Source organism: Mustela erminea, chromosome 13 (genome assembly GCF_009829155.1).
Source record: "Mustela erminea isolate mMusErm1 chromosome 13, mMusErm1.Pri, whole genome shotgun sequence".
NCBI classification, from domain to species: domain Eukaryota; kingdom Metazoa; phylum Chordata; class Mammalia; order Carnivora; family Mustelidae; genus Mustela; species Mustela erminea.
This window is the reverse complement of record NC_045626.1, coordinates 27,377,647-27,521,825: the sequence shown is the minus strand read 5'-3', so window position 1 is coordinate 27,521,825 and position 144,179 is coordinate 27,377,647. Positions and strand designations below refer to the sequence as shown.

General features: G+C 44.7%; 2 protein-coding genes across 3 annotated transcripts; one reads left to right on the top strand and one right to left on the bottom strand.

Annotated features, from left to right (window-relative positions):
• Positions 1 to 17,191: 17,191 nt before the first annotated feature.
• On the top strand, positions 17,192 to 28,472 carry SIGLEC15 (sialic acid binding Ig like lectin 15). The gene is made up of 6 exons (XM_032311188.1): positions 17,192 to 17,259; positions 24,074 to 24,133; positions 24,315 to 24,698; positions 25,799 to 26,179; positions 26,601 to 26,631; positions 28,296 to 28,472. Exons 1-6 carry the CDS (start codon positions 17,208 to 17,210, stop codon positions 28,375 to 28,377), a joined length of 990 nt encoding a protein of 329 aa, XP_032167079.1. The 5' UTR covers positions 17,192 to 17,207; the 3' UTR covers positions 28,378 to 28,472.
• A 5,414-nt stretch (positions 28,473 to 33,886) lies between these two features.
• Positions 33,887 to 139,737, bottom strand: EPG5 (ectopic P-granules autophagy protein 5 homolog). 2 transcript variants are annotated; one of them, XM_032309070.1, is made up of 42 exons: positions 139,596 to 139,737; positions 127,064 to 128,008; positions 125,575 to 125,812; positions 123,253 to 123,389; positions 122,245 to 122,352; positions 121,068 to 121,141; positions 119,055 to 119,160; positions 116,126 to 116,240; positions 115,341 to 115,491; positions 111,986 to 112,141; positions 108,345 to 108,502; positions 107,095 to 107,249; positions 104,908 to 105,048; positions 100,004 to 100,168; positions 97,787 to 97,906; positions 96,881 to 97,140; positions 93,102 to 93,242; positions 91,484 to 91,628; positions 91,060 to 91,257; positions 90,570 to 90,680; positions 89,177 to 89,299; positions 88,129 to 88,295; positions 87,098 to 87,319; positions 85,194 to 85,317; positions 82,329 to 82,473; positions 80,556 to 80,727; positions 79,049 to 79,211; positions 70,950 to 71,092; positions 68,606 to 68,762; positions 65,841 to 66,035; positions 64,388 to 64,601; positions 62,214 to 62,362; positions 61,459 to 61,660; positions 60,596 to 60,668; positions 59,100 to 59,203; positions 54,594 to 54,769; positions 52,242 to 52,427; positions 51,556 to 51,765; positions 50,697 to 50,841; positions 44,155 to 44,397; positions 42,680 to 42,896; positions 42,295 to 42,514 (listed from the first exon to the last, which is right to left on the bottom strand). In XM_032309070.1, exons 1-42 carry the CDS (start codon positions 139,656 to 139,658, stop codon positions 42,295 to 42,297), a joined length of 7,437 nt encoding a protein of 2,478 aa, XP_032164961.1. In that variant the 5' UTR covers positions 139,659 to 139,737. The 2 variants fall into 2 exon arrangements, with proteins under 2 accessions (XP_032164962.1, XP_032164961.1); XM_032309071.1 differs by lacking the exons at positions 123,253 to 123,389; positions 125,575 to 125,812; positions 127,064 to 128,008; positions 139,596 to 139,737 and adding exons at positions 33,887 to 38,323; positions 40,432 to 40,546 and having other exon boundaries at positions 42,299 to 42,514; positions 119,055 to 121,141; positions 122,245 to 122,279.
• Between the last annotated feature and the right edge of the window lie 4,442 nt (positions 139,738 to 144,179).

Genomic DNA, 144,179 nt, shown 5'->3' with positions numbered 1-144,179 from the left:
AAACTTAAAAAAAAAAAAAAACCGGAAAGGGTTTTCTCAAAAAACTAAAAGTAGAACTATCATATGATCCAGCAATTCCACTTCTGAGTATATATCCGAAGGAAAGAAAGTCTCTATCTCAAAGAGATAACTACCCCATGACAGCATTATTCCCAATAGCCCGGAGCTCCTGGGTGGCTCAGCCTGTCAAGCATTCGGCTCTTGATTTTGGCTCAGGTCATGATCTCAAGGTTGTGAGAATGAGCCCTGTGTTAGGTTCTATGCTCAGCACAGAGTCTGTTTGCCCACTCCCACCCTCAGCTCTGGGGTGGACCTGGAGGAAAGGTAAATCGGGTGGGTGAGGATGCCTTTGGCCTCTGGCATGTCACCCTCTAGTGTCTACTCTGTTCTGCACCAACCACTCCTGTCTTGGCTCCCATTCCCATAATCTCCCCCTTTCTTCCTCTCCCATGCCCAATCTCTCTCTCAAATTAATTAATTAATTAATTAAATCTATTCCCAATAGCCTAACACAAGGCAACAACCTAAGTGTCCATCAATGGAAGAATGGATAAAGAAAATATGGTTTATATATAATGGGAAATGTAATATATAGATACAGCTATAATGGAATATTACTCAGCCATAAAAAAGGAAATCCTGCCCTTTCCGACAACATGGATGAAACCCAAGGGCATTATGCTAAGTGAAATGAATCAGACAAAGAATGACAAACATCATGAAATCTCACTTATATGTGGAAATTGAAAAAAAACAAATTCAGAGACATTAATACAATCAGTGGTTGCCTGTGTTAGGGGTGCCAATGGGGTGAAGGTGGTCAAATGGCCCAAGCTTGCAGTTAGAAGATGAGTAAATTCTAAGGATATAATATACAGCATAGTTACTACAGTTAACAAAATACTATACTGTGTAGTTCAAAGTTGCTAGGAGAATAGATTTGAAAATTTCTCAGCACCAAGAAAGAAAGAAAGAAAGAAAGAAAGAAAGAAAGAGAAAGAAAGAAAGAAAATAAGTTACTATGTACAGTGATGGAGGTGTCAACTAACCTTACTGTAGGATTCCTGGGTGGCTCAGCAGGTTAGGTGTCTGCCTTCAGCTCAGGTCATCATCTCCCGGTCCTGAGATCAAGACCCACGTCCGGCTTCCTGCTCCACAGGGAGTCTGCTTCTCCCTCTCGGTTCCTCTGTGCCTCCCTACTGCTTGTTCTCTTGCTCTCTCTCAAATAAATAAACAAAATCTTAAAAAAAAAAAAAAGATAAAAAACCAACCTATTGTGATCATCGTTTTGCAAAAAATACATCTATCAAATCACCACCTTGTACACCTTAAACTTAGACGATATGTCAATATATCAATTAGATCTCAAATAAAAACGAACTATAAGATCTGTCCTTCCAGGGACACAGCCCCGAGCAGACAGCCCTCAGGCACCGGTCAGCCTCCATCTCAGCGGCAAATACCCAGGCGGTAAGGCCAAAACCACAGCCAAAACCAAACTCAGAACAACACCCCCCCACACACACTCACCCTTGACTCCCGAGCCCTTCAGAAGGATCACGTGCTCTGCCCCCACTCCTTGATCCCCTCTGGTGGCAGCTCCAGCAGGCTATCAGGGGCCAGACAATCCGGGTCTACCCCTCTCTCTGTCTCTCACTCGTGTGCCCCTGGAAGGATTCCTTCTCTTCTCTGCGCCATAAAACGGGAATGTCACTAGCTCTCAGGGTTGCTGTGAGGATTAGACTACATATACAGAACACTCAGAAGAAAGTTGGCCTTCACCAAGGAATTGTTGATATTTGGGGGACAGGCTCAGGGGACTGGCCATCATGGGGATCAGGGTGCATACCTTTCCTTGTGATCAAAACAACGCAAAGATTTTTCTAGCTTGCAAGTGTCCTTTCCGAATAACCCAGATGCCCATCCAAGGCTGGTAGGAACATGAACGGATACGGGCTTTGACAAAGTCAGGAGAGGGAACAGAGTAACCGACTTAAGGATGGGCCTGAAGCTCATGATGGGGCCGAAGGACTGGAGGCTGGGAAGAACGCAGCCTGCCTAGGATTAAGGGAAACCAGTCCTTCCGGTCGTCCCACTCCTGGAATCTGTCCTGAAGGCTTGTACAACAACATGTTCTTTTCAGATTCATTTATAATAACCTAAAAGTGGAAACACCTTGCATGTCCGAAAAAATAGGCCCACTGTTAAGTAAAATAGGCATATGCTTTTGACAGGAAGTCATGCAGACATTTAAAATGATGCTTACAGAAGTTTCATGACATAGGACAACCCTACTGGTATAGGGGTAAGTTCTAAAAGGAATGGAGAATGGAGGATATACTCTTTGATTTCATATATAAAGAACGGATACAAAAGGAGGGGGACTGGAAGGAAAAATGCCAATGTCACCAGTGGGCAGTACACCTGTGGGTGATTTCCTACAATCCTTTCATCATTTTCTGTATTATTCAAAATGTCTACAAGGGGCACACAGCACCATGATGGCTGGGGAGGAATAGCTAGAAAGTAAAAGTAAAAACAAAAGCTGGTGAGATCGTTCGCGGAGCAACAGATGCATGGTGGTCATTGGAGGTCCCATCACTTGACAAACGTGCAAGCAGGTCCCCCTCTGATCTTGGAGCTTCCCCTTCCTCTGCTGCACTTTCCGCGGGCGGGCGGCCAGGAGGAAGACGAGTCCCTTCTTCCCTGTGGCTCAGGAACTGGGACCTCTGACATCCCAGAGCAGGGAGATACGGGGCTGAGGACAGGTGGGTTGCAAGCTGAAACTAAACACCTTCAGAGTCACACCTGAGCTCCCTGCTCTGACCAGGGAAAGTCTCTGGGAAGGGCCAATGCTGACAGTTCTTGGGAAAATCAGAAAAATTTGTAGAGAGCCTAAATAGATTCCAAAGCATCATCACCCTCTTATTTTTTTTAAGTTTGATGGAGGGTGTTGGTGAGCACAAACTTGATAGTTAATGAACTAGAGATCCAAGCAGAGGACCCTTCCAAGTGGGGTAGGAGGGACAGGGACAAGGGTCACTGAGGTGAGTAGGATCAGCAACACAGAACTGGTGACATTGGTCCTCCACGCCCTCCACCATCCCCTTCCATTTTTCCCCTCCTTCAATCCCTCCCCCTCCCCTTCCCCCACTGTTTTAAGCCACCTAGAGTCCCACCCCCAGGAGGGACAAGCCAGTGAGAAGAGCTGCATGTTACCTTCCTCAGCCCAGTGAGAGGTAGTTTTTGATGTCCGACCCCAGAGGAGGATATGGCCCCCGTTGCCCTTCTGAGCTCTCCTGGGAGGGGAGGGCAGTGCCCACTGCAGAGAGAGCTGCGTTTTCTCACCACACCGTGGGGTTCTCTGGGTGCTGCCCAATCCCACCCTCAGCTCTGGGGTGGACCTGGAGGAAAGGTAAATCAGGTGGGTGAGGATGACTTTGGGCTCTGGCATGTCACCCTCCAGTGTCCACTCTCTTCTGCCCCAACCACTCCTGTCTTGGCTCCCATTCCCATAATCTCCCCTCTGGTGAGGGCTGATAAGCTAGAGAGGCCCCTCCTTGGAGATTCATGACAACCAAACAGTCCTTTATTTTATTTATTTTTTTAAGATTTTAATTTATTTATTTGACACAGAGAGAGAGTTCACAAGTAGGAAGAGAGGCAGGCAGAGGGAGAGGGGGAAGCAGGCTCCCTGCTGAGCAGAGAGCCCCATGTGGGGCTTGATCCCAGGATCCTGAGATAATGACCTGAGCTGAAGGCAGAGGCTTAACCCACTGAGCCACCCAGGCGCCCCCCAAACAGTCCTTTAAGCACATCTAATCTGCGGCCATCATTTTTTAGAGGAGAAAAGAGAAATTACTTTATGGATCCCTCCAACAGCCCCAAAGCTCCTAAGCCACAGAAGACCAAAGCTACGACAAATGCTGGTACCAATCTGTGAGACTCAAGTCCTTCCCAACTATCCCCAAACACCAAACCCCCTCCCCTCGGTGCTCACAGAAAGGAGGAAGGGGTGACTAAACAGGGCCCACTTGCGCCTACAGCGTCTGACTTGTCCCCATGGCCCCAGCACCTCCCTCACCTTCCACCCCCCCGCTCTGCGTGACCAAATGACTTCATACAAACTGCATTTGTTTGCTAATTTCTAATCACATCCTAAGATCTCTTGCCTTCTTGACAGTAAATAAAAAGGAACAGAAGATGCCTCCTAATGACCTGGAAAATCAAGTTCATACCTTTCCCAAATCAGAATCCATTTGTTCTAAATCTAGTCAAGTCAGAGGCAACTATTAGCAGAAGACCCACCCACTTGGCCATTTCCCCCTGCGTCTGAAGTCACAGTGAGTCACCTTCAAAGCCTGGCTCACCCCAAGATGAGTCAGTATCTCCTGATTGCCTACATGGTCATTACTTTCTCTTCAGAGGGAGAAAAAAAAGGACAAGCACTGACAAAAGTTATCCTTCAAAAAAGATCACCAGTCTTACACAGTGTCTAAATTCCCACTGTTTCAGACACTTCTCAGGGCAAAGACCCTTTCTAGAATATCTGATGAAGCTAGATCGGCATTGTATTGTATATCTCAGTGGTGAAGAGTCCAGTTTCTGGACTGAGTTCCACCTCTGGTATGGATGAGGAAGCTTGTCATCTACCAACCTTCCTGAAGGTTAACAACTATCAGCTCCAGACCAAAAAAACCCAAAAACACCGCCCTGAAAGCCTTCATACTGTCCATAGTCATGGACAGTGTGCAGGAGCTACAAAGTCTAGAAGAAAGCTGATACTTGGAAGAATGAGACAGTGTGAGGTGAGTACCCTGTTTTTATGACTCTCAGCCTGGGGGCCAGCTGCAGTCAGTGTCCTGAGGGGTAACTAAGACTGATAGAGAGACACCCCATATCTTTTTTGGTCTGAAGAACCAGAACTAGGGGTGACCAGAATTGGGAGGGGGTAACCACAGCTTCTGGAAAGTAAAGTGGAATCTGGGGAAGGAGAAGGACAGAGAGAAAAAGTCTCAACTTTCACATGTAGACTCTGCTCAAATTTCTGCCTGACCCCTAGTGACTTGTATGTAGGCCAGACTATATGCAGCCCAGCTAAGGATAAGACAGCTGAACTAAGATTTGAAGTGTCATCCTAAAAACACAGTTTGCCATGTGAGCCCAATTAATTACTTGCTAAAGCATAAAGTCAAAACTTTTTGAAAGAATACAGCAGATTTAGTCTCTACAATGTAACAATCACGCAATCTTGGATTTGGAATCCAAGATTCCAATTTGGAATACAACCCCAGAATCTCTTGACATATGAAGAAAATGTGACCCATGCCAAAGATGAAAGACATAAAACAAAAACCAAGCTCAAGACAATGCAGATGTTGAAATGGGCAGAAAATGATTTTAGAGCAGCAACTTTGACTGTGCTAAATGATGGAAAGGAACACGATGAGATAATGATGAAAGGATAGGGCTAGCAGATAAATAAAAGCTACCAGAAAAAAGAATGAAATGGAAATTCTATAATTGAAAAATGCACTATCTAAAATTTTAAAAAATTAATGGGATGGGCTTAACACAATGGAGAAAACAGCAGAAAGAGTCAGTGGATCTAAAGAGAATTTGAAGTAAAACATACAACCTGAAGAATACAGAGAAAAACAATAGAGCCCACATGATAACATCAGAAGATCTAACATACGCACAATCGGAGTCCTAGAAGGAAAAGAGAGATGAATAGGATAGAAAAAAAATATTTGAAGACATAATGACCAAAAACTTCCCAAACTTGGGGAAAGAAATGTATTTACACACTTGAGAGGCTCGGCCAGCCTCAAGCAGGTTAAATAAAAGAAAACCATGCCCGGGCACCTTAGAGTCAAACTTCTGAAAACCAATAGTAGAGAGATTATCCTGAAAGGGTGCAGGGAAAGGCAACGTGTTACAGAGAAGGCAACAGTAATTCAGATAACTGGTTTCAGAGATAATGGAGACCAGAAGACAACGCGTCAACATCTTGGAGGGCCAAAAGAAAGAGAAAAAATCTAGTCCAGAATTCTATATCCATGAAAAAAAAAAGTATCAAGTATGAAGGCAAAATACAGATTTTTCAGGTAAAGGACGACTAAAAGAATTTGTTATCAGCAGACCTGCACTACAGAAATGCTAAAGGAAATTCTTCAGGCTGAAGAGAAATGAGACCAAATGAAGATAAGAATCTTTAGGAAGGAATGAAGAGCGTCTATTTATACGGTAAATATAAAAGACTGGTTTTTCCATCTTAATTTCTTTCAAACATATAAGACTATTCCAAACAAAAATTATAACACTTTCTTGTATTTATAGCATAGGTACACGTCAGATGTCAGATAAAGGAAATAGTCTATGTCAGGTCTATATTTCACCGTTGGGGGGAGTGATCATGGACCAATATGGTTGCAAGGGTTCTAAATTTATGTGAAGGATGATATTGAATTAGACTGGGAAAGTTAAGACACTGTGTTGTGATTTTTAGAGAGCCCCAGGGTGAGGGAATACAATGATATATAGCAAAACTACCAACATGGCAATTAAAATGGAATTCTAAAAAACGTTCAAATAATTTTTTTTAAAGATTTTTATTTATTTATTTGACAGACAGAGATCACAAGTAGGCAGAGACGCAGGCAAAGAGAGGAGGAAGCAGGCTCCCTGTGGAGCAGAGAGCCTGATGTGGGGCTCGATCCCAGGACTCTGGGATCATGACCTGAGCTGAAGGCAGAGGCTTTAACCCACCAAGCCACCCAGGCGCCCCTCAAATAATAAATTTTAAGCAACACCTGGTTTCCCCCAGAGTGCATGCTCTAAAAGAGAGTGAGAAGAAGGCCACAGTGACTTTAAAAACTCAGTTTCAGAAGTCATGGTATCACCTTTGCCACATTCTTCTCATAAGATACAAGTCACTAAGCCCAGCCACAGAGGAACTAGGCTTTGCCCTTTGACAGGAGGACTATACTTCTGGACATATATTAAAATCATCTCAACTCCCCAGATGCAGTTGCCTTTAATTTTCGACGGAGTCTTCCCAGAAATTATCTAAACCTGTGAACGCTGACAGCCCTTTCTGCTTAACATAGCTAAGACCTCACTCTAAGACCTCACTATCTATATTTATTATTCTACACCTTGCTCTTTCCTTCTGATACTGTATCTTGAGAACCCTCCTAAATCAGCACATGGAGATCTAGCTCATCGGTTAAATAGATTCAAAGCATCCCGATGATGGGATGTCTACAGTGTCCACAGTACTTAATCAGCCCCTGCTGATGGTCCTATCGGCTGTTTACTGTAACAAAATAATGCTGCAAGGAAGACTGTAGTATGTATATTTTTGCCAGCTTAAGCAAAAAATAAAGTTCTAGAAAATAAAGTTCTTGGCGTAGACTTGCCGGAAGAGATGATACACACATTTGCAATCCTGATTATGTCAATTTGACTTCCAGAATCATGACTGGTTGATACATTCGTCTGTGCTGCTGAGAGCCCATCTCCCTATGCTCAATAATGTGAGGTTTTAATGTAGCTTTTAAATGTTGCCTACCTGAGGGGTGCCTGTATGGCTCAGTGGGCTAAGCCTCTGCCTTCAGCTCAGGTCATGATCCCAGGACCCTGGGGTCCCAGCCCTGCATCCGGCTGTCTACTCAGCAGGGAGTCTGCTTCCTGCCCCCTCTTTCTGCCTACTTGTGATCTCTCTGTCAAATAAATAAATAAAATCTTTATAAAAATTAAAATAAATAAATAAACGTTTCTACCTGAGAGGTCCAACAAGGTATTTCAGTGTGGAGTTGATTTGCTGTTTTAAAATCAGCATTAAGTTTATCAGTCATTTTTATTTCTTTTCTATGAACTATCCTATACCTTATTAATGGGTGAAACCAAGGAAATGCATCTTCATCTAGCATACAGGCTGTGAATGTTTTCACTCACTTTGTCATTTGCCTTGTGCTTTTTTTCCCACCATACAAATTGTTTAAGTTTTGAACTAGTTAAGATTAAAGTGAATTTCTTATAAGGTCAAATGTATCAACATTTCATTTTATGATTTCTGGCAGTTTTTTTCTCCCCAAAGTTAGAAAGATCTCCATTTCATGGTTCGTTTTAAAATTCATTCATGCCCTTCAGGCACTCAGTCAGTTAAGAGTCTGCTTTTGGCTCAGGTCCTGATTCCAGGGTCCTGGGATCGAGCCCTGCATTGGTCTCCCTGCTCCATGGAGGGCCTGCTGCTTCCTCTCCCTCTTCTGCTCCTTCTCCCTCTGCTTGCTTCTGCCTCTGCCTCTGCCTGCCACTCTCCCTGCTTGTGCCCTCTCTCTCTCAAATAAAATAAAAATCTTTAGGGCGCCTGGGTGGCTCAGTGGGTTGAGCCGCTGCCTTCGGCTCAGGTCATGATCTCAGGGTCCTGGGATCGAGTCCCGCATCCGGCTCTCTGCTCAGTGGGGAGCCTGCTTCCCTCTCTCTCTCTCTCTCTCTCTCTGCCTGCCTCTCCATCTGCTTGTGATATCTCTCTGTCAAATAAATAAATAAAATCTTTAAAAAAAAATCTTTAGAAGTCATTCATGTCCTCTACTAGCACTTTTATGGTTTTAACATTTACTTTCAAGTAATTGTACCATCTGGAATACAGATTAAAAACCAAGGACAATATCTAATATTTTTTATCCAAATGACAGTTATTCCCAGCATCAGTTATTAAAGAATCCATTTCTCTCCACTGATTTGAAATGTCCTCTTCTCGGATGTGCTATGCTCCCTCTGTTTTGCAGAATGTTTATGAACTCTGCTTTGTTTCCTCTCTGAGGAAGGGCAGCTTTGGAGCATCGAGAGAGGAAAGGTCTGGATCTTCAGAGCTCATAGCCAGGGAAGAAGCACAGCTGGGGGTGGGGGAGTGGGGGCAAGAGATGCTGTCTGACCGGCTTGGGAGGGAGAGTGGGAGAAGGGTGAGGATTTGGGGAGATCAGTAAAGTGATCAATGTCAAAATCACATAAATTACATAATGGTGTTTTTAAAAGCAATTGCCTTGCTTCCCAAAGCAACTAAAATCATGAGCACTTGTCCAGGTCCTCAGAAAACCTGCCTTCATGGACAAGAGATGAGTTTGCTAACTCGCTGGCCAAACAGCTCTTGAGTTCTTAAAATCACTGTCACCTCTGATAGGTGTCTATTTTCTGCAACTCTCTCCCATCTGACTCTTGAATTCTTACTGGTTTTTATCAGAATCTGAATCTGTGCATATTCCAAACAAGGGGACCCCCAAAATAAAAAGATGATCCTGCCCTTTTCTGAAGATTAGCAGCGTTCTTAGTAGGCGCAGGCACCAGCTGTGGTCTCTGGTAAAGCTCGCCCCAGCGTTCTTTCTGCAGCAGCACGAGGAGGCCACCATTACCCATGCTGTACGGAGCAAATAATTCTTGCCCAAAGGCACATGTAGTGAGTGGCAAGGCTGGACGTCAGCGTAGCGCCATCTGACGCAGAAGGTTGCCCTTGCCAGGGGGCACGACACGGCCTTTCCCATGCGATGTATAGTGTAGAGAGGCAAGTGACAGAGAGAGATTTTAAAGCTGGGGTTCCCAGAGAGAGGAAATGGGAAGAAGACGAGGAAAGGAACAAGCAGCCCTGTCTTCTTTCAGAGCTAGCAAGAGGGCGTGGCCTTTTTACCCCAGTAGAGAATAACTTAGGAAACCCTGAGCTGTCTGTCCTTTCCCCAGCCAAAGTGGTGTGAACTGCTGTCCCACTGGCCTGCCCTCAGCCTCAGACTCCTCGTGCGTGTCTCGGGGGGAATGCCTTTCTCTCCAGAAGCCTCTTAGTGGAGATCTGATTTGACCTTCTGGGCTTCCTGGCTACCCGAGCCTTGCAGCCAGCCCCGTCTGTGAACTGTGGGCATTATTTTTCCAGGGCATGGAATCAGCAGGTGCAAAGAGAAAACCCTATCAGCCTGTAACCCTGTGGCCTCCAACTGGAAATTCCTGCAAGTTCCTCCTGCCATTGCTTCTTGCAGCTACATTTATAACCACTGCCACTCCTGAGGTTTATACCCTAGTTCCACTGACCTAGGCCAGCTGGTGTAGGGGGCTCACTTTCACCAGATTAAACCTGAGTAAGAGTGTCAGGTGACAGAGAAGGACCCAAAGTACCTCAGAAACAATCCTGGTTTCATGTTCCAACATATTGATACAGGGTGACCACATACAGTTGTGCAGGTTGTATATTGCACAACATTCCTGGGCATATAATCACATGGCCCCTGATTTGTACTCTCCATGTTTCCTCAGTTACACAGACACTGGAGTGAATGTACAGCTCACCCTCAGAGGCTTGTACACATACATCCCAACTTCTCAGATGGTGACGCCCAGGAAAACTGAGGCAAAGGAACTCAAAAGGAAAGAGCAATGCTCTGCCTTTGATAACTGGGAAGATGAATGCCTTCTCCCGCCCTCCCCTCTCCCCCTGCCCCAGTATTCATATGTAGATCCATAAAGCCTTGGAGAGAGTCTGCCAAGAAATTCATAGTGCTGGCTATTTCTAGAAGAGTGACCACATGTCGGATTGTCCCAGGACAGTCACAGTTTAAGACCCTTGTACTGATGGTCCCAACAGTTCAGCACTTGTCCCAGACAAATGTGTCCCAGTTTGGATAGTAAATTATAATCAGCCTAGTAAAAAGCTACAAATGGGCCAGCTCAGAGAGACTGGGGAAAGGTGTCATCAGCTTATTGACCAATAATACAAATAGAAAGAATCATTTAATCGAGCAGCCACTATGTATATATACACATATGTCAATATGCCTGTGTTATTGTGTATATTGTGTATATATTGTGTATGTGTGTATGTTTTTATATGTGAATGCATATGTGTAACATGTGTGTATCCCTACATATATGTAGCCACTATTTACTGAATGTACACATATGTAGCCACTATCTACTGAATGTTAGACACTCTGCAACCTGCCAGCCCCTGCACTAAGAGCTCTATGGGCTCTGCATCTATCTGTATATACACTTACTTATCAGAGAGAGAGCACGCACGAATGAGGGAGGGGCAGAGAGAGAAGCAGACTCCGCTGAGCAAGGAGCCTGATGCAGGGCTCTATCCTGGAACTCCGGGATCATGACCTGAGCTGAAGGCAGACACTTAACTGACTGAGCTTCCCAGGTGCCTGTATATGTACTTTAAAACCAAGATTTTATTCTGACACCCCCAATTCCAATCTAGTGTAACAAGGGTCCTTCTAGCCTTTCCCCTTTCTTTAACTGTAGCTTTTTTTTTTCCAGCAGAGAGACATCTGACTCATTGTCTACATCTTATCTGCTTATCTGCTCCTGTACACATGTATAGTTTCAGAATCTCTAGCTCTATCCTTGTGAGAAATAAATTTGCTAACTACAGTGCAGTGATCGTGCACAGTGTTTTGTCTTAACCTGGGCATTCTGTCAAAACACTGTTTTCCAGAGAAACTTAAGGCTAGTCCTGTATTCTTTCCTGTGGGCTAAGTTATTCATTTTTTTTTTTTAAGATTTTCATTTATTTGACAGAGAGAGAGATCAAAAGTAGGCAGAGAGAGAGGGGGAAGCAGGATCCCCACTGTGCAGAGAGCCCAATGCGGGGCTCGATCCCAGGACCCTCAGATCATGACCTGAGCCAAAGGCAGAGGTCTTAACCCACTGAGTGACCCAGGCACCCCAAGGGTAAGTTATTCTTTTGTAATATGCTCAGGTGTTTTGTTATCTTTTGTATTCCGTTTGGGGTTCTCCCCATATCCTGGTTAATTTCTTTAAATTACATGTGTAAACTCGTCCTTTGTAGTATATAATTCTTTGCGTTTGCATTTGCAATTTGACAAATAGAAGCACGTGTTCACTGCCCCAGGCATGATATGGGACAGTTACATCCCCCCCCACAAATTCCCTCCTCCTGCTCCATTGTAGTCAATCCCTACGTCATCCTCTACCCGGGTAATTAACACTGATCTCTTTTCCGTCCCTGTGGTTTTTGCCTGTTATATGAACGGAATCATACCAGATGCACCCTTTTGGGCCTGTCTTCTTTCACCAAGCAAAATGCATTTAGTTCATCCATGCTATTGTGTAAAGCAGTGGTTTCTTCCTGGCTGTCCGGGCCTAACACTCTGCTGTGTGCCTGTAGGACAGCTTGTCACTCACCACGAGGGGCATCTGGCTGTTTCCAGTTTAGGGTGAGTATGAAGAGACGTGCTATAAACATTCTCATACGGACTTTTGGAAAACATAAATTATTATTTCACTGGGTTAGGACCTAGGTGGATTGCAGGGCTGCATGGTAAAAACTTCTTAACTTTTCTAACTTGCCAAAGTTCACGGTACCAGTTTGCATTCCCACCAGCAATGCATGCCAGGTCAGAGGTCCTGTGACTCTTCAGCACCCATATTATCAGTATCCTTTATTTTCGCCATTCTATGAAATGGCGAAAATAAATGGTGTGGAGCAGTATCTCATTGTAAATTTAATTTGCGTTTCCTTAATGATTAAGGGTGTTGAGTATGTTTTCATCAGCTTATTGGCCATCCATCATATATCTTTGTTGGTGAAGTGTCTGTTTGAATCTGAATTTTTTTTTTATTACTCTTTTCTTATTGTTGGTTTTTGAGAGTTCTTTGTATATTCTGGATACAGATCCTCGGTGAGAGATGAGATTTGCACGTATTTGCTCCCAGTCTGGGGCCTGTCTTTCCACTCTGTTAACAGTGTCTTTTGGAGAGTCAATGTTTTTAATTTTTTTTTTTTTTAGATTTTATTTATTTATTTGACAGAGAGATTACAAGGAGGCAGAGAGGCAGGCAGAGAGAGAGAGGAGGAAGCAGGCTCCCTGCGGAGCAGAGAGCCCTATGTGGGGCTGGATCCCAGGACCCTGGGCTCATGACCTGAGCCGAAGGCGGAGGCTTTAACTCACTGAGCCACCCAGGTGCCCCAATGTTTTTAATTTTAACAAAATCCAGTTTATCATCTTTTAAATTAGTACTCTTTGCTTAACCTAAGCTTACAAAGATTTTTTTCCTTGTTTTGCCCTAGAAATTTGATAGTTTTACATTTTACATTTTGGTCTATACTATATTTTTGGTTAATTTTTGTATAAGGTGTGATTCATGAGTCAAGGTCCTTTTTTTTATATTTATTTATCTATTGGGTATAGGGACATCTAACTGTTCTAAAACCATTTGTTGAAAAGATTGTGCTCTCTCCATCAAATTGCCTTTGGACTTCTTTTTTTTTTTTAAGATTTTATTTATTTGACAGAAACAGTGAGAGAGGGAACACAAACGGGGAGTGGGAGAGGGAGAAGCAGGCTTCCCGCTGAGCAGAGAGCCCAATATCAGGCTCAACCCCAGGACGCTGGGATCATGAACCGAACCGAAGGCAGATGCCCAACGACTGAGCCATCCAGGCACCCCTGCCTTTGGACTTCTATCAAAAATCAGCTGCCTGCGTTGGTATTTCTGGACTCTCAGTTCTGGCTCACTGGTTTTTGTGGCCATCATCCCACTAATACCACATTATCTTGTTTTCGGAAACTTTATCATCGTTCTCAAAATCACAGAGCCACAGTCCTCCCAAAGCATTCTTCTTTTCCAAAAACCAATCCTGGCTCTTCCAGTTCCGTTGACTTTCCATATAAATTTAAGAATCTGCTTGTAAAAAAAAAAGGCCTATTGATATTTTGATTGAGATTGTTGAATTTAGAGATGAACTTGGGGAGAATTGAACTCTTAAACTGAGATTTGCCGAGCTCATGTATCAAGCACAGTATAACCCGCTGGTTACACAAATAATTGAATGAGAAATGAGAAACTAGGAGATTCTGAGCAGCGCAAGTATTAGTAACTAGAGGACGCCACTACCCCTCCCAGTGCTGGGGGAGTAGGGGAAGGTAAGGTTACCGAGGTCTCAGAGCTCAGAGGAAGGGGCCCCGCAGAGCTGCTGGCCAGCTCTATGAAGGGGTCCACTAATGCTCAGACAATAGTGTGGGAGGGGGGCACTGGCTGGTGCTATACCCCCGAGGGGATGCAGCAGGCTTCCACTGCCAAAAGAACCCGGAAGCTGGACCCAGAACTCTCATCAGGTGCTGGAGCCACGCTGACAGGAGCTGGAAGCCCAGCTCCCCATCTCGCTCTCGTGCCTTCCACTGGCCAGCAAGCGTGTCTGAAGAATGCGGTTTGCAGAGTGTCAGCCTAAGCATCTGCAGCTGAGTACAGAAATGGAGGCCTGGGGCTGAGAGCCGAGTCACTGGTCCCAGCACACTTGGTTACACTGGAAACCACGACTGGAAGCGGCTTTTCCATACGTCTGAGTGTGTTCAGCATTGCACCAGGGATAGGATACACGTTCAAAATTTTTTGAACCTGGATGTTTTAAAGTACTGTTCATTCAAAACAGAGGAGCATAGGGGAAGGGAAGGAAAAATAAGATGAAATCAGAGAGGGAGACAAACTGTAAGAGACTCTTAATTGTAGGAAACAAGCCGAGGGGTGCTGGAGAGGAGGGAGATGGGGAGACGGGGTAACTAGGTAACTGGTATGAAAGAGGTCATGTGATGTAATGAGCACTGAATGTTATAGAAGACTGATGAATCACTGACCTCTACCTCTGAAACTGATAATACACTATGTGTTAATTGAATTTAAATTAAAAAAATTTTAATAACCTATAAAAAATACAACAAAGTACTGTTTATTCAGGAATGAAAGATGTGATATTACTACAGACCTCACAGACATGGAAGAAAAAATAAGGGAATATTATGGACACTTCCGTGCCCATAATTTCAACAACTTGGATGAAATGGACCACGTCCTTGAAACACATGACCTACCAAAACTGACTCTCGAAGAAATAGATCATCTGAATAGGACTCTGTCAAGAAGTTAAATTCATAGTTTTAAACCTTCCAACAAAAAGAAAGCTCCAGGCACAGACGATTTGGTTCAAGTGGGGAATCCTACCAAATATTTCATGAAGACATAATACCAATTCATAATCTCTTTCGGAAAAGAGAAGAGGAGGACACACTTCCTGACTCCTTCTATGAGGTCAGAGTTACTCTAATGCCAAAACCAGGCACAGACACTGCAAGATACAAAAACCGCAGATCAATACCCCTCAGGGTTGTAAACAATCCTCAACAGAACGTTAGCAAATTGAACCCAGAAATATTTAAAAGGGATAATACATTGCTATCGAGTGTGGTTTATCTCAGGAACACAAGGCTGGTTCAGTTAGAAAGATCAACCAATGTAATTCACTAAAGAGGAAAAATCTTAGCATTATCTCAATAAAAGCAGAAAACATTTTGGAGAAAATTCAATACTAATTCATGCTAACAACTCTCCGCAAACCAGGAGTGGAAGGAAAAGCCTCTTTAACCTGAGGAGGAGTATCTGTAAAACCCTGACCTAATCACAGGCTTGCCTCTCTTCCCTCTGCTCCTTCTAGTATCGGGAGGACTGGTGACCTCTCTGAAAAGTCTCTTCTTACTGAGAATATATAACCAAAAAGCTAAAAAGGAACGATATCTCATCCATTCTAAGATGCCCAGTTTCTCACATTTCTGAATTCTGGGTACATGTTATAGTCAATGGCATCTTACAGTTATAAAAAGGTAGAAAGGTTTTCTCTCTCTCTCTCTCTCTCTCAGTGTGTTATATAAAATATGGGTGAACCCTTCAATGACACCTTTAGAGTTTATGGAATCGATTCTTTTCCAAAATTTAGTTTTCTAGAGTTCTAGCAAACATTTGTAGCAGAGATAGGTAACTAAGTACCTGGCAACATCTATTCCCTGCTTCCATGGTAATAAATTGTAACGTGGCCATAGCACCGCGTTGCTAGTGCCCTCACTTCCAGGGCTCCCTTGCAGCGGGGCCAGTGGGATAAGAGTGGATGTGACGTATACAACTTTTGGATCACAGATAACCCAAAACACAAGCCAACTGACTTAGAGTTGTCTTTCCCGGTGAATGAGCCTGATTCCCACTTTCGGCCTTAAGAGGCATTAACAATGTCACAGGAGAAGGGGGTGAGCGTGTAAGGGTAGGGAGGAAACTGGACCCCAGAATGACCAGGAGAGGCAAGCCACCTGCCAACATAAACAGCTCACTTTGGGACTGTCATATGGGAGAGAAATCACCTTCTGTTTTTTTAATCTATTGTATTTGAGAGCCCCCCGCCCATAACAGATTAGCCTTTATCCTCACTAAAACATTTCCCTCTAGCCACGGATTGGCTCACCTTTGCCAGGCCCTTACCTGGTTGTTCCTCTGTCCAGCTTTCTGGCAACCTTGCAACAGCTACAAAGTTTCTGCCCCTGGAGTAAGATATTTCTATATGGCATTTTGATGTTCTGAGCATGTTGATATGTTTGTCTGGATTGATTTGCTTAATAATTATACTATTTCCCTTTTATGCAGCTCGGTCATGTAAGCATTGTCAGTGATGACTACGTTTGGGAGATGATTATTCTTCTGTGAATAATCACGACTTCAAAATCTGTATGGCCACCTTAAGACAGCTTCATCAAAATGAAAACCCACGCTGGGAGCGCCTGGGTGGTACAGTTGGTTAAGCCTCAGACTCCTGATTTTGGCTCAGGTCACGATCTCAGGGTGGTGAGCTTGAGTCCCACCTCTGACCCCCTTCTCCGGAGCACACTGTCTCCCTCTCTCTCTTTCTCTGAAAATAAAAGAAATGAAAAAAGAAAACCTATACTGGCACATTAAAAATGCGGGAAGGTAAAGAGGGAAGGAAGGAAGGAAGGAAGGAAAGAGAGAAAAAGAAGGGAGGGGAGAAGAAGGGGAGGCCGGCACCATAAGCACAGCAGTTTTTCCAAAGGGACCAGAGACCATGGAAAGGACCCTTCATCCTCCTCGTGTACTTCTCTGTTTCCTGTCCTGGAAAATCATCCGAGTGGTTCCCCTGTTGGTTTTCCACATGACTAAACCCCACGGGCCTCATCGAATCATAACCAGGCCGCCTGACCACGTCTCCCCAGTTCCTCCCATGCCTGGAGTCCGGTAGGGGTGCAGACCTGAGCACACCGCCCATCCCTCCCCTGCCTTCTCGTACAGCCTCGCCAGAGAGGCCTCTCCCTGGAGGCTGAGCCGAGCACGGGGCTGGCTTAGGGTCTTCAGATGTTTACAACATGGACCGGTCCATCGGACTCCTGGCCTGCCTGGTGGGCATCCTCCCGATGGGTGAGTCTGCCACTATTCTCTCCGGCCCACACTCAGAACAGAATAGATGCTCACACAACTGCAGGGACGGTCTTCTCTCCTCGCACCTGGGGCAGCTGGACACTCCAGGAAGCGGGGGCGACGGAGGTCAGAAGTTCAAGCCCAGGTTTTGCCTTCAGTTTCCAGTGACCTGGGGCAATCCTCTGACTTCTCGGGGCTTCCGTGGCCCCACCTGTAGAAAGGGCCCCTGCTCGCCCCCGCCGTGAGGATCCTTGGAGATGACGGGCAAGCTCAGGAGAGGACAGTCCAGGCTCTGAGGGATTTCGGAGGTTGTGGTCCTCCAAGTGCTGTATCTCTCCATGGGCACAGCCCAGAGTGGAGGGGAGGAGGCGTGCAATAGTTTGGGGTAAGGGTGGGGGTGATTTCCCACGGGGCACGGGGCAAGTGAGAGAGGACACCCTGAGCATCCCGTGGGAACTGGGATCCCAAGGGCTGAATGGGATTCAGCAGCAGGCTTAAGTGACAACGTCATTGGTCACTCAGCTCAGTGACTTGACGTCCCCAGGAACAGTGTTTTGGTTGGGGACCAACTGCCTGAGAATTTGAGTGGCGAGAGGGCCATTCACCTAAATGCAGTTCCTTTGGCTCTTTGCCCGATCTGCAGAAGGAGAGTATCAGACAGCGGGGCTCAGGAGTCTGCATGTTCAACCGTCTTCTCAGGTCACTTTTTTTTTTTTTTTAAGATGTATTTATTTGTTTATTTTGGGGGGAGGAGGACAGAGAAACTCCAGCAGACTCTGCACGGAGCGCACTCAGTCTCAAAACCCTGAGATCAGATCTGAGCCAAAAGCAAAAGTGGGACACATAACCAACGGTGCCACCGAGGCCCTGTCTCTAGGGTCATTCTGAGGCACAAGGTAGTTGGGGGCAATCAGGATAAATGACAGAGGCCATCCTCTGAGCTCCAGCCCCTCCCATGACTGGGCCCCTGGACTCGGCATCAGTGCTCCCACCAGCGGGGCCACAGGCCATCATGCGCGGCACGGTGACTTCACTGGCATCATGGTGCTCTGGGTTAGTCCATGTTCCTCGTCTGGGGCCCTGTCTCCACGACTGGATGATAAACTTCTCCTTCCTCTGGAGCATTCAACACAGGCAGCGTCCAGGTCAGGTCTGGTCTGGATAATTGCAGCACCCGCCCACAGACGGCTCGTAGACATGCTGGGCACTTTAATTAGAACTGCGCGTAAGCCTCGGAACCGACTGAGAAAGGAACTACTCTATTCCCTTTTCCTGGATGAGACAACAGAGGCGCAGAGACACCCCATGGGAGGAGTGGGTGGATGTGCGGCTCCAGACCGGGCCCCCACGGGTCCCCACCCCGTGCTGCCGCCTGTCCCACCACATACCCAGTGGTGGGGGCGACGAGGCGGGGAGGCTCTCTTTTCCCAGAGTGACGTAACTCTGCCGCCTTTCTGGGATGATTTAGGTTTGGGCCCCACTTCGACAATGGGGGCTGGAGGAGGGGACCCCGCCCGGACCCGGGGCTGGTAAGAGAGCGGTTCAGACGTGAGTGTCAACGTCACATACACCTTTGAATCCCGGCTTTGCTACTTACTAGCTGTGTGGCCCTGGGCAGGTGGCCTCACTCCTGGGAGCATCAGAAAAGTGAGGACGCTGGCGCCCCGTCGGGTGTTGTGAAGGACGATTAGATCGTGGACAAAAGCCTGCCAGCCCAGTCCTGGGGCTGAGTGATTGTGCAATAAATGACAGGGAAATCTTGCTGAAGTCACATACCCTGGAGAGAGGCGAGGTGGGGGTGGGGGTGGCTTGGGTTGATTTCTTTCCTCCGGTTGAGGGTCAGCTGCTGTGAATCAGTTAAAGACGAAAAGACTTAGAGGAAGCCTGAGCAGTCACGTGCCCAAGAACAAAACCCAAACCACACAAGCGCTCCCGCTGTGGGTCAGATTTACCCAGGGAGGCTGAGGCTTCTGGGGGAGGAGATCACTTTTTCTCATACTGGCAGCGTCTTCACTGCTACCGCGAGAGGTCCAGGATCTGGGTGAGGGGATCCCGCTTTCTGAAACCCCCCCGGAGACATTCGCCTGAGCTGCTCCATGGGACAGCGGACCTAGACAGGAGACTGGAAGATCAGCCTGGCATTGGTTGCTATACGGGAACCCTGGGGCTTCCTGAGCCGGTGCCCGAAGTCCCAGTCTCCTCCCCAAACACATCTCTGAGCAGAGGACCAGGGCAGGCCCTTGGCAAAAGTGAAGGGGGAGGAATTCGTCCAGGAAACCCCCTTCTACCTCTTGTGCCTTTCTCCTTCATACCGATGCCACCCACCCCCCAGCACCCAGCGCCCTGGGGCAGCCCCAAATCTCCCAGGGGCTCATGCACACTCTCCCTTGTCTTTCCCCTCTGGCTCCCCACACGTCTGCTCCTGGAAAGCTGGAGACACCAGGGAACAGGCCGGTGGGAAGAACAATGGTCTGGGAGCTCTGACTGCTTGGGTGCCGCTGGTCCACAGACCTCCGAGAAGCAGGTAGAGGGGTCACAGTAGCGGTCATCCTCAAGGACTTCTGTGTCAGGCTTGACAAGCAGCTCGTTCACTCTCCACCATAGCTCTACAAGCAAGGGCCCTTGTCCCTACTTTAAGGAGGCCCATGGGAGTCAGGTGACTTTTCTGGGGTGTCCCAGCCTGGACTGAAGTGCTGGAGTCTCCCGGGGGCAAGGCCCACCTTTTCTACCCGCTGCGTGCAGTGGTGGGGAGCCCGGAGCACAGCCTGGCTCAGAGGAATTTACTAGCTTGGAACCACTGCCAGAAAACAAACCAAAAGGCAAGACAAATCACAGCAGTCACCCTAGCTCGTGGGGGGTGCAGGGGAGCACAGGGGTGGGGGTGCAGGGAAAGGCCGGGGAGGAGATGGCCTGCTGTCCTGGGTCCCGAAGGAAATGAATGGGAGAGTTTCATGAGCCAGGATGCTGCTTCTGCTCCTGATGGCTCCTATGGCCAGCCGCGTGGGCTGAGAAGTCCTAGCTGGGGCAGAGGAGGACCAGCGGGGAGCAGGACCCTAAGAAGGCTGAGGGGAGCACGAACAGAGATGCTAAGTGGGCACTCTGGGGAGAGCACCCCGTGGCCTATACTGGCCCCAGACCGCGGTCAGCTGTGACTGCCCCTCTGATCTAAGATGCCAACGTGAGCTACAAAAGGTGGGATGTCAAGGTACCACGTCTTCACCCCTGCTGCATCACCTCGAGATGTATGCCCAGAGCACCTCCCTACCACTGCTCGGCGTCCCCACCCCGCTACCTTGCAGCCATACTCCCTCTGCAGGGCTGGTGGGAGCAGGAGGCTAACGTGCATCGAGCATTTCCTGGGCGAGCTACATGTGGCTTCACTCAACCCTCAAGCCCGTGAGGAAGGCATCAGGTGCCCCATTTGGCAGCAGAGGAGCCCGACAGCTGGGATATTAAGTAACCTGCCCGAAGATCCCCCAGTAAGTAAGCGAAGGAGCCTAGAACAGGGCCAGGCTCAGACCAGGTGCTCATAAAAGGCGGGGAAAGCATGAGCACAAGTGAGATTGTCCCCCAGGTCCAGCCGTGCCAAAGCTGGAAGGCGGGACCACCATGGAGTGACGGCATACTGGATAGCGAGAAGAATCTGGGTCTCCTGTTGACCCTGGAGGTCTAATCATCCCGAGGCAGGGAGATCAGAGACTCTACAACCAGGGGCCAAGGTTTCAGTCCAAGAGCATCCCCTCCCTTGTGCTAAATATGGGCAAGAGCTGCTGGAGGGAGCAACAGATGTCACAAGGTGCTGGGAGCTTGGGTTCCTGCCAAAGCACATGCGTTTGCTCCCCAGGGCAATACCTGCTGGAACCTTCCACCCTCTTCCTGCGTCCAAAGTCTCCTTGTAAGGGGGAGTGCAGGCGCTGGCCTCTGGAAACACCATCCAGCAGGCAAACAGGAAACACAAATCCCCCCGACAGGAGCCAAGATCTTACTACAGGACCTCTGTGTGCCCGCTCAGCTCCTACAGCAGAAGCCTCCAGGGAGAGGGAGGGGTGGGGGAGGGGTGGCTACCATTTGTATCACACTTCAGGATGTTTCCAAACTGGGCTGTCATGCCGGGGCAACACAGCACAGGGGACAAAGTAGGAACAGGAACCACAGAAGGGGAAGTCTCGGCTCTGCTTCTGGTTGGTCAGATGAACTTGCACCAGTCACGTTGCCTCTCTGAGCTTCTGTCCTCCCTTCTCCAAAAGGGGCTGTTGCCAGTCGCTCATGACATGAAATGGTATGAGGAGTGTCTCCCAGTGAGTACCCAAAACACTGTGTACTCTGGCCCCATTATCTGGGCATGCCCTGTCCCCCCGATGCTGACATCCTTGCCTCTCTGGTCTTGTTCACCTGCCACCTTCGCTTAGAGCGCCTGCAGTCTACGCCAAGGTTTGGCAAATCCCACTCCTTTCTCGAGGCTCCGCCGAAAGAATGCCTCCTCTCTCCCTCCAAGCATTCCCTGCCTGATATTTGCACACCTCTTCCCCCAGCCCCCACCACCCTCCCCTGCCAGCCTGGTCACCCTCCCTTCTGCTCTATGACAGCAATTCAACAGCGATTACTATGTGGCAAGTGCCTGGTGAGACAGTAACAACACATATATGACCACAGATCTGCCCTCCAGAGCTTCTGGGTGCCTGGGCGAGACACACAGTTGACTAGCCCATGCCCACAGGGAGAAAGTACATCTGTCAGCCCTGGGGCACAGGGGAAGGATGCCAGACCCAGGCTGGGGGTTGGGGAAATGCCTCCCTCTGGAGGACGACTCAGCAGAGGCCTGGGGCTGGCTGGGAGGGAGGTGGTGAATGAAATGGGCCAGGAATCTTGTTCAGACAAAGGAGACCTTGTCGGTGTCCCTCATTAGCGGACCTGGCAAGCTGCAGTGTAATTATGTGTTCGCAGATCTGTCTCCCTTTCTGAGTGGTGAGCTCCGGCAGGCTGATAAGCCATCCGATTGATTTTTGTAACCCTGGCTTGTATCCAAGTGCCTGGCTTAGAGTGGGACCGTGTGATACGTGTTTGCTCATTGATGAGTGCACAATAGCAAAACCTACCTGGGGGGATCGGCACCTGGCTCCAGGACGCCTGCAAGATGCAGGAGGTCAGAGGAGCCTGAGGTTACAGAGGGTGGAACTGTAGGGAAACCGAGGCACAGGCTGAGCCTCAAGAAGGGGGAAACACTTTCTGCACCTGGGAGTGCTGAGTAAACCAGCAGAAGCTTCAGAAAGGGATTCTCAGATTTGAAACCAGGCCCTTTGATTATTAACAACTGAACAAACAAGCTCTTAACTGGAGATAAATATCATGTCCTCCACTTCAGGTCAAAAGCATAATTCACTTGGCCTGCAGAAACAAGAGCTGGCTTACAAGCACACTGTGTGAAAATAGAACTCAGTTTTTATCTGATGGCAAGCTTGGCCTAAGCCCAAAGTGTGGTTTTATATGAGGCAGAGCTCACACAACCCAATTCGTACCCCCACGCTGCTGGTGCAGCACACACCTGCGCACACCCCTGTAGCACACACCTGCAGCATACCCGCAGCACACACCTGCAGCACACACCTGAGGGCCCCATCTCAGGCAACTATGCTGCAGAAAGAGCACGAAGCAGGCAGTGAGGAAGAGGAAAGGCGGGGGGGCGGGGGGGGGCGGTGGCTGGAACTTCCACCAGAGAAGGAAAGGCTTAATGGGTCCATAATAGCCAAGACGGGTCCCAGAAGGGTCCTCACCATGCAGGAACGTGTGTGCTCCCAAGAACAACGTGGTTGTGTGTGTAGTGATAGATGTTGATTCTATACGGGAGGATTGTGCTCCCCTGTATATAACTCATCCATGGGCTAGGCTCCTTGGAGGATGGGTGGTCACCGGCTGCCGGCTGAGGAGATTCCTACCCAAGGCACAACGTACCCCCAATAAGTAAAGAGCACTCAGAAAAGCTGGGTTTCTCCCATCTTCTGTCTGTGTGACTCTGGGCCTCCGTTTTCTGAGCTATAACAATATCTCCCTGCCTTTCTCCCCCAGGGTGTCTTGGGGGTCATGTGACAGGATGTATATAAAAGAACCGTGTGAATTACAAAGCTCTCGGGAAATATAAGAGCAGCTATATTATTCCCTCTCAAGATTCCTTTTGGAACTGCATTCGGGGTTCTAGCTGGGCAGACCTACCAGCCTGTCCTCCCTCCTCGGGGAGATACCACCCCCACCTAGCCTGATCCTCTGAGGCCCAGCCCCAACATCCCCCCCTCACCCACCTGCTCAGCCCCTCCCCAAAGCAGCACATGCATGGGACGACAAGGACAGGGGCTCTCCAGCCATCTTGGAGCTGGAGGCAGAGCACAGCTTCCAGACCTGAGCTCAACCATACTTCAGAGGCTCACAGCACAGGCTGTGAGGAAACTAAGCCCAGAGCAAGAACACAGCAGGAAAATCTACCACTTGTGGGCTCTCCGCTCCCTGTCCGGCTTTGGGAAGCCCTTCTGAGTTGACCTGGATTCTAAAGGGACCTCATCCACCAGCTCAACACATTAAGTTCGGAACCTACCATCCCTTGCTGAGGTCTCTTTCTGTTCTGTTAACGGGGAGCGCTGGGCTCCTTGGATGAGGCCCAAGCTTCCCTGCCTTTAGTGCCCTAGACTGCTGGCTGTGGAGTCGGGCAGTCCTGTCTGAAAGCTGGCTGTGCCTCCTTCTAGCTGTATGACCTTACTTACATACTCAACTTCTTTGTGCCTCAGTTTGTTACATGTAACTCAAGGATAACTGTGCTTCCATCTAGGATCGTTTGTGAGAACCAAAAGAGATACTACAGGGAACTTGCTCAACGCAGAGGCTCATAGTAAGTGTTTTTATTTTCACCATCGTGCACGGTGGGTTTCTGGGCCTCCACAAGAGAGATGCTTCCTGAAACCCTGGGGTTTCCAGGCCCCCCCGCCCGGGTGCTCCCTGAGTCTTGCGGGTTCCAGGCTCCCCAGCGAGGGGTTCCCCCAGAGTCCGCTGACGCTCCCGGCCGCCCGCAGGTGCGCCGGCGCAGCGCTGGTCCATGCAGGTGCCGGCCGAGGTGAGCGCGGCGGCGGGCGAGGCGGCCGTGCTGCCCTGCACCTTCACGCACCCGCACCGCCACTACGACGGGCCGCTCACGGCCATCTGGCGCGCGGGCGAGGCCTACGCGGGCCCGCAGGTGTTCCGGTGCGCGGCGGCGCGGGGCAGCGAGCTCTGCCAGACGGCGCTGAGCCTGCACGGCCGCTTCCGGCTGCTGGGCAACCCGCGCCGCAACGACCTGTCGCTGCGTGTCGAGCGCCTCGCCCTGGCCGACGATGGCCGCTACTTCTGCCGCGTGGAGTTCGCCGGCGACGTCCACGACCGCTACGAGAGCCGCCACGGCATCCGGCTCCGCGTGACCGGTGAGCGCCGCGCCCTTCCCGCCCGCCTCCAGGCCGCCTACCCGCCGTGTCCCCCGGGGCCTCGGGGCGCCCGCACAGCTTACGCCAAGGGCGTGGAGAGGGGGGCGACGCACAGCACCTTTCTGCCGGGCAGGGGGCCGCACACCTGGAGATGGATGTGGGCCGCCCAGGAAGTTGTTAAAGTGCAGGATGCTGGCCCTCAGAACTGAGTGGTGCCAGGGGAATGGGCATCCAGATGAAGTTCGTAGGGAGTGAATGGCCCCAGTAGCTCTCAGTCTAGGGGGAGGGACACAAGTTGAACAGTAATGGCAAGGGCCCCCGTGGGATGTGTGCTCTGTGCACTGAAGGGCACACACAGCCCACCAGAAAGATGCCCAGGGAGACGCCAAGTGCGCAGTACTTTGCTAGACCCTAAAAAAGTGGAGACCAGGGTCCCTTGTCCCTAGAGCAGTAGTTCTCCACTCTGGCTGCGCACTGGAATGAGCTGGGGAACTTTTTAAAATCCTAGCCTTCCCTGCTGTGAGGATCCCGTTCTGGGTTCCACTCTGCCCAGAACTTTCCATGCGCCCTTGGGCTGGCTGGGTCGCCTCTCCAAGTGCATGTCAGTTTCTTCCCAGGGCCTGCGCTGCCCTGCCATAGACCCAGACATTCAACTCTAGATCTTGGTGAGGTTGTCTGGGAGTGGGAAGTGCCCTTGAAAGCCTACCAGCAGACAGTCCCCAGCCCTGAGCTACAGCCACAGTAACGACCATAGAGGGAGCATCTCCTGTGAGCCAGGCCCGAATCCAAGCACCTCACATGTAGTAACTTGCCAAATCTTCTCAACGACCCCATAAGGTAAGTGATCCCCATTTTACGCATGAAGAAACTGAGGCACGGAGCTTCCAAATAACTTGCCCAAGGCCACATCTCTATGGGGACCTTGGCACTGTGGCGCTAGAGCGCCTACTCCCTCCTCCCTGCGCCACCGGCCCCAAATCTCTTGGTGACTGAAAGGGACTGAGAGGGGTCCACCCTTTGCCCTTACCCTTCCCCGCCGCTTCTCTGACCACAGTTCTCTTTCTCCCCCGCCCCCCCTCCACCCCGTCGCCGCCCCGCAGCTGCCCCGCGGATCGTCAACCTGTCGGTGCTGCCCGGCCCGGCGCACGCCTTCCGCGCGCTCTGCACCGCCGAAGGGGAGCCACCGCCCGCCCTGGACTGGTCCGGCCCGGCCCTGGGCAATGGCTCGGCCCCCGTGCCGGGCCCGGGCCAGGGTCACGGCCACCAGGTGACCGCCGAGCTGTCCACGCTGGCGCACGACGGCCGCTACACGTGCACGGCCTCCAACAGCTTGGGCCGCGCGGAGGCCAGCGTCTACCTGTTCCGATTCCACGGCGCTTCCGCAGCCCCGGCCCTCGCCCTCCCGCTGGGCGCGCTCGGCCTCAAGGCGCTGCTGCTGCTCGGCGTTCTGGCCGCCCGCGCTGCAGCCCGCCGCCGCCTAGGTGAGTTCACCCCCGGCAGGGTCTGAGAGCCTCTCAGACCATCCAGGTCAGCAGCACCCGCCTCACACTCTCCTGGGACGAAATCCAAAATTAGTCACAGCTGCTCCGTTTGTGGCCTTTGCCGTGGCTTCGCTGTCTTGTCTTTTCTTGCCGGTTCTCCAGACCCACCAAGCGTTCTGGGCGCCGTGGTCCTCAGAAAGGCAGGTTTTTCTGCTGGGCCGTTCCTCCCTCCGGGGTTCTCATCATTAACTCCTGGTCATCTCTAAGGACACTTCGTACCCGGCTACCTTGTGTTTGTTGCGTGTCCCTTCGGACCACTTTCTGTGGTGGGGTGGAGAGGACAGCAGGGCCTGTGGCCTGAGGCTACCATGGAGATTCATGCCTCCCCCACCCTTTGTCTCTCTCTCTGTCCCTCACACAGAGCACCCAGTCACCCCGGACACCCCACCACGGTGAGTACCCTGCCCTCGCCCACCCCGGGCTAAGGCCCCACTGGCCCAGGCACGCAGGGTTCCTGGGGCTCGCGGCATAAGAAGAAGGACCAGGAAGAGGGTCAGGGCTGGGATCTGGGGCTCCATCAGGGTTCTGACCTCCCCCGCAGCCTCCCGAAGTCCTGCTCTTCAGTCTCCCAAGTCGTTTTTGGCCAGACCAGGCCACGGGGACCTGCTCTCCCCACCCACCCCTCCCCCAGCGTTTACAGTTTGGGCCTCACACTGGTGTGTGAGGTGCTGAAGGGTCATTTTCCCGTCTTACGTCCGCACCTAGATGTGATTCCTCGAGCCTGTGTTTCCTCTTGGGCTCCCCAGCGTTCTGGAACAGGCAGACTCACACAAAAGCCAGTTCGGGGTACTCATTCTCCCCCAGAGCCGAAGATTTCGCAAACAAAATGCCATTAGACGTTCAGACGGTTTAGGCTAGGACGTACTGGCCCTGCTGTCCAGGCTCCCCTTCTCTCTCCGTGTCTGTTCTGTGAAGGTCTGCGTGGAAGAAAGGCTCCAGTTCACTGACCCCAGGCAAGGTGGCTGGGGACAGGGATGTAGGGAGGCAGAACAGAGCTTATTGGACAAGCCCAGGCGTTCCCATAACTGTCCCTGTCCATGCCCTGAAGGCTTTACAAGCCACACGACCAGCCCAGGCCCTCTCTCTAGTCCCCCGAGTTCTTGAGAACCAGTGCGATTTCCCTCTGTGTTGCTAACTCACAAGCTCACTGAGACACCTAAATCAGAGAGCTGAGGGCTCAAGCATTTACGGAGAAACTGCCATGTACCAGACACTGTGTTGGGTGCTAACGCTACAGCGAAACCCCCCAACTTCAGGAAGCTCACATTTTAATGTGGAGAATTTAATAAACACATAAACAAGGTCCTTGTCGATTCTAAAGTACGAGCTGTGAAGGAAATGGACAGGGCCACGCAGCAGAGCTCTGGGGAGGGAGGCAGCCGCTGGGCGGGTCACAGGCTCAGGGGCAACCCAGGAAGGGGCCGATGGGAAGTCACTGAGTGGTGATGGGAAGCACCCGGGGGGCCCCATCTGAAGAAGAGTGGGGGCCCGGAGACTTTCCGGGAGGCTGCTGGGGAGGGTGGCCTGGGTGCTCGGAAGGAGGCGGAGGGTGGGGCAGACGGAAGGCAGGGCTGAGCGGGGGCCCGGGTGGGCAGCACGAACGAGGGAGGCAGCCAGGGAGCCCGGTTTGATGCCACTGACTGAGATGACGATGACAGGGAGGAGGGGACGCAAGCCCACACAGGTCCGTCTGAGACGGGCGCTAAGACGTCCCGGGGGAGGAGCCAGGCAGCAGCTGGAGCTCAGGAGGCCACGCCTGGCAAGAGGAGTGTGGAGGGCACCAGGCGCAAAGACGGCTGTTGATGCCACCGATGAGCTCCCCTCCAGAAGACAGTGTCTCTGGGCTCCAGGAGGCCATCCACATGGAGGCCTCCTCCCTGCTCCGCAGATGCCGCCGCTGCCCTCTCTCCAACCTTAGTCAGTCCCCACGCTCTGTTGGGTCTAGGCCGGGCCCCCATTTCAACTCTCCTTCCTGCCCATTGCCGGGGCATGGTTTGGGCAGTTGGCATATCCCCACTTGTGCACTGGAGGGTCAACCTACTTTCTCCATCCACAGGCCCCAGGCTCAGGAGTCCAACTATGAGAATTTGAGCCAGATGAGACCTCGGGACCTGCCAGCAGCCATGTGTGTACCATGAGGAGCCCCTTGGCCGCTGGCATCCACTCATACCCCTTGAGGAACAGAGGCCAAGGCCGGGCTTGGCTGAGACAAGCCTTCCTGGCTCCTAGCCATGTGGGCAGCCCACAGCTGTGTGACCTCCCATGAAGGGTGTCAAGACCCTGCTCACAGAGGCTCAGTGGTCTTCTGCAAGGATGTCTGTCCCAGAGCCCCCAGGATATTTATGACAGTGGGACCAGCGTTTGTGTGTGTGTGTGTGTGTGTGCTCCAGCATGAAACTCACAAACTCTCACCCTTTCCTACATAGAACATCCTAGTAAGACAGAGGTGTTACTAGGAGACCCTGGTCAGAGGGTCTCCCAGGCTTGGACTCGCTGTGTGGACCAGGGTACTTTTTCCACCTCTGGCGGTCTCAGTTCAGTTACTCGTGAGCATGGACTCGTGAACATGGGGTATCCTTCCCTCCTGGCTGCTCGGCCTGTCAAGATTGGAGGAAATAATGGAGGAAAGGTACTTTGGGAAGTACAAAGCCATGTACAGATGGGAGGGCGTAACAGGCTCCTCCTTGGAGGCACCCTCGGGACGTGCGGAGAGTTCTTGGACAAGTGGGGCCCCACACCAGCCTGGCTGAGAAGGAGGATTCCAGAGAGCCAGCCTGGAGCTGGGGCTTCTGAGGCCGGGGCTGCGTAAACCTGTGGTCCCAGGAACGTCCACTCAGCCATGAGGAGAAGCCTCGTACCCCTGCCTCCCGGGGTCTGCTCTGTGACTGCCCCCCACTTCTGCCCACCTCTTACCCCATCCGCTGCTCTGCACTGCCCTGAGCTGGGACCCCTGCGGAAAGGAAGTGAAACACCCATCCCCTCCCTGTGTCTGGGATCCACTGTCCTCAAGGACCAAACGCTGAGAGGCTGGAGGGGCCGGTCTGGGCTGGATGGCGCCACAGCTATGGCTGCTGCGGCGGTGACCTCTCCCTGTGAGCCGCAGGCCCCTGCATGGGCGAGGTCCAAAAGCACCAGCGATTTCCCTGCATCTGCCCGAGGCCTCCCAGACTGACTTTGCGGGGTGCTGCGTGTTTTAGCTCCCGCGGTCCTTGGGAGTCTGGGGATAGGGGAAGAGGTGTGCTTGAAACCTGGGCAAGCTGGAAAGACCAAAGGGCCATAGGGTTAGGGGACTAACGAGGCAACGGGGACAAACTCTTTCCCTCGGAGCTTCTCCCAAAGCTTGGCTGGAAACCCAGAGCAGGGAAAGTCCCCAGCCGATGCTCTCTGGGGAGGTGGCCTGAAGTTCAGGGATCTTTACAAGGTAACAAGCAGGGCAGTGGGTGATGGGGCACCCTTGCTCACCAGAGCCATGGCCAGGGCAAGCAAGTGTCACTAGCTCCGAGTTAACATGGGACCCATCTGGGAGTCTGTTTGAATTGCCAAAAATGCGCTGGATTTGCACTTCCTCCTACGAGGATACTGCGGGCATCTCCATGGAGGGTCCCGTGTCACCAGGGAAGCAGCGAGGGACATGGGGTGGTGCGTCTTAAAATATCTGCGTAGACTTCAAGGCCTGTTTTGCAGCCAGGAAAAACCATGGCAGAGTTATTTGTTAGGGATCTGTTTAGTGCTAGGAATCGGGCCAGGCGTTTGGACGGGAATGAGTAAGACGTGTGTATCAGTCCATCTGGGCTCGGTTGTGCAGCGCTCACCAACAAGCCCCCCGGTCACAGTGTCTGAGAACAGTCGGGGTTTACTGTCAGCAAAGTGAGGCCCGTCATGACCGGGCATTGGAGCAGTGCTCCTTGCACTTCCTCTGGGCCCTGGGCCCCCAGGATCCACCATCTCTCACTGTGGCTTGTTGGGTTGGAGATAAAAAGAAAGCACTATAAGATCTCCCACTTGAGAGCAGGACTCATTGGCCAGAACTAGCCACGTGCCCCACCTACCCTCAAGGGGCTGGGCAGTGAGACCCGACACTGTACCAGGAATCAGGTAACAGAAACTGGGGGAACAGCCCTGAGGGCTCCACAGTCAGACTTCCCAGGATTTCTCACGTTAGCGAGCGACAGACCAGTAGGTGGAAAATCATGTAAGGGCAACAGTATACTGAAGGCGCTATGGGTGCACGCAGAAGGATGACTGACCCAGTCCTGGGAAGGCTTCCTGGAGGAGGGGACATGGAGATGGTACTACAAGGGGGAGGATGTGAATTGGAAGGTAAGAACAAAGATGATGCCAAGCAGATGGGACAGTCTGAGCAAAGGCCAGGCGGTCAGACCCAGCATGGTGTTGATGCAGCTGAAAGTTGCTGGAACATGAGGGCAGAGGCCAGGCGGCGGGAGTTAGGGCGGCAGGAAGAGGAGCCTCCCACAGGGTGGCCGAGAAGCAGAAGGCAGCTGGGGTGCCCACGTGGCCCAGCGCGGTGCTGACTCCCTGCACGGCCCAGCGGGCTACCAGCACCCGCCCCGATGCACCACGCTCTTAGACTGGGGTTTCCACCTTGATACCCTGGGCTCCCCGAGCAGTGTTTCTGCCATGGTTTCTGGGGGTTCATGGGCACCTGCGGAGCTTGCTCACGTCCCTGTTCTAAGTGCCCCCTGGGCCTCCTAAAAGTGGGCTCTGGGGGTGGGCACTCAAATATTAAACAAATGCCCATATGATTGGCCCCAATTTTGTGTTACGATCATTTTCGAACTTGCACGCGTGAGCACACACACACAGCTAAAAAGATGATTGTCCAGATACCCACCACCTCCATCCAACAGTTCCATCATATTAATGTGCACACGTGCACATGTGTGTGTGCGTGTGTGTGTGCATGTGCACGTGTTTGGCTGAACCGTTCAAGAGTAAACCATTCGACACACCGCAGTACTTCAACCACGCCAGCGGCATCTCCAGAGAACGGGAGCGCGCTCCTCCAAATTCCAATGCCATTATCACACTGGAGAAAGTGAACCATAACTGAACACTGCCTTACAGGCCACATTCGTATTTACCCAGTTCTCAAAACGTCTTTTTTAGCTTGTTGTATCTGGTCAGGGTCCAGTGGACTCCGAGGGATTCTTAGCAAGCTAGAGTCTGAGACTCCTTCTGGCGGGGCCGGCCCAGCTGACAAGGGAGGGAGCTAACCGGCCACCGTTCCTTCCTGGGCTGTGTGCATGTGAAGGAGGCTTCCAGAAACCGCAGAAGTGGCATTCCTCTGATGGAGGGCTTTCACACACGGTGACGGGCTGTGGGGCTCCCTCTAGCACTCCCTCTACCAATCTGCTCACCGGGCACAGGCGGCCTCCCGCTTGGGCTCCAGAGAAAGCAGCTGCTCTGGGGCCAGAAGGGGAGGGTGGTGAGGGGGCTGCACTTGGCCATCACGAGAGCCCTGGGAGCCTGGAGCTGCCACTGGGAGGTCTCCCTGGAGAAAAGCCACCATCCGTCCTCCCCAACCAGACCATCTATGAGCACAGGGGCTCCGTCAGTGGCAAGCAAGGACCAGAGCCACATGCAACGGATGCAGTCAGCACATGGTCCCCAGCCCAGAAGTCAGAGAGAGGAGCCTCAGGAGACTTGGCATTTTCAAGTCCTCAGTGAGGCCCAGGACATACAGCTGGAGCCTTCCCCTCCTCCGTAGAGTGGTCTGGGAACGGGAGTCCATCTGTCCCAGGAGGGCGTCCGACAGCCTGAAGATTGCCGTCCACTGCCTCTCACCAAATGCCCCCGGAGATGGTCAGCAGGAGGAAGAGATGCCCATGGTCTGGGCGACCCAGATCCACCAACTGTCCAACACACTTTCCCCGCCCTTGAGGAGCTAACCTAACTTTTATATCGAGATGTGTCTCCGTGAGAACCCCGTGTCTGTGAGAGAATCGGCAATGGAGGGGACAGAAGTAACACACGGCGGGTCTGAGTTTTCACATACAGCCCCCTTGCTGGCCTGGACTGGAGAGCTGGGCCCACCGCTCACAGGGCCTTCAGGCCAGTGGGACCTTAAGAGACCCAGAGTCAGGGGTCCCAGGCTTTGTCCCACCTCCAGCCGTGGCCACTTAGGTCAACGACACCGGTCCCCCAACAATAGCCCCTCACATGTCCTGAGTGCCTCCTCTGCGACCTCAGGGAGTTCTCACTAAAAACCCAGGGAACAAGAAAGGCTGCAATTATCCTCATTTACAATGAAGGGGAAATCTCTAGGGATTTGGCCTGGTCCCAGCTCCTTCCATATCCATGTGCTGCCTCCTCTTTGCCAGGATTTCCTCCTCTGCTGTGCCCCTTCCTCTGTGTCCTGTTTTACAAACTTAAGGGAGAAAAACATGATTTGTCAATATAAGGATATAGAACTCCTTGGGATTGGAACTCTCTGGGTTTCCCTATTTTTGGGCCCCCAGACCTGTCTTCCACAGTCATCCCCAAGTCCTGTGTGCAAGTGACCTCAAAGGGTCCCCAGAGCTGAAGATTGCCCAGACACTCACCTTCATAGCGCCACCAGAGGAGGAGGGGCGGGGGTGGGCGAAGGGGGAAGGGAGAGGGAAGACAGGCAGAGGGGACTTAAGAAAGGTTGAGTGAGAAGGACAAGGCAGGGAGGAGGCCAGCCTGGGAAGGCTGAGAGAGGCCAGGGTAAATCTGGTCTAAGCCACATTTAGGCGATATTAACACACGGTGTCCAGGTGAGAGGCCATGTCGGTCCCTCTGACCCAGCCCAGGGAATGCAGGGCTGTTTCCTGAAAGGGTTTGGCTAACAAAGGAAGACCAAGAGGGAAGAGGGCTGGCTGTCTTCAGAAGAGGAGGAGTTTTCAGAGGAAGATCTTGGCTCCTTCATCCTTAGACAAAAACCTTCTCTTACTCTGAGCTGCCCCATGGTGCCAGGGGCCACATCTGATGGCGCTTCTGTGGGCATGTCCCAGCAAGAAAGCCCACTCACCTAGAGACAGGTAACTGGACTCCTGTGCTACAAGGAGGTGGCACAGCAGGCCTCTAATCACCTTCCAATCTCTTAATCCTGTGACTCTGTCTAGAAAAGGAAACCAAACCCAGACAAGGGTGGAAGGGGCCCTGTTCAGGGAAATCCCAAATTGATGTTAATCCCCAAAGCACAAAACTTCCCACCACGCTTTGGCCCATTCGAGACTTGTCTTACAAATGTTCATGAAAACTAACAGTAAGAAAGAGCTCAGGATCCGAGGTCCTCCCCTGGAAGCTCAGCCCAGCTCAGCCCTCTGAGGGGTTGGGGGCCCCGCACCCCCAACTCTGGCATGGAGCCTTCCAGCAGCTTCGGGTTCCTCCTCCTCCTCAGGTCACAACCACATCACAGACTCTCAAGGCTCTCCTGAATCCTCAGGGATCACCAGGGGGCCTCCTGTCTATGCCAGTCCTTAAACCCCCAACATCAGATTCTCTTTGAAACTAGAGGCCGTGTGTGCGTTGTGGCAACTTGTCACAATAGATCACTCTACCCATTACCAGCTTTCTAAGTTACGTTTTTCTTAGTGTGATTTCTGGATGAAAAGACCTGCCAACCAACTTGCAGAAAAACAAGACATGTCCACCACATGTAAATTAAATTTGAATCTGGTTTATTTGCAGAATTTTACTTAAACCAATTCTCATTTCTCCCTGTTTCTCATCATTATATAAAAACTCGTCCTTTGTACAAGCATGGAAAATGTTGAACAATGAGTAAGAAGTGAATATTGCACATTTAATGACCAAATAAGTCGTGGTTTTTAAAGGCCACACTAGACATGTGGGAAGGAAAGGGTAAATACAATTAGGAAGTACTTGTTGCCCCATAAGTGGTTTTAGGCCATTGAAAGAAAAATAAATGGTAACCTTCAGTGCTCAGACACATTGCACCTGTACATTAAAAAATAGAAGTTACAATAAACAACATTCATTCCTTAAGCGATCTCATTACCCCCAAACAGGGTCAGTAGTTTAACTTTATTTTTCAAGTTATTCTCATCAGAAATCAGGAACCTGTCCGGCCTGGAGGAAGCATCGACTATAGCTTCTACAGGACAATTGGTGGCTCTGTAAGGATCACAACGGACCAGAACAAGGTCAATTATGAGCACCTGGCTGTAAGCCAAGAACTTTATCCAGCTCAACCCAGATTCAAACGTAAGATCAGTCTGTTTCTTGTTTAAAAAAACAAGAAAAAAAGCAACATGTTTGTTTCCACATCATACTCTGCATTTTGTTTAATAAGACAAAGATAACTGGGCAGAAAAAAATTCAGCTACTACCTCAAAATGAGCCATAAACTTGGTCCAAAATGAAGAGCAGTTTTGAAGGATGGGTGCAAAGCCTTGGTAGGAGCCGATCATGCAGAGAGGTGAGACCAGTCTTTGGAAGGAAATGATGTTAAACTGCAGCTGGCGTGTGAATTCGCCATGAACTGAATGTACCAGCCATGGGGCTGTTGAGAAGCGATGCCGTCCACGACCCCTGGGTCCTCGCTGCTGACTGACCCCCAGGGCAGGGGCCGGGCGGAGGGCACAGAACGGAAGCGTACTCCCCAGACCCTGCAGGTGCACGCCACCTCTGGTTTGTACCCTTGGAGTCTCATGTGTCTTGAGTCCTGGCCCTGCTACTCACAGACACGGCCCTTCTGGAGTACCACGGGCTAACTTGGGCACTTTTCCCAAAGAGCAGCCCTGTTAGATGTTGGGGGTTAGAGGGCCAACAGAAGGCACTGAGCATTTAGCCTGAAGACCAAGAGGTGGACGGGTGGGGTCAGAGGTGTGATGAGGTCTGGAAATGTTGGAAGATTTGTCTGAAGAATAGGCAAGCAGCCCCGGCCTGGCTTGCTTCAGCCCAACCGTTACCAGTGTTATCAGGCCAGTTTTGGCACAACATCAAGCAGAACTAGAGATAGCTGGCCATTGGCCACGTGGGCTTGCCCATGAGGGGCGGGACTACTGGGCGGGGTGCGGGGGGGGGCAAGAGAGGGGGGTCAGGCGGGGAGGCTGGAGAAGCGCTGCGGATCCCTGCTGAATAAGAAGTGGGACCAGGTGAGCTTTAATGTTCCTTTGCCCTAATGTGACTTTAAAAGTCACGATTCTATAGCATTTGCTTCCTGCTCCCAGAGAAGTCATTAACCTTAGTATGAGAATCCCAGTACAAAACTGTGTATCACCTTCACTCAAAAGGAAGAAAGGGCATGAACACACTGCTTCGGACAGCGTGGACACGCTGACTTCAGGAACCGACAGGGAAGAATGGGGTTGGCACCTGGTTCAGGTGAGATTAGGCCACTCCGGGGGTTTGCCTCAGAGCTAAGCGACTCCGGCAACCCCAGGAAGCAGATGTGACTGAGCCCCAAATAGATGATGAGGTTCTCTGCGTGCCCAGGAGCTTGGGGAACATGCTGGGCAGATCCCGGCTGAGCAGACACAGCAGCACAACCTCCCGTCCTTAGCGTCTGGACATCCCAGCTTCCCGCCGAACTCACTCGTCACAGCTAGGCGCGGGAGCCAGGAGTGGGGAGACGGAGGGTGCCTCTCTGACCATCCTGTGTGTGCTGCAGAGCGTGGGGGATAGGGGGCAGCAGCAGGGCAGGTGCCTGTCATCAGCCAGGAAGCTGCCAGGTGTCCCTATCTGAAGCAGGTGGCGCCGGGGCAGGTGGGGGCAGCCTGGGTCTGGCAGGATCTCGACAGCCGTGCATAGCATGGGAACCATCTCCGAAACTGGCCCTGCGCACTCGGGAGGCCTACTACTTTGGGCAGCAAAGGCGCGTCAGCCCTGAAAGCCAAGCAGGAGGCTGGTCTATTCTGCGCCAGGAGGCCACAGCAGCATTGCCACCTTCTGACCTATCTGTCTTCAAAGCACTTTCTCAGCCCAGAGCCGCTCCGAGGAAGCTCCTCCGCAATACGAGCTTCCACTGTTGCTAAGCCTGCAAGAGTCAGGGAGGAGGCACTTTCAGGGACCATCTCTGATATCAAGTTCCAGTGTCAGATAAAACAGGACATCGGGCATAAAAGTGCATCAACTGTAACTGAAATACTTGACAAGACAGTGTGAGGTCCCTAAAATTCATATTCTTGCCAGCTACAACCAGAGATTGATTTTATTTTTTGTAATTTTTACAGACCAACCACATTATAAATATTACAAACCTTCAAAAATTAATAGGTTAATCATAATTTTCTTTAAAATGTACATACTGTCACTCAAAATTTTCACATTCTAGGGTATCAATAATTACAGCTTCCTCAGAGAAAAGAGCACAAAAAGCCCCTCCTATCATAAAATCTGTTTTGCCAAATCGACGTGGAACTATTCTCAGCCTCTAACCCTTTCTGACACAGCACGGGGAAGCTGCCTGAAGTTGAAAATGGAGACACGCAAAAGCCAGGCTAGCTCTGTAACGTGCCCCTCTGAGACAGCCAGGCTGTGACCTACACACGGGGACTGTCTCTATCTGTGGGGCAGAAGTGCTCTGTTGGACTGGAGAAGTCTGAAATGAGGAACAGCTCCTGCACACTTCCACATGTTGGGAGAAGCAGGCTAAGGACATCTGAAAAGAGATTATCACTCCGTTAACCTAGATCCCTACCCCCTGCTAAGAGCTCTCAGTTCAGGTATTTTTAGGTAAATAACCTTGGGTTATAAGTAACCCATGAACAGAAGACCTATTATGCAAGCTGAACAAACAAAATCGATTCTGAGCCAAGAGAATTAGGAAGACAAAAGTCAAACTGTTCATTCCAGGGGGGGGATGACGGGCGCAAGAAGCTGGCGACAGAACAAGGCCACGCTACAGACAGGCGTTGGTAATGAGTGAACTGTTACCAACAACAGAAGGCACAGGCTACGGGGAAAAGCAAGTTTCCACGACAAGTGCTTCAGCAGATGTGCGAACTTCATCTGAGTTTAAATGTGGATGAAGAAACACACAGGGACCAGAGTTTTAAGTTCTGACTCCGTCCCTCTCTCTAGAGAGCAAGGCCTTCCGATTTCAAGCCCGGTGTCTAACAAGAGTTGTGAAGTCTGATGTCTACAGGGACAGAGGAAGTGACGTGAAAGAGGGAATGCGCTGGGGTCGGCTCCACAGGGATCACGTCTACAGTGAGCACACTCTCTCTCCCATGAGAGTCACACAAAACACGCAGCCACTGTGACACCTCAGTTGCTGGGGTCATCTCCTTCCCCACGAGGACCATGGCTAGATGGAAACGAACTTGTCACCATCTCTACTGTCCACTACAGTTGGGATCAAGTGGCCTCATTTCAGATAATGACTCACTTTAATTCGGCGTTCTCTCCATTCTGAGGAAGTCCTACTTGTAAGCTGGTGTATATCTCCCCATGGGAAAAATGCAGAAATTTTCAAAGCTTCTTTTACCCCGAAGGAACAAAAATGGGATTCAAAAGTGAGGGTTCTACATGATTCCCAAAGCAGTGAGATCTGGCACAGCAGTCTTGAGATTTAAATAAAACAAGGAAGACAGACATGGAGACACAAGAGCCCTGTGCGGGCTCCTGGGAGGTGACTGGGGATCCAGCCACCGAGAGTGGTTCTGTGCCCAAGTGGGTCTCGGGAAGTTTCTCCTGTCGGGTGAACATCAACACTAAAAGTGCCCCAGGAGGTTTCAAGAATGAAGAACACACACACACACACACACACACACACACACACACGTGTGCATGCACAACAGAAGTATCTAGTGCCTCCCAACTTGCATCTCAGTCAACTAACTCATTGGCCAAACAGAGCTCTGCAGTGAGACTGAGCGAAGTTACTTGTGCAACAGCAAAGTTAAATGTAAACATAAACAGCAATAGGGTTTCTTGAGATACTCGATCTTACTATCGTATGTTGTCCAAGTAATGCACTTCCGGATAGAGACTGTTAACGAGGAGAGCCAGGAAGCTTTTCCCATCTTGGAGGCAATGGCCAGGATGTTTTATAAATTGCGCAGCCTGTGAGATCTGATCTTGGTAGTCAACATACTGCTTGCTTGATGGCAAGGATTCAAGTGCAGTCAGAGCCTAAAAGACACAAGAGGGTTAACCGCATAGACGCATGTTAACGTGACTCCCACAGGGGCAGCACACGTGCCATTACCTGGTACAACTGTGAGCCCCCAGAAGGCCTACAGAACTAGAGTAGAATCCCAGAGGCAGGCACCGACTAACCACCGGGGAAGGAAGCCAGCAATTCAAGCATGTCTGGCTTCAGCCACCTTCCACCACATCCAGCCCTCCTTCCTCCTGGCCTGTGCTGTTTCCCAACCGTTCGCACACAGAGCCCTTGCAGCAGGCGGGCTGGCTGGCTCCTGCCTCAGCCTCCTTCACTGGGGTGCAAGCAGAGACCTCCCCACCAGACCACCTGCTGCCTCTCCTCCCAGAGTCTGAACCAGAAATCCCAGGGGCCAATGGCCTGTGCAATGTTTGATTTGCCGTTGGGTTTGTTCTTAGGTTGTAAAATCATGTCATATTAAACGAGCTGTATGAAATTAAAAAGAAACGAGCGTCTAAGTGCTGTAGAGGATAAACAATAAGGTAGTTCTATCGGTCAACAGAGCACAGATCAAGTTCCTCTGGCTCCACCTGCCAGAAACCGTGCAGGTGCTCCCATGCCCCTCTTTACATTTCTTAATCCTATAATTTTAACATTTCTTTCCTTCATAGTGGGAGAAGAGAAAAAGACTGTATTTGGAGAAAACAAAATCGGAACAATATACAAGTTCCCCCACCCCCAGAATGCTGACTGTGGCCATAAAGATCCCCTGTGCCCCCCGCCTCAGCTATGCGGACCGCTGCGCCAGAAAACAGAGATTCAACGGTGGAATTTGCTTGGCTCAGTAAACAAGGAGGGAGAAGATTTCGAGGATGGTAAATGAACGGGCAGCTTAGAAATAAATGGCCAGGGGGTCGAACACGGAAGTCCTAGAGTAGAAAATAAACTGGAGAGATTTAGGTACCAACCGAACTGCTGTGTGAAGAGTTCAACCTAAGAACAGGGATCAACGGGGACAGGCGGCAGTCGTCGCTCTAACGGCAAGCCCGCAGACAGGCAAGGCCCTCGGGAGATCACCCGCCCACCTGTGGCGGTTCAGCCTGGCTCACAGACCGGCTTTAGGAACTCAGATAGCAGTTGGGTCAGTCCAGGTAGCGCATAGACCTGTTATTATAGACCGAGAAGCCTGTGAAGCCCCAGCTGACTGGATGGCTGGATGGCTGGACGCCTGCTCTCAGGAGTTAAGGCATCACCCAGCACCTGGCTAGCTCGGACACTGCAAGGCCGCAGACGAGGAGCTGGGGGTCCAGGTGCTTATTGTTCCCCCAGAGGCCTGCAGAGCGCAAAGGGGGTGAGACGGAGCCACCGAGTGAGCCCCAGCCCAGCACTCACAAGTTAGTGCGCCCGCCCCCCTCCGCTCCCCTTCCCTATCACACAACCAGGAAATTGTCCCTATTGCCCAGCTGGTTACAAGGTTCTAGCAAGTGAGCAAACACTTACACCAGGGCCTGCCACGCATTGAAGACTCACGAATGCAAGCCATTGTTTTATCTGAGACACCTCTGTATGCACCCCGCCAGCCTGTTTCCAGGTCAAAACAGTTACGGGAATGGGACCACTGGCTTGGGGCCTTCGGTGGTTTTAGAATAAACTATCATCATAGCTGCCATTCTGTCCCTGTTTGGTCCTTCCAACAGTAGCTAGCCGTGGTCAGCCTCCAGACTCACAAAACAGGACCTGCTTCCTTGGTTCTCAGTGAAAGCTCAGCTAACCTCAGTCTCCGCTGTGGCCCCAGCTTCTGTGCCAGTGCCCAGCCCCCACCAAGTGGCCGGTGAGCACAGCCATATTCATCAGAACCCAATCGGATCCCGGACCAGCTTGTCTGCCCACGACCTTGCTTCTGCTAGGGCGACAGAGACGGTGCTCACGGCAAGCGCCTACAAAGGTGGTTTAAAACCTGAGGCAGACACATGCAGTAACCATTTCCCAGCACGCAAAGCACACCAAAGAGCTACTCGGGGACAATCACATCCTCGTGCTGTTGTCATGTGTAAAGACCAGCACTGCCACCTCCCCGCCTCCTGGGCAGGCCGGCTGAAGGACTCCTACCCCGGAGCTGAAAGCTGTTTTTACTGACCTGCTGAGCTTTTGGGGTCAGATGTAATTCTGTGCCAGGCTTCAAACGGATCTGATCCTCCGAAGGAACCTGAACCGAAAGGAAGGCGGCCATGCCTCGAGCAACCACTCGGAACCTTAGGTGTCAGGGAGAAGTCAGAAGTAAATGACTATTAAAGGAAATATTTTACAAATAAATACATTTTCTCTTTAAAAACAAGATAAAGACATTTCAGACCTAATGTTGTTATTAGCCTTTGCAGGCAAATCTTAAAAAAGATCAAGAAGGAACATTAATTTTCCTTCCATTATCACTACCCAACAAGGTAAGCAACACTCAGACTCAAGAAGAAAAGTCCTGCAAGCATGTAGAAATAACTGGAACTCTCAGATGTTGCTGGTGTGAATATGAGAGATGGGGTAGGAAAATAGGTTTAGGCAGTTGCTCAGTAACAGAGTGACCATATGACCCAGCAATTCCACCCCTGGGCATATGCCCAAAAAACAGAAAACAGGTGTTCTAACAAACATCTGTAAACAATTTCACAATGACACTATTTACAACAGCCAAAAAGTGCAAACAACCCAAATGCCTATCAACTGATGAATGGATAAACAAAATGTGGGACATCACACAGCGGAATATTACTCAGCCGTTAAAAGGAGTGGGGTACAGTTACATGATAAAACACAGGTGAGTCTTGAAACTTCATGCTAAGTCACAGAAGCCAGACACGAGGTCACATACTATGTGATTCCATTTATATGAAATGTCCAGAGTAGATTCAATAAAGTTGGCAAGTCAACTAGTGGCTGTCAGAGATGCAGGGGACAGGGGTCTAGAGAGTAACTATTTCAAGGGTGTAAGATTTCCTGTTGGAGTGACAGAAACATTCTGGAAAGAGACAGTGGTTGACGGCTGCAACACCATGTATGTACTAAATGCTACTGAATTGCACATTTTAAAAGAGTTGCCATCATAAATTTTATGTTACCTATAGTCTACCACAATTTTTTTTTTAAGATTTTATTATTTATTTGACAGAGATCACAAGTAGGCAGAGAGAGAGGAGGAAGCAGGCTCCCTGCCAAGCAGAGAGCCCGATGTGGGGCTCGATCCCAGGACTCTGGGATCATGACCTGAGCCGAAGGCAGAAGCTTTAACCCACTGAGCCACCCAGGCGCCCCAGAAATCACAAAGTCCCGCTAAATTCTATCACAAACAAAGAGACATGTCGTCAACCGGTTTGGACTGAGTGATTCCCAAAGTTGCAACAAGAGGATGGGCTATTTCGTAAGAATGCTGACATGAGAATCCTAAGAGAATTCTTTTCAACACTGATAAGGGCTTGGAAAGAAAACCATTATGCAAATAAGTGAGATAAAAGGGAGGCGAGTGGCAAATTCTTTCATGCTCCGGAATTTCTTAGCAACAAAAACTTAAGACTTGTTTCTCATTATTTACCCTTCTTATCAGTTAACTTCAACTCATCCTGACTTCCAGTTCTAGAAGACTGAGTGCCTCGTGGGACCTGGGGGACCTGACAAAGTACGCAGTGAGGAAGCTAACTGGGGTATTTTACCTAACCTTGCACACCCTCACTGGCTCAAAATCAGGCCGAAATCACAGTGTGGTCAGGTTACAAAGTCAAAACACGACAAGAGATACGACTAAGAAAACATTTTTTAGATGTGAAAACAAAGTTGTTCTAAAATGAGAAAAAAATAAAAATGTTTTAAAAAAGTATAAAAATGTAATCAGGTGCTGATTTTCCCCTCTTAATCTATGGGGAACCCTAGCCCTTAAAAGTCAAAAAACCTACTGAATCATCACAATCCCTGAGCAGGACCAGATGCCGAGGCCCATTTCGAAGAGCGGTGGCTCTTACCTGTTAGACAGGGGCGACTTCCGGCCCAACCCGATTGCCCCCAGAATCCCAGAGCCGAGCCTCTCCTCCGCCAGCAGGCTCAGCCTGCTCTGAAGCATGAGCAGAACTCGAACAACCGATTCTGTCAAGACCGAATCACACTGCTCCGTCTGCATCAGCGAGAGCTGCAGGACTTGGTGCCACCACAGAAATAGCTTGGCCTCTTCCTGCGCGGAGCTGCGGGGCAGGAGGAGGGCCCGGAGGAAAACAAAATTAGAAGTGCAGTCTTTCTATTTAAGTCCACATTTGAATTTTAAGTATAGGGCACACTCAGTACTTTAAAAGGCTGCGCTAAAAGGTAATAATACAGTGAGTGTGATACACAGCTACAGGCCTACGAACCTCGGATACACCTGTTCCAACCACTTGCTTAAGATGAGCAGCACTTTCATTTCGTTCCTTAGCGTCTGCTCGCTGTTTAAACACTGAAGCAAGTAGACATACAGAGTCAGGTAACTGCCGAGGGACAGGCACTCCTGCAGAAATTCTTCTATGGTGAGCTCAGGAACTTGAAGGGACACTAGAATGGGGCCCCATCCTAAATTCTGATTGAGGGAACCTAAGAAAAGAACACCAAGAAAAGACAGCCAGATTAAAACAGGAATCAAATTATTTAACTGCTGTCATGAGTCTTTTCACTTTAGGCTTCATGTCAAGCCCACGGAGGTCCCCGGAGGCCACCCAAGGGAAGCGTGGCAGCCGCTTACACTGGAAAGTCCCCGTGCTGAGGGCCAGTGCCCCCACTAGCCACTGCAGAGGGCCAAAATCAGAACTCCGTGTTCTCAGAGTCACCCTTCTTGTCTTTGTATGGTCATTAAAATTGCAGGTAGACACTGCCTGTCCAGTCATCTAAGATTCTTCATCTAATACCTTTTAAGTATGTTATGAAAATTTATGCTTTTCCAAGGAAAATTATTATTCTATCCTACTTAAGTATTTCCGCTTTTCCAAAGCTTTGTTGGACTCATCCCTCAGTGGAAATAAATTGAAAAAAAATTTTTTTATTTTAGTAGCATGAATGAATTTGAAGCAAGAGTGTTATCCTAATGGTTCTCAAGTCTTTGAGGGGAATGACAGTGGGGAGATGGTGACATGCACAACACCTTCCATGGGGGGACATGGGGATAGGTCATGGGTTTGCCAAGAAAGGACAGGGGTAGGTTATGGGCACCTCAGCCTCCTTGCTCTAACACCGTTCTTTCTCTCCCACTGTGTGCACAATCATGTGTCAGGGTATGAGTTGAGCTGTGCTAATCCGAGCCATTCTTCTTAACCAGACCACACTGTTTCCAGAATCAGAGTTTAGGGGGAGGTTAGGGAATAAGAAAGATTTTTTAAAGGCAGGGGTGGGGTGGGGATTGAGCTCTTTGTAATAGTTTAAAAGATGTGACAAAAAGCAATAAAAGACTTACATGAAAACTCATTTTAACAAATGACAAAAATAGAGAAAAAGAACACAGCGGGTCTTAATATAAAGATTCTAGTTTATAGCATTTGAAAAGCGTGGCCAGGCCTATGGCTTACACAATGTGCCCACCATAAATGGGCTGGTCTGACGTCCCAAACCACCGTAAAGTGAACTAGGGGTTCCCTAAACAGAACCATGGTTGTACCGACAGACAGGGGCCACAGGTTCTCACGCTCACTGCAGATCTTTGCAAACAAAACAAAATACAGTATACGCAAATATTAGCTACTTTAACAGGGAAATCTGTGTGCCGCTATCACCCACTGGGGGGAGTGTTCAGGAAAGGTACCTCCTTCTGACAAAGCTTTGCTCTCCCCTGGAAAGGACCCACCGAAAGAGAGCTTCGTACCTTCTTTGAAGTAGGCAGTGATGCAGGCTTCCGTGGTCTCCGCCATGTGGCGGACGGAAGCCAGGCTCTGACAGGCTGCTGTCAGGAGGGGCAGGACCACCAGCCCGTGCACTTTCTGCCCAATCCAGGTCCGGACACTGCCCCGGAGGAACTCTGCCGTTGGAATAGTCGCATTGTTCATCATCATTAGGACTTCCATGAAGAGGCTGCTGAGGGCCATGTGTCGGGTCTGGCTGTCCATGTCTGCAGGGGAACACAGACACACCGTGAGAGGCCGCCGGAACGCCAGCATGACTGTGAGCAGCCTCGGCTACACGCCAGGCACCTTTTACAATTCCACTAGCTGAACCCGAGAACCAAAGCAGATACTCTGCAAGGTGCTTCGCTGTTACGGTTGGGATGCAGCACATGAGTACTTCGCACAGGCACAGCAGGAACCACCGAGAGACCCTTGGGTATAGCAAGTGGCCGAGCAAGACTTTAATAAAGAGATGTTATCCAGCCGGCATGGAAGACCAAATTATTTATCAGAACATGCTTACTCAGACATTAGCTTCCAAACTTTGCTCATCTGGAAAACCAAGCACACAGATCCCAGAAGTCACGTGATAAACCTACTAAAAAAAATACCTCCACACTCACCACTACCAAAGCTGTCGATACTCTCATGTGATTTACAAGGAAGAGAGGTTATTACTAAAAACAAAATATTAAAGTAAAGAAACACCTTTAAACCTTCTTAAAAGAGCTAACTTAATCAGCTCTCATTTCTTTGTTTTAAATGAGTCTTTCAAAAAAAAAAAAACAAAAAACAAAAACAAAAAAACAAACCAGAGATGAAAAGAACACAGCATGTAAGAAAAAGCAAGTTCACTGTACAAGACACCGTAAATGAGCGGTTAAGGAGGTGGATTCCTTCCTCACAACCCAAAACAAAAACCTTGCTCACCAGGTGTTTGTGGAGAAAACTATTCAAAGGGCTATAGTTTTTGCCCAACTATTTCTAATTCTTCTTGAGCTAGGTAAAATTTTTTAATGGAAAGAAGGAGGCCTTTGTCACCACAAGGCTTCCATATTCATGTCAGTGAGCGCAGGGGGAGTCTGGGCCTTACCACAGCTATCAAATCAAACTCACCCACATGCAAGTGTTAAATAAACCCTAAGGTAATGTTATTATAAGACCTAATAATGATCAAGCAAGGACTTCAGAAACCAAAGTTCTAGATGAAAGTTCAATAACGTTATGTGTTTAAGTGTGTATTTCGTCATGTATTGCCATGGGAACTGGCATTCTTCTCTAAGACCTTATCTCCTTATCTCTGAATTTCAGCTCTAAAGCAATTGTAATTTTAATGTGCCTTTTAAGATGACTCATAGGAACAAAAAACTTACACTGTGAGCCTCCCAATAGATTCTACCCTCTCCTCTCCCTATGCATCAACAACACAGCCAACAAACATTCTCTTAAAAACCAGATCTGCTCCCGTAACTCTTCTGAGAAAGATCTTCTAGAACGACCTCCTCTCCTGTACTTGGCCAGCCATTATCTGACCTTCACAGCCTAAACACATTTAATCAATTCTAAAACCGTTTCTCTGGTATCACCTGCTAATCTTTTTTTTTTTTTTTTTTTAACATTGACTGGGTGTTATTAGCTAGAGGGGCTGATGCTAAAAGGTCGAGTGCACTGTCTCATCCCAGGCTTACAATACCCATATGAAACAGGTAGTACGACTATTATCCCCATTTTGCAGATGAAGTTATACAACTTGTACAATCATACAGTCAGCAGGTGGAAAACCCAGGCAGTCGGGTTCCAGACTCTGCTTTTAATACCATATTTTATATACCATTCTATACTGCAGGTATGTTTAAGACATTTCAACCAATTATTTACCAGTTCCAACCAACTCAGACAATGACTCCAGCTTTCAATTGCTATGCTTCCCTCAATACTGCAGTTGCCTATTTTCAAACGGTATTTAAGTAAACACTAGAATGTTTGTGAGATCCAAACACGTGGTGGCAGATTTTCACTGCTGTATTCTATTATATAAATATACTACAACAATTCATCTACTGAACACATGGGTTGTTTCTGGTTTTCCCACTCAGATGCAAAGCTACAGAAACTGTTCACATCTCCCAGGGTACAGGTGCATTTCTTTTGGAATATTCCAAGGGGCAGAATTCTGAGTCACAGGATGCACAAACTATTAGATGATGGATGCCAAGTTTTAAAAATGGTTGTACCAGGGTGCCTGGGTGGCTCAGTGGGTTGCAGCCTCTGCCTTCGGCTCGGGTCATGATCCCAGCGTCCTGGGATCGAGCCCCGCATCGGGCTCTCTGTTCAGCAGGGAGCCTGCTTCCCTTCCTCTCTCTGCCTATCTCTCTGCCTACTTGTGATCTGTCAAATAAATAAATTTTTTTTAAAAAATCATAAATAAATAAATAAATAAATAAAAATGGTTGTACCAGGTCCTCTGTGGCCAGCAGTACATGAGTTTCACTGACCATGTACTCACCAACCTGGTATCAAAACCTTAACTGTACTCATTCGGGTGGCTGTGTCGTCACCTGTCACTAAGGGTTGAATCTGCATTTCCCTGGTGATGAACATGGTTAGCACCTTTCCGTAAATATACCGGTCATTTGGATAATCTCTTTCGTAAAATGTCAATTCAAGGGACTTGTTCATTTGTTCTACTGGGTTGTCTTCTTCTTCCTTCTTTCATCCAGTGTGATCATTTTAGTCACTCATATTTAATGTAATTCCTGATGTAACTGGGTCTAAATCTACAACCTTACAATATACTTTCCATTTATTACTCCAATTCTACATCCCTTTTTTGATCTTTAGTTATTTCTTATTCCTTTTTTCCTCCTCTGGTCTGGAAGCTGAACACATTCCAACATTCTTAGAGTGGTTGCCTGACCAACTGCACGTGCACTCTTGACTTTCCAAAGTCTGAATGTTAACCAGCTCCAAGACGGTGCCAGGGCTCTGTAACACTCTGACTCCCACCAGCTCTCTCCCTGCTGGTGTCTTAACCCTGGCAGGCATTACTGTTACTACTGCTTTAGACAGTCACGTTTCCTGTACATTCGCCTACGCGCTTATTTGCCATTTTCACTGATCTTCACACTCACTCCCTTCCTATGTATATTCTCTGGATTATTCTCTCTCTCCTTCCACAGTCTTTGGTTGTATTTTGCTGTTCTTTTTATAACTTCTTAAGCTGGATTCTTATCTTAGTAACCTTCATCTTTTCACAATTTTAATATACGCATCGAAGGCCAAGAAACTAAGTCCCACTTTAGCCACACCCCACGGTTTGGATGCATTCTGGTTTTTTATCCAGTTCTAAATCTTCTAAATTTCTATTATGATTGTTTCTTTGCTCATCAGTCTGCTTCTTAATTTCCAGGGTAGAGTTATAGTTTGTTATTGATTCCTAAATTCACTGCACTGTGGTTAGAAAGTGTGAGGTCTGTCGCTCACTGGTCCTTTGGGATTGGTGGAGACTACTTCCAAGCTGATCGAGGGTGAGGCTTCTTAGCCATTCTGAGGGGGACTCACACCGTGTGAACTCTCACCGCGTGAATTCTGCACGTATGGGGCACACAAATCCTTGTCCATGTGCACACAAGACCCAGCAAGGCCCTTCAGACTTCCTACAGCCTGATTCTCCTTCAACTTCTTTAACTACTGTGAGATGTAAGGCAAAATCTCTTACCGTTGAGTGGATGTGACTTTTCTCCTCCTAACTGTGTCAGTTTTCACTTCAGGTATTTGCAGCTGCTACCGTGTAAGTAGGTACAAATACACTTATCATTATTATATCCTCCTGGTGAATTAAACCTTTTATCAATTTTCAAAGACTCTCTTTAGCTCTTATTTATTTATTTTATCATGCAACTTCAAAGCAGGAAAACACCCTAGAGATCATCTGGCTCTGTAACGCTTTCTGCCTCACAGTCCTATCGGTCCAAAATTAATCTACTACACCAGCTTTCTGTTTTAGTAATCGCCTGATATGACTGCCTTATCTAGAGCCTACACTCTGTATGTACTTTTTAGAAACAGCTTAAAGCTAGATACTGTTCATTATTAGTCCAGGCTGACAAACTTTGTCTTTTAAGCTGAGCGTCAGTCCACTTACATTTACTGATGTATTTAAACTTTTCTATCTTATTTTGGGTATTTTTCTCACCTTCTCCAAGCTTCTTTTCTTGTCTTCTTTGGACCAAATGCATTTTGGCCATTCCTTTTTATCTCTCTCCACTAACTTGGAAATTATACATTTTATTTCTATACTTCTAGTGAATTTCTTAGCAATTTCAACATTCACATTTTATCAAGATGTAAATTTAATCAGTTTATTGACCTCTCGAACAATACTAAAACTTTAGAATGCTTTTAACTCAACCTCCTTCCTGACTTACGTATACTTGTGGTCATACAGTTTGATTTTAGCTTTTGCTTTTTAAACCACTAAATGCATGATTACTGTAGTTTTCCGTATGTGCCTAACATTTTATCACTTTCTCTGCCTACTTTACCTGTTTATAATCCAAGTCTTTTTACTTGCGATCACTCTACTTCTACCTAAAAAACAGGCTTTGGGATTTCCTTCAGTGATGTCATGAGGACAAACACTCTTTTCAATGAAAGCATCTTCAGATCACTCTCACCCTTGACAGATGGTCTCTCTTAGCTTACAGCTCCCGGTTACAGGTCATCTCCTCACAGCACACTAAAGCTGTTCCACGGTCTCGGCTTCCTTTGTTGCTACTGAGAAGTCAGTGTTCAGCGTAAATGTTGTTCCTTTGTAGGTGTCCTTCTGTCTGCCCATTTGTCTGTCCTTCCTGGATGTGAAAATTGTTTCCTTTGTTCCTGGTGCTTGTGTAGCGTCACCACAGTGTGAAGTGTGTAGAGGTGTGAATTTCTCTGTCCTGCTTAGGATTTGCTGAACCCAAGGAGTGTTGTGCTCATCAGCCCTGGAAAATTCTCAGCCCTGCTGTCTCTCCGGCTATTACTGCCCCCACCCACCCCCTTTCTGTCTGTCCTCTCCGGGAATTCTGACTAGATGACTGCATGTACGTTCCATCCCGGCCTGTCCCCTAGGCCCTCTGGCCTCCCCTGCACGTTCTTCCTCCATCCGCTCGACATTCTGGACACCATCTTCATATTTATTCTCCGGGTTTTCTAATTTTCTCTTCAGAGGAGTTGAACCTGGTGTTAAACTAACCCATTAAGTTTTTATTATAAGTGTTGTATTTTACATTTCTAGAATATTGGATTCTCTCTCAAAGCTGTTTCTGTAATTTCTTGCTCTTTATGGACATTTTCAAATCTCTCTCATTTCAACAAATAGATAAAAGTACTTTGTTGTTTACTGTGCTAATTATTCCAATATCTTAAGTCATTCTCTACTGACTTGCTTGTGGTGCTTTGTTTCCGTGTGTGTGTGTGTATTTTCCTTGTGTATTTTATGACTTCTTTTTTTTAAACTCTGAGTTCATACTCCTTGGAACTCTGAGGCCAGAGCTGAAGATGGGTTTCTCCAACACAGCTCTGAGGGTGCTCTCCACCAGGCATCTAATGGCACTGCCAACCCAAAGCACTTAAACTTAGTTCCCAGGTTGAGGGATTTTTCTCTGGACAATCTAAGTAGTAGGAATTTGTGCCTCAGACCCATATGAGGGTCAACTTATGCCTACTATTTTTTCAAAAGAGGTAGCTCTTTCCCTACCACACAGACATCTGACCCAACACCCAGGTCAAACAGATCACTGTCTTTGCTCCCCTCTCCCAGGAGCAAGTTTATTTCCAGCTCATCCTTCCACTGAGGATGCCATTGTGTGGGCGATGCTCACGAGCTCCTTTCAGGCCCCCGTCTCCAGCAGGCCCTGGGCTTTAGTGCCCCCCCAACTCCACCCCACCCCAGTTTAAGACACTTCTGTGGAAGTCTTCGGGGGGAGCCAGCTTCAGCACTCCATCTCCCTTGACAGGTTCCTCCTCCCACTTAGCTTCTGACTTCTAAGATTTTCCACCACCTCATGACAAGTTTCATTGTTGGTTTCTTAAAAATACTTTGTCCAGCATTCTTAGTTCTTTTCAGCAGAAATCAGGACACCTTGTCCACCAACTGCCAGGAGCACGAGTTCTCCACACACAGTTTCTTTACACGTCTACAGGCGACTCTGAAGGGCTCTTTCAGTGAGGAGCGAAAGCATGTTGGAAGGCCGCAAAGAGGCCGTCTCTGGCTCCCTCCTACTTACTGACTCCAGCTGTCTAGCTAGGTCCTCAGTCCCGTTAGCCTCACCAGCATCTGACAGTGTCAACCCCTCCTCAAGTTCTTTTGTGCCTCCCCCGGTGCTGAGATGACAATGTCCCTGGGAGCCGGTCCTCTTTCCCAGCACCACTTCTGTGGGAACAAGATGGAAAGTGTCCTGCCCAGCACCCCCTGATCTCAGAAGGCCTCACACAGCAGGAATTCACCGACGGAACAAAGATATGACTGCCCGTGGCCACTCACCAGGTGGGTTAAAGACGATAATATCATCCAAGAGCTTAGACATCTCCTTTTCTAGGACGGCTAAGGTGATTTTTCCATTTTGTTCCAGGGAGCTGAGGAACTGAACCATCTGATGAGTGAAGGCTCGGCACTTTGGAACTGCATCCTGACAAACAACAAAAGGAGAATTCATAGAATCCACCCCAGACGTGTTAACTGAGTATTCCCTGGGGGCATGTCACTGCTCTGAATGCTTCCGGAAGGAGAGGTGGGGACACAGCAGGAGGCCACATGAAGACAGGTATGTGTCTAAGGGCCCTATGTCTAGGGATATGCAAATCTGTGGTAACACTCCAGCACCCACATCCTCCCACATTCCAGAACACTCTTCTTTTTCACTACATCAATAGCAACTTAACTACACACTGATTACTTGCCAGAAACTTTTCCAAAAACCTCTATGTTCACTATCTGATTTAACTCTCACAACACTTTGAGACAAAATATTATTTCCAATTCAGATGAGAAAACCGACATCAGAATGGCAGTAAGCTGGGGGCCAGAGTTTGTCAGGCCTCAAATGCATGCTCGTACCTTCGCTGCCATTCTGCTGCTAACTGCATCCCTATCTCTAAACCAACAGTGGCCGTCCTCGGTCCTTTTGACTTCTTGTTAGCGTTTGGTACAGCTAGTAAGTGAAGGTTTACCAAGAGAGGTAGTTAAAACTACAAGACCTGAAAGGCCAGAAGAGGAGTACACCATGACACACATCTTCCACATCTCAGCTGAGCCATCATGGGGTTTGAGACTGTCCTCAGCAGCACCCCCACTACCACGTCCTGAAGAACACTCTGCCTTTTAAAGCACCCACTCAACCTACAAGATGTTTCTGGCTGTCAATAGGGATGGAAAGGCCTGCAGACACTCTCAGGAGCTTCATGATTAGTTCCGCAGAAGATTCCTTTGCCAGGATGATGGCTGGCTGGTAATGGCTGCTGAAATAACCAAGCACGCTCTGGTAGGACACGGTATCCACGAGATGCCACGAGAGTGAGCTTGTTTGTCCAAGGAGGTTCAGGAGAGGTGAATCCTAAAAATACAATACATACTCCTTCAGTTTTGGAGTCTTCACTTTCCCAGAAATATGTATCTCCGGTTAACAGTGATCACTAAGATGGTCTATATGATAAGCACAGTTAAGATGTCATCTATTGAAGCTAGAAATATGAAAATAACAGCCAAGGTCTTGGCAAAAATAGATTAACTTTTAAGTGTTCAGAACCCAATTTTCAAAGGAAGTCTCAGATCTAGTGGTAGAACTAGCAATTAAGGAGATGTAAAGTCAACCTAACGTGCATTCTCTAACTCAGTGTGTTTCCCTTCATAACCCAGAACGGGACTATGAATGATCCCAGAGAATCAGTCCCTTGTTGAAGGCACACCCCATATGGCAAGCAGATACTCACAGTGACAGGTGTTAGGGAAACAAATGAAAAGCTACAACCTCGCAGGAGTGCGGCCCTAGGAAGCCTTGCCAAGCCTTCACCACAGGCCCTCCACACTTACTGCTTGGTCTACCAGCTCATCTTCCTTTGCCAATAAAATCATCATGAAAAGGAGGCAGACGATCATGCTCCGGGTCTCTGGACGGGGGCTGGGGCTCCAGGCATCAGACAGCACACTGACCCAGTTGACTTCACATAGGACAGAACCCAAAAACAAGAAGCAGCTCTTAGGGCTTCCTCGTTCCACCTTAAAGGGAAATGAATCAAAACCAAGGTTTTCCTTTAAACTGTCTGTGTTACTGGAAATGTATATAAATCAATGCCTACTAAATTAAATTTTTAAAAATAATTTTTCAATTATAAAAATCATCTACGAATCCCTCCCTCCAAAGATTTAGACTTAACATTTGTAAAATTTTTTCTTTCGTGCTCAGTGAATGTGTACATTTATCAGCTTATTTAGAGTTCATTATTTATTCCATTAATTCTCAACAGGAGAGGAATGACCTTGCACAGCTTTAAGCAGGGTGGCAAATGTCACCAATGCTCAGGGGACTCCATCATGGTCCTCAGATGTGCTAGGACAGAACAAAGGTTGAGATCTACTAGTCAGTAGTTCCTAAAGCTGATTGTGCATCAGAACCACCTGGAGGACTCACTGAAACACAGATTGTGGGACCCCACTCCCAGAATTTTTCATTTCCTCCATCCAGGGTGAGAGCAGAAATTTGGGTTTCTAAGGAGCTCCCAGGTGCTGTGGACACTGCTGGTCCTAGGACCATACTTTGAGACCCACTCTAGTACTGTATATAATTTTTATACTGCCTTTTTGGCATAATGTTATGTTATAAAAATGTCTCCACATCATTAGGCTTTGTGATTTTTGATGGCTGCATAATGTTTAATTAAATCCTATTTAAAATATATTTAAAATTTATTAGGGATGGGTGAAGACCGGTAAATGTATTTTACAGTATATAACCAACGTCAGAGTTACCACTTATTAGCCTACTTCAGCGTGTTTAAAATAAAACACGGCTAGCTATAAATTTTTCTATTTAAAATGAAGATTAAAAAGCTCTACTCCATTTGTAAAATCACAGTCAGTGCAATCTGGTGATGATTCATGCCCTCCCGGAACGACCATCATCACAGCACGCTACCTGCTGCTTCTCTCCCCTTCTAGAAAATGATTCCTCATCCTCCTTTACCACCTGTTCTCTCTCCTCTCCCCAAACCCCTCAAAACACATCCCTTCCTACTCCAGCAGGACACACAGAGCTGAAAGCTTCCCGTTTCCAGCCGGGTCAGCATCTTCTCTCACTAGACAAAAATCCCCAGACAGGCCAAGGCTACAGCAGCCCTCAGGGGCCGTGCTCCCATTTCATCTGTCACAGAGCTGAGGCCGGGCGCTGACTGAAAGCTACCCTACGGCTCTTTAAACAAATGTTCGTAACAGTGATAAATGCCTACTCAGGACCTATCTCATATACTAAAGCTGGTCACAAAATCGCTAAGTTTCGCTTTCTGAGATGGCTGTGCTGGGCCTTCCCCAGAGTTCAGCTGTGGAACTGGCGCCAAAGAGCGCAGCCCTGAGCACTCTCCGCGGACAGTGCTAACAGGGCACCGCACGATACACGGACTGTCCTGTCCTGCGACACCGGGGACCTGCAGGAATGAAAGCACCTCTCGGGTCTCAGGGACATCAAGTGAAGAGGAAATGTAAAAGAACTGGTGGCTGAATAAATCAACTGAACTATGAAGAGCTAAGATGAGATGATGATGGGTTTTTAAAAAATGGAAATTTAAGAACCACAAAACAACAAAAATACCGGGCGCTATGTAAGTGACGCTGCTGGGGCTGTTTTTGTAACTACTGCTTGTACTGCTAAGACTCACACACACATTGGCAATTTTTCTGAGTCATGTTGGGTCTTCACATGACTATGACGCATCACTGCACTTCCAACTCCTACAGCATTATCCCCTTATGCACCTGTTTAAAGAAACTAATGGCTTGAGTACCAATTACGCTTTGCTTTAATAGAACATTTAACGATATGGAAGCCTGATGATACGGTCCTAGAAAAAAATGCAAACCCACAGACACCAAGACTGAGCACGACAGTCATTAAACTATGTACTTATACAACAATGTTAAAGAAGTCCAGGGGTGACAGCCATACGACAGTCAACATCTTTCCCTGGCTTTATAATCGGTCCTACAAATGTCTTCCAGTCATCTCCTCCCGCAGTGAAATGATTTCCATGAAAGGCTGCTTCCCGCAAGCACCCCGGACCACCCAGGACGCAGACACAGCCCACTGTGCGCCCACAGCAGCCGTGCCTGACAGCCACAGCGAGCAGGCTGCTCCCGGGGAGCCAGGCTGTGATGCGGGGAGCGAGAGCTCACTTTGAAGAAGGCCTCCATGAGCATCTGGTCAGGGTGCAGGTCCCTCCACGGGAGTCTCCGGTAGGCACTGTGGAAGGCGTACAGAATGAACTCCGGCATTCTGGGCGCTGTACACGCTTCGCAGTAATGCATCAGGTGTAACCGAAGGGCTCCGTCATCACCTGGCAGCAGCTTATCTATAATGCAAACGGAAAAAACAGCTGAAGACCTTTCAGGTTATCTTTAAAAACAAACACAAAACAAAAATGTGAACTAAAAATCTAAAACCCAAGGTTCTCAATAATGACCAAATTTCAAAGATTTTCATGTGTCAGAAAAAAAAAAAAAAAACACTGAAGATAATTTAATAGTAAAGACCAGTACTGCAATTACTTACTTGGGGAACGGGAATGAGAAGCTGGTAGGTGGAAGACAGCAGGGGCCATCAGCTTTTCTTTAAAACTTCTAGCTATATGGCTTTTTAACTCCAACACACTTGCACAACCCAAACCACCCCAGGCGTCCCTCCAGGCCGTTGCCCTCAGCAAATACACATTCCCCAGCATGGAGGCTTATTCATTCGGCCCCTTGGAGGATTCCAATATCGCTCAAAACAAAATGTTGCACGTGACTAAAATATGACCCATAGTGCAGTACAACCAGACGATCAACTGTCAATCAGCTAAGTTATTCTACAGTGACACTCCTCTACGACATGGATCACTCGGGATTATCGCCACAAGTATTAACTATCTCAGTGCCCCCCAGAGTGAATGCCAATGTAATCTAAAACAAAACTTTTCAGCTGTTCTGGTTCTACACATGGGAATGAATGTAGTCAAAGAAGAGAGAGCCAGCCTCCCACAACAACAGAAACCTGATGGTGGTTCTTAGTAGTGGCTTTTGAGAAATGACCAAGGATCATCAACCCATGGTACCAATTCATTTACCATTTCCAACATCCCTGTGCCCTTGATTCACAGCCCTTACTTATACTACAGCATGAAACAGTAACATGTTTTTAACCTTTTAAGACAAGGTAAGGGTAGCATTTATTTAAATATGAATAAAAGATGGTTTTGTTTAAATCCAAATATAGATATGCAGGTAGGTGTCTAAAAGGCAGATGTCTCTTAGGACAAGACTTAGCCTAGACACACATAAGTTCTATGAGATCAGATAAATTCATTTTTCTTTTTGATTCTTCATTTTCTCATGAATAAAAGGAGAGAGCTAAATCAGAAGATCTCAGTAAAAGGCTACAATACTTCTTCCTGCTTTGCATAGTTTTGTTTCCTCACCTTGAACTCAGCTACCAATTCCTGATGTTAGCCATGAACCCTCCTGTTCCCTCCTCCCACTTTCCCATGTGCTTTCTCTCTCTCTCAAAAAAATACTAGATGAGGTACATCTAGACAATGGACCATTGTTCAGCACTAAAAGGAACGAGCTATCAAACCATAAAAAGACTTGGAGGAACTTAAATGCATATTAATAAGTGAAAGAAGCCAGTATGAAAAAGCTACAATATATATGATTCCAAGTATTTGACATTCAAGAAAATCTGAAACTATGGAGACAAGAAAAAAAATTCAGTGCTCACCTAGAATTAGTGGGGAGAGAGGGGCGAGTAGGCAGAACAGAGAAGATCGTTGGGGGCATGAAACTACCCCGCAGGATACCATAATGGCAGATATGTGCATTACACAGCTGTCAAAGTCCACAGAATGTACAACACCAGGAGTGAACAGTAACGTAGACTATGAGCTTTGGGTGACATGAGGTGTCCGTGTAGGCCCACTGGGTGCAGCAAGCACACCGCTCTGGTGGTGGACACTGACAGGAAGCGGGGGGGTTAAGTGTGTTTGGCGGGGGGACAGGTAATATGGGCACTCCATGTACTTTCTGCTCAATTTTACTGTAAACCTAAATCTGTTCTATACACGCACGTTAGTTGTTTTTCAGGACCGAATGCCACGTTGTTAGGTCGGTGACTACGTGCCACGCAGACATGGGGCAGCCACAGAGGCACACTAGTCAGGAGGTGCCCAGCAGGCCAGGGGTCCTTCAGAACACACTGCAGTGCCTATGGGGAGCCCACAGCTGGGCACAGAGCTGGCCACTTCTGCCTAGCGTGGGAACGGTCGGTGCGGCATCTCTGCCTGGCACTCGCGGCTGCTGTTCGCCCCTTGGACGGAGCCCCATCTGCTGCCCTTCCTTCCCACTCGCCTCTCACAGGAGTCACACCTGGATGGGGGTCGGAGCGCGCTCCTTGCCCACTCCCACCCCTCTCCCTCTGATCTGCACAGCTACCGTCCCAAACAGGTCTCTGGAACTGTGGTTCCATCACAGTGTCAAACCCACAAGGACTCAAACCGCAGAGCTGTGCTATGAAGATTCAGAGGCAGGAGAGAAACACATGCACATAAACGCACGTGCAGAAGAACATAAAGGCCCTGAGGCTTCATGTGGTAGTGGAATCAGGAGGAACAAGGGCAGCGAGGGGAGGCCAAGGACATTTGCGAAACAGTGCTTCAAGCAGGATGGCTGGAGTGGAAGGCTTCCATGAAGAAACCATCACAGAATGCTTACACTGGGCCAGACACATCGGAATGCTGGCGTGAAACATGACACTTAAAAAAGTTTGGAAATAGGAATATATAGGATATAAACACATTTCATGACAATTAATCTAGTCAACAGCCAGGAACAGAAAGTGGAGACAGAAAAAACAGGGCAGTTGCAAGAATCTTGGAGGAGGGTGTGGACAAATGTCTTTATGAAGCTCCCAATACAAAACATGTAGGTATTCTAGATAAAATAAAACACCTCTGAGATCACACAGCTGGGTACGCTCAGTGGAAGAAAACAGGGCCAGAAGCAGGGACCAGAAGCAAAGAGAGACCAGGAAACCCGGGTACTGAACAGACATCGAAGACTCGGCTTCCCGTGGACTGTGCTTCCGTGGGGTTCTAACAGCACGAAGAGTCGCCCAGGGACACTGCCCTCCGTGAAAGAGCAGATAAATAAAAGAAAGGGACCTTCTCTGCTTTCACCCCTTAACTCAGAGTCGAGGTGGGGGACAAGCTGACTATCATCACTGAGGCCGACTACAAGTGAGTCTGGGGTCTGTTTACAACACGACCGTGAGAGACCACAAAGGAAGGGCCACAAATGCAGGTCCCCTCTGCAGGACACACCCTTAGCCTGGTCTCGACAGAATGCCCACAGAGAGATTCTCTCTAAATGTGTGCTCACAATACAAAACTTTAAATCCATGAGGAAACAAGCCTCCCAGTTTGAGTCTGAAGGAACACCTAACTGCAGCATAAGCCATCCCCAACAGGAGCTTGAGATCATTATTACTGCACACAGATCATAAAGGAAAGTATGTTTAAAGATTTCAAAGAAATACAAATTAGAATTGTAAACAAAAGTTATATAAGATGCTATGAAAAAGGAGCAGGAGGGGTGCCTGGGTGCTCAGTGGGTTAAAGCCTCTGCCTTTGGCTCAGGTCATGATGTCAGGGTCCTGGGATTGAGCCCCGCATCGGGCTCTCTGCTCAGCGGGGAGCCTGCTTCCTTCTCTCTCTCTCTGCCTGCCTCTCTGCCTACTTGTGAACTCTGTCCATCAAATAAATAAAATTAAATTTAAAAAGGTGCAGGAGAGGGGAGCCTAGGTGGCTCCATGGGTTAAGCCTCTGCCTTCAGCTCAGGTCATGATGTCAGGGTCCTGGGATCGAGCCCTGCTCGGCGGTGAGCCTGCTTCTCTCTCTCTCTCTCTCTCTCTCTCTCTCTCTCTCTGCCTACTTGTGATCTTTGTCAAGTAAATAAATAAAATCTTTAAAAAAAAAAAAAAGGAGCAGGATAGGTTTGAAAAACAAACAAACATGACTTCTAGAGATCAAAATTAAAAATTCAGTTGTTTGTTTTTGTTTTTGTATATTTTTAAAAATATTTTATTTATCCATTCGACAGAGGGAGAGAGAGAGATCTTACAAGTAGGCAGAAAGGCAGGCAGAGAGGGGGGAAACAGGTTCCCCGCTGAGCAGAGAGCCCAATGTAGAGCTCGATCCCAGGACCCTGAGATCATGACCTGAGCCAAAGACAGAGGCTTAACCCACTGAGCCACCCAGGTGCCTCTGTATTTGTTTTTAAAGCAGGTTAGACACCGCTGGAGGGATTGAATAAACTGCAGAGGAGTCCTCAAGAATTCACCCAAAATGAAGCACAGAAAGAAAAAAACGAAAAAGAAGTTAGAGTTACAGAAGGCAGAATGAGGCTCAGCATGAGGGCAGAGGGTATGCGAAGAGAACGGCTGCCCACGGTCCAAGGCTGATGCAGCCCAGAGCTACCTTACAAACAGTAAGAGGTTACAAATGTCACACTGACCTTCTCTGATCAAAGAAGACTGCTTCCCAACTAAAACAAAATTAAACAAAGTAGGAAAAGTAGAGGCAAAAGAAAAACCAAATGATTTAGGGAAAAGTGATAACTAAGCAGAGACACAATAAAACATCTTCCTACCTTTAAAACTCTCGTGCAAGGAGTTGATACAGTCAGTGAACAAGTGCACGATGCTCAAGGCCACCACAGCGTCACTCTCCAGCCAGGGGTAATGTCGTTGGCTGCTTTCAATAAAAGAAGCACAGGCTTAGAAAGGAAAGCACCATGATTAAATCACTCTGAATCCCAGGGTCTAGGAACTGCCTCAGTCCTACAGAACACTGTATATTATGGAGCCCCAAGACACACTCAGACCACTTGAACTGCTGTGAATTGTAGCTCATAATATAAACCACACAATTTTATTTAATTTCCTTCTAAACCTTTATTCCAAAGCAATTAAGTTCCAGAACGGTGTTGTCTACATAGATTAACACCCTTCTATACCCAATTTACACACTTGTGTATCTCGGTTACATTTCAAATGCCTCAGGCATGTGCCGCTAAGTTGCCTCAACAATTCTGTCTACCTAAAACATGGAAAAAAAGAAAAAAAAAAATCCATGTAACAGGAAGATGGCCACAAATGGACAGGAGATAACCAAAGAAAAAAACTCTTAATATGATCATTTTAGTTTCTGAATTGGGTCCAGAAACCTCAATAGCAAAAGAAATCCTATTAATTCTTCCTGAAAATAAACAGCACATTCTGCCTTACTGCCAGCAGTCTGGGAGCCAGTGTGGAATCCTAAAGCTTGCAGATTAAGGACAGTCCGCTAGCAAAAGCAAAGATCCAGAAACTTTTCTATTTTCCTCAACGAGCTCTTGGAGCAACATGGGTTAATACAAAGATCTTGACAGAGACGTCAGGTGCCCTGAGCTCTGTTCCCGGTTCTGGCCCTCAACCACTGGTGGAACTAAGAACAAGCCACTCATATTTTCTGAGTCTCAGCAACAGATTGATATTTGTGAGAACACCTTAAATACTGTGATATCTAGCACTGCTGTAATTTTAACAATCTCCTGACAAGTTCACCTAGCTTTCTTTGCATGCTTTTAGGGGAAAAAAGACGAAGAAGGTAACTCCCCACATGCAAATAGTTCTCTACCTCTCTTTTAAATCCTCATAACATCATGTTTTCATTTAATCACTGAGCTCATGTGAAAGAGGCTCATTCCTCCCAGTAATTCAAAAGCCAATTTAGTCCCCAAAAATAAATAACTGAGGTACTGGGTAAAATCCAGTTAGTCTCATATTTTACAGTAGTATATTATCAAAATCTAATTCAGGAGATTAACATCTGTTTTTCTGAAATTAAGCACCAAAATTTATTCAAGATCTTTTTGTAGAAAACTGGAAATGAGTATCTATTTTGCTTCCAAGGTAACAGATCTGATCAACCGGACTAATAATTCCAGAAGCAGAAAATGTCTTAAGTTTCCTCTTAAGGAAGAATTTTCTAAATTTAATATGGCCCTACATAAAAAAATGAAATCCATGAATGCATCCCTTTTGCCAAATACCATCAGAACTTTAACTCTGTAAATTTAAAAGGAATATCTGAAAAATGATTTACCTTTCATTGTCCTCTAAAACCAAGATCCACGGCTTAAAAAGCTGGATGATAACTGAATGTAGGGACTGCAGCACTAAAAAGAAAGCAAAATTTTTAGAGACATTAAACAAGCTCATCCTTTATCAATATCATTAATAATGCTAAAAAACATCTACTTATGATCTGTATACTCACAGACCTATATTGATAAACAACACATTTCATGTAACTAAGTAAGTTTGTGTTTTCATTTGCTGCAATGGAATTTCTTGAAGATTTTTTTTTTTTTTTAAGATTATTTATTTATTTATTTACTTGACAGACAGAGAGAGAGACAGCTAGAGAGGGAACAAAAGCAGGGGAAGCAGGAGAGGGAGAAGCAGGCTCCCCGCTGAGCAGGGTGCCCAATGCAGAACTCGATCTCAGGACCCCGGAATCATGACCAGAGCCGAAGGCAGATGCCTAACTGACTGAGCCACCCAGGCGCCCCTCGAAGAATTTTTATTACAACACAGTGTCATGTCATAATCTTACACCGTACATTTTTTTAAAAGATAAATGTTTAAATATTCAGAGCCCTTTTCCCAATGAGAACAACAGGAAGAAAGAGCCAGAAACTGAAACCTATCTCCGTGAAAACTGAAACCTATCTCCCTATGAAGGAGGGGCAGAGACAAGCTGCAGCAAGCACACAGTGTGCGAGTGAAAATAGGTATGACACTTAGAAGGGGTCACACCTATGCTATATATTTCCTATTTCTTCTTCATGACACTCAAATAATCTAGTTTTATTGCTAAGATTTAAATCTCTTTATGTGTCTAATCAAGTCTCTTATAATGGAAGGTCAGAGCATCTCGCTCCGTGGGGCATAAAGACATATTACCTGTTTTGCTGCTGGCATATGGGTCCTGAGCCAGGCAGGCCATTTCGCAGTCAAGAAGCCGTTTTACAAGATAGCCCAACAGCGTCTTCATATCAGCCATGTAAGGACTCCATTTTGAGAACAAACCAAAGCTTTTAAAGTCCAGGGTGGATAACCGAAGCTTATAAAAAAAATTTGAAAGCCACTGTATAGTCTCCGTTACCTGGAAGAGAATGACAGGTCAAAGAGTCCTTACTGAAGGTCTACTTTCAGCAGAGTACTAGACTGTGATGGAGGGCTCGGACTTTGTAACAGAGCTGTGAAGTTGTTTGCATAGGAAAAGTAAATCAGCAGATTTCAAACTCTTTCTAGAGCACAGGAACCATTCTTCCCAATACACTGTCAGGTGGACCATATAATGTGGATGAAACCGAGGGCTCTGTGGGACGCTGCATGAAAACCTGACCGAAGGAGCCAGGGGCATGGGGCTAAGTATCGGGTGGGTAAGCTGGGGAGGACAGGTACACCCAGAGGGTGGGTCTGGGCTGCTCTTGAACGGATGAGCAAGACAGGCTCTGAGGGGTGACAGAAAGGCAAGGGGTGCATGAGAGGAAGCAAGCGACTGACAAAAACACAGGGCTCTTAAAGGTAATGCACGGAACTGCAGCTTTTTAGATAAAAATTGCGAATGTGTTCCAACTGTTTAAAAAACAGAGATCAAAGGAAAGAGAAAAGGAATGCAGAGATATAAACTTCAGACACCAAATGCTACACACCTGCTTGTCAGACAAGAGAACATCCGGAGAGCTTTGAAGCACCGAGCTCTCTGCAGAGGCTTCCCCCTGCTGGCAGTTTGGGGCACAGCATCCCAGGGCTCTCAGAGTGGCTTTCCAACACTCGGGGCTCAGCAGCTGCTCCGCAGAGCCTTTTGGGGCAGGGACAGAAGACAGCAGGTTAGCATCCTTCACAAACTAATTTTTTCAACTTGAATCAAATAACATGTGTACTTTACAAAGGAATGAAAATTAAATAAAAATCCAAAACAAATTCACAAAGACCTAGGGTGAAGAGACTGCAGTCAAGAGAACCTATGAAAAGGACTGTCCACCTGGACACTTGACCTTCCTGGTTCCTAGTAACCGTGCTGGAGTGCACAGCCAGAGTCATCTGGGCTGGAATCCAGGGGGATGAGTGGGAATCCCACCTACCAGCCCCTGACTGCGGGCCAGTCAAGGTACCTTTCCTGGCTGAAGCTGTGAAAGAAACAGCAGTAACAGGACAAGGGAGACTTGACTGCAGAATTCAAGTGCAGAGTCTAGGCTCTCTTCCCATGCCTGCCCCTGAAACTCCACTCGCACGAGGGGCAAAACCTAAAGCAACACAGAGCCAGCGTGCTAAGCAGACACTACCGCCAGTCCTCTGCTCCTGGTCAATCACACATCCCAGAGGCCTCCACTAATACCTCCTCCAGCCCTTTCCACCCAGAGCTCGCATGATCACACAGGATAACAGAGGCTGGAAGGACGAGATCTGAGGGGAGACTGGATGAGGCAGCTGCAGTCTGCCGAGTGGGAGATGTCTAAGAACAGCGAAGAGTGTGCTGAAGGGCTACTGCGGTCCAGCTCTCACAGAGCACACAGCCCTGGAATCGAGTTATAGGTAGGGGAGTCGTGCACGCCCAGAACACGGAAGCGAAGCCGGGAAAACAAGAGGCTAGTCCATGAAGAATGAAGAGAAGAGACAAGCAAAGGGACAGAGCCCCAAGAACACCAACATGGCGGCCAGGGAGGGAAGGGAAACCAGGAGGCTAGAGGTCATGGAATCAGCCAGTGATTGTACTGTTATTCGTAAGCCTTTAACTGAATTACTTTCCTGGTAAGTATAAATTTGCTGTTAAACGCAAGTCAGTGGCTGCCTATACACACTGCTTACAACCTCTTAAAAAGGCTTCAGGGAAAAAAACCATGATATATACCTGATCAAATTCTGAAGATTTAAGAGCAAAAATTAGTTATGTCAGCATGCGTCAGAATTGTACAAATACATCTCCCGACCACACTCTCCACCCACCCTGCAACTTGCCTCCACAAAAACAATGAAAGCTTGAAGTGCTCTGAAAACGAAAGCACCCATTTCAGTATTCTTCAGGTAGTTCAACATATAAAATCATTAACTTATTCACTAAATGGTTTCTATTGAGTAACACAAAAACATGGCATAAAGCAAAACTTAGTTTTCCATTACATCTATAAACTGTACCAAGTTCACATAAAAAAAAGTAAATGCTATGGCATTCTTCAAATTTCAATAAAATTCCTGCCTAGTGAAATTCCCAAAACAAAAAAGCTAACAACCTTTCACTCCTCTTCTAATCTCCAGTACCCCAGTGGAAAATTGCAGGGTAAGGGGGGAAAAATAAATAGCGGGATATAGAAAATTGAACACTGCTCTTTCCCTTGGTGAATATAAATACAGGCTACTATTACATACAGATAAAGTACACTTGCAAAAAAAAAAAAAAGAGTCAAAAAATTAAGGGGGAGGAAAAAATAAACTTTATCCACTATTTGGATTTACAGAGAAACCACCTGGCACAGCAAACATACTGCAAAGGAGCAATTTCCTTCTCTTACCAAATCTGTAGCTGGCAGAGTAAGCAGGCCAGCTCCTACCCCAGCCCAGCTCAGGACAGCTCCAAAGTCAAGGGAAAGAGGTGGGTGCATGACTGTGGACCAGGGACCATCTGAACATTTAGGACAATAGCTGACCTCTTCTACAGACAGCAGCACCCTTTCGGGCACTGTTCGTCAAGCATTTTAGGTAAAAATGAGTGATTCTAAATTTCCACATACCTGTCTTATTTTTACATTTTTGGATGACAACTGTAGAATGGTAAATGTCATATTAAATATTCACTGCAATCTAATCAGTACAATTATAAGACACTTACTTTGCATCAGCAGCCTGAGAATGTCACTGTACTGGTCAGGGAACTGGTAGAGAAGAAGGTAAGTCCAGTGCTTACAGAAAAGATTAAATGGCATCAAAATATCTTCATCTGGTTCAAGGCCCCAGGCAGTAAGTGCCAAATGAATGGACTCCAGAAGCCTGGTACGATCAGACAGAGGAGGTTTAGTGGCGTTTAACCATTGCTTAAGATCGAACTAAAAAGAAAAAGAAACAAGAAGCAGTTTTACTGACACCAGAAAATTAACCAAAGTAGAGAAAACTATGTGCAAATTTAGTTTAAGAGTCAAACATCACCTAACATTTAGCTTTGTATAAAGACTGAAACTAGGGGCACCTGGGTGACTCGGTGGGTTAAGCCTCTGCCTTCAGCTCAGGTCATGATTTCAGGGTCCTGGGATCGAGCCCCACATTGGGCTCTCTGCTCAGCAGAGAGACTGCTTCCCCCTCTCTCTCTCTGCCTACTTGTGATCTCTGTCTGTCAAATAAATAAATAAAATCGCTTAAAAAAAAAAAAAAAGACTGAAACTAAAAGGTATATACAAGTACTTAAAGGAGTCTACGCAGGTCAATAATTACAGGTGTCAGTAAGCTGCCACCTCCACGGACCCTCTGGGATTTCAGGGGCAGGATATTCTCAGCTCCGCATGCTTTTTTGCAATGTAAGAATGTTTGGTTAAGTTTTCCCTGCAAGGCAAGGATCAGAACTCTGTAGTCCTGCCCCATCGGTCACAGGGGCAGAAATAAGCAGCCACTTTATGGGTCTGTCTCCACCTGATAAAATCACATTTCTGAGTCTGCGGCAGTAATCTATCTCAGTTAATAAAACTTCAGGGTGTTATCGATCACCTCCCAGAATTTCCAACTATAAAATAACATCTTCTCCCCATTACTGACTGAGAGCAGTCTCTGGGCCCTAAAAAACACCTAGGTTTTATGATTTATAGATGTCAGAGAAATACAATTGAAGGCACAATCACTAAGGCTCTGCAATTCTCAAGTGGTTAAGTAAATTCATCGCCTGGGCCTGGGTTAGTATTTTACTTGGAATGAGGACAAAGGCATATTGGCTTATTCCAAATATGAGAGACTTTGATATATGACATCTCATTTATCAAACACATTTCCAGCATAAATTCAGGATATATTCAAAAGAAGGATGCACTAAATTACTATTATGAATATTTCAAGGCTGTACTGTTTCTAAAGAGGGCTTGGGAGTGAAGTCCTTTTTCCACCACGTGGAGTGAGACTGCCCTATACAACACAGCCACTGCCCCCACAAGATGGGGATGAGGCTGCTTGAAGATGATACAAAATGTGGAAAGGGTCTACCAGGAAAAGGAACTCCAAGGGGGCCCTTCATTTCTATGGAGTGGGAAATAACACTAGAGCCTACATTTCCATGGTAGCATCAGGACGGAATCACAACTCACCTTGGTCAGCAGCATGAAAATCATATCACTGTTGTCCTCACTTAGAAACTTCACCACTTTCTCATAGAGCTGAATGAACTCTGTGGGCGCAGCGTTGGGAGTGAAGAAAGGAGAGAGCAGAGAGCACAGCCTTCTGTTCTTCAGAATGCTCTCCAGTACTTTCCTGCATTCTGACCTAGTGCCACTGATAAACACCTTGAAAGAAACAGAAAGGGAAAATGTCATCAGATTCTGCACTGCTGCCCCCCTCCAAATTTTTATTTAAGCAACCAAGCTTTAAGGGCTAATATAAAAGGCAAACAGAACTTTTTCTAAATGAAAATGTGAAACAATCAAAAAAATCTAAAATCAACACAGATAACCTAACACTTCCAGTGATGCTGATATTAAGAATTCTAGATTATCCGTGAACTTGATTTGGATAAGCCATAGAGAATTTTTAAAAGATTAAAATATTAGGATAATATTAGGATAATTTGAATCCAGAAATTTGCAAGGTATCTACCATGATTACTAAGCACCCCAAGTGACTCTGCATTTTGTCAAGAAAACAAAACCTCTATGTTACAGGTTTTATTGAGACGTGCTTTTAATACTTTTAAAAAGCTAACTTTAATAATTAAAGCTAACTTTAATAATCAAGATAACTTCACCTTGTTTTAACTTGGTTCTACTATTTTAAGTAATGGATATAAGTTTTTAAATAATTTCAGGGTCAAGTATACTGGGTGTGGTACATAAACAATGAATCTTGGAACATGAAAATAAAAATAAAATTAAGATGTTTAAAAAAAGGCTTTGATAAGCTGGATCATAGGCAGAAATAATAAAAAGCAAGACTGAGAGATCTGAATATATAAAAATTTTAACCTCCATAAGGCAAAAAGGATGATAAAATTAAAGGAAAATGACAAAGTAGAAAAACCAATTCAGAACACACTGCAGATACTAGAGTGATAGAGGAGCTCTTTCAAAGCAAGCAAAAACAGAAATTCTACAACAGAAAACATGCAAAGGACAATAACCAGAAAATCACAAAAAATAATTAAATGGCCAATACACATATGGAAAATCATGCAAGTGAACAAGTGCTTAAAAAAATGTAACTTAAAATAATAACAAAGTTCACTTCCCCTATTAGATTAGAAAGACTTAAAAAGAATAATCCTTCCTCACACTGGTTACAGTTTGGAGAACACTAAATTCAAACCCTACTGTGACAGTGGCGACAGGTAAAAACTTCCCAGGAGGGCACTGTCACAATCTGCATCAAACACTAGTCCCTTTGACATAGCGACCATACTTCTAGGAAATCATCCTAGAAAAAACAGTCCCAACAGTTCACAGAGATATGTAAGAATATTTATCTCAGGCGGGGTGCCTGGGTGGCTCAGTGGGTTAAAGCCTCTGCCATTGGCTCAGGTCATGATCCCACGGTTCTGGGATCGAGCCCAACATCCATCGGGCTCTCTGCTCAGCAAGGAGCCTGCTTCCCTTCCTCTCTCTCTGACTGCTTCTCTGCCTGCTTGTGATCTCTGTCTGACAAATAAATAAATAAAATATTTTTTTAAAAAAAGAATATTTCTCTCATGCTCACTGCAGCAAAACAGACTACCTGAATAGCCAGCCAGAGGGCTTGGGCTCAACATATCACAATGTAGGGGTACCAGGGAACACCATGTATTAAACACCATGAGATCAGTCTGTATTTATTAACATACAATAGTATCTAAAAGCTGTGCTTGAATGAAAAACAGGTTACAAAACAGCACTTGCCCATTTCTGGGTATATATGTCTATCTCCATCTATTTAGTTATATGCAGGAATGTGGTACCATTTCTATACAGGTACATCACATACACTAACATGCAGACATATACAAGACAAACTATAACAGAATGTTAGTTAGGTAACAGGTATCTTCAGGAGGTTAGAATTCTGAGAAATTTTTCTTCTTTATACTTTTTATACTGTCTGCATATCTTATGATAAGCACACATCAATTTTAAAGTCAGGAAGAAAACTTTAAAAGTCTATCTTAATATCTGCTCTGCATCACCTCCTTATAAGTATCCAATAAGTACTCATTCCATTGCAACTTGGTGAGAGTACCTGGTTACTGTTTACACATTTTCCATCAAGTGGCTTTCCTTTCCTCAAGGACATATTTCATAAATATGCATGGATACATTGCTCTCGCCTTTTTAAATATCCATGTATTTAACAGTAAGTCAAATAAGTAAACAAATAAACGGGGACTGAGAATAGCAACCAGGAGGCAGCAGGGGGGAGGTGGAGCGAACACAGACTGCTCTGGCAGAAGACCTGGGATCCAGGCTCAGCCCCAGCACTGACCCTCTATATTCTTTACACAAGTCATTTCATCTACTGGAGACCAGTTTTCTCATCTCTAAAATGAGAATGGCATCGATCACATAGTCACTGTGAGGATGGACTAGAGAGCGTTTTATAAACAATAAAGAGATTCATCATGTTATGGTTATCAATTCCAAAAGTGTATGAAAGTCTGATGTCTCCCCAGAGACTTTCCAATATGAATAACTTTGTATCTCTTGTTTGAGAAGCAAGAATCTATACCAACAATTTTAATCACATCTTGAGAAGTTAACAGTTCAAAGGGCTTCTGACTTACGAAAGAGTCTGACTCCGCGAGGTAAGCCTGAAGTCAACCGTGACTGTAACCAATGAGGCCGCTACAGGAACACAATGTACGTGAATACGGCTAGAAACACAGAGACCTTACCTGGCCCAAGATCTCAATGCATGATGTAAAGAACTGCCTTGTGGGAGGATGACGCTGAGTTTCATCACTGACATAATCCACAACCGTAAAGAAGAGGCTAATGCCAACCTTCTGCACCCCGGGGGTAGGCTGCAACTTGTAGGCATTCACTAAGGCCCTACGGGAAAATGTAGGTGAGACACTGGTCTACAGGAGGACAATCCAGACTCACAAGTGTCTCTCTGGTACCCTACGTTTCTCGGGCAACATTCTCTCTTTTTTATTTTTTTTTAAAGATTTTATTTATTTGACAGAGATCACAAGCAGGCAGAGAGGCAGGCAGAGAGAGGAAGGGAAGCAGGCTCCCCCGCCAAGCAGAGAGCCCGATGTGGGGCTCGATCCCAGGACCCTGAGATCATGACCTGAGCCAAAGGCAGAGGCTTAACCCACTGAGCCACCCAGGCGCCCCTCGGGCAATATTCTTAAAGAGTCCTTCAGAGCTTCATACAAATGTCACTTTAAAAATATTCCATGAGGGGGACACCTGGGTGGCTCAGTCAGTTAAATGTCTGCCTTCAGCTCAGGTCATGATCTCAGGGTCCTGGGGATCGAGTCCCATCAGGTTCCTTGCTAAGCAGGGAGCCTGCTTCTCCCTCTGCCTGCTGTTCCCCCTGCTTGTGCTCTTTCTCTGATAAATAAAGAAATAAAATCTTAAAAAAAAATTATTCCATAGGGTGGGGGCGCCTGGGTGGCTCAGTCACTTAAGCATCTGCCTTCAGCTCAGGTCATGATCTGGGGGTCCTGGAATGGACCCTGCTCAGCAAGGAGCCTGCTTCTCCTTCTGCCCCTCACCCCACTCGTGAGCACACACACTCTCTCTCTCTCAAATAAATAAATAAAATCTTTAAAATATTCCACAGGGTATCCTCCAACTTGGCCCAACACTTACTTTTTTAAAATTTTTTATTTTTTATTAACATATAATGTATTATTAGCCCCAGTGGTAGAGGTCTGTGAATCACCAGGTTTACACACTTCATAGCACTCACCGTAGCATATACCCTCCCCAACGTCCATAACCCAATCAACACTTATTTTTAATACACAGAAATGATTTTATGTCCTCCTGGAGGAGTGGGGATCAGCTGTATTTTTTTTTTTAAGATTTTATTTATTTATTTGACAGAGACAGAGAGCACAAGCAAGGGGAGTAGCAGAGGGAGAGGGAGAGCAGACTCTCCACCGGGCAGGGAGCCCCATGTGGGACTCGACCTCAGGACGCCGTAACCATGACCTGAACCAAACGCAGAGGCTTAACCATCTGAGCCACCCAGGTGCCCCAGGGATCAGCTGTATTAACATTCTTACCCTTATCAAAATTATCCTTTCATATTTTATATGTAATTCATATAAATTATTCTTTCATTTTGTATATTCCTTACATAATACATTAATATATTATTTTTTCACTCTGTATATTCCTTACATAATACATATTTTTAAAAACAAGAATCCTGATTTCTCTAAATTTTACAATCCAAAACACTGAAAAAGATTTCTGTACAGAGTTAAGACCCTAGAATAAGGATACCTCTTCTAAGTCTCATACTCTTTTGAGCTCCTTTGCTAGTAAAAGAAACTCCTTGTTCGCCTCATCTCCTTCTTCACAGGTTCCCCCAATCCAACCTACAAAAGGGACTCAATGCTCTCCTCTGTACCACTACCCCAGTCTACTGGGGGATTAGTTGCTGGTTCTAGAATGTGGAGTTACCTTAAAGTCAAAGGCAGAGTCAACCCCTCTCCCAAGTCATGCCCTGGTGGCTTAAAGAAGAGGACATTGAATGTAAGCCAGAAGCTCCAAGAGAAAAACCATAATAGCTAAATGCAAGAAAACAACTACACCTGAGAGCCCCATTTCCCCTGAGCAAATCCACTTCAAACTGTGCTCGGTAACTGGAGTTGACAACGATGACTTTCTGGGTAAATGTAACTTTAATCTAAAACTTAACTCCACGTCTGAATTTCAATATGCTGTCATCTCATAATTCAGGGGTCAGTAAACTTATTCCATGGAGGACCAGACAGTAAATATTTTTATGTTTTATGGGCCATCAATTGTCACAACTATTCAATTCTGCCATCACAGCATAAAGCCATATACATGAAGTAAATAAATGGGCATGGTTGTGTTCCAATAAAACTTTATTTATAAATCGAGGTGGCAGGCCAGATTTGGTCCAACAGCCATTGTTTGCTGATCCCTGTACTAATTTAATTAGTGGGTGCCTGGGGGTATGGTAGTGGGTAGGATTACTATCAATAATAACAAAACAGAATTTTAAATAATAATGCCTTCAAAACTTACGTAATCAAGTTTTCTGCATGGACTGCAGCTTCCACAACATGAAGTGACGGTGGTTTAGCAGCTTCAGCTTGCAACTGCTTCACTTCTTTTCGCAAAACATGAAGATGCTGGCTTATTGCTTCATTCTTATGCATACCTTCAAACTAAGAAAAATTTAAATGGTCAACAGACTTTTTGGTTCCTATTATGTTTCTAGAACAAATACTACAAATATACTGAGTATTTGATGAAGAATTTACAACTAATATAACTCAAAATTCTCAGATGAATGAAACAGGGGTCGGGAGGAAAAAAAAAACATGTCAAAAAACTATTTAAGGGGTGCCTGGGTGGCTCAGTGGGTTAAAGCCTCTGCCTTCGGTTCGGGTCATGATGCCAGTGTCCTGGGATTGAGCCCCACATCAGGCTCTCTGCTTGGCAGGGAGCCTGCTTCCCCCTCTCTCTCTCTGCCTGCCTCTCTGCCTACTTGTGATCTCTGTCAAATAAATAAATAAAATCTTTAAAAAAAAAAAAAGAAAAAGAAAACTATTTAAGAACATCAGTTTTTCATGAAGAATCAAACCTGAGTCAATTTATCACTCATTCAGTCTTTTGTAGGATATGTTCTCTGTCACTTATGTTTGGACTCCCCAGCACTCAACAAAAACAGACTTATGTCTTCAACTGCTGAGGTTTCCCTTAAAGCACAAGATACCCCTCCTCTGTCGAGCACCTTCCCCAGAGCCTTGACTCCTCTCCGTTCTCCCCACCCAACATCACACACAGTTCAACTCAAAACACTAAGGCTGCACATCTCATGTGCAGACCATGACACAGATGCGGTTGATAAAAACACTTGCCATTTTGAAAGGAAAAAAGCACATACAATTATATTTATTTATTTTTTAAAATTTTATGCATTTGACACAGAGAGAGAGAGAAAGCAAAAGCAGGCAGAGCGAGAGGGAGAAATAGGCTCTCCGCTGAGCAGAGAGCCTGATCTAGGGCTTGATCCCAGAGTCCAGGGATCATGACCTGAGCCAAAGGCAGCTGCTTAAATGACTGAGCCACCCAGGCATCGCAGGATATACAATTATAAAACAAACAACAAAATAAGATAAAATACAGGAAGTGCACACATCAGCTGGATGCCTACAAAAGGGTAGTTGACTGATTCAGTGATCCCTGAAAGCTCATCTCTAATAAAATTTTTACTCGTTCTCAGTAAAGATGTGACAAAGGAGAATTTACTGAGCTTAAAACAAAAAACAAAAAACCCCTACCCAAATCTATTTCAATTTAAAACATTAGTCTTTATTTAAGATTACATCTTTCCTATTTGAGGGGACTGCTAATATCCTTTTACTCTAATTAACTGACGGTGACCTATGTGATAACTGCTTTGTTCATACATTCTAATGTCCTTTACTGGATATGAATAGATGCACCGCATACCCTACAACTGGCTGCAACACAAAGACAGAACTAAGGTGGCAACTGTGGAGGACTGGAAGACAAAGAGACAGCAAAGAGAAGCCCAGCCTGGGAGGGGGGTCAGAGATGGACAGCACACAGCAGTCTGTCCAGGGAACAGGGGGTCTCATCCTGGGGGAGTCCTTTGAAGCAGGCTAGGGAATCTGGACTTATCCTGCAGGCACAGCAGAGAATGCTGAAGAGATGAGAACATTCAGAAGGCAGGAATGTTACACCCTGCATTATCCTCACATGGGCTTCCCCAGTAGTGAGCAACATGGCTGGCTGGCCCAGAGAGAAGGCAGCCAAACAGGGTGGAAAGGAAAGAATCTAAGGGGAGGAAGGAAGACAGTGAGGATGAAGGAAGTGGAAAGACAATGGATAAGAGAGAAGAACAGAGGTTCCAAGAATGGGAAATGCAGACACGAGACCAAGTAACAAGAGTTTCAGAACTGCTACCCCAAGCTGTGGAAACTACAAGTGCCCAAGAGAAAGGAAAAGCAACATTCTCACCAAAAACACCTCAAAATGATCATTATTTCCCAGTCTACTTGTTTTTGTTCATTGTTCCCAACTCTATGCAGAGTTTTCTTTGCTCACTAGGACGGAAGAGGGGCTGAGGGCCTGGCAGCTCACAATCACCAGAAGTTGTGGACAACACAACAAAGCCGCGTGCTGGGAGTCCCTCCGCCTGAGTCACTGTGAGGAGACAAAGCGATGTAAAAGCTGGACAAAGCAAGCAAGTTGGTACAATACTGTGAAGCCTTCAGTGGGTCTTTTCCATCTTTCATTTCTAAAACTGACCAAATTTTTCACATGATAATAAATCAATCCTGGGTCCAGCAAACATGCCCCACAATGCCACAGTACAACAAAAGGAACCCTATTAGAATATAATAAATCACCCCATTTCCTCAGGGAATATCAGGCTACTATTGGTGAGACAACTGCAGAAGCAGCACGTCTCACTTCCCATAAAATATATTTGGCTTTTGTATATCCCAAACAAGCTATACATAGTTCAAACATTTGCAGATGGCTGGAAATTTCCAGGGCTTTCCTCTCACAGAAAAATTCTATTAAGCAATAAAATATTTTTATGATATAATTTGAAACCTTTATAAATGAGCCATTTAAAATATACTTATGCATTTTAATCTAAAATTTATATTTAAAATAAAAAGTCATTCCCCTGAAGTTGATTTTTAAAATGGAGCCAATCCATGAATTCTTTAATCACTGAAAGAGAAGGTGATCCTATCACACCAACTCAGAGAGAGAAAATGGTACACCTGTTAATTTAAATGAGACTTGATGATGATCAGCTTACTGAAAATGATACAGCTAGTCCTAAAATTGGAGCAGAAATAGCTAAAAGCAAATGGCTTCATCTTCCAATACTGAGTGGGAAAGCATGGGTCTTGAATTTAAATAGATGTGGGCTTAAATTTCAATTAAGCCACTTACTAGCTGTGTGACTTCAACAAGTCTTTGAGACTCTCTGAAGTCTCAAAGGGGGTGGTTTCCTCACCCCCATTTTGTGAAGATTAAGTGAGGTAATGTAAGCAGTCATCAGCATGTTACCTGGAACATGAGAGTGCCCAAGCAAGTGATATGAAAGGATCTCGGCAAGTGGTAAGAAGTACTCTGAACAAAGCCAGGAGATAATGTAGTGTACTGAAGTATGACCATCCTTATCACTTTCCAAGAATGAACGGCCAGGAGAATTTGTATTAGAGTAAAAAGTGAAACAATGTGGTGGTTAAGTTGAGATTTTTTATGGAAAGCATTAAGTTGGCCAACTGAGCAATAAATTGGCCTAAGGTAAACACAATCAAAGAGTGACTGCTAATTTCTAGTACAAACAAGTTCCAACTACCAGCCAAATAATACCTAGAAAATTCTCGAAGGTAGTTAAAATCAGGGAGCTCACTTGCGAAGTGTATAAATCTGTACTTGTTTGTTCCTTCAAACACTGCAGTTCCATGGCATGTCTGTGTGAGCCGCTGACAACAGAAACACAAGTAAGACAAGGTCCTGGCCCTCACAGAACTCAGAATCTAGTCACAGTGACAGAGGTAATCATAATGCAAACAACTTGTAACTCAACCTAATCAAAGATCTGCTGGGAGTTTTCATGGACAAATACAGGGCCACGAAAGGGCACTTATTATGTGCCAGGAGCCATGCTAGATGGTACAGGAACACAGAGGACTAAGGACAGAAACTCTACTCCTGAGGAGTTCACAGACGGGGAGGAAAGACAACAAGTGACAACAGCATTTATGCAAGAGCTGCTATGAGAGGACAGAATTCCTCAATCTGACTAGAGGGGCTAGGCCTCAAGGAGGGGCTAGGCCTCAAGAGGTACCGACTGAACCAAGAATGGAAGGATGAAGGGAAGGAGCTCACAAATGGGTGCGGGACAACAAGTAACAGCACATGCCTAAGAGAGAAGGTAGGAACATGCATGTCATGTTTAGAGAATGGAAAAAGCCTGAGTGGCTAGAAAATGTTTAGGGATCAGGAAAGGGTAAATGATGCCACTAGAAACTGATCAAGAACAGATTGGGGGGGGGGGGGGGGTCCTAAGAGTCCTATTCCTCTTAGATACCAGAGAGCCAATGCTGGATGGTAGCCTGCAAATGTGATAAGATTGTGTTTAAAAGGATGAACAGTGGCAGAATGGAAAACAGACTGGACAGGGTGAGAGTCTATAGACAGGAAGCCTTACGTAATGATTCAGGGGAGAAGCGATGTGCAGCTACCTGGGGACAACAGGAACAAAGAGAAAGAAACAAATGTAAAATCATTTCAGAAGCAGAACCAGTAGGACTTGGAAAGTAGCTAGATGGGAAGTATGAGGGTAGGGCGATGATACTGAAGCCTAGGTCCCCATTTCCTGTTACAGGAAAAACAGGGTTTGAAGGGTAAAAGTGGGATTAGTTTGGGACCTGTTGAGTTGAAGGTATCCATGGACATTCACAGAATGTTATATAGGCAAGTGGAAATCTATGTCTGGAACTCAGAGAATTCTGACTAGAAAAGCAGAATGGGAGTCATCAATATTTGGCTTAACCCTTTGGTGGTCATGGATTACTGAGGATCTACTGAAGTTATGAACTCTCCAGAAAAAAAATTTCCATATACTTTCAGGGGCTTCACTGACCCACTAGAGACCATTCACACACCCATCCTAGATTAGGAACTCCCAATACAAACAGGAGGCAAAAGCAGCCAATGTCACAATGACAAAGAGGATCAGGGGAAGCGCCACGTGCAACCAGCAAACTAAGGGTTAAGCTGATAAAGAGGATATGCCGGAGAGAAACTGCAAAGTGGCTAGTGATCTGGAGTGACCAGAAGACATTTCCTGACGTTCAGCATCGCCAGATCCCAGAATAATGTTCAACAGGATCAAAACTACTGGATATAGCCATGAATACAGAGGAGGTACAGATACAGAGGAGCTACAATTCTACGTATAACAATAACAACCTACCTTCTGTACAGCAAGTGCTCTCCCAGGAGCAGTTCTGTGATGAGTCCGAAGCAGTCAGAACTCACCTTCCCTACCCCAACATCCATAACCAAAATCATGCATTTGTGCAAGAGACAGCTTTAGACTCCAGCACAATCTCTGACCAAAACTCAGAGCAAATGTGACTGACTTGCAGTGATTCAGTAATGCCCTAACTTCATGACAGCCAGAGTTGCAACTTTCTTCTACCTTGCTCATAGCTATCAATGAGTAGCCAAACAAATTTATTATCTTCAATTCCAGGAAGTATCAACCAACCTAGGCTATCCTAGAAATATAGAAACTGCCATATAATTTTCTAAAGAAATATTACTTAAATAAGACTACAAAAGCTGCTCACTATCCTCACATTTTTTTTTTAAGATTTTAAAGTTTATTTATTTATTTTTTAAATATTTTATTTATTTATTTGAGGGAGAATGAGTGAGAGAGAGCATGAGAGAGGAGAAGGTCAGAGGGAGAAGCAGATTCTCCAAGGAGCTGGGAGCCGGATGTGGGACTCGATCCTGGAAGTCTGGGATCATGACCTGAGCCGAAGGCAGTTGCTCAACCAACTGAGCCACCCAGGTGCCCTTAAGTTTATTTTATAATATTTTAAGATTTTTTAAGATTTTTAAGATTATTTATTTGACAGAGAGGGACACACACAGCAAGACAGGGAACACAAGCAGGGGGAGTCAGAGAGGGAGAAGCCCCACACCCGGCTCCCTGCTCTGTGGAAAGCCTTTTCCACAGAACAGCGAGCCGGGTGAAAGCCTTTTCCACAAAGCAGGGAGCCGGGTGAAAGCCTTTTCCACAGAGCAGGGAGCCGGGTGTGGGGCTCGATCCCAGGACTCTGGGATCCTGACCTCAGCGAAGGCAGACACTTAACAACTGAGCCACCCAGGCAGATCTGCATTACCAGCAAAATAATGGCTGAAGCAGATACTGTACTGTGTCAATACTGACACTTCTAGGAGCCATCCATGGGGGTTCCCAAGTTTCTAGGTCTTCCCAAATGGAACCAAAAGGCATTGCACTGGGCAAACTAGTAAGGCCAGCAGAAAATCAGGCATGCTTTAAGAAAACTTGGGTATTTCTCATGAGATTATGACCACAAAACACATCTATTTTTTCAAATTCTTTAGACTTCTATAAAATTTCCTTTTCTCCCCTCCCTGTCCCTTTTTTCCCCCTTCCTTTCTTCACACAATATTAGCATCTACAAATTTTTCTTTTGAAAAAAAGCAGAAGTATTTTTAGTTGTCTATAAAATAAAATCTAAGCCACATTCATTTAATTCTTCTTCTCATAAAGCATCTACTTTCCAATTTCCCTCTAATCAAAATCACTCTGAAGGAATTTTAGCAAAGGTACACCTTTCTATTTCGGAATCAACAAAGCAAAAATTTGTAAAGAAATTTCAATTCAAGGACTCAGATAAATCACGACTATTTCTGAAAAGGAAAAGCACCAAATCACTGGCAGGCTGGGAGTTAGAGCTCCCCAGCTGGCCTGGTGGTATTTTCCACCGCAAGACCCTGAGAGTTAACAGGTCAGGCAAAGGGATCTGTTCTTTGGCCGGAGCAGCAAATATTCACAACTCTTCACAGAGCTGGGGAAACATTTTTGTACTCACTTCACCCAGTCACTTACAAAAATACATCCTAGGAGATTTCCCCTCTCTGCATAGAATTAACTGCCTGGCCAAGAGATATAATTCCAAAATATGGAGAAATACCATATTTGTGAAGGCACAGATTGGAAGACACCCTTTTTAATTAGAACTGGATACATTTCAGCTTTTCACACACCAACTTAAACTCCATCCGAAATTGACAGACTTGTCTTCCAGCTCTATCACTTCGGCAAATGATCTTCTTAAATGCTCCTACCTAGTCTTACTAAAGTATTAGTAACTGGGAAAAATTACACTGAAAAAAAAATTAACCTTATAAACCAGCTGGCCAAAGACATTACTCAATGTTTAGAAGTCTCTCATCTCAGATCAGATCTCTGAACTTTAGACGCTACGAAGCTGTTATTTTATCAGAAACAAATTTTGAAGGTAATGAAAAATACAAGTATAAAAGTGACTTCAGAAAAGACATTTTAGAGAAAACAGGCTCCCAAGGACACTGATGAGGAATACACTAGAACTGCTCAAATGTGGATTAGCACAAAAAGAAATTCCTGAAAGATAATCAAGAGATAGTAAAATAAATTGTCCCTAATTTCTAAAAGTTAACAAAAGAAGAGCTACATTTGTGCAAATGTAGTCAGGCAATAGGCAGCCTATCTCCGAGCATTCCTTTCCCGGCTCTGGCGACCCTGAAGTCCCTTGGAGAAGGACCAGGGTGCAGTGGGTCAGGAGCTCGCGATCTGCACCCACACTGCCCCAGCCTTCCTGCTTCTGCCACTCGGCAGCTGGTGTCATTTCGGGTGTGTGACTTAACTACTCTGTGCCTTTATTTCCTGAAGATAACAGGAATACCCAAAGACCAAACTTGAGTCGGTTTTTCCAACTCAAGAAGCTGACTCTAAGAGGTGGTCGAACCCTCATCTTAAAGCTGCGCATCTTCCTCTGCCTGCTGGCAAGCTCCACCCAACTGACCTGCTTTCCACAAGGCCCTCCTCATTGGTCTTCAGCGGCTCCCCACTGGCCAGAGCACACAGCAGGAGCCCCCAAGTGATCCTCTTTTTCGATGCAAATCTCAGCCTTTCCAAAGTGAATTCCCACCACCGCAGGCAGAAACCACTTAAAGTAGACTGACCTAGCCTGCGCCCCCTAAATGAGTCGAGAGGACTCCATTCCCACATTCCTTCCCAGTGACCCCAAATTGTCAGCATCGCAGTCTTCTAGGGGTCAGCGTGAGCCCCTCTCTCACAAAGATCTTCTCAGTAGTTCTGCTTTTCTATGAATTTCTGCCTTGCAGGACACATCAGCACATACAGACATACACGGTTAGCTCCTTGTGGGAGCTAATCACTCCCTCCAAAACTATTAAATGTTTTGGGACATGAATCATGTGCTGTGAACTTCCTGCTGTCTCTCACAACAACATACTAATATTAAGGACTCAAATGAAAACTCCTGTGAATCATGAAGAAGCTTCAGCAATCTCACCTGAACTGTGACAACGGCTGCTCCTTGGCACTTCTTACCACCACTGCCTCTACACTCCAAATGCAGGGTAGTCTGTTCTTCTCTATTAATGTACTGTTTCGGCATTGTGTCCAACAGCTCACTATCCAGGGCAACCTGCTGAGATTCTCGAAGAGCTGCAGTTCTGGAAAACATCATCAAGAGGTAGAAGAAAGGCTTAGGAAAGGTTTCGTGGTAAGTGATAAAGGCTTCTGGTTACCCCCGGCCTACACTAGAAAGCAAGACCTAGCATTCTACAGGAACAAAAGACCAAAGGTGTGTGTAAACCCTCTCTTTTCCTTAATAAGAAAGTTAAGAGATGAAGGGCAAGTGGGACAACTTTTTAGCCAGGAACAAACCTTCAATTAGAATCTGTATTACATTAACGACGTTTTTTACACAGACCGTTAAATACACAAGAGCAAATGAGACTCTCATCCTGATTAAAGCAGTCCTTTAAAAAAAAAAAAAAAAAGCCTTTATTTATTCATTTGACAGACAGAGACACAGCGAGAGAAAGAACACAAGCAGGGGCAGTGGAAAAGGGAGAAGCAGGCTTCCTGCCAAGCAGGGAACCCAATGCGGGGCTCGAGCCCAGGACCCTGGATCATGACCTGAGCTGAAAGCAGACGCTTAATGACTGAGCCACCCAGGCGCCCCCACTTAAAACATTTTTATAGGGGAACCTTACTTGTAAGCACCAGTGATTTCTTGGGTATTAGCAACTCAAACTGAACTGTCAGATGGAGGAAGCTACTTTTTACATGGGTGTACATGGTTATCCATACTGTTCCATTACTGTGCAGGCACATGTGTGTGTGTGTTATGTGTGTGCACACATGCACTGGTGGGGCCAGGGATGCACACACAGACACAATAAATGCCAGGACCAAAAACAGCCAAAGAAACAAAGCCAATAAGAGACAGATTCCCATGGTGTTTGCAAAGATAAGACTCCCTCACTCTATAAAACAGACTCACTCCACACAACTCCTCTCAAGACAGCAAGCTAGAATCAAAACCTTCAAGAATTGGTCGTTCTGTATCTACTTTAACTCAGAGCACTAAATGACTTGCCCACACTCTGATCAAATGCCTGTGGCAATTTGCTAAAGAACATGAAGACTTTGGGAGCACAGCAGTGACAACAGAAAGCCAGTGTCACTGGATACCCTTTCAACACCATCTTCCCAGTATCAGAAAGTCTCCTCAGGAGAAGCTTAAGAAACACTTGGCTGGCACTGCTGACACTCAGAAATGCCACCACAGGAAATGTAAAATTTACCACCCACGTAAACACCACAACATTTCAATGTCAAATTAAGAAGACTTGTCACACCTTGGCTACTGAGGTAACTGATGGGGCCAGTCTGGTCAAATTATCCTCACGGAGAGGCGGCTGATGAGGAAGTTCTTCTAGGCACTCCGTCATCCAAGCTGTCACAGCAGTAAGCAAAGAGGCACAGCCCTGGGGGTCTCACAGTCTTACCTGGCCTGCTGCTGCAACAGATTCAGGTCCGTGCGCACCAGCTGGGTGGCATCCTTCTGACTCAGGAGTGCAGCTGAGGAAATGACTGGCACAGGAGGCCTCATTGGGTGCAGATCAAGGGGAGGCTGGGGAGCCTCATGCTTCCGCAAGTTACTTAGAACCCTTTCTTTAGCTGAAAGAAAATAAGTCCTACTTACTGAGTAATGGCTACTACGAGGTAGTAATATACTAAGTGGGTGCAAAGCCTTGGCCTATTCGAGAAGAATGCTAAAGATCTACAGAATAGTTATATAAACCATCAGAGGCCTGAATAAAATCATTATCTTCCGTTACAAATTTTGAGGGAGCCCCCACACAGCTATTACTATTCTATCAGGAGCCAGGACCTCACAAGCATGTGATATGATTAAACAGAATTCTACCGGAAAAGTCTTAATGAGAGTTAAAGAGCTAAAGCTCATGATCTTAAATTATTATCCTAGACAGGCTTGTGTGACATGCTAAAGTGCCTAGACTTGATACTCGTATAAAGGAGATTTAGTGAACAGCTCTCAGCAAGCCGGAGAAAGATGGTAGCTATCACCAGACAATGGACTGGGGAAAGGGCAGGTAGTCCCATTAAGAGTTTAATGCAATCACCCAGATAGGTCTCATGGGAAGAGAAGGAAAAAAAAAAAATGGATGTTAAGGAATATAGCAGAGTGAAAAAATCTTAAACTGGGCCGAAGTTTGAATGGGAGGGGTGAGACGAGCAGAGTTAAAATGAACAAAGTCATGGGCATAAACTCCCACAGAACTTCTATTACATGGGTATACTGTCATGCATTCATTCGTCCACTTACTCATTCACTCAATAAATAGAGTACAAATAAGAAATCAGGTGCTGTGTAAGAAAGGCAAAATCTGTCCATCCAACTTTGTACTCGACTGCATGTGGTCCCATGCTGATGAATCCAATTTCAATGTTTCTATTTCTATCCCTAATAAAGAGCTGACCACACACAGGTATCCAATAAATTCCTACCTTCCCACCCTGTCTGAACTGCACTGAACACATACCATACAGCAGGTGGGGACTGAGAAACACGAAGAAAAATGCTGCCACAGATCTGCCTCTTCAAAAGTAAGATAACAGGGGATACGAGAGGTCAAGGAAATCTCAAGTCAGTAAGTCAGGTCAACAAATACTTAAGGGATTACTATGAATTTCCAACTTCATTCCAGATGTAGCATTCCATTTTCTATTCTTAAGAAAATTGAAGACAATTTAATAGCCAGGATTTTACTTGGCACAAAAAGACCTGTATTGTTTGCACCCCAAACAGATGGAATTTAACATTCCAAACAGGTCAAGTGAGGATCGTCCTGTAGAGCCGGGGTTTTTCCACTAGAACAACTTCTCTTTGCACAGAACGTAACAAAGTTGGATATTCATCACTGGAAAAGACCCCTAGCTTCTTCAGGTTTCTCTCAAGCAACATTTTAGTCCAGGACTAGAGCTACTGCCTGAACTCCCGATCTCTAACTTCTTTTACAGAAAAATTAAGTATCCTATTTGAGCCACTACTGTTCTGGAGTTTTCTTTCACTCATAGCTGAACCTAACCCTAAGTTGTAGACAAGTTAACAATGAACTCCTAAAAAGAATTCTCACTGGAGGGATACACTGTGTAAACCTTAACCCACAATGCTCAGATTCAATCATTCATTCCCTCATTCATTCATTCATTCATTCATTCATTCACTCGAGGGGGCTGGTGCTCATTCAGCTCACCCAACAAAGGATCAGTGACGTCCAGCTGCACTGACAAGCTGCAGGGGGGAGAATGGGATTCCAGTGTGGCCTGCATCCACAGACCAACGGTTTCCTGGAACTCATAATGTATGCGCTCCATGTTCAAATATTCCATCCACAGATCCTAGAATTGAACCACAGGACATTAACTTCCACAGATGAATCACATATTGACATATAAAACTACATATTTAACTAAAAAGTAGACCAGTAAGGTTTAGCACAGGGCAGTCCTTACCAAGTTCTCCAGTATTAGCATGAATCACATTTAAAATGGACACTAACAGGGGCGCCTGGGTGGCTCATTCAGTTAAGCGCCCAACTCTTGGTTTCAGGTGTGGTGATGATCTCATGGGTCATGAGATCTCACCTCCCATCAGGGTCTGTGCTCAGCAGGGGTCTGCTTGAGGATTCTCTCCCTCTGACCCTCCCTCCACTCCCATGCATACATGTTCCCTCTCTCAAATATATAAATCTTTAAAAATTATATATATGTGTGTGTGTGTGTGTGTCTATATATATATATAGTATATACATAGAGAGAGTAGGTGTTTGATTATACACCAAGATCAGAAAAAATAATTTTAATAGCCCTACCAACTGTACATTTATAAATTACATACACATAGAACTGAGTTAGTAAATTATAAAACACTGGTAAAAACCAGAAATTTTAAAGAGATAAATAACAAATATATTGAAAATTGTTGAATCTGGATTAGATCAAGCCCTTGGTCCCAATACCACTTTACAGGATAGAGAGGACAGAGAAACATATTAAACCACGCTAGCAAAGATAAAATCTGTGAAGTCCAGACTGTGGGGAAACTCTATGAACAAACTATCCAGTTTCTTCCACAAACAAACTGGGGAGGCGGGGGTGTTGGAGGAATAAGGGGAGGACGAGTAGATTAAACAAATCTTTAAGAGCTATCAACCAACCACAAAATGAGGATCCTGACTCAAACTGTAAAAATTAAAATAAAACTTTTATGACCTATATGAGGCAACCGGAAACTGGAACACTACTTAGGTATTTGTTATTAAGAAACTGCTGTTACTATTTTCCAGACATAAATGTTATTGGGTTATAATACTTTTTAAACCCTCCTCTTTGAAATTTTTATGTATCAAATGCTTTCTAGGATTAGTTCCGAGATAACATGGGTAAAGGGAGTGGACGGACAGGCTATAGATAAAATCTGACACCTGGTCCACAGCAGGCAGAGGGAGGACAAGGGCATGTGTGCTGCACTGTTCCATTTTTCTGTATGGTCAAGTTTTTCTTATGATAAAAAGTAAAATAAGTAACAGGTAAAATGAGAGAAAATGGAAAGTTTCAGTATTCTCTTCCCACACTCCAATGAACTGTCTTGTGTATCTCACACTATGTCCATTTCACTCTAGTGATCAGTACGTATCAGAAAGGGAGACAGTCTCTAATTAGAAGAAATGCCAGCTCTCCATGATCATCAAAAACTATAGCAAATAGTAGTAACGGGTGATCAGACACGGACTATCATTTTGTAAACAATTTTTTTTTCTGATTTTAACTGTTTAGAGGATTCCTCTAACCCTACAAATGTCTCTGGTTTCTCAATGAGCACACTGCCATGAAGTCCTAAACCATGTCCACACCATGACACAAGGCATTCCAGACTCCGAGGAGAAACTCCCAAGTCGTACTGATCACAAGCCTGAATCCTAGAAGCCCCAAACAACTGTTGGGGGGTACTGTAGTACTGTACTAGTCCCCCTACTGTGTCTACGCACCTTTTTCAAGTGGAGTCACTAATGTCACCTTGTCTGCCTCTATGCTAAATAACTGCCGACAGGGGATAATGACTAAGATACTAAGAATTAGCAGCGGGCAAGCAGAGATGTCTCAGAAACCACAATAACACAGAACAACTCTACCTGTGAACTACAGATCAAAAAGTGGAGCTAAAAAACCAAATAGCAAAGACTTACCAAAAAAAAAAGAAAGAAAGAAAACTATAAATTCTCTCGATAAAGGGGAACCAAGATAAATTCCAGAGAGCCAAGGAGCTATGATTAATTTTTAAAACCACTGACCAGAACTACACACTAATTCTTAGGTTAAGGCCTTGGCATGTGAAGGATAAAGAAGAGATAAAGACGGAATTGACTCAAAGAATTTCAGGGCACCATGACTGCCCATTTATTTTTCCTGTTTCTCCGGTCCTGTATTCTCAGCCTTATTTCCCTATGCCCTAAATATCGTTACTTCTCAGAGTTCTCTGGCTTCGTTCAGTCCTCTTCTCGATCTAAATGCTCTACTACCATCACAGCCACATTCCCTACACTGCCCCATTTCTGAATTCTAGATCTACATAACCCCTCCCTACCAAATCCTGGACAGAGCATTCTCCTTGAACTCCCTCAAGAACCTCCTCTTCCAGTATTCTGGATCTCTGTTAACAGCATCTCTAGCTGCCCAAGCTAGAAATCTGGGTGTCCTCATGTATCGATCAATCCCACCTGTGTATCTTATCTGAAAATCCTCTTGATCCTACTGATTCTTCTTCAATGTACTTTAAATTCATCCATTTATCTAATCACTTGTGCCATTTCAGGGCCTCTTCAAACAAACACTTCAGAACTATATCCAAATTCTTTAGAAAGGCATATATATGGCCCTTGGAAATCTGACCACCATTCACCTGTCTGGTACCTTCTGCCCTCCTCAGGGTTTATACCCCAGCTACACCTTTTGAACATGCCTGTGGCCCCACTTCCATATCAGTAAGTCGTTTTAACGTTAGACTGTGACCTATTCGATCACAGTCAGGTATACTCAAAGAGACACTGCCGTAGTATTACCTGCTGATTCTGCATCACTTTGGCTAGCCTGTGAATATCGTAATGCTTTGGTAGAGAAGGGATATAGGTATCTCCTTTTTGAAAATTCTCATCTTCCAGCCACAAAATATACACATTGAAGAGCCTGAAAGAAAAAGACAGAATTATATAAAATACAAAAAGACATGCAGACAAATGAAGTTTCTTACATCTCTAGGAACACTGTCACTACTACATAAAAGTAACAAGCACGTAATACCAAAAATGTTTCCAACCACCACCGCAAGCATGGGCCAGAAGGGGAGGAAGGTCACAAATCCTTACTATATGATGCAGAAATTGCTACAACAAGGCTGTGAGGAAAGAGCTCTATGAACTCTTTTATTAACGTCTACATAAATATAACATAGAGAAAAAAATAACCAGAGTAGGTATTTTAACACAGATCTAGGATCTGAAATTGGAATTTTTCCATCTTGGCAATCCAGTCACAGTGAGCCTCAGTGGTTGGAAAAGTTTAAATACCATTCCAAACAACACACTGTCTCTCTTTCAGAGAAAACATTAAAAGCCATCTTAAACTTTTGCAATGGAAGAACCTGCCAGCTTTATGCTCAATGACGCCCTCCTACTTCAAGAAATCACAAACAGAACTCAAAAGCATGTGTACACCTTGTTCCCATTAACAAGGAATAAAACAAAGCCTGGCTAAAAAAAGAGAAAAAAAACCCTCCATTTTCCAGGAAAAACTTCTTTAAAAATTTAATGATGTTTCCTTTATTTGCTTTGTTTCTGCAAGGAACACAGTCCATTTAGCTAAGATCACCGGTATTTTAAGCAGCCATTTGCAGCAAGGCGAGGCTAGAGGAGTCTGGCACACAAGCTGCAGGGCGGGGTCTGGGAGGTGCATGGCTTGGCTCTGCTCAGTAACATGGAAAACCACCTCCCTTACCTCCAGGGCAGCCCGTGTAGGAAGACGGACAGGACCCTGAGGCTCTCACAAGGAGGAGGCCAGCATGGGGTTCTCTTCCAGCTTCTGACTCACTTAGATGGCTACTTTACCAATATGTCAAAGGAAGGGGGGTTTACGAGAGGCAGAACAACACATCAAACTTTCTTGGCTGATCTAAATGTTCAAAGATTGAGCCTCCCCACTGCTTAAACCTGGCTAAAAGTAGGTTCTCCTTTAAGCAAGCAAGGTAAGGGGGGAAATCATCCCGGAGGTAGAAAGATAGCCTGAAGGGCTTTCAGGTCAGGCAAGCCTGAAGCCTCAGCACTGGATCAAAACCCCCGGTTTCCTCACCAAGACATTTGGCATCCAGGGCTAATGATTAGAAGCCATTTTATTAAGTCTTATTTAGACGACTAATACCTGGTTTATGGCAAGCATAAATGAAAAGTAAAGGACCTGTGTCAAAGGGACCACACTTACTTCAGAGTTCTTAATCTTTGGGGGCTACCTATATTGTGCCTGATTTTAGAAGCAGTTTTGGGTGATTGCTACCCTACCTCAGGCAGATTCCAAGAGCTATATGAACTTCGCTTAAAGAACCCTGCCTTCCTTATGAATTTCCTTTTGAGAACTGTCCTGGCAGGCTTTACTAAATGTTCACCTCCTGTGACCGACTGTTCTGGTTTCTGTTATTACATAGAGAGACAGAAGAGGACATCAGCCCTCTGGTTTAAGACCTTCCATTCAGACTCCAGGCACTTGAAAGAGCTGTATCCAAAGTGCCGATTCCCTTCTCATGAGGAACACAGAAAAGAAGCATTACCCCATGCAAACCCAGCGCAAACCACCCTCTTTATAAAATCCAACAGGGTTGAGAGAATGACATCTGGCAGGCTGTCGCACAAACAGCTGCTCCAGCAGTGTTCCCGATGCTGCCAGCGACAGCAGAGATGGCTCAATAACCACGGCCCACCTCACAAGCTCCGTGTGCAGCTCTGGCGAAGTCAGGTAACCCGGGGTCCCCGCCTGGCTGGCAGACGGCCCTTCACTGCCCTCTGCTGGGACGCGGAGTGCCTTGCTCGCAGCATGGTGGAAGTCGGCCACCTCCGTCAGGCGCCTCTTCATTTCTTTCAATAAATTGATATGAGCAGGACTTTGAAAAAACCTTCTTCCAATACAACCATCTATAGGTAACCTTAAAAATACAAGCACACATCACAAGATCAACCCAAGATGCTCTTTCCATGTGGCACACAATTGCAATCAATTGACAATTCAGTGGCTAGCAATATACCACATTAAATCAATACCTGTTATTTCTACCTCAGTGGTTCATATGAGGCTTCCACAAGCATGGTGCATATGAAAGCAGTTTTAAAAAGAATGAAATGCTACCCAATTTAAGAAACAATCACCACTTAGTGGTAGAGAATAAAGACAGTGTTCTAGAAGAACTTGCAAGCTGGCAGAAAACAGAAGAGCCTAAGAACCAGTATCTGTACATTCTGAAGGACTGAGGTAAGGGACTAAGGGTGAGCTAGGAACTGAGTTGAAGCCAGAGAACACAGTCAGGAACAGTGGACAGGTCCAGCTGGCCAGAGTCCCTTCATACTCAGGGGAAATGTTAGACACCCCCAGGCACAGAACCAAAGAGCTGTCGGGCACTGACCAGCCTTTGTCCACACCTGCTCTGCCCTTCACAGGTCTGCATGGACGGCCCCCACAACAGTCACATGAGCAGCCTGCTTGGGACAATTTCACTCCCTTTGAGCTCCGGGAGCTCTCTGCTATACCGTGCCCAGCTCCAGGCACTGCCTTCACCCGGGGAGCTGCCACAAGATACCCTAAACTCACAAACTGTCTAGTCTCATAAATGTGAACCAGGAAGAGAGGCAGACTCCCAGCCAGAGGTTGGAGGATGGTTCTAACTCACAGGCCACAACGAGCATGAGAGCAGACTGCAAATCAAGAACAGGTTCACAAACAGAACACTGGGTACCATACCCATATTGCGGTCCTGGGCGATGAAGATACAGGAGGAAGAACTTCTGCCAAATGAGAGGCAGAAGAGGGTGATCGGAAGGTGTGACAAGGGCCTGGTGGGCCCAACGATAAATCAGCAGCCTCTGGAGGGACGGGACGATGGGAAGCTTCAGCTGGGCCTGGGCCTTCTACAAAAGAAGAGGGGCTTTGAGCACCCATAACATGGTCACAGTTCCAGATAGTCTGATCTTTCTAAATGATCCAAATAAATCCCTGAACACTTTGTTTTCAATTCAGTGCGGAAAAAAAAGTCCTATTTCCAACTCACTAGCTGATAATTTAACCTCCTTGATAGCAAAATGTGTGGGGCAGTTTTTTTTGTCAAAACATTTCACAGACCCCCCAGACTGGAATATGTCTTACACATTTTACCTCATTTCCATGCCTTTCCAGGCCTTTGTGCACAAACCACCACAGTGCCAGGAAGCAGAATGACAGGAAAATCAAGTCAATTTTACTGTCAAACATTATCAAGCTCTTGAAAACTTAGATTTGAAAAGAACTTTCAAGAATTATAAACTCCATGACAGGATCTGAAACCCAAAAGCCAAGTCTCTATTAGGAGACCCTAACACAGGTCTTTCATTCTGAAGCCTCATCCCAGTCTTTTTCTCCCTTCAGTGAGCTTAAGGATCAGCTAGGGAGTTTTTAAAACAAATTCCTGGTCCCACTCCAGACTTCAAAACTCAGAATTTCAAAAGCCAGGGTCCAGGAATCTGATTTTTAACAAGCTCTTCAGGGGACTCACATGGGAAACGGTTTTAAAATGAGGGTAAACCCCTGCACTCATGCGTGAACACAGACTTCAATCATTAGGTGGTGACATGTTATGCTAAATAAAGCTTGGAAAGGAAGTATAAGCTTCAATTATACAGTTTTAAGAACTGGTTTGGATGTTGTACTTGCCAAACATTTACAACAAAAGGAAACACCCCAAGTTCAAAAGCTATTAGATGAATCCATCAATAAACCACCTTCTCCCACTCAAATGCACAACAGCCTTTTGCACCTTCAGAGCTTGGTCAGGGGTAAAAGCAGAGTTTATGACCAATTCCCCTTCGACAACTCTTCGGAGCTGGGAGTCTTCTTCAAAGATGGATTCCACGTTCAGTACTGTCCAGGCGAACCAAACCTACAAGGACAGCAGGTAAGGGTGAGCGGAATGAGCAGCTCGCTCAGACCAAATCATCCCGATATTCTACAAATGCACATCTCTTCTACCAGGTATCTCAATCAACAAATATTTATGGTTCCCCAAATCAGTCGAGTTCTTATACCTATCACTGTTCTTGTCACAGATACAAACTTAGAAAAAACAAATCACTGAAAAATGCTAAATTCCTTCAGAAATGCTCCTTCAGTAAAAGAAGATGTTTGTTCACACAATAATTATTTATTTTATGAGGTACAGGAAAGAGAGACAATCTAAGCTCCACCCTCCAGAAGTTTTCCACCTCTCTGAGGAGATGAAACTAATGCGTAAGTAACTACAACGCGAAGTGAGAGGTGGTGAGCACAGAATCAGGAGTCAGTGGCTAGGGACATGGGTGGGCAACAGCAAGGAGTGTGTTGCAGCTGATCATAAGAGGTACAAGGAGGAGCAGGAGGCCAACCGACAGGAGGCTGAAGGATGTCACTAGTGGTGGAAGTGATCAATCGGGGACATAGTCGGACACACAGAGTCAGACAGGGGTAATAATGAAGAAAAAGCTGCTGCTGCTCACAATGGCAACAGCAGCCAACACTGAGTCCGTGCAGTGGGGCTGGACTAAGCACGGGTCTGAGTGCGTTACATGCAGGTGCAGTCATTATTCCCGTTCCCCAGCGGAGGAAACTGAGGACAGAGAGGTATGCAAGCTGCTGAGGCACAGGGCAGACAAAGAGCAGACTGAGCCCCAGGTCATCTGGCTCCAGTGTCCGTTTTGTGTGGGTTTTGTCTTTTTTTTTTTAATTCACTGGAGACAGAGAGAGAGACAGCACAGGCAGGGGGAGAGGCAGAAGCAGACTCCCTGCTGAGCTGGGAGCCTGATGTGGAGCTGGAGCCCAGGACCCTGAGATGATGACCTGAGCCGAAGGCAGATGCTTAACTGACTGAGCCACCCAGGCAGCCCCAGTGTCCACTAATAACCATGCTGCTGGGCAGGCTCTGCAGTCGGGCAGACCAGGCCGGACCACGAGCTGTATGATCCTGAGCCAGCCACCTGGCCCCACCAAACCTCGGTTAACTCCTCCTTGAAACAGAAGAGCAACCGCACCACCTCAGCAGAGGCCACTGGGAGGGTTCTGCGACGCTGTAAGTACTAAAGGAGCACTACTTAAAGTTAGTAGCACTACATCAACAAAGATGATAACAACATTAAAAGTTTGCAAAGATCACCAATGGACCACAAGGGCTTTCCTACCTGAGTGGGCGTGGCCAAGCCCTCCACAAAAGAAGGAGTGATGTTGCCAGCTACGATCCAGCTCACCAAAGAAGAGAGCAGACTCCGATCACAGTGGTAACCCAAAGCATTCTACACATGGGACAGGATATGCAGCAAAGAGAAAAGGTTTTTAAAAAACCTTACCAAGAATATCAGCAATTAGCCTCTTACAATGGTAGGTTCTGGTAAGACATGGATTTCACTAATTAGTCCCTCAGCAATGAGAGTCGCAGGAAGCATGTTACAGCCAAATGCAAGGAGCAAGGCTCCTCCTGGGGGGTCTTTTCCTTTGGCTTCTCTGGAGTCTATACTAGCAAGGACTATGGTTCCCAAGATAAGGCACCATCAAGAACAAGCTTTAAAAAGGCACTGGCCCCAGAGTAGTACTGGGAATGATGCATTTGGGGAATGTTCTGAGAAGGCCACTATCTAGCCAAGGATTGAAAGACAAATTCTCTAACAGGTTTACCTTATGTTGCTGGTAAAGTAATTTCTGTACACAGTCTTCCTGCATCAGCTCAAAAGCTGTTTTACACAAGTGGTCCATGAGGAAGAGAATGGCTTGCTCTCGGTACCAAAGATGCTGGCTTATTAGAGCCTGGACCCAGAACTCCAACACGGCAACAGGGCCCACTTCATTGGGCTGGGTGCTTACGGATATGTGGGCCTATGGAGAAAGGGCTTAGGTCATGTGGAGGTAAGAGTCAGTCTCCCATTTTTAAGACACCAACAAAATAACTACTTCCACTGCAAAGCCCAAATCTGCTGATGTTCTTGGCCAAAAACACTGTGCCAAGTGCTTTGAAATGACCAACACTCAGCTGTGCTAATAGCAGGGTGCCCGACGGGGAAGATGGGCCAGCGTAGATGTGGGAGCTTCCTAGGGGCCTGACCTGGATCATGCTGTTGAGAAGCTTCACGTTGTCCCCATGGCTGGCTCCTGTCAGGTGCTGTGCCACCTTGTGGGTGACCTGCTGTGTGACACCCTGAGGGACACCGCTGTCCAAGTGCAGGAACAGGAGGAGGTGTGACAGGAACCTGCCAGGAATGAAGGACAACACATTTGACCTTCTAATCAGAAGTCAATAAAGTTTCCAGTAGCTAATTACTTATGAGGAAACAGAAAAATATTAAAATATTAAAACTGATCCCAGATCAAAGTTCTACTTAGGGATTTCAATAAATCTTCGAGAATTTCAGAAGAATGAAGTTTTCAAATTTAAGGTGGGTTAAAAGGAATTCTATCTACCTGCAGAAGTACAGTGAACACATAGATCCAAGACATACAAACATGCACATATTAAAGAGCATCAGAGGAACAACATCCCAAGGGCCCCTTTATCCCCTCCCCACTCTCCACCCTCACAAAAGCTGAGATGTTTAGGAAATCATCACAATCTGGTACTGGGTGTCACCTTCATACAAGGTGGTTGGTATAAGGGCACATGTCGGGGGTGTCCCACCACAATTAGTCAGGAAGTGCCCTCGGTTCCCTGGATGTACCGACTCCCTCCTCTCTCCTCTGTTTTGTCTGGGTTTTCTCCCTGAAACACTCCCCAACACCCAACCTGGCAAACTCCTACTCATTCCCCGCGCATCTCATTTACGATGTCCTTTCCCCAAAGGACACTTCCTGACCCCTCCCGCCATCTAAAATATACCTAACCCACTAAGCCTCCATCCCTTCCCCTCAACCATCCCCTTGCTCAACCACCTATTGCCTCCTACTCCACCCCCGACCAGGATGTGACAACCAAAATCATCTCTAGACATTACCCAATATCCTCTGAAGGTCAAAATCACCCCTGGCTGAGAACTACCACTTTAGAATAGAATCACCTGATGTTATCATGAGCTTTTTCCCCAATTACATGAGCCAATATATGCCCTTCTTGGTGAAACCAGTGTGCACTGGATTTTTATCATGTTCAATTAAGAATCTTGATTAAAACCCTATCCTTAATTCCCTCCCTCCCAACCAGCTATTTCTTTTACTATAAATCCCATATACTTTTACCCATATGCAAATGCAACCTATACACACAGCATGGTCTTGCTTCATGACTTTGTAATTACCTCAAAAATCTTGTTTTCTCCACAAGATTATCAATGTCCCGTGTGATGAGAACCTTCCTATGTATCTCATCTGTCTGTAATACTGCAGACAATGAAAAGCAATGTGTTTCACTACTGCTACAATGGCAAAGCCATTTGCTGCTCAATGTCAGCAGGTTTCGTGGAAACAACCGCTTTGTCAAATACTAATAAGCTACAAGCAATCTAAAATTAAGTAAGAAAGGGAAATATCTCTCATGAAAATAAACTGGAATCATTATTAAGAGTCACTATTCATCAACTGGAATCATTATTAAGAGTCACTGTTCATCAACCTGCATTCTAAACTGGGCAGGAAGTTTTCTGCCTCCTAAAAAATACACTACCAAATCACATCATTCCCTACTTTACTTGAAAACACAGTCGTCGGTCCTCCCTGGGCTGTATTCTACTCACTGCTCGTTCTTCAGAAGGTAATACTGGCAAGGGTAGAACAAAGGCAGGATCTTATCCAGGACATGAACCACTGTTCTCAAATGCCTCGACTGGACCAGAATTCCCAACAGTGAGATGCCTTCTGCACAGAACTTCTCGATGCTATGGAAAGAGACAAAGGCAATGAGCAGTCAAGGTTGCCAATTCAGGAAATGCTTTTCTTCCAATGGGCCATCAGCCAACTTGCCACCCAGATGATCTCAGGTCTCCAACACATGTTGCGCATAGCCTAACTTCACACAGAAATACCAGCACTGGGACTCGGGAAATACAAAGGAATTTAACATTTCATCTGTATTTTTACTTTATAGATGAGAATAGCGAGGTATTCATGCCCAAATTCACATAATTTCCTAGTGCAAGGCCAAAATGAGTACCTAGGTTTGCAAATTTCCAATCCAGAGCACTGGCCACTACCTAATTTTACTTCCCAAATGGTGTTTCTTCTAAGAGCCATGGGGCTCTCACTGTCTGCATATTTCCACAAGGTATGAGAGCAAAGGGAAGATTCAGAAGTAAGTTCACTCTGTTAGTATAAGCTGGCAAAATTCTTCTGAAACTAATTTATCTATTCTTTGACTCACTTCAGAAAACCTATCTTTAAGAAATAATCTCAAAGGTGGAGAAAAATATGACAGATGAGTCACGTAAAGATGCACTTTTCAAAATTTAAAAACACAAATTCAAGAAGCAGAAATGATTATGTGAATTTCAGAAAAATCCATTCAATGCAAATATTATTACATCACATAAAAACAATGCATACAAGGGGCACCTGGGTGGCTTAGTTGGTTAAACATCTGACTCTTGGTTTCAGCTCAGGTCATGATCTCAGAGTGAGATCGAGCCCCAAATGGGATTCCGTGCTCAGCACAATTTAAGATTCTTTCCCCCCTGCATTTGTTCCTCCCCCGCACTGGCACTCTCTCCCTCTCTTTCTCTCTATCTAAAAAATAAAATAAATAAAATCTTCAAAAAGAATGCATATGATATCCAAGGGCAACATGGAAAAATTCTACTATACTGATGCTGGGGGGCAGGGGAGTGAACAACAACTAATAAAGAATCATATAGAAGGAAAAAAACACAGGGATGGTGTCACGCCAAAATGGTCATTGTGCTGGAGAAGCAGAAGTAAGTGGCTCTTTCTCCCATCTTCCTACTTCTATAGTTTTATTATACTGCCTTAATTCTAGGGTAAAATGTCCTCTCAAAAAATAAAAGTAACAGCACAAAGATTATGCCACAGGAAAATGTCTGTAATATCAGAATGAGAAACAAAGGATATACAAAATTATGCATACATTATAACTCTAAAAAACATCAAAGGAAGAAATACTGGATTAAAAACCAACAGAAAAAAAAAATGTTTCGTTAGGGTGAGAAAGATTCTGGGTGACTTCTCTGCCTATTGTTCTCTGTACTACGTGATGCCATATTCATGCACAACTCACATCCCTGCACACTCCGTCCCCAATCCCAAGCACATTCGTGAGATTGTTTCAAGCTAGTTCTAGTATATATACATCCCTGACTACCATGGCGGCCCAAAGAGAAACACTTTATTCTCATCTTCACTCCCATTAGGCATTCAGTAATCAGCACCAAGCAAATAGACCCGTGGTAGCATCAGCGAACAAGGAGATGGCGGTCCCAGAAGGAATACAAGACATGTGAGAAATCCTGAAAGATTAAGGTCAGAGCGCTACACTCAGAATCCACATGTATTACCGCTCATTCAAGGCTCATCAAGTCTAGTACTGTCATGACTCCCGTTTTAGAGATGAGGAACCTGAGATACCGGAAACTGGACCTAGCAAATGACACTACAGTTACTGGAAAAATGCAGAGTGCCTTCCAAAGCACCTGTGTAACATCTCTCCTCATCCCAGTGGATCAGTTCTACCCTCCTCCACCGGACTTTCACATCTGTCCATCACAGCTGGGCCGTCCTCACCCACCCAGTCACCTCCGCTCCCTAATGTGAAGCATGGGCTTCAGTCAGAGGTGCTTCCTCGTCACCCCGCACCTCCCTCCTCCTCACTCAGACACCCGCTGCTCCCTCCCAAGTTCGTGCAGCCAAGCACCTCCTACTCCAAGCTGCGGAGATCCGCACATGACAAGACAATGCCCGCCCTCAAGGAGCATGGAGTGCACGAGAGGAGCGAGAGACACCACCTCACTGCGGTACAGTAAGGGTGGGGCTCGGAGTGCACAGGTGCTGCGGGGAGTGAGGGGGCGGGGCAAGGCCTGTGGCTGAATCTTCCACATTAGGGGCACTGGTCACCTGGAGCGGGTGAGCGTCACCACTCTGGCCCCAGCCTCGGACGCCTTCTCTACTTAAGACTCCTCCCCAAAGCTTAGCTCCTCCATGTAGGTATCCTGCACTCATGATCTCTCCTTCCTTGAAATTCCTTCCCAATCCAGGCTGGACCTTAGAATAATCTGGCCCCCAGGCCAATGAGATTTGGATTCTCACCCTCTTCCCCATCCAGGTAGCTTTAGAATCACTCCAGACAGCACTGTAAAGAGCAGCCAGGGCGGCGGAGCATCGCTCTACCAACCTCAGCCAGCCAACGGTCACATCCTCAGCGCCAATTGCTTTCTGTACACCAGCTCCACTGAAATGCCAGCAGCCTGAAGGCAGCTAACTACCGATTCTGAATCTCTCCCACTTCAGAGCACAAACAACTGATAGGACAGCCAGCAACTCACCAAAAATATATGTAATGTGAAACAAGATGTTGAAATTGGGATGCTAACGAGATATCACAGTGAGCCTGAAATGTGTGAACCAGAAAGTGTGGAGGTGAAAGAGATTTTAGAAAAACAGGTAGGCTATGGGTGCCTGGGTGGCTCAGTGGGTTAAGCCACTGCCTTCGGCTCAGGTCATGATCTCAGGGTCCTGGGATCGAGTCCCGCATCGGGCTCTCTGCTCAGCAGGGAGCCTGCTTCCTCCTCTCTCTCTGCCTGCCTCTCTGCCTACTTGTGTTCTCTGTCAAATAAATAAATAAAATCTTTAAAAAAAAAAAAAAAAAGAAAAACAGGTAGGCTAGAAAAAATTAATATACCGTAGGAAAACGATCTTTAAAATAAATAAATAAAATGATTTTTAACCAATTAATAACTCATTCACTTACTCTCTGCACCAGCTACTTACGGCACCAGCTACAGCCATCATCAGTAGTAGGAATGAAATGGTAACACAAGAGAAACATGGTTCGTGAGGTTAGGACCTCACAGACGATCCGAGAAGACTGAACAGACAACTACAACACAGTGTGGCAAATGCTCCAGTGGAAGAAACAGAGACAACTCTGGATTCATGACAGAGAGACATGTGACGTGATCAGGAAATTTCCTTCCCCTGGGCCGGTTTAGCCTTATAGCAGAGAAGCTGGGCTGCCATCACTTTAAACAAAATGCAGTATGGATGGCCAATTATTTTTATATGCTCTCTATTCCAAGGAAGAGAAAACACCTACTGCTGACATGAACATTCCATTCTTGTGAAGAGGCATACCCACTCCATACTCTACGAGGTGACTCTCTGATACAAGTATATCTTATATGAATTTGGGCAGCATTTCCCCTGAAGAAGCCATTTATAAGGCTTATAATTTGGTCCTGATCACCCTTGGATAGGTTTGATGGAGGTCTGAGACCTTGGGATGTGCAAAATGAGATCCAGAATCATTGACTAAGGTTCAGCAACCCTAGGGGTTCAGCCCACACTGTACCTGTGGCCCACGGCGGTCATAGCTAAGGCCAGATAACAGCCAATGGGCATGCCCGCCTTAACAGCTTTCAAGAGAGGATGAAACGTGGGTGACTCTGTCATGTCAGGCACAGTGCTGGAGAAGGGAACAGTTGGACAATTCTGCTGTATTCCACAGTCATTTTTGTGCAGTTTTAACCTCAAGATCAAGTTCCAGGCCCACTGGTTAAATGAGGTCTCAGGTGTCTCTCCATATCGAACAATACTGGCCAAATATGAAACCTAAAACAATTATTTATTTTAAACCACATTAGTCACATACAAATTAAATCAGTAAGCTTCCCCGCCCATTTTCTTCTGTGATCAACAACGTCCTCAAAAGAGAGGACATACTATTTACCCCTACTCAGTGTTTGCAGCACTCAATTAAAGCAATTTCTCACAACTGACCACTTCCGCTCACCTGCTAGTCACTTTGTGAACCTGATCTGAGTCAGTGCAAGCAAAGGAGTAATAATTCGAAAGTTGGTACACAACAAATGCTGTGACGATAAGTAAGTTTTAACAACCAGCTGGAGCCTGGGAGATCCTTTACAGGGTTTGTCAATTTTGGTCCTGTAAAAACTCCCACCATGGTCAGTTTCAAGATACCAATAGGTTAACAACCTGGTTTGCAAAGTTCCTGATTGAACGGTCCATTCCCCTGAGCCAGTACCTGCCAGCTATAGCTCACGTGGATCTCCACAATACTAAAATGGTCATATGTAGGCTACTTCTCAAAGGAAAATCTTTATCCAACCAAAGAATTCAATTTCAATCTCTTAAATTGCCAGATGTTCTTAGGCAATCTAAGGGTAAACATTGTAACTGTATCCACCCAGGCCACTTACAAATAAAGATGTTCTCCATATATAAGAAAAGGAAATACCTGCTTCATACTTTCAGAAAGAAGCCCGGCATATGGCTTCTGTGCAAGGTATTTCTGGTATGCTTCGAGAATCATTAAAGCCACTTCAGCATGGACTGCTCGATCCAAATGAAGGGTACCCTTTGCAGGAGAAAAATAATCACAAACATGCCATCTTGATTTTTTCTTTAACATACCCTTGAACAAAACGACTAAGAAAAGTAGTAAAGAAGAATCTTGGATATAGAACTTGAGCTTTCCACAAATTACATCCCCTAACAATTAAGTTATGACAATAGGAAAAGACGCTGAAATCTTAAAGAACGATTATACTGCACTTACACAGGTTTGAAACTCACTCATCTCGGACCCCAGGTATCAAACATATCTTTGAATGTAACTCCCCTCTCCCCACTCTAGCAGCTCTATAAAGTCTTTGGGTTACAAGTTTAAAGGCATTGCCACAAACTGGGAAATTGTTCAATTATTATTAAATAGGAAAATATTTAATAAATTAAGTCTATACTTCTTTTCATTATTCTATCATCAGTGGAAAATATGTAAGATGCTCAACAACACAGGGGCACCTGGGTGGGCTCAGTCACTTAAGCATCTTGATTTCAGCTCAAGTCATGATCTCAGGGTCTCTGCTTGAGTTTCTCTCCCCCTCTCCCTCTGCCCCATCTGCACCCGGCGCTTCTCCCCCATCACATACACATGGGTGCGTTCTCTAAATAAATAAATAATAAATAAATCTTAAAAAAAAAAGATACTCAACAACACAGATAAAATATTCCTTCAGAAACTTGAATTTGCCTATCGAATTTCCCATCCAATCTTGCTTGCAACCTGAAGAAATACATTTCTTAATCCTTTAATGGAAGATGACTTTTCTAACTAACAAAGGATCATAGAGACTCTCACAAGGAGGTCTTCACACAGCCTGGTGGGAGAGGAAGCCCTGGGAGAAGGGAGGGTCTACTCACAAATCAGAAAACGTGAAGATGGAAGACAACCCCCTATAGCGCTCACCCACCAGCACTGGAGTGGGAGAAGCTCCAAACGGACCCAGGGGCAGACCCAGGTAGCTAGGAACACCCAGGGAGAAGAGCTGCCTGGCTCCTGTTTTCTCATCTGTACAAGAAGGGTCAAGTTCATGCAAACCTCACAAGACGGCTATGAGGACTAAATGATTTGCTCAGAACAAAAGCTGGCAGGCAGAGAGGGCTGAGTTCTCTTCCATTTTCCCTGTATCATATCGAAACATTCTGCTCTAGGAGCTAACTAGTAAGGTCTAGGGTAAAGAGGAAGGCAAGTTTTAACAATTAAAATCATTGACATGGAATCTTTGGAGACATATGATAAATATGATAGGTAGCAAACTCTGAATAATAATAAACTATTATTAATAAAGCTATTAATAAACTATTATTAACAAAAACTACCACTGCTGAGTACTTAATGTGCACCAAGAATTGTCCTAAATGTTCTGCTTTTCCTAACTTGCTGAATGCTTACAACCACCCTACAAGGTAAGCATGCTCTTATCAATGCTGACGGATGACCAGCTGAAGCCCTGAGAGTTCAGGATGCATTCAGGGTCACATAGCCAGGAGGTGGCAGAGCTGGGAACGGAACCCAGGCATGCAGGCTGGCTGTGAGTGCAGGTTCTTAACCAATGCACAGTGTTTCAGGTAACAAATGTGGCAGTGACATGTGAGACAAAATGCAGGAGAGGAAAGGAGGAGGAACTTCAGTAAACAGCTAAAGAGAACACAACAGATACAAATGGTCTAAGGAAAAAGTTAAGAATTTTCACCATGGAACAATTTATCTTCATTTAAGGGATGGTCACTCTGCAAAACAGAATTAAAGAAAAGACCCTAGGGGCGCCTGGGTGGCTCAGTGGGTTAAGCCGCTGCCTTCGGCTCAGGTCATGATCTCAGGGTCCTGGGATCGAGTCCCACATCGGGCTCTCTGCTCAGCAGGGAGCCTGCTTCCTCCTCTCTCTCTGCCTGCCTCTCTGCCTACTTGTGATCTCTCTCTGTCAAATAAATAAATAAAAATCTTTAAAAAAAAAAAAAAAAAGAAAAGAAAAGACCCTAAACTCTGACACAGCTAACAGAATTTGCAGACCTTGCAAATGATAACTGAAAATGTTTACATTTTGAGAAAATGTTTTCTTAAAACCGATGTGTATAGAACCTCCAGTCTCTAGAGGATGGTTTTAACACATACCTGTTCACCAAATCCCCAATTCAGTCCTTCTAGAATAACGCAGGCCAATTTATTCTTCACCATTGTCAGGTTATAATTCAATAACCAATCCCGAATCACTGCTATCTCAGAGGCAGATGGTCTCCAGAGATACAAAGGCAGTTCTTTAAACAAGTATAAAGAAACCTTATTTGAAAGAAAATGATAATAATTAAGATCAAAATTAAGAACAATCCTGTGTTACTTTAATATATTATATTAAACTGCTTGAAAAAATTTTTTTCCAAAAGGAAGTGAGGTTTTGTTTGATTTTTAGACAAATGAAATGGACATCATGCACAACCAAATGAAGTAAGTATTAAAACCAGTAATACACCAAAAGTACATTTTGTTACCCTTTGTAAAGGTCATTAATCTTTTATTATATATAAATTGGCTTACTTCCATTTAAGAAAAAGATTTAAGAGTACCAAGACCAAGTTTAAAGCTATGATAAATGAGGAATAGTCATTTATTTTATAAGATTTAGCACATTAAATAATTATTTGAATAAACAAAAAATAGAGCTAGACTCAAATACAGAGAACAAACTGGTAGTTGCCAGAGGGGAGGAGAGTAAGGGGATGGGCAAAAAGGTACAAACTTCCAGTTATAAAATAAGTCACAGGGATGAGAACTACAGATAGGGATTACGCTCAATGATATTATAACCACTTTGTATAATGACAGATGGTGACTACATTTAGTGTATGGCAAGCATCTCATAATGTATGCAACTGTCAATTCACAATGTTGCACACCTGAAATGAATATAATATTGCATGTCAACTATAAAAAAATAATTATTTCTTCTGTGACATTTAAAAAGATATTTCTGTTAGCTTCCAAGCAATCTGGGGAGGAGTGAAAGGACTCGATGGAGGTGAAGAGGAAATAAGATCGACCAAGAGTTGGTAACTGTTGAAGCTGGATGATGGGGACAAAGGGATCCATTACCCTATTCTCTCTTTTATAGAGATCTGAAAGATTCTGTAATAAAAAGTTTTTAAAACCTGTTTACAAAAGTCTATAGCATCAACTTTGTGAACAACATATCCATGTGTGCAAATTAAGATAAATCTGGGTTCACTCAATAGTTGCTTTAAGGGGGACTGATCAGAAGAGCAATTCATTTTATAATGTCTAGAACAGTGCTAGCCAATGGAAGCATAATGCAAGTCAATATGTAATTTTAATTTTTCTAACAGCTACATTTTTAAGAGTTAAACAAGTAAAATTAATTTTAATAATATATTTCATTTAATCCCATACACCCAGTACGTTATCAACATCTAATCATTACACAAAACTATTGAGACAGGTTACATACTTTTGTCTATATGAAGTCTTTGAAATCTAGTGAGTAGTTTATACTTACAGGACACCTCAATTTGGACTAGCCATCTTTTAAGGACTCTATAGTTACACGTACCTAGTGGCTACTGTATTGGACAACACAGATGTAGAACATACATACATACTAGTATTTTTCAGGTTTCTGCACTGCTCTCAATGAGAGGCAAAACAAAATGTGAAAGAACAGTAGAAAGAATCAGTTTTAAAGAAATCTTTCCTTTGTGTGTATGTGTGCACTCACTGTTAAATTTTCATGAGGACTTGTTAATAAGGGTCTTGAATATTCTCAATAAAATGGTAAAATAATAATTTTAAAGATGGAAAAATCCTACTTTACCCCATGAGAATCTGAAAGAAAGGGCAAAATAATGGTTCTAGAACAGTTAGTACAGCAATGAAATCTGTCCAGAAAAACATCTATCCCAGCTAGATAAAATTATGGTTTAGCATGTATCTGTCCACTAAGAATCAAAGTGTGACTATCATGAAAGACCTAGGGACATTAAAACGTTAACAAGGGAATATTACCAAAAACTCTATGCCAATAAATTCAACTAGCTAGATGAAATTGGAAAATGCCTTTAAAAACATAACCTACCAAAACTGACTAAGGAAAAATAAAAATCTGAACAGCTCTGTGTGTTTAAAAAATGCAAATTGTTATCAAAGGGTTTTCTACAAAGAAAACTCTAAGGCGAAATGATTTCATTGTTAACTCCATCAAAGAGTCAAGTTAGAATAAATAGCAATCTTAAAAAACTCTTAAAAGAAACAGAAGAAGAAGGAATGCTTCCCAACTCACATGATGAGGCCAACATGACCCTAAAATCAAAACCTAACGAAGACATAACAATCAAACTAGAGATCAATACCCTCATAAATATACATGTAAAAATCCTCAACAAAAAAAAATATCAAACTGAATCTATCAACATATATCAAGAATAATACACCATGATTCAGTGGCTTTTATGCCAGGGAACAGTAATAGTTCAACATGTGAAAACTAGAACAGTTTAGAACCCAGAGACCATTCCCAGACTCTGGGGCTAGATCTGATTCCTGATTATCCCATGGTGACAACAAAAATCTTCAAAGCTATCCTATTCATCTAAAAGTATAGAGGGTTTGAACAAGTTCCTCCAAAAATGTCAGCAAATTCACAGAGCGCAAAACTACAGGTATAAACAGAGAGTAGAGGCATCTTTAACAAGATGTGCTCTAAAAACCTAATGGTCCCAATTTTTACAGTTTAATATACCTCTGGGCACAGTTTACTACTTGAAGTATTATGACTGAATTTAAAATTTAAGTGTACTCAAAACCAGAAAAACACTTAAGAGAAAATAGTAATGAGCTCAATCAAATGGGAAGAATCTTGTGACACCTCCCCCATGTATATTTCTTTGGGACTCATCCCATTAGATAATCACTCAAAACTGAACAACCAAAAACATGCTCCTGTATATTGCACATAAAAAGCCTTTCATCTCAACATAAGCATATCACAGTGGGCTACAATGCTTTCCTTAAAAACTACTACTACCGCATGGAAAACAGTATGGTGGTGCCTCAAAAACTGATAAACAGAATTACCCTATGTTCCAGCAATTCTACTTCTGGGCATATCCCCAAAAGAATGGAAAGCATGATCTCAAAGAGAGAGCTGTATTCTCCTATTCGTAGCAACATTATTCACAGCAGCCAAAAGGAAGAATCAATCTGAGTGCCCATCAAGAGATGAACAGACAAACAAAATGTTGTCCATACTTACAACAGAATATTATTCTGGCTTTAAAAGGAAGGAAATTCCGACACATGCTATGACAAGCATAAACAGTGACCACAATATGTTAAATAAAGTAAGCTAGTCAAAAAGGAGAAATACTGGATGGTTTCACTTATATGAGGTACCCAGACCAGTCAAACTCCTAGAGAGAGTAGAATGTTGGCTGCCAGCGCTGGAGAGAGGAGGATGGAGGGAAAGGAGACTTCCTGGTTAACTGGTACTGAGTTCCAGTTTTGCAAGATGAAAACAGTTCTACAGATGGATGATGGGGACGGTAGGCAGCAAAACAATGTGAATGTACATAAGGTCTCTGAACTTAAAAAGGGCTAAAATGGTATATTTTATGTTGCATATAATTTACCACCACTAAATTTTTTAATGTAAAAAAAAGTACCATGTACTCTTCCAAGGAAAGCATGGTATGTCATGTATCCTTCATTTAGAAAAAAATGTGTCTCATGAACCAGTCTTTCACTGGAAATTTGCCCACTTTTGAATGTGATAAAGCAATGACAGTTATCAGTCATCTATCATACAGGAATAATGCAGTGACTACAAGACAGAAGGGCCCTTTGCAAATACCATACAGAAAAGTGCTTTAAATGTTCCTCTTCAAGTTATAATACGTGACTCCCTGCCATTAGAAAAAGTCACACATTACAGCCTACAGATGATGATGATTTTCATTAAGTGCATGTTTTTAAAAATGGCACATGCCTAAAATGGAATATTATTTGGCCATCAAAAGGCAGAAAGCACTGACTCATGCTATAACACGGATGAACCTGAAAAACATTACGCTAAGTAAAAGCAGCCAGTCACAGACCACATACCATATAACTCTGTTTATATAATATGTTCAGAAGAGAGGCGCGTGGGTGGCTAAGTCATTAAGCATCTGTCTTTGGCTCAGGTCATGATCCCAGGGTTCTGGGATCAAGCCCTGCTTTGGGCTCTCTGCTCAGCGGGAAACCTGCTTCTCCCTCTCCCACTCCCCCTGCTTGTGTTCCCTCTCTACCTCTCTGTCAAAGAAATAAATAAATAATCTTTTTAAAAAATAAAAATAAAATAAAATAAAATGTCCAGAAGAGTCAAATCTAGAGACAAGGCGCATTAGTGATGGCTTAGGCTGCCAGGAAGGGAGAGACAGAATGTAAGAGTTAAAGACCTTGTGGTTTCTTTCTGAAGTGATGAAAATGTTCTAAAATTGAGAGTGGTGATGGCTGCACAACTCTGTGAGTATACTAAAAGCCATTGGCTTACAAGCTTTAAGCAGATTAATTGTATGACATATGAATTATACCACAACACAGCTGTTTTTAACATGGACAAAGATTACAAAAGGGGCTGTGACAAATGACAGAAGTCAACCTAAATCACCACTTTTAATTTTGCTTTTGGCTGATGTAAATAGGGCCTTTCTTCCTAATCAGGGTTGTCTTCTTCTAAGTATAAAACATAAAAATTATGACAGCCAAACAAACTCTGAAATGCAAACGGTTATTAACTACAGACTACAGTTGGAAGAAAGACCTGTTAGGGAGGTTACAGACTTTTTGTACAAAGCCGCTAACCCCAAGCAGGCCTAGTGAGTGGCAGAGCCCGGGACACAGCACATGCTCTCTTGACCCTGCCGTGCCTGTGATTCAGACATTCCCAACAACCTATTTTTCTCATTGCTCCATGAGTGTAGGATTTAACAAAACAAAAAAAGCAAAACAAACAAAATCATTGCTCTTACCATTCCCACCTGGTCAATGGTGTCTTGAACTCGATCCAAAAGGATAGATATTATCTCAGGGTGAACAGCTGTGATGGCCCCTAAGAGCTCTCGACCAACCTTTGAAAAAGTCTCCCTGGTGGACAGGGTGACGTAAGATACCTAAAGGCGGGAGGAGGTGGAAATGGTACTTTCAGTCAATTGTCAGTCAAAACACAGTTCCATACTTCATTTAGGATGTCTTCAAGCAAACGAGAAAGAATCTCACACTAAGCCTCAGGTCACACTATGTTCAAGAAGATGTCAGACCTTCAGAGGGCAAACCGTCTATCCTGAGGCTAGGAGTCAGAAGGGGCAGGGAAGCAACTATAAAACAACAACTCCAACTGCCCCACATAGTAAATACATCCCAAAGTCTGTCTGTAGCTATAAATACCTTTGATGTTATACCCTTTGATGTAAAAACTTCTTTAAAACTGCTAAAATGAGGGGCGCCTGGGTGGCTCAGTGGGTTAAAGCCTCTGCCTTCAGCTCAGGTCATGATCCCAGGGTCCTGGGATCGAACCCCGCATTGGGCTCTCTTCTGAGCGGGGAGCCTCCTTCCTCCTCTCTCTCTCTGCCTGCTTCTCTGCCTCCTTGTGATCTCTGTCTGTCAAATAAATAAATAAAATCTAAAAAAAAAAAAACCTGCTAAAATGATAAAAATCAGAATGCATTTCATAGAAATACCTATTTTCTCCTACAAAATAAGATCCCCACTGACAAGAGCTTCTAAAATAGCAATGTTCACCAATGCCTCTTGAAAAACATATTCCAAAGTACAGGCTGCAATCCATTGATGTCAATGGCAAGCAGATTTTTTAAAAAATACAAGAGAATAGAACAAAAAATAACAAAAAGGTGAGAGTGCATCTCAGTAAGATTAAGTGCTGCCTTAATTTCACACATTTACACACACACACAAACACACAAGAAGAATCAGAATGTAATACACAATGTAATTTTTACTCTAAGTACTGGCCAACATCCTTGAAACACTCAAGAACAAAAATGTTACTTTCACAAAAGACCTTGAGAACACCACTTACAGTATATGAAAACAGTCTTTCCCAACCCCCTGCAATATTCTCGTATCATGAAGATAGTCTGGCATACCAGACTGATTTAGGCCTTAACTTCACGCTAAGTACAAAGTACAATAGCCTAGTGTTTGAATAGTCTAGTATTTGATCCTGGAAAAGAACTTTGGATCATCCAGTGGTATCATTCTCAAACCAGGGTACTGGGGAGAAAGTAATAAACTCAGATAATCTTCTTCAAACATAATTTGACTTCAAATTTACTTGAATAGTTTGGAAGAAATACTTTTTAATGAAAATAAACAAATAAATGACACCCTAAATGGAAAAAGCGCATCTTTTTAAATATATGGCTTATGCCTCTAGACACTCAGGGTCCAGAGTCTACTCTCTTCCTCCCTTAGTGTTGGCTTAGTGGAAGAAGGCAAGGATCTCATCCCACCTCGTCATTTTATAGCTGAGGAAGCTGAGCCCAGAGTGGAAAGGCACCTTTCCAGCTGTGAGATGGGCAACTGCTAGCAGAGTTAAAACAAGCGTACGTCTTCTTCGTGAGCGTCAGTATTCTTTCCACCATTTCATATAAACTGGCTCAGCAGGGGCGCCTGGGTGGCTCAACTGGTTATGCGCCTGACTCTTGATTTCAGCTCAGGTCATGATCTCGGGATTGTGGGATCAAGCCCTGTGTCGGGCTCCGAGCTCACTGGGGTGTCTCTTGATATTCTCACTCCCTCACCCTCTGCCCCTCCCCCCACTTACACACTAAATAAATAAATAAAATCTTTTTACAAATAAATAAAATGGCTCAGAAACCAGGCCTCCGTGTTACTGGCAGTGTTGTGGGGCAGAGCAGCAGCAGACACTGTTAAAACCGCAAGTGTCAGGCTGTGCCAGATGGTCTATTCCTCACTGAAACTCACCCATCAAATGTCAAGAGAGTAAGGGGAAGTGGAATGAGCAGGATTTGTATTTTCTATACTCCTTATAGCAACATGATATTCGTTTGATTTTCTACCTCCTTCCATACTCAGTACAAGTTAGTCACATTTTTTTTTATAAAGCAATCCCAAAAGAATCAAAACATCCCAAAGAAAAAAAATTTTAGCTGACTTCTAAAACTTAATATTCTAACCTCATATATCTCCAGAACAATAATTTTTATGAAGTCTTCATCCACATTGGTTCTTCTGGCCTGAGCCATCTGAGCAAATGTAGTCAGAAGGCAAATCTCTTCTGAGCTATTCATGGAAGAAAGACACTTCTCAAAGTTCACAAAGTGTTCTGGGTCTGCAAATTCAGGGCAAGAAAATTAGAACAAAGAATGAAGAGATAACACTTTTAATCACTCTCCCAGAGATAAAGGAGATATAAGATTAAAAGATATTTAGAAATATCTTTTAATATATTTATAATAATTAGAAAAGATTCTTTGTTCCAGAATGGATTTCTACAGGCTTCCGGGGAAAAGGCAGAGACCACATGAAATTCCAACTCTACATATAATGTAGCCTCAAAGATAACACTTAACACCCCCAAGCCTCAGTTTCTCCATCTGCCTTAAAAGGTTGTTGAAGATTAAATGACACTAGTGACTAGTGGTGGGTTTTCTCACCAGGTGAGACACCTTCAAAGACACATCTGAAACAACTTAGTTAACTGTCAGCCAAATGAATGATAACAACCTTACTAATGAGAACTGCTAGGACTAGCAAAGCACTCAGTGAAAACAAAGCATTCATTCCAAACAAAAGAGATTTTCTTATAAATGAAAATCTGGGGCAAGAAATTAGTTACAGCCATGACTGCAATACTGCTAAATGTGATAAACAGTATACAGTGTGTTCATTCTACCAACTTCTCCGAGGATGCAGTGTACGCAACACACTATTTTGTCACTAGGGGGCACTAAAGTTTTGGGATCCATGACAGAAAACTAAATGCTACAAAGGCAAAGATACAGGGGAAAGATTGAAAAAAAGTTTGTTAAAAAACACATTCCCCTGATGGAATTTGCAAAATAAGAAGGCAATAAGCCTACACTTCTTTCCAGGTGTTTACACATTTCAGAAATCAAAGGTAGTCCATCAAATGTCCCGTATTTTCAAAATAACTCCATGGGGGCATTTACAACCCAATTTTCATTTCTCATCCCCGAGCTGGGATCATACCAAATTACTACCCAGAGCATTTCAAGAATAATGAAAACTGGAATTATCATTCTAATATGTCAAAGCAATAAAGCAGTCTTTCAAATTTCAAAATTATTACATACGAGTATACAGAGTAAAATGTTCTCTTAGTCCTTCTAAAAATAAAAGGAATAAAGCCATGAAGGCACACAGGGTGAAAAGAGCTGCGCGGCACACTCTGGCCAGACTGTACCTTGGAGCTGCTTCTTGCACTCAGCAGGCGGGAGAGCGACGCAGAGCTTCTCCAGATTCCCACTCTCCACCTGGTGCATGAGGTAGAAGAGCTTCCAGAGCATCTGGACCGACAGCGTCCCAAAGGGCATTTCCGACATAAACAGCCAAATGCCAAGTCTGCGTGTTTTAAAGAGTAGGAATAGTTTCATTTATCAGTCAACTTCACCACACTGAGAAAGCAGGCAGACCTGCTCTAGTAGGAAAAAAAAAGTTCTTAAATCACAACACAGCAATTTTTCTAACATGCTTCGGCCACTGACACCTCAAGGATGGGTAACAGTAACAGCAAGACTCGCACAGGAACTTCGTCTGTGTCAGGCTCTGTTCTAATCACGCCGCCATACAGATCATCTCACTCTGTATTACTAGTGATACTCTCCCCACTTTACCCGTAAGGCTCCTAAGGCCCGGGAAGGGTAATAGGAGGCAGAGCTGTGTTTTGAACCAAAGATCTTTTTAAGGCCTGGGTGACAGGCGCTTAGATACGGATGTATGTGTCTGAGTCTACATGCGGGTACGAGTGTGCACACAGACACATGTGCAATGAGAGGGAGGAGAATCAAAAACCCTGCAGGGCCTCTCCACTCATCACTGGATGAAATTCACACTCCTCAGCCCCACGTTCAAAGGCTTCCACTATACAGCTCAGACCCATGTTTCTAACCAGAGGCCTCGCTGCGTGCAGAGTATGAGACCATTCCTGGATGAGCCCGGCAAGAATCTCATACCTCCAAGCTGCCATCCCTCCAACTATAGCCCTCCTCTGATTTCCTCCTCAGCACTATTACACAACTCCATCCATACCTGACTTTGGCAATATCATACCCTTTATGGGTGGTTCTTACACCAGAGCGGGCAGAAAAATCACAGGGAGACTATTCTAGCGGGGAGAAAAGAGTAAAGGACAGGCAGGGCTAGGCAGGGAGAGATAAATAGGGGGCTACGTGATCAGGCTCACAGAAATCCCAAAAATGTGCAGGCGTGGGGAAACCAGGCATAATGGAACAAACCCGACACCTGCCCTAGGCCTGTGGGGTGGGTGTCTTTTTTATGATAATCACCTATGACCAACAAAGAATAACCAGACCCTAAAAAGGAAGTTAAGCCATTGAAGGTGTTATCACTAGTCCTTGCCCAATGTTGGTATCAATAGAGATGTTAAAAAGAATGTAAGTTCCCTGGTTAGCTTTCTAGAAAAGACCAACTATAAAGGCCCTCAGTGGCAATCCTGCAGGGACCCCTCTCACTCTTGAAAGCTTTTTCTGTATGTTCATTTAATAAACTTCAATTGCTTTACTCACACACACACACAAAAACAAACGACGACGACAAAAAAACCAGGAGACTGTGGAAAATGCAGATTCCAAGGCCTGCCTACACAGATCCTGATTTTGTAGGTCACAGCTCTGGCCCAAGAATTTTCAGGTTCTAGTCATCCTGGGTGACTCAGACTTAAGTGCTCCTCAAACAACACAGTGAGAAATGCCTCAAGTTGCTGTAATTTACATACACATACAAACCACAACAATTTGAGAGTAGAAACCAGGTTTTGTTCATCTTTGAATAAACTTAAATGTAACCTAGAGCCTTATATTCAAATTATCCCCTACCTAAACCAGTATCTTGCAAACAATCAGCACTCTCAGTAAATGCTCATTAAAAATGGGTTATATGAATTTTATCTCAAAAAAATCCTTTTAAAAACAGGGAAGCACTCAAAACTGTTGCTGTATTTTGGACAAACCTACAAATTAACCAATTAAAAACAAACAAAGCTTACTGAGAGAAGAAGAATAAGAAATTAAATAGTATAAGCCAGACCCACATCTAGGTGCCATCACCACGCTACTAGTGGCCCAAACCACCACTGACCTAGATTCTGAAAAGCAGTAGCTAGACTCCTGAGCAAAGGCTAAAGAAACTGTTAAGTTCAGTTGGGCCAAGCTTCTGTCTTATTAAATAATTATCCTAGCACCTCACATAGGACCTGACTCTCTTGTATAACTTATTCCAAAACAATAAGAGGAATTTGCAGAGGCCTTAAAAGTAATGTCATGAGACTGTGTATTTCAGGCCATGAAATCCCCCATATGGCAGTTATGCAGTAAGTCTGGCTTAGGTTTTTGCTGTCCTTTGGTTTTGTTTTGCTTTGGGTTGGGGGATAACCACTGTCAGAAATTTCTACTGGAAAGCCAAATACATTTAAATGTCATCATGGCTTTAAATATCTGATTCTTGTGTAATCTCTTTCCTAAAATAAACTCAAGAACAACAGTTCTCAATATTTTAAAGTTTAAAATGACAGGACCGCCTTTGTGAATTACATGTATAATGCTACAGGAGAAGAGTTCACAGCTCCAACTCTAGGAATTGGTAACTATGGTGAGAGCTTTCCATCTCAGCTAAGTGGCCACAAGAACAAGTGACAGATCAGACACCGAAGACTACTCCTGACCCCCAGCAGGATTCTGCACAGGATCTGGTAAACCCGATGAGACCACCAAATTTATGGACAATATAGAATGAGTAACAAGTAAAGATAAATATCTAAGCCCAAGTTCTATATATTTTAGATCCATGCCTTCTGAGTGCCTAAAAGTGCTTAAGACTTAGTCAAGGGGTTCTGATATTTCTGTAAGTGAGCAGTTACTCTATTCTTCATATGAAGCCACAAAGAACCACCACCACCTACATCCAAAAGGTCCTTCATGATTTAAAAAGTATTTCCATATACTACTGCATTTCATCCTGGGCACATATCCATGAGGTCGATGGAAAAGGCAGAATCATTACCATCATCTCCATTTTATAAATGAGGAAAGTGAGAAGACAAAGACTAGGTGACTGGCCCAAGGTGCCAGTAAATAGCAGGCAAGACTCAAAGCCACTACACAACACACAATGAGTACGGGCTGAAGTTAGAGATCATGGCAAGATGGAGCACAGACACCTCAGAAGAAGGCAAAGCTGGGGAAGAGCTGGCAGCTCATGAGTGGACTGGAGGCCAGCAAACATCTCCCAGCAGAGGGCATAACGCTTGGCAGAACTTGCTCCTACACTTGGCCAGATGCTCAGGGAAGACAGTGCAGGAGGCACCACTGTGCCCCTGCCCCTCCCTCAAGTGTATCCCGGGCTAAAAGCAGCAACAAAGACAACATGACCAGAAGACAGCATTTACACAGCCAAGCACAGGGGCCCAGGACCCACGAGAAACCTCACGGTAAGACAACTGGAACAATAAAATGGGCAAATCATTTGTGCTGTGCACTGAGCACCTGCCCTGCCTCACTTAGGCACTGAGATAGGTGGGAAAGAGAATTCACACCTTGTTCAAGGCTTCCCCGAAAGTTGAGGGATGACACCACTGAGGTATCAGAATCGGGTTATTTTAAGATTGAAAAAAAAAATCTTAAAAAGAGCATTTCAGTCCACCATGACAGATAAGGAAACTTAAAGACAATGAATTTGCCCAAGATAAGAAACAGATGAAATGCACTCAGACATTATTGTCAGAGATCTAACTGTAGTCGATGACTTTCGCACCAATCTTCCTCGCGAGCCCAGGAGCCATTTCTCAACAATCATCATCACATGTCTTACCTTTTGGCTTTCAGCACATGCAGGACAGCTCTCAGAAACAGTTCATCAAATTCAACCTGTAGTTTCTCCACGGAGTAGGGCTGCTGGGCCAAACCCAAGCCTCGGCTGTGGCTCACAAACTGTGCCCAATGGTCACTCACATAACCAAGGGTCATCCTGAACGGGAGGAAAGGCAATACAGCACTTTTCATTCATGTACTCAATCCTGGCACCTTCATATTACATTGGAAGCACTAATTTGCCCAGTACATATCATGGAACAGCTGCTACCTTCAAGGTCTAAAGATAGTCAGCGGGAGGGGAAACCCCACCCTCACGCGGCTTACATTTAGCGGAGGCAAATAGACAACAAAGTAAAGGGAAAAGTATAATCTGTCCAATGGTCATAAGTGACAATGAAAATAAGTAGGAGAGGGGACTAAAGTTTCTCTGGAGTTGTCCAGAGTAAGGAGGTTGGCTGGGAGCAGGAAAGGCCTCACCGAAGAGGGCGTGTGAGTAAAGACAGGGGTATCTAAGGGAAGAGCATCCGGGTAGAAGGAACAACCAGTGAGAGGGCTCCAAGGCATATTCAGGATGTTGGAGGTACAGCAAGGTAGCCAGTGTGTGAAAGCAAGGTAAATGGGCAGGAGACTGGCTGGAGACGAAATCAGAAAAGTGACAGGAGACCAGGCCACTACAAACCCTTTGGCTTTTATTCTGACTGAAACTGGGAGCAGACGAATGACATGAGCTCCTGACTCACCACTTACGGGGAACACTGGCTGTTGCGTGAATAAGCCGAGGGTAGAGCAAGGGCAAAAGCAGGAAGACGAGTCAGGAGGCTATTAACAATGATATTTGTAATTCGGGAGAAATATGTGAGAATGAACTAGGGTGGCAGCAGTGAACTTGGGGAGAAGCGGCTGGATTCTGAAAACCGCAGGTTTCATTAGTTTAAAAGGATGCACATCTTTCACACTATAATCCCTGCAAAATGGAATATGTCCTAAACTGGTAACGTGCCATACTTCTGTAGCATTTTTTCTTAGAGGCACACAAAATGCATCTTCAGAACTGGTGGCATCTTAGATTTGATGCCAGTGTTTTGAAGGTAGAGATGACAGAATCGGCTGTCACACTGGATGTGGGGTATAAAAAGACGGGGATGACACCAAGTACTCTAGCCTGAGCAACCAGAAGAATAAAGTTGCCACTTACTGAAGACAGAAAGGCCAAGGAGGAGACCGGGGAGGTCCACTGGGTGTATTAAATTACAATGTCTGTGAGTCATCCAAGGGGAGGTGCTGAGTTGGCAGCTGCGCTTACAGGCTTAAGAGAGAGGCACGAGCTAGAAATAGAACTCTGAGAACCGTCGTAGTACTTTGATGACATTTAAAGACATGAGAATGGATGAAGTCCGAAGAGCAAGTTTTGATGGAGAGAAAAGGTCCAGGAACCGAGTCCTGGGGCAGTCCAACATCAAGAAGTTTGAGAGTGAGGGTGAAACAACCAAGGAGGCAGAAAATGAGAAGCTAGGGAAATGGAGGAGAAACCAAAATATGGGATCCTGGAAACCAAGCAAAGAAAATGTCTGTTTTCTTTTTAAAGATTTTATTTATTTATTTGAGAGAGAGAGAGATCACAAGTAGGCAGAGAGGCAGGCAGAGAGGGGTAAGCAGGTTCCCTGCTGAGCAAAGAGCCCGATGTGGGGCTCGACCCCAGGACCCTGAGATCATGACCTGAGCCAAAGGCAGAGGCTTTACCCACTGAGCCACCCAGGCACCCCAAAGAAAATGTTTAAAGGAGAAAGTAAGCGACTCTGAGAAAGCTATGTCAACTATGGGAAAAATGTAAGGGAGAAGACTCAGAACTGGCCACTGGCTCAGTAGAACCAAGTTCATTAGTGGCCTTCATTCTTAAGAGCTGTCTAGGGGGTCCAGGGGTGGGGTGTGGGGAGAGCCTGACTGTGGAGAATTCAAGCAAGAATGGAGGGAAAAACCTGGAACCAATAGATGACCTGAAGAAAGGGACCTTGTAGAAAACAGTTCTACAACTGGAAGGTGTGAGAAGAATGTGCAATAGATACAAAGAAAAATAAGTAGATGGAAGACAAAGAGAGGTCATAATACACTATAATAATCAACTGTAAGTATTTACACAGAAATATTATAGAATGAATACCGACCTTAAAGCAGGAATAACAATGTCTTTCCTACAGAGTTATTGGGAGAATAAAACGAGAAGGTAAAAAAAACAAAACAAAACAAACAAAAAAAACCAAGAAAGTATATCATTGGCACGTAGTGGGCACTCAATCCTACATCACATAAACGAACAAAAGGACAGGCTTTACCTTATCCACCGAGCTCAATCAGAAAATGAACGTCTGAACTTCTAATAATGAGTACAGGGGCTTTTAGGTTTAAAGAAATTACTCTCCAAGTCACCAACCATCCTTCCCTCCACTGTCTCTTGTTTTCAGTACCCTCTACTAAAGGCTTTTAAAGACCTTCAAAGTCACAGCCTTGCAGGGCATCCTACAACCATTTACCTGGCTTTACAAAGCATATGGAAATAAATAAACAAATAATTAAAATCCATTTTGTTTGGGAAACATCACTGAGGAGGGGGAGAGGTTTTAGAGGCTTTTTTGGAGTAAGGGAAGTTGGAATCAACAACAGCATACTGATGTGCTACAGGGAATGACAGTAAAGACAGAAAAATTAATAATGCAGAAAAGAGGATACAAAATTAATTCAATAAAAAGCAGTACATGTTCTCAAAATTTATTCATACTTGATCATAAAAGCATAAACCCATTTTTCAATTAAATAAATGATAACGCTTTCCGCAGTTCAAAAGAGGGGCCAATGACAGAAGTCTCTGCAACTTTCTTTAAATGGCATTTAACAGAAAATCAGAATAAGAATATATAAGAGAAGTAAAAGGAAAGCAATGACATGAAAGAGCTACTGCCAATCCTCCGCAGCTAAGTGACAATTCCCAGGTAAGAGTGAGGAGGTGGAAGAACACAGGGAGCAAAGGGAAAGGAGAGAGGCTTCAGAGAGGCTTCATTTTCCATGACTGAGTTGAGTTTCTCTGGCCAAGTTCAACCCAGCAACTACTTTGAGAACCTTGACTCCAAGAACAAACAAGTTACCTAACAAACCAGTTAAATTTGAAATAATTAACCAAATATTCTGACTGGAAGCATTTATAGACTTCCCATCTGCTAGATGGTAAAAAAAATTCTTACTTTTATGATAAATCAGACCCAAATCGTACACTGAGATGTCCATCATCTCAATTTCACACAGTATGTATGCCTGATCCAGGCAAAGGCAAACAGAAACAGATGTAGCAACAGCAATATTACCTGATCATATAACCAATTCGCTTCACAAACTGCCTGTAGCGTGCCCTGTTAAAGGTTTCTAACCCCACAGCCAGAAGCTCCACTAGTGAGTTAGCAAAGGCAAAAATTTTCATCATCTCTTGAGGTCTTGTTGTTTCAGGTGAATAATCACCTAGAAGATAATTGGAGAAAAGGGAGGAATTACAACTACTATCAAAAAACAATGAAGGACACAGATATAAACACCTCAGTGAGGAAACAAAGCCAAAGGCGAGAAAACTCAACAATCCCATTGCTCTGGCTTCTCTGTCAACATGACATAGGGAACCTGAGACAAAGTGTAAAATGAAAGCAATATATTAAAGCTGGAGACGTAGGGGGCACCTGCATGGCTCACTGGTTAAACCATCTGCCTTCTGTTTAGGTCATGGTCTCTGGGTCCTGGGATCAAGCCCCACATTGGGCTCCCTGCTCAGTGGAGAGTGTGCTTCTCCCTCTGCCCCTCCCTCCTTCCTGCTCCTGCCCCCCACCCCCTCAAATAAATAAATACAATCTTAAAAAAAGAAAAGCTGGGCAATGTGCAAGCTAGCTGACCTTTCTGCATCTCAGCACTAGGTGGGAAATTACAAACACAAGAGAAAGGAAGGAAATCGCACTGAGATATGATGCAACCATGTCTGCACGGGATGGCCAGGCACCCAGGAACCTGGATCAGGAACCTGCCCAAGTTGGAAGGCTGGATGTTGAGCTCCTGGAATGAGCTTGCCACAGTCCCATTTACCACACGAAAAAAGAAATCAGTCTACCTTTTGCTTTAAACCCAAGAAGATGCTGAAAGAGTTCATGAAATGGAAACTGGGATAAAAGGATAACCAAGTCATCCTCATTAAGGAGAAGCCAACTAGTCTCAGGATCTTCATCCTAAGGGGAAAGATGCAAAATCATGTCAGCTGATTGGATCAGAAGACATCAGGGTCTAGAGTTACAAGAGCTAAATTATCACAGATACAAGTCTTACATCGTGGTCCATGTGTCTTCGTGGACTTCTCCTACTATCAGCTCTACAGATGGGCTGTAAATCCCCCGAAATCGCAAGCACAATTATATGTGCATCTGGGTCATACCCATTCTTCCATGGCTGAAACGGCCCTCATTAAACGTCCATTCCAAAGAAGATTAAATAAAAAATTCCTCAAGAGTGGAAAATCTTACTATAAAAGCTCAGTGCTTTGACAACATGAATTTAAGAACCACATATTCAGGCCAAGTTACTTTAGCTACAAGTCTGTTGCCCCCAAATCAAGGCCTACTGTAGTATACACTGCCTTATGGCAAAGTAATCTGCATTTGCTATAGCTACTGAAGCTCTGTTGCCAGTTAGTGCTGCTAAAGCAGGAGAGAATAACAGGCCATACATACAGATTATATAGGGGAAACCTTTAGGGTTTTTGTTTAATACCAAGCACTAAAGTCATCTTAGAAAACAAGTTGATTTGTGTCCTAAAATATGCTACATTCAAAAGGGAATGCTGTAAAAAGATCCAGACATCCTGAAGAATATACCACCTCAATTTCAACAAGGGACTAATGCATTCATTGATAACCTCCCAAGCCACTCTTCCCCCCCACAACCCCTGACCCATTTTCAGTCCTAAATGGCTTACAGACAAGCCTTAGAAACTCTACTTAGAGCAGTAGCTCCCAACTCTGGTTCTACATCAGAATCACCTGGGAGGCTTTTACACATCTGGATGTCTGGGTGTGGGCCTGGGCAAGATTTCTAAGTTGCCCCCGTTTGTTCCTTTTTTTTTTTTTTTTTTTTTTTAAGATTTTTATTTATTTACTTGACAGAGAGAGACAACAAGAGAGGGAACACAAGCAGGGTGAGTGAGAGAGGGAAAAGCAGGCTTCCCACTGAACAGGGAGTCCGATGTGGGACTCGATCCCAGGACCCCTGGATCATGACCTGAGCTGAAGGCAGACGCCCAATGATTGAGCCACCCAGGCGCCCTGCCCAGTTGGTTCTAATATAGAGCCAATATCAAGGAACCACTAATGTGAAAAACTGAGAGCACTTTCCTTCCTGCAGCCTTCTGAGTCAACAGCACTCTCAACATTCTCACCTACTCCCCAGGTTCTTGAATTCACTCAACAGTCAGTAAGGACTATCCAGGGGCCAGGCACCACTGCAGGGTCCCCAGCCATCACCTGTCTCTGGGAGAAAGGAAACCTTCCAGAGAAAAGACTTCTCTCTCAGAGGATAACACTCTCGTGGCGGGGGGGGGGGGGGGGGGGGGGGGGGATATTTCACCACAATCTTTAAATACAATTTAAAGCACCAGTTTCTGAGAAACTCTCTTCAAGGTGACTGCTGAGTCTCTAGCAGAGATGTCTGAAGAGGAAAATGAGTGTAAAGCAGCCACCCAGTCCTGAATGAGCACTTGGGTAAACACACAGACATGATTCCCATGGCTGCCACGGATGTCATTCATTGTGAGAACTGTCTGCTGCAAACTGTCAACTTCTTTTAAAAAGAAGGAGTCTTGGGGCACCTGGGTGGCTCAGTGGGTTAAAGTCTCTGCCTTCGGCTCAGATATGATCTCAGCGTCCTGGGATCGAGCCCTGCGTCGGGCTCTCTGCTCAGCAGGGAGCCTGCTTCTCCTCTGTCTCTGCCTGACGCTCTGCCTACTTATGATCTCTCTCTCTGTGTCAAGTAAATAAATAAAATCTTTAAAAAAAAAATAAATAAAAATAAAAAATAAAAAGAAGGAGACTTGGGGTGCCTGGGTGGCTCGGTGGGTTAAAGCCTCTGCCTTAGGCTCAGGTCATGATCCCAGGGTCCTGGGATTGAGCCCTGCATCGGGCTCCCTGCTCAGCAGGGAGCCTGCTTCCGTGTCTCTCTCTCTCTCTCTCTGCCTGCCTCTCTGCCTACTTGTGATCTCGGTCTGTCAAATAAATAAATAAAATCTTAAAAAAATAAATTAAAAATTAAAAAAAGAAAAAGAAAAAGAAGAAGTCTTGGGATGCCTGGGTGACTCAGTCATTGGGAGTCTGTCCTCAGCTCAGGTCATGATCCCCAGATCTGGGGATGGAGCCCTGCATGGGACTCCCCACTCAATAGGAAGCCTGCTTCTCCTTCTCCCACTCCCCCTGCTTGTGCTCCCTCTCTATCTCTCTCTCTCTCTAATGAATATAATCTTAAAAAAAAAAAAAAAAAAAAAAGACATTATTTAAAAAAAAAATAAAAAGAAGACTTAGTAAATCTGGTCCCTGGCCACCTTGACAGTACATCAAATCAGGATGTGGACCATAAAAAAGCACGTGGGCAGGTAACTAGCTGGAGGGAAAATTCCTGACAGATACACTAACCCTCTGTACAGCAGAAAGAAAAATCAACAAGTACTATCTTGGGAAATTGGATCTGGATCACTATGTTCTCACAAAGAATAAAGAACCATCTTATACCTTACAAATGAGACCATATGGATAAGAATTATTTGTAAGAATTAAGGGAAGAGCTTGATAAGCTCCAGCTCTTTACTATACAGACTCATGTTACCTGCTGGGAAAACTCTTTCGCCCCCTGCACCTCGGTTTTCTCACACCAGTACCTGCCCTCATGGGGCTGTCACAGAAGTCAAGGAGAGACCATGTGACAAGTGCTTAGAACAATGCGTGGCACATACGAGGAGCTCGACAATGATTAATGAAAATGATGCAGACACGACAAGTTACCTCTTCTCCTCCCTCATCTACTAGCGTCCACGTCCCGGATGCAGGCCCCGAGGAGGATGGCTTCTGCTCACTGGGCTTCATATGGCACAGGAATTCCGCTCGATTTCTGAAGGACAAGGGAGATCACGCCAATCACATGAACACAGAAAGCCCACACACATGCACTCTGGATCATCTACTCAACCCCGCAGAAGATTCAGCCGGCCACCCAATCATCACATGGTTTAAACTACTAAACAAATAAGAACTGGCGAGAACTCAAGGCGGCTAAAACCTAATTTTGGTGTGCAGACCTCGAGGATCCTGGATTAGTAGTGACAAGTAATTGCAGAGAAGCCATAATGCTGGCCCAGCTCCCACATGCCAGGACCTCAATACATACGGACTGCTGAGGGACCTCACCTCCAACCAGGCTTACAAACTGGTGCCAGTACACGACTTGAGGAACATGTAGTATCTGATCTCATCAGCTTTACTGAATATAAAAAGATAATCTGCAGATAATTCAGAAGTTTGTTTAGGGGAAAAGAGTACCTCTAAAGGCAAAACCATTTTTAAGTCAAAATCCTATCTACCACGTGTTAGAGAAGCCCCTTGTATCCAGGCAGAGAGAACTAGAGAGAATTCCTGCCAACCAGATTTCACAAGGTGTTGGCTAGACCTGAGAAGCAGGTATAACCAGAGAAATTTCTTCTCTTAGACTACAACATGGTTTTCAGGCCCCTGTTCCTTCCCCTTCAGCCTGCTCCTGAAAAATTCGCCCATTCCTTCCTGTTATAGGAACTTTCTCCCATGACTTCCAGCACACCGCTGCCCTTTCAACCCAAGGAGCTCCAATCCTGTGTGTCCACTTGTATGCCTCAATGACCTCAGACTTTCCTCCTTATAAAACAGCTCTCCTTTCTGTCCCTGTTGGTCTGTTAGGGCATGAATGCCCTCACAATCACTCAGGCTCAGAGGTCTACAGAGTTCTCTCGGAACCACTCCTATCCCACCAGTTCCTTATTTCATCAGCTACTTAATCCTTTTCTGCGAAGATAACCTTTAGGTTCCCCTCCTTCTCTTTCTCACCACCATTACCCCAACTCAGGCTCCGGGGCAGACAGGCTTTCCAGGACTGAGAGCCGGAGGTAATAACACTGTTCAAGGTCATCTAGACAAGACAGTGCCTTCTCCCCCTAAATGTCCTCTTGATAAGGGGTTGGGATCCAGAGCCAGGAGAGCCAGAAGTCTCTAAATGCTCTTCAATTAAGCAGAAGCACATCTTCTTCTGCCTTCAGTCCATCCTAGCTTTCCTGGATGCTTTTTACAATTATTCAAAAGCCCTGATCTGCTACAGGGCCAGACTTTATCAAATCTAGATTCTTCTGTTTTAATGTCAAAACCTTCTATCATCCAAGTCGCTGCAGCTCTTCCACTGTATGACCATCTCCCATGCAGTCTCTGCTCCAGCCAAGCTGATCTCCTACGTATCCTCCGCACCACCACCTTACCTGTACCCTGGGCCATAGCCTCTTCTCTCCACTGACAGTGCCCTGCCTGCTCTTCTCTCTTAATGAGATCTGCCCCCATTCTTGCAACCCAGTCATACATACACCTAGAATCTTCTCTCACTGCTCCACCACCCCCCTTCAGGCTCCCTGGGGCTAGCACGCTGATCGCAGCTTCCCAAGTGGGCACTTAGATCTCTGCCCTCTTCCCCTCTCTACTACAGCTCTTCTTCTAATGGAAAGATTAACTTTCTTGTCTCTCCACAGCTCCTTTCATATATGACACGAGAGGCAAATCCACTAAAAAGAGGGACCCAAAAAAAGCTTAATTGTTTATACATAAGAAGTTAATAAGGTCATGTGGGGAGAAAAGGGTATCCAACCCAAAGAAAATCCGCAATATTAAATTCTGGAATGCTGACACTTCCCTTAGCGGATCTTTGGATCTGGGCAGTTTAGGAAGCCAATCTTTGGGAGAAAGAAGCATTTCAATTTCTACTTCATAAAGCTCTTCCGCACTTACTTGACAGGAGACATTAGCAGGGCAAGGGACTGCATAAAATGAAAGACCCCTGATGGGTTATTCAACACTTTGATCTGAAATCAGAAAAGGAAAAAGCATACTGTAGAAAGCTAACAACCCAAGTATCCATGATCTCAGTTCACCAGCATTCTGACAGAGGAAGCAGTTATGAAAACAAAGATGGGACTGGCACGTAATCCCCAAGAGTGAGAGCACGTGGGTTCCCTGGCAATCCTGACTGAGCTGGACTCACAGAGCACAGCGAGCAGAGCAGCTGACTTCAACGACTGTACCCACATAGGATGAACCATAATACTGGACAAAACCAAAAATCCTCCTCCTACCTAAAGAGATTCAGAGTTCTCACTGCGAGAAATACTAAAGAAAAGGTCACGCGGAGAAGCTGCCCCTGGCATGCACTTGGCTTCCACCCATCTGAGTGGTGGCTGTGAGTAACAAAATAACCCAAACGCAAGCAGCAGAGCGGAGAAACTGTGAGCCGTATAATCAGCACTGAAGGTGATTACATGTTTGTTTTTTTTTTTAAGATTTTATTTATTTATTTGACAGAGATCACAAGTAGGCAGAGAGGCAGGCAGAGAGAGAGGAGGAAGCAGGCTCCCTGCTGAGCAGAGAGCCCGACGTGAGGCTCGATCCCATGACCCTGAGATCATGACCTGAGCCGAAAGCAGAGGCTTTAACCCACTGAGCCACCCAGGTGCCCCTGAAGGTGATTATATGAACATTGAGCACAAAAGCCTGATCTCTGCTAGCATTACAGAACTTTGAGATGCTCGTGGTTTCTGTTTTGTGTATACCAACGATGCTTGCGGGGACTAATTTAGGAAGCTGTGTTGAATATCACCAGGAAAAAAAGTCCCAGTGTGTCTTCTTGCACAGAAATTCTACAGAACTACATACTACTGAATCTACCAAGCCAGATGACGGGGGAACTTCTGCAATTCTATCTTATTTCATCAAGATGGGTGGCCCAAGAAGTTTCAGCATAAAAACCCCCAGGAATACATATACATATACACTAAAATAGTTTAAGAATTTTGTTTTAAATATCAGTATTTTTAAGCAGTTTTTTAAAGGGAAAAAAACAATTTCTTCAGGAAAAATGTTTAACAAAATCTCTCTCATCCCACTCAAAATCAGAAGACCATCATCATACCTGGATGAAAGGAACAGCCCACTTACTAACACCAGCTGGACATCGGAGAATATGGTTTAAAAGGAAGAAGTGATCTCCAGGACAGCCAACTCTTTGTAACACTGACACCTGCACAGGGAAGGACATACAGTTTCACTATCTAGTAAGAAGAAAAATGTGCCGAGGGTTCTAGTAAATGACTTAGCCAATGTTTAAATACAGGAATCTTTCAGAAGAGGAACCAGAGATCTACTGTACACACACACACACACACACATATATATATAGTATATGTATAACCAAAGATATACTATTAAAAGGTTGAGTTTCTACCACAGATGCACATGGAAGCCTAAGAACCTATGAGTACTACAATAAAAACATCATATGTAGCTTCCTGCAAACCCAGTTTTCACTATCTGGCAAAATACAACTTACTCACATTCCTGGCCACATGGGAATACATGCAAGCCAAGTAGTTTAGTCTGAGTTTGCAACAGATTCTCAAATCCAAATAAGTATGCTTGGGACTTTACCACATATGCAAGAACTCTAATATTAACCTGAAAGAAGCACCCAAGTCAGCCCCACTGAAAACACGACTAAATAAACAAGCCTCCTTCTCTAACACACTTAACATCTTTCTTAGATCTCCCAAATCCTGACACCAGCCTTTTCTCTCTTAAGTTCTTTAAGTATGACTGAACACAACACTAAATGTAAGATAATACAAATAAATGATATAATTGGTTTTGGATCAGCTACCTGTATTCTAAATATGTATCCCGTCTTTAATTTAGCATGCTTCCCACATTTCCATTTCTTCCTAAGCTGAAGGCCTGAGATTATTTAAAGTGTATCAGAAAGAAAAATACTTCTACTTTGTGCTTAATGACACACTAGATAAGTATAACTTATCATGTGTCATGAATAAAAAAAGTCACTAATTAATACATTAAATGAATTAGCTGAAGAAGCTGTTGAAGAAAACTCCAGAAAGCATAATTCTTCAAGTATTTGTTCCCTTACCAATTTCTGCAGCCAGAGAAGAATATCATCATGGAACTGGGTATCTTCATTAACCCTTCTGGTGAACATGAATAAGACACTGATACACTCCTTAAGTTGACAGAGGTCAGAGGGAAAGCTTTCTGTCTGTTTATAAGCTATAAATTAAAAAGAGGATTAAATGAGCCCCCACATAAACAGAGTTTTGGAGAGAATTTTTAGTGTCTCTATCTATAAATTAATTAATTAATTAATTAAATCTTTTCAAAATATTTAGTTCAGAAAAAAATCCAAGAAGAGGGGCGCCTGGGTGGCTCAGTGGGTTAAAGCCTCTGCCTTCAGCTCAGGTCATGATCTCAGGGCCCTGGGATCAAGCCCCGCATGGGGCTCTCTGCTCAGTGGGGAGCCTGCTTCCCCCACCAACCCCACTCTGCCTACTTGTGATCTCTCTATCTGTCAAATAAATAAATAAATAAAATCTTTAAAAAAAATCCAAGAAGAAAAGTTGCATCAAAAATATCTGAATTCTGGGCGCCTGGGTGGCTCAGTGGGTTAAGCCGCTGCCTTCGGCTCAGGTCATGATCTCAGGGTCCTGGGATCGAGTCCCGCATCGGGCTTTCTGCTCCGCGGGGAGCCTGCTTCCTCCTCTCTCTCTCTGCCTGCCTCTCTGCCTACTTGTGATCTCTCTCTGTCAAATAAATAAATAAAATCTTTAAAAAAAAAAAATATCTGAATTCTATCATGCTTAGCGAAATAAGTCAAGCAGAGAAAGACAACTATCATATGATCTCCCTGATATGAGGAAGTGGTGATGCAACATGGGGGCTTAAGTGGGTAGGAGAAGAATCAATGAAACAAGATGGAATTGGGAGGGAGACAAACCATAAGTGACTCTTAATCTTACAAAACAAACTAAGGGTTGCTGGGGGGAGGGGGGTTGCGAGAAGGGGGTGGGATTATGGACATTGGGGAGGGTATGTGCTTTGGTGAGTGCTGTGAAGTGTGTAAAACTGGTGATTCACAGACCTGTACCCTTGGGGATAAAAATATATGTTTATAAAAAATAAAAAATTAGGGGCGCCTGGGTGGCTCAGTGGGTTAAGCCGCTGCCTTCGGCTCGGGTCATGATCTCGGGGTCCTGGGATCGAGTCCCGCATCGGGCTCTCTGCTCAGCAGGGAGCCTGCTTCCCTCTCTCTCTCTGCCTGCCTCTCCATCTACTTGTGATTTCTCTCTGTCAAATAAATAAATAAAATCTTTTAAATATAAAAAATAATAAAAAAAAATTAAATTAAAAATTAAAAATTAAAAAAAAAAATCTGAATTCTGGGGCTCCTGGCTGGCTCAGTTGAAGAGCATGTGACTCTTGATCTTGGGATTTTTGAGTTTGAGTCCAATGTTGGGTGTAGAGTTTACGTAAATAAATAAAACTTTTCTCAAAAGTCTGACTATCTACTAAATATGTAATCCAAAAAAGTATTTAACTTTGTGAAGTATTACAAAATAAGGGAAAATTAACTTCATCAAAATCCACTTTTAATTTAAAAATCAGCAGATCTCTGACCTAATAATCCCAGCTCTTTGGTTAGTTATGAAAACAATGAGGGGGAAGGATTTTTTTTTTTTTTTTTTTAAGAGAGAGTGGGAGAGGAAGAGAGAGAATCTTAAGCAGGCTCCACACCCAAAGCAGACTTCAACACAGGGCTCAATCTCACTTCACTGAAATCAGGATTCAGGCGCTTAACCAACTGAGTCTCCCAGGCACCCAGGATTATTTTTTACTTTAAATACTCCTAATATGTCCCCAAGAAATAAAAACTGCGTAATTCAATTAGCTAATTCATATTTACCACATCATACAATTAAAGCCAGTTTTTTAAACCCAAATATAGTGAAAAATGCAGAACATTATAGATCCTCTGATGAAAGTTATATAAAACAGCCCAATAAACTAGACAAGCAAAAATAAAGCACTAGATACAGGATAAAAAGAACGCTGAGTATGGGTTTTACAATCAAAATTTACCAAGTAGAGTTCATACTTGGTAACAAGCACATAAATTGGGACTAAGGGACATTAGGGACTAAAGGACATTAATGATAAAAAGCAAGCTTTTTGGCTTCCCAGAGTAGCACAGACTGACAGCCCCAGGGAAGGGAGGTCTAGCTCTGCTCCCAACAGATGTTATGAAGGCAGATCTCAATCCCGCTTTGGGGAAGGCAAGGTAAAACAGCTAGCACAAATGTTCCCTTATAATACCAATGAGTACACAACCCATTCAACCAACTCCTCCATTCTTTCTTCATCAAAGACCTCAAAAAAGAGACTTTCACGATTCACATACCTCGGCCTTGAATTGCTAAAGATCTCAGAAGAGCTGAACTATTGAGTAAGGCATAAATGTAAGACTCCACTTGCAACTTTGAGAGCACAGAGGTGTACGAATGCAGAGCGAGGGTCTGGTGGAGGTGCTCAGATTTGGCATCAAATAGCTTCTTTAGCTCCCCCAGTGCATTTTCATTCATCTCTACTCTTTGGTAGCGATGATAGCCTGAAACTTTCACTTGATCTGCACAGATACCCTAACAGTGGACAAAAGGGTAAAACAGGAAACCAGTTAACTCTTTACATGTGACATAATCAGGCAGACAATGTATTATTGGCTTCAGTACCACCTTCGAAGAGCTTATAAATCATAGTGAGGGGGCAATACTACCACACAAGGAACAATAAATCAAATCTATAATCAGGAGCCAAGAGGGATAAAGTCAATCACAAGGCATCACATGGTCAAAGAAGACAAAAGAAACCGTAAGGAGAAAATAATAGAACTTGTTTCTAGGTGTCTCACAACTGAAAATCTTATCTTCAACTTTACAAACATGGAAGTCAAGCTGATATCCCCACAACTTCAAGGGACTTCAAAATATCTCTGTACCTACCCTCATTACTCTGATTCTGCTCAAAAGAAACCCCTCTCCTTTCCAATACTAACACCCCCAGCTGTGTTCCTAAGTCTATCCTCTTTTTCAGTGTTTTCAAATGTTCGCCTGACCACAGACTCTTTTCTGTCTACATAGAGAGATACAAAGGTCTCCCAGTGAATGAGGATCAAGGATGGGGGAAACCACATGTTTCTCCTCGATAACTCCTCCAGCCTCCCCTCACTGCCAGACTTGCCAAGAGTGGCCTTCTCTTCTTTGCCAACCTTCCCAGGCCACTGAGAAGTGGCTTCCCTTGGCCTCCACAGGGTCACCTTGGCCTCCGCAGGGCCACATCTAATTGCCTTCCTGTTTCCTCAGCTCTCAAATTTATTCCATGGATCAGCCTCTCCTTGACCCTCTCTACCCATCTGGATGTTCCGGGCATTATGCCCAAGGTTACAAACTAAATGGTCCCCAGACAGAATCTGACCTGAAAACATGACTTGTTTGGCCTCTACTCTCTATTTTGTTGTCAACAGTCTTAAATCAGGATCCTTCACACAGAAATCCTGACTTCCAGCTCTTCTTAGGAAGTGAAAAGATGTGGCAATGTTGGACCATCACAAGCTCACGGCAACGATCAGCTAGAACTCAAGAGCACCTGCCCCCAGTGCGCCAGAAAGGAGCTCACCCATGGACCACCATCCCACTCAGCCCATTTCACTCCTTCAGGTCACCTGCATGGCCCCTGCAAGCATCCAACTTTGTGACTCCTACACCACACTACTCTGGGCTAGGACAGGGTCTATGTGAGTACAAGCATCCTCCAGACCTAGATGGCATCACAAGAACGGCAGCTCCACTGCAAATGCCCCAGGTGCCAAAACGCTTTAAAGAACACCAAAATACCTGCACGGACAGCTGTTCATCCTTAAAGTGCCACAGTCGGCTTTTCGCATTTTGGCAATCAGACGTCAGAGCAAGGAGCTCAGCTTCGGCCAGCAGCAGCTGCTTCCGACACCGCGAGTAGTTCAAAAGCAGCTCGTAAAACTCATGCCTGTCCTGATGAGCCATGCTGTCAAATTCTTCTAAATACGACTCAACATTTTCCAGCCACGAACCAGGCTCAAAGATCTTCAGCTGTTCTTTAGTAAACGGTACTAGTTCTGGTTGAGATGGGAGCTCTGGGTAGAGTCGCTCGTTACGAAACAAGGGTTTTGCTGCCATCGAAGCTGGTACTTCTCCAGCAATTTCGGCTGGCAACTGAGGATACAGTTTTTTCACTCTAGGTGGCTGAAAAATGTCTTTGGCTTCACAAGAGCTCTGCAAGCCAACATTTTGTAGCACCTCTGAAGAAAGACCCAAGGCTTGCTTGTCATCTTTCTTTTTCTGAGTTTCTCTGGCCTGTAAATTTTCCATTTCTGGCTGAGTATAAGAAAAATTAGATTGCAAGCTAAGTTCGGAAGGTCCACAGAGTACCAACTGATTTTCCTCTCCTTCTGTGCAGTTCTTGGGGGTTTCTACTTTGGTTCCGACACTGTCTCCAGGGCTGACCTTTAGATTCACCGCATCATCCCCAACGCAGGCTCTGACCTCCTCCCCTCCCTTTAGGGTCTCTGTGTTCCATGTCAGGGGCTCTTCGTTGCTTATACTTAAGGAGGTGAGTGGTATATCAAACATTTCACTCTCGTTTTGTCCACAGGCAGCATTCTGGAGCTGGGAATCAGTTAACACCTTCAGACAGTCTCCTTTGAATTCACAAGCTGGAGGAGGGATTGCCAGCTCTCTGGAGGGTTCTGGAAGGGAGACTTCATCAGATTCTTCCCTCTGAAGGGTTTCTGATTTCTTCTTTTCCTAAAAATGAGATTTATAATGTGAAATAATTTAAAACATTGAAGTAACAACTAATGCTTTCAACATAAGGAATTCTTAAATTGTATACAAGAATCTAAATTTTATAATTAGCAAATGGAATCTAAATAAACTTCATAAGTAATGTGTATCGAGGCGCCTGAGTGGCTCAATGGGTTAAAGCCTCTGCCTTCAACTCAGGTCATGATCTCAGGGTCCCGGGATCAAGCCCCGCATTGGGTTTTCTGCTCAGTGGGGAGCCTGCTTCCCCCTCTCTCTGCCTGCCTCTCTGCCTACTTGTGATCTCTCTGTCAAATAAATAAATAAAATCTTTAAAAACAAAAACAAGTTAACTTAAAAAAAAATAAGTAATGTGTTTTGTATTTCCCATTATTATTCAATTTTGACTATGTTAAGTGTAGGAGATTCACTAGTCTAATCGCAACAGAGAAAGACATCAAAAGAAGCAGCAAGTGACGATACAAGAACAGAGGAGGAAAGTTTTAATTAGGTCATTCTCCATTCTCCTAGAGGTCAACAGAACAGTGTCCAAGTGGCATAGGCCTCAATCGATTTATCTTCATCTTGACAAACATATTCACTTAAAATTCAAGCAGAAATAGTCAAATAACTTGAATAATAAAAATGACTATAGTATTAGATTATAACCTACAGAATAAAATAAATATCACAAGTCCATACTGACATAAATAAATAATAAATGAGCAAAAGTGACACTCCTCCTTACAGAACTCCAATTAGTAAATGTAGATGGAATGAGACAAACAGGAAATCACCATTACAACGCCATGGAAATAACTATCACGGCAAAATCTGCCGACAGATGCTAAAGTGAGTGAGTGAAAATTCAAGGAGACACAAGACACCTGGATAGCATCAAAGTATCTTCTAAATATTTAGTAATTACAAAGGGGGAAATGGTAAGGTTCTGTGAAGAATTCTGGCAAATGATACTTTAACTGTGTAATCAAGATTAATATGACCAGTAGCATAACCCCATGTAAGGTTCTGAAAAGGCCTATCACCTCTTCAAGTGTCCTTGCCAATAACATATAACTTCAATCTAAGTTTAAAAAAATACCAGAGAAAAACTCAAATTAGAAGACAGTCTACAAAATAACAGAAACATGGGGCCCCTGGGTGGTACAGTTAAACGCCTGACTCTTGGTTCCAGTTCAGGTCATGATCTCAGGATCGTGAGATAGAGCCCCACGTCAGGCAATGCACTCAGTGCAGAGTCTGCTAAAATTTCTATCTCCCTCTCTCCCTCCACATGTTCGCTCTCTGTCTCTCTCTCAAATAAATAAATAAATACATCTTAAAAAAAAAAAAAAAGAATAACAGAAATGTTATGGTCATCAAAGAAAAGACTGAGAAACCATCAAGAGACTGGAGGAAACAACAAAGACAGGACAACTAAATACTCTGTAGAACCCTGGATTGGATTCTGGAATAGAAAAAGGACAATGGTAGGAAAACTGTTGAAATCCAAGTAAGTTCTATATCTCAGTTAATAGTATTTTGCCAACATTAACTTCTTGGTTATGATAAATGTTCTACACTACAGAATTTATGATTATGTGAGAGGGTGACATCAGAGGATACTGCATGAAGGGTATATGGAACTCTCTGTACTATATTTACAACATTTCACAAAGTCTGAAATGGTCTCCCAAAACACAAAGACAAAAAAAAGTTAACTGTTAAAAGAAAGTGCAATAAAATGAGTTACGGTTTAAAAAAAAAAACCTCAGGCATTAACACACAAAGTAGATACACAGGTAAACATGCTAATAAAGAAGAAAAAAATTACAGAAGATTCTTTAAATAAAATTGTTACACTCAAACAAACTGAAAAAAAAAATGCATCACTCAAGCATTCCCCTTTCACTATGAAATTTTAAGAAGACAAACCTGACAGTTTCACAAGTTATCAGTGATTTTGGATTGTGCTGTCCAGCAAATGTCAAGCAAAAAAAAAGCTGACAAGAACCAAAAATGTAAGCCACTTATATGTACCTAATAATAGGAAGAAAAGATAATTGTTTTTTGAAATGGAATTTGAGGTCGCTCACTGGTAATGAATGGCTACCAAACATTTACAATGGTGGCTAAACTAAAGAAGTACGTGCCCCTCCAAAATTACTTTAATCTACAATGTGAACATCAGATTCAGATATGAGCCACACAATGCACACAAATGAGTCTGTCTAACTGCCTAAAATCATGAACAATAAAAAGCATTAACGAGTATTCATAAGAAAATGAAGTGGATCTAATTACACTGCAATGATGTTTAGCACACTTCTATAATAAGTAGGTTTGTCAGAGTGGGAGGTCAGAAAGAGAAAATCAGGAGACGGAGGACCATGGTTACTACAGCGAGAGAAATGCTGGTGTACTTGTTGGGAGAACGGCCAAATTTTAGTGAGTTGAATAATCAAAACGTAAAATTAAGAAAATAATCTCATTTATAATGGGCAAAGAATAAAATTGAGATAACTTTAACAAAACAATTGTAAAAATTGTACTCTGAAAATTGCCAAACATCATTAAAAGAAACTGAAGACTTAATAAATGGAAACACATCCCATGTTCATGGATCAGATCACAATATTGTTAAGACGGCAATCCTCCTCAAATTGATACACAAATTCAACATAATCTCAATCAAAAGTTCAGCTGTCTTTTTTGCAGAAAATGACAAGCTCGATCCTTAAACTCATAAGAAAATGCAAGGGACCCAGAGCAAACAAAACAATCTTAAAGAAGGAGGACAAAGGAGATCTCATACTTCAAAACCACTATAAACCTACTTCAAAACCTACTATAAAACTAGAGTAATAAAGACAGTGTGGTCGCAGCATACAGACAAGTAGGTCAATGGAAGAGAACTGAGAATCCAGAAATAAAACCTTGTATTTACAGTCAACTGATTTTCAATAACAGTGCCAAGACAATATAATGAACAAAGAGCAGTCTTCAAGAAATGCTGCTTAACAACAGGATATCCAAAGAGTGAACTGGACCCTTACCTTCCATCACACACAAAAATTAATTCAAAAAGGATTACAGACCTAATGTAAGAGCTAAAACTTTACAACTCTTAGAAGAAAAAATAGGTGTAAATCTTTTTTTTTTTTTTTTTAAGATTTTATTTATTTGACTGAGAGAGGGAACACAAGCAGGGTGAGTGGGAGAGGGACAAGCAGGCTTCCCGCTGAGCAGGGAGCCTGATGCGTTCCTAGATCCCAGGACCCTGGGATCATGACCTGAGCCAAAGATAGACGCTTAACAGCTGAGCCACCCAGATACTCCCAGAGATGTAAATCTTAATGATTCTGGGTTACACATGACATCAAAAGTACAAATAGCAAAAGAAAAAAATAAATTGAACTTCATAAAAATTAAAAATATTTGTGCTGAAAATGACACCTTGAAGTGAAAAGTTAACCCACGGCATGGGAGGAAATAGCTGCAAATCAACTATAAGGGACTTACACTCAGCATAAAAAAGGAACTCATCTAACCCAATAATAAAAAGATGAATAACCCAATGTTAAAATGGGCAAAGGATGTGAACAGACATTTCTCCAAGGGGGATATAAAAATGGCCCATAGAAAGATGCTAACATCAGAAGCCATTACAGAAAAGCCAATCCAAATCATGAGACACCATGTCATGTCCAGTAGGAAAACTATTTAAAGTCAGATAGTAAGTGATGTAAAGTGATAGTAAGGATGTAAAGAAATCCGAACCTCATACACTGCTGGTGGGATTATAACGTGATGCAGCCACTATGGAAGACCATTCAGCAGCTCCTAACCGTGGTGATAGGTACACAACCTTACAGTCACACTAAAAACCACCAAATTATACATTATAAATAGGTGAATTGTATAGCGTGTGAATTACATCTCAAAAAGCTAGGAGAGATTTTTTAAAACTTAGTGAGTTGACAAAATGAGTGAGAAGTAAGGAAGCAGAGACTGGAATGTGGAACAGAGAAGATTTTTATTTCTCTCTTCTGAAGCTGAAAGAGACCTCTAGGGTGTTAAATGCTAACTGGAAGAGAAGACAAGGGAGCTGGAAGCAGCCACAAGACAGGCCACATGATCAAGGGCACAGAAAGCAACTACACTGCCTCCAACATGCAAGCGTCAGAGCCTTCCTATCCAACCTACCCCTCAGGCAGTTTTTAACCCCCATTTCATTCCACTCCAACACCACCTCACTCTGGCCTCTCCCCTCACTCCAGAATTGCCTTGAAATTTCAAATTCTTTCCCTCCACCAAACAAAATGAAGTGTCCAGCTGCTACTCCCAAACCTGCCTGCCCACTCCCAGCAGCTGTAGGAACAGATAATGAGGCCAGAGAACCAAATGAATTTTTTTAAAAACTTCTTAGCCTCTCTGGAAAGAACACACAAGACTTTGTTTAGGCTTTTAGTTCCCCTGGGGTAGAACTCAGTGCTTGTCTGGGTTTCCAGAGTGGAACCAAAGAAAACTCTCTACCTGTCCTGGTTAGGGTAGTTGGGTCCAAAGAGAAATTAGCCTGGAACTGGCCCAAGGAAAGAGTGAGGGAAGGACAGAGAAGCTGGTGCTCCGATTCAAATGGACTATCCAGACCAGAGAAGGCAACCTGGAGGGAAGGACGGACAACCGTTGGAGCTGATGGCAAAGGCCTGACGCCGCTCCCTCAAGGATCCCGGTACAAGGACAGGACCTCTAGGTATGAATGCAGAGAGGGGACTTGCTGAAATCACCACTGATGCCAGAGCCTCAAAGGCAGTGGTGAGCGCCCTGTGGCTTACTTCACTTTCCCAAGCACCAAATAGGGGAGCAGGTCCTGAATGGTCTCCAAGCCAGCAGCCTCTGCCCCACCACCAATTCATTCCAAACACCACTGTAACTTTGGCTCCCCTAAAACACTGCTCTGAACACCACAAACAGTCACAGCTCTCCACTTAATGAAAGACTTGATTCTTAACTCAGTGCCTTTGATGACTCTGTTATGACCATGCCTCTAGACAAATTCTTCCTTTAATGACCACACCAGCCCTTCCACACATGCTTTACTATGAATTCCTGCTGTGTGTACTTGTCCTCCGGCCCTGATTACAGGTTAATTTATCTTTAAGTTCTGTCTCCCCCCACATAAACCAAGTATCTTAGGTCCAGGCACTATGTGTCTTTGGATCTGATCTGCCTCTGATTTTTGACAATGTTCAGTAAATGTTTCCTGAGACAATGGTGATGACCTATAAAATACAAGGATTTACTGAGCACAAACTGTATACTGGGCCCTGTATTAGGTACTAGAATAAAGAAATAAAAATAAATTATTCATTTATCCAACAAATATTTATACTTACCATGTGCTCAGGCACATTCAGAAATTTATTTTTATATACCTCTCAGAAAGCAGAGGGAATACCCAATCAGTCAGAAGAAACTTGACTTTTTTGCCAAAATCAGAATCTATTCTTACACTAAAAATATAAAATGTCACTTAAAAATTAAAAAGCCAGCTTCCGATTATTTTGCCTACTTGAGTTAACTGGAGATAAAGATACAGGGGAACGTATTGTATATATAATAATCATTACAGATCAAAAAATTCAAACACAACTCCATGTGTATCAAGTCACGTGTGCAAAAAATTCATACTTACATAATTTTATCTTAAGCAAGGGGACACAGTACTCACAACTAAAGATGGCCAGGTTAGGAATCTGTATTTCTTTACTTTTAACCTAAGTTACATATAGGTAGAGAATAAATATTAAAATAATTCCACAGAAGGAAAAATAAGCAAGCACTTATACAGAAATGGAAGAATGGAAGAATTTTCTTTATCAATAAACAAGGAAAAACAAACTTAACTACGTATCACAGTAAACATGCTCTGCAGTGTTGTGTACAAGTGGGCAAAAAACTAAAGAACTCACACAAAACACTACCAACAGTTTTTCCCAGGAAACAGAATTCAGGGCTCTTCACTTCTGCTGTACATTTCTGTGTGTGTGTGTGTGTGTGTGTGTGTGTCCCACTCAGATGCACATTCTTCTGGAAGCAATGAGCACTTTTATAATTAGAAGAAAAATAAGAGTGTATGTTTTGGGAAACAAACTGGAAGTTTCCTCACTCACAATTCTTTCTCTCTGAGCTGGAGTAAGTAAAAAAAATTTACAACTCCTTTGCTTCTGTAAAAATACAATGAGCTGCTTCTTCACAAATAATGAAAGTTCAAGTTTTATACATTCCGTAGAATACTTCCATGAGATTATTCTAAAGACAGGGTCTGTTTATCAATAATGTCTGTATCCACAGCACTTTGCACAATGTCTGGCATAGAAGAGATAAAAAGGGCTTGGATATGTGGGTCTGTTTAAGTCAAAAGCTCTTTGGGCAACTGTTCCAGCCCTCCTTGGGGTATACAGGGATGCTGTACCAGGGAAAAGGCTTGGGGGAAGGGGAAGGCCTCGACGTTCTGCTTTGAGTACATCTGCTCTTAGCTGCCACCGCTTTCCTGTGCTCTTAACAATCTTCCTTTAAGTATTAGGCTTGACAAGCTTGACCTGTTCCTCCTCTATCATACACTTCCCTCCCTCAGCTTCTGGGACCCCACTCTCTCAGTTAAGGGCACTGGGGACACGTACTCCCTCTCTACCTCACTGATCACTCCTCACACTTCCTTTTCTTCTTCTCCCCAAACTCTTAAAGTTGGGGTGTCCCTGGGTTCTTTTCTTATCACCTTTCTATACGACACTCATTCCCAAAGTAACCTAATTCAGTCTCTGGCTTTAAATAACTACCTATATGCTAATGACTATATGCCAAAGACTCTCAGTTTTGTTTTGTTTTGTTTTTTTAAGATTGATTTATTGGTGGGGGGAGAGGATCTCAAGCAGACTCCGTGCTGAGAGCATGGAGCCCAATGCGGGGCTTGATGCCATGACCCTGAGATCGTGACTTGAGCCAAAACCAAGAGCTGGACGTTCAATCGACTGAGCCACCCAGGCACCCCGAAGACTCCCAGATCTTAATCCCAACCTGGCTCTCCCAAGCTCTAGATTCATATACTCAACCCTACTTTATATCTCCATTTTGATGTCTAATAGACACCTGTTTCAAAATTACCATAATCAAAGCTCAACTCCTAATCAGCCCCCAAACCGGTTCCACCCACCACCTCCTCGTCTCAGAGTCATCCGTGACTCTTCTCTCTCTCACATGCCAGATCCAAGCCATCGGAAAATCCTCTTGGCTCTACCTGCAGAAACTTCCAGAGTTCAAACACTTCTCACCACCTCTGCTGTACAAGTCTGGTCTGAGCCACTGTCACCTCTTGCCTGGATTATTCCAACAGACTAAAGGTCTCTGCCTTTACTCGCTCCTTTACAGCTGATTCTCAACTCAGCAAGCACAGTGATCCTTTAAGGCATAACTCAGATCATACCCCTTCTCTGCTCAAAACTCTTGAGGTGCTTACATATTTCAAAGCAGAAGTTGCTACAATGGCCCCCACAGCCCTGCTTGACCGGCCCGTGTGTTAGGTTTCTGACTTTATCCCACTATTCCCCTGTCCCTCACTCCTCTCCTACCCAGACTATCTCCTGGCAGTTCTTAGGGCAGGCCAGGAAGGCCACTCCCTTAGGGCCTTAGCTTGGAACGTTTCTTCCCCAATATCTACATGGTTAACTCCCTCATCTCTTTCGTGTCTTTACTTAAATGTCACCTTGGAAAACTGCAACCCATCCTTATCTCTCACCACTGCTCCCCAACTCTGTGCCCTGTTCTTTTTCTCTTTTCCTCACACTTATCATCTCCTAATATATCATATATTTTATTTTTTTAGGTGGGGTTGTTCATTTGTCCTCTCCCTTGAGAATGTGATGTACATTAAGACCAGGTTCTTTCATTTTCTTATGTTACTTCCCAGGTGCCTAGAACAGTTCCTGGTGACCAATGAGTGTTTAATCAACAAATGAATGGACCTTAGGAGGCACAAAAGGACCTAAATAATATATAACAGCCCCTACCTTCATTCCTATTCATGAGGGGGAACAGCTAAGTGGTAGAAATCATCCAGGCTAAGAAACAATAGGGGATGGAGATTTAAAGGTCTTTCCAGAGGCACCTGGATGGCTCAGTCGGTTAAGCATCTGCCTTTGGCTCAGGTCATGATCTCTGGGTCCTGGGATCGAGCCCCAGTCAGGCTCCCTGCTCAGTAGGGAGTTTGCTTCTCTCTCTCTCTCTTTCCCTCTGCCCTTCCCCACTGCTTGTTCTCTCTCTCTCTCAAATAAATAAATAGAATCTTTTAAAAATTAAAAAAAATAAGGGTCTTTCCGTTTCTGTGATCAGCTTTCTGGGCCACATCTCAGTCTACCCTTAGCAATTACAATATGCTGTTACAATTAATGAGTCGCTAGCATTCAGAGTTTAACTGTCTGTGCATATTCCATGACTGTAAAATACAAACTGCATCTGTAGAATAAGTCCAAATCTAAAAATCTACTGTTCTTAACTCAAAATCTACCAAGATCACCGAAGTCAGGGTCCTCTGAGGTGGGGGATATTCCAGTAGAAGATGTACTAAAAGAATGAAAACATTATTAGGACAACCTCTTAGGAATGAGGAGATTAACTACAGCCTAACAATGTGAAGTCATCTACCAGATGATTAACATTGAGGAATGCAGGTCAGCTGCTGGGTAAAAAAAAATCCACAAGCCAGTCAAACTATCTGAAGGGAACAACACGTGACACTACTCACTTCCTGAACTGAGTCTTGGAACTGCTTCATGGCTCCGTAAATCACTGCTAAATTAGACAACAGATAATAAAGATTTCATTAATGCAGAACTTTATAATTATGCCAACACTAAAACAAATCTACTGACTCTAAAAGAACAATTTTTACAATGACAGGTATGAGAGCCTTGCTGGTGTTGTGGACTTTTTCCACTTGTTTTTTTCATTCTACTCAGAGGAAATAAGCTTGGAAGTATTCCTCAATACTGGCATCTATTCCTTTATTTAACAAACATGACCAAGTGCAAAAAGGGCTGTGAAGGGTACTGGAAACAAACAAGTCCTTGCCTCACTGAGGACACAGTCTATGGAGAAGAGTTGTCAAAATAACTACAAGTGAGACAAGGGACAAAGGAGGTGCAGGGTGTTACTGCAGGAGGGAGTAACATGAGGATGATAAGGGAAAGCTCTTCCAAGGAAGTACTGTTTTAGTAGAGACCTCACAACTGAGCAGTAGGTGAAGAGGGGTAGGAAGAGAAATGTGGGTAGAAAAAATAGCATGTGCAAAGGCCCTGAAGCAGAAGATACACGTATTTATGTATTTTATATATATAGTTGAGAACCAAAGAGATGGTAATAGTAAACCTCAGGCTGAAGAAAAAGAAGCCAGATCATTAAGGGCCCCGAGTAGATCTGAGGACTCTGGACTCCAGCCTGGGGGTAATGGGGAACCTTTGCAAGATTTTAAGGAGGAGAGTTATCAGTTTTGGTTTTTGTTTTTTAAAACTATCAACCAGCTTCAGTTTAGAGAGTGGGCAGCTAAAATGAATTTGGAAAAGCCAGTTTAGCAGAAATCCAAGAAGTCTTCCTTGGAGGATGGTGGTGGTACGATGGAGAAAAATGAGCAAAATTAAGAGAGTATTTAGGAAATACAACTGGCAGGACTTAGTGACTGATTAGATTTGGAGAGAGAAAAAAGCACGCATCCAGGATTTCTGGTTTGACCAAACACCTCTGGAATGAAGGCCTCTTCAAATAAATTAACCTATGTCTGTGTAGGAAAATTGCCTGAAATGTGTCAATAAAATGAGCAATTGGTTTTCCAAGATAGATTAAAAGCTCAAGGTTTTTACTTTAGAAGTCCTGTTGCAAACAAAATAACGTAACAGAGAATCTTCTTAACTATTTTTAAGTATCTATAGACAGACATATAGATATATGAATTAATGAACTAAGCTATTGGATTGAGATTTTTGGTGTTAATCTGAGTTATCAAACTGACTTTGGGCCTACCATTTAACTTCTCTGATCTTTAGTTTCATCATTTGTTTGAGGGGGAAAAAAAAAAGCCCTACATATTAAGATTTAATGTTCTGCCCTATACGTGACTGATGTTTACATGTTACGCACTACCATATTCTAGGTACAAGGACCTTATGCATGGTTCACCAAGGGCTTTTTTTTTTCTTCCTCCATCTAGCTAGTTCTTTACCAGCCCAATACAATGAAAAATTATTTCTCTTAAATATGCTTCTTAAATTAGATAGCAAAATGGCTTTCACCCCAAAGAGTAACTCCTCATAGGTCTGGGTACACTGGTGTGCATAACTCCATTACAGCCTTTTTAAAATGCACAATAAAACAGAGTCACACATATCATTTATGGCTAATTAAAAATAGTATCTTTCAACACCTGTCTCCTGTCAAAACTTTGCTCCTATGAGAAAGATTTAAGTACCATTTTTAAGCTACACTTGCTTTGCAACATCACCCACTTGTTAGAAAGGAAATTTCCAGTAATTGTATTACTACCCTCATTATTTCCTTAATGTAAATTCAGTTCCAGGTAAGCCAGAATAATCTAGGTCCAGCCATCCAGGGGCAGCATTTAACCTGTTCACTGTAAAATAAGTGTCATTTCAGAAAATATATGAGAAAAATTAAAACAAAGCTGCACCTGAAAACAAAACAAACCAACAAAAGTAACCCAGAAAACTCAAACCCATCTCTACTGTGTGAGTCCTGCTCTGGTTTAATTTCTGGACATTCTTCCCCCATAATAAAGGGCCAGGATTATGAGAAATAAACAGCAGCAGCACCCTACCACCTTGAATTTCAAAAGTAAAAAGGTACATCGCTACAATCTGTCGCTATCCATATAGCTCTGCCAGAGGGCTCATGCTACCCGTGGATGCTCCTTCCCTCTGTTCACGAGAGGACTGAAAATGTTCCCAGGTTTAAGTTTAAAGGACAAAAAAGGGCGCCTGAGTGGCTCAGTGGGTTAAGCCTCTGCCTTCGACTCAGGTCATGATCTCAGGGTCCTGGGATACAGTCCCGCATAGGACTCTCTGCTAAGCAGGGAGCCTGCTTCCCTCCTCTCTCTCTCTACCTGCCTCTCTGTCTACTTGTGATCTCTGTCTGCCAAATAAACAAATAAAATCTTTAAAAAAAAATAAATAAAGGACAAAAGAGAGTCAAAGATGAAACTGGGAATTGAAAAGGTGCTCCACGGCAGGAATCCAGGCCCAGGTGTGGAAAAGTCAAGAAGAAAGCAGAAAAGCAGGAGTCCCCTGATGTCAGAGAAGAAAAAGGAAAATATGGGCTCCTGACAAAATATAGTAAGGGAACGTGGAGCTCGAATAGACGAACAGGGCTGGTGTCGGTGGGTCGTGGGATCACACACTGGAAGGTGCGGCCAGAGACTGCGGAGGGCTCAGGAGATGGGTAGCCCTGGCTGGAGAGGCCCAAGAGAGGGAAAAGGAAACAGGGCGCATCCGCCACGGTCTCGGGAGGGTGGCGGGGAGATCCTCACCTTGGTTTTTGTCCGGCTGGCCTTGGCCTTGGCCCGGCGCGGAGGCCTCACCGCCTCGGCCATAGACCCTGCGGCAGCGCCGTCGCTGTTTGTTTTTGTCAAACCCCTGCGCTTGCCACAACCGACCCAGTTCCGGCCTCCGGACTTATCACGTGATCGGGCCTCCGCCACTCCCGGAGAAGGGGCGGCAGCCAGGGACGCTACGGGCCGCAACGTAGGACAAACCACTCCAGGAGGCGCATTTTTTTTTCACTGAAGGATGGCGGCCCCGCCCCTTCCCTCCAGGCCCCACCCCTGGCCCAGTGCTCCCTGTGCCCCGTACGCAGGTTCGTTCCGTTGTGTGGAACCCCGGTGCGGGCTCTCCCGGTGGAGCATCTCATCTGTCTCTCCTGCCCTCCCTCAGTGTGCACGCCGGGTACGCTGGCGCACACCTCACTCACGCTCGCCGGCTTAAAGGAGTCCGGGGACGGACGTCTCTCAGTCTCGTTTGGACCTGTAGTTAAGTGGATCCTGTCAGGCAGCCTCAGCCTCTGCTTTGCGCTCGGGATGTACCCTTGAGATTTGCATGTTGGTTCCCTCTTTTGTAAATGGGAACGATGATATTTGATGGAGATTAAACGGCCCAATCGGGAAAGGTACTTGTGGAGTGACAGGCATATCAGGGAATGGAAGTTACCATTACTGTACAAAGTGCCCGGCGGGAAACAGACCCCTGTCCCGAGAAGGGCAGAGAAGAAATAAGACACGTAAAAGCGTTCTTAGTGTAGATTGTCCGTACCTTGCTTCATTTTTAAATTCCAGGTGTTAAAAACCTGGCGCCATCTCCCTTCCCCAGCTGTTCAGTTTCTTCTATCCAAAGCACTTAGTGCCCCTTAAAATACTACATAATTTGCTTCTATGTTTGTGCCTGTCACCTGCTCCAGAAGGTAAGCTTTCAAAGGGCAAGCGCTCTTTGTTTTGTTCCCTCTTGCCTCCCCAGGGTCTTTACAACGCGGGCCAGTGTAGAGTAGATGCTCAATAAATATTTGATGGATGGAACAAATGAGTGTGAGTTGTTTTGTCTGGTGGCGGGGTAAGAGAGTTGAGATGGCTTATGTGGGAGGAAAATAAGACTATCCACGCGCTGGTAGCATATCCTAGAATGAAAAATCCGGGAATATGATATGAGAAATGGGAAGCATTTCAGAGATACACCCTGCACAGCGACTTGTTTAGGAGCTATTTGATTATACAAAGAACGGTTTCGTGTATTTTGAAATCCTCAACAACAAAAATGTTATCAAGCCACTCAGTACACACATGCGCTTTGTATACCTCTGTGTGTGTGTGTGTGTGTGTGTGTGTGTGCGCTTATTTATTTATTTATAATGGGCAAGACTTGGTAAATACGAACAAAATCTTTTTACCACCTTTACTACCCATTACTTTTGCTGGTGTTTCTTCAGGTCTGGAATGCCCTTTCCGGTTTAGACCAATTCAAATCCTTCTTGGCCTTCAAAGTTCTGTACGTGTTAGTCACTACTTAGCAAAACAGAAGTGACCCCACCTTCACTTCCTATGGTTTACAATTTAGTTGGAAAGCATAGATAAGTTGAGATAAATATATCACAGCCTAAGGGGGAAAATGGCATACTTTACATTTACAAATTGAATTTTGTTTAAAAAAAAAAGTGTCAAATATATATATATATATATGAACTGAATTTGTTAGAACTTAGTACTATAAGCAGTTTTGCTGGTCAGTTCAGGCAATAGAATAAATTAATCTATATTAAATTTAATAGTGTAGTTTAGGGGCAGTTGGGTGGCTCAGTGGATTAAGCCTCTGCCTTCGGCTCAGGTCGTGATCTTGGTCCTAGGATCCAGCCCTGCATCAGGCTCTCTGCTCAGCAGGGAGCCTGCTTCCCCCTCTATCTCTGCCTGCTGCTCTGCCTACCTGTGATCTCTTTCTCTGTCAAATAAATAAATAAAATATTTTTTTTAATTTAATACTGTAGTCTAAAATACTTGAAGGAATTTAAGTCATAAATGGAATTGATTGTTGAACAAAATTTGGTCTATTGAATTGGAATGACCAAATGTTTAAGCCTCCCCTTGAAAGTGATTATTAAAATTTATTAGATTTATAAATAGAATGTTGAGATTTATAAAGGTAAAGACTTAAGAAAAACTAAATTAAAAAAGAAAAAGAAAAACTAAATTTTACAATGTATATGACTAATAAATTGAGCATTAATTTTGAAATAATTTAAAGATTACTTTCAAAAAAGAAAATAATGATAAATCTATCTTCTATACATAAATGTTATCTGCAGAAACCCTAAAAAATTTACATTGGCAGCAAGCGTGGTTAATCACTGGCCTAATTTAACAGTGGAAAGTTTGCTACTAAGATCCTTGGGTAGGGGTGCCTGGGTGGCTCAGTGGGTTAAGGCCTCTGCCTTTGGCTCAGGTCATGATCTCAGGGTCCTGGAATCAAGCCCCGCATTGGGCTCTCTGCTCAGCAGGGAGCCTGCTTCCTCCTCTCTCTCTGCCTGCCTCTCTGCCTACTTGTGATCTCTGTCAAATAAACAAATAACAATCTTAAAAAAAAAAAAAAACTATCACACTTTAAAAAAAAAAAAGATCCATGGGTAGTGATAATCACCATTTCCTGAGCTCTTACTATCAGTCAGGAACTGTTCTGAGTACTTTTCACATAATCCATTTGATTCTCACAATTCTGCAAAGTCAGTTGTTTCATTGTTCTCATTTTATAGAAAGGGACTGAGACTCAGAGATGTTAAATGATTTGCCTACGGTCATTCTAGCAAGCTAGCCTGAGCTAGTAAATGGGAGGGCTGGAATTTGAACCAATGAAGTCGTACAGTATAAATACACTTTTTTAAAAAAAGATTCTCCTTATTTATTTGAGAGAGAGAGAAAGAGAGCTCAAGCAGGGGGAGCGGCAGGCAGAGGGAGAAGCAGGCAGAGGGAGAGGGAGAAACAGTCTCCCCGCTGAGCAGGGAGCCCAATACCAGGCTTGATCCCAAGACCCTGGGATCATGACCTGAACTGAAGGCAGACGCTTAATTGACTGAGCCACCCAGGGGCCCCCAAATAGACTTTTAAGATAGGTATCTAGGCTTACTCTCTCTGTAATTGCAGTACTCTGTACTTATACACTGGAGCTGAGATGAGTATCAGAAATACTTCATTTAAAAGATACTGGGTTATTCAGAATAGTCACAGCACTGACTATTGAGTATTGGTTTTATATATATATTTTTTCCCTTCAAAAAAATCCTATAATAGTGTTAAATTATAATATTCTTAAATGTGTCTGCAAACAACATAGAAGTATAACATAAAAAACATGTAATAGAAAGTTAACCCTACTCTCCCTAGAGTTAACCATTATTAACAGTTCAGTATGCATCCTTTCAAACATTCTACCCATGTACAAATATCACATTCTTAAATACTCAATATTTATGTATATATTGTCTGTAACCTTTTAGTTCATAAATTCTGAAGATATTTCCTTGGAAGGAAAATGGCTCTATTTCATTTTTCCCTTAATTAATTAAATATTCCCTAACTTTATTTAAACACACTTCTTTTTTTTTTTAAGATTTTATTTATTTACTTGACACACAGAGATCACAAGTAGGCAGAGAGAGAGGGGCAATCAGGCTCTCCGCTGAGCAGAGAGCCCTATGTGGGGCTCGATCCCAAGACTCTGGGATCATGGCCTGAGTCGAAGGCAGAGGCTTTAACCCACTGGGCCATCCAGGAGCCCCTAAACACACTTCTGATGGCCATTAAATTGTTTCTAATTTTTCATTATTAAAAACAATGCCTAGAGGCTGGCTCAGTGGGTAGAGGATACATTCTTGATCTTGGGGTTGCAAGTTTGAGCCCCATATTGGGTATAGAGATTACTTAAAAAAAATAAAATCTTGAAAAAAAAACAATGCTTACAATGACCACACTTGTATATTTTTTGTGCATGTGTTTTTCCATAAGATATATGCCTAGCTGCAAAATTGCTGATCAAAGACACATTCTCATTTTTAATTCTAATAAGTATTTACTAAATTTCCTTCTAATGGGTTTTATTCATTTTCACCGCAGCTTTCAAAATTTAAAATAATTTTCAGGTCACATGGGGGGCTCAGTCAGTTAAGCATTTGCCTTCAGCTCAGGTCATGATCCCAGTGTCCTGGGACAGAGCCCCACATCTGGCTCTCTGCTCAGCAGGGAATCTGCTTCTCCCTTTCCCTCTGCCTGCCACTCTCCCTGCTTATTCTTTCTCTCTCTCTCTCCCCCTCTCTCCCTCTCTGCCAAATAAATAAATAAATTCTTTTAAAAAATTTTTAAATAAAATAATTTTCAATCTCATGAAAAAAATCCCAATTTAAAACCATTACCAGGCAATCATAAAAGGAGTAAAATTTACGTACTATATTACAGTATTCCAAAATTTAATATGAGCCTGATTCCTAAGGCAGCCAGTATCCGGAACAGCATTTGCCATAACTTTCAGTGAAAGTTGCTGAACTCAGGAATGAGCTCAGGGTAAACCCTTCTTAAACTCCCTTA

Coding starts and splice junctions, on each gene's coding strand:
- SIGLEC15 (XM_032311188.1), top strand. CDS start 17,208: ATGGACCGGTCCATCGGACTCCTGGCCTGCCTGGTGGGCATCCTCCCG. Junction 24,134..24,314: donor GCTCAACGCAGAGGCTCATA/GTAAGTGTTTTT, acceptor GGCCGCCCGCAG/GTGCGCCGGCGCAGCGCTGG. Junction 26,180..26,600: donor TGCAGCCCGCCGCCGCCTAG/GTGAGTTCACCC, acceptor TCCCTCACACAG/AGCACCCAGTCACCCCGGAC.
- EPG5 (XM_032309070.1), bottom strand. CDS start 139,658: ATGGCCGAGGCGGTGAGGCCTCCGCGCCGGGCCAAGGCCAAGGCCAGC. Junction 85,318..87,097: donor CTGCACACGGAGCTTGTGAG/GTGGGCCGTGGT, acceptor TTTTTCTTTCAG/GCTCTTCAATGTGTATATTT. Junction 66,036..68,605: donor GCATTGAGATCTTGGGCCAG/GTAAGGTCTCTG, acceptor GTTTCTTTCAAG/GTGTTTATCAGTGGCACTAG.